At 43.5% G+C, this 144179-nt stretch overlaps 3 long non-coding RNA genes across 4 annotated transcripts in view; 2 read left to right on the top strand and 1 right to left on the bottom strand.

Moving 5' to 3' along the window:
• Positions 1 to 62487: 62487 nt before the first annotated feature.
• On the bottom strand, positions 62488 to 111798 carry LOC139363930 (uncharacterized). Its single transcript, XR_011625173.1, has 5 exons — positions 111592 to 111798; positions 103872 to 104065; positions 75036 to 75191; positions 70432 to 70586; positions 62488 to 62781 (listed from the first exon to the last, which is right to left on the bottom strand). It is a non-coding gene; the product is annotated as an uncharacterized lncRNA (long non-coding RNA).
• Positions 89796 to 96749, top strand: LOC139363929 (uncharacterized). Of its 2 annotated transcripts, XR_011625172.1 has the most exons (4): positions 89801 to 90148; positions 90624 to 90832; positions 91032 to 91221; positions 95902 to 96749. It is a non-coding gene; the product is annotated as an uncharacterized lncRNA (long non-coding RNA). The 2 variants fall into 2 exon arrangements; XR_011625171.1 differs by having other exon boundaries at positions 89796 to 90832.
• Positions 111799 to 137638: 25840 nt separating the features above from the next.
• Positions 137639 to 144179, top strand: part of LOC105489458 (uncharacterized) — a 22375-nt gene continuing 15834 nt past the window's right edge. Inside the window, exon 1 of the long non-coding RNA XR_011624365.1 lies at positions 137639 to 137689. This is a non-coding gene — a long non-coding RNA (uncharacterized lncRNA). The remainder of the gene's footprint in view (positions 137690 to 144179) is intronic.

The following is a 144179-nucleotide window of genomic DNA, read 5'->3' as shown; positions in this document are numbered from 1 at the left end:
TTGGGTGCATTTGCATAATTATGTCACCCCCGAGGCTGAGAGAGCATGGCAGGAACTACCGTGGTCCTTGGAGATTCCTCAACAAAACCATCTAGGAGGAAAAAGGGCAGAATCTGAGAGCAGTGCAAGAACCACCAGCGCTGTCTGTCCCTCCCTCTTCCATCTGCAGTTCCCTGTACTGGGAGCTCTTGTGGTTCCAGGACAGCAGCTGATGGACCCTGACGACTGGCTGCTTTCTGGGGAAAGATCACTGTTCTTGCCCTGTGGAAGTTCTAGAAAGAAGGCAATCTATGCCAGCTGGCGTGATTAATTTTATGTATCCACTTGCCTGGCCTTTGGTGTATGGTAGTTCGGTCCAACACCAGTTTACATGTTGCTCTGAAGGTCTCGTCCAGATGTGATTAACATCTGTAATCAGTTCACTGTAACTGAGATGACCCTCAATGATGTGGGTGAGCCCCATCCAGTCAGTGGAAGGCCAGAAGCTCAAAGATGGAGGTTTCCCAAAGAAGAAGAAATTCTGCCTGAAGACTGCAATATGGAAACTTGATTGAGTTACTAGCCTGCTGCCCTGGGGAATTTGAACTCAAGACGGCAATATCAACTTTTCCCTAAATTTCCAGATTCTGATGCCTGCCCTGTGGATTTCAGACTTGCCAATCTCCACAAATATGTAAGACAGTTCCATAACATTTCTCTCTCTTATCTCTCTCTGTCTCTGTCTGTCTGTCTATCCATCCATCCATCCATACATCCATCATCTGTATTGTATTAATCAGGGTTCTCCAGAGACACAGACCCACCGAACCCACGTGGGGATCCATCCTCCTGGCTCTGTGTCTCTGGAGAACCGTGACTAGCACACGCCAGCTCTGTTTTCCTCTGCACCCACGCAGCATCCCGATTTGGAGGAAGCAGGTGGCCCAGTGTGAAAGGTCATTTATCTGAAAGGAAATATTCCTGAAGTAATTGATGAGTGTGCCTTTCAGCTGGCACATTTGGGGACAGGGGCATTCATATTTCTGAGTCCAGATGCCCTAAAATGGGATGCTGTATTGCTCATCACATAACTCTTCATGATGTACCTGTTCATTATTTTCTCCATGAAAAATAGTGGTTGGCTGCAAAATTGTGAAACCGCAATCTCTCTCCATCTCAGGGTTTGTGGGCTTTTTAATCACGCGGACCCTCTTTCTCTTCAAGGGCAATTATGTTGTTGATTACTCCAGTGTGAGCTCAGCAGTGAGGGAAGGTCAAGTTCCCAAAGTCATATTCGGATTAATTCCTTGGTTGTGACTGGAAGCCCAGAGTGAACTGTGGTAGGAGGGCTTAGTCCACCGCAACACAAACCCAAGCTCATGGCCCCACTCACACTCAGGGCTGCTCCTCCCCTCTCCCCAGGATTTATTAAGCCCTTGCTTCTGTGTCCCCAAAGCAGAAATTCCTCTCAGTAGTCCTACCATGGCCTCTTCTAAGGTCCCTGTCCTCCTTTTTTGAAGGAAAGTGCGGGACTGGTTGCAGAACCCTACGTGGCTCCAGCTGCAGCCGCAGACCGGCGGCCCTCAGTGCGTCAGACCGGCGGCCCTCAGTGCGTCAGACCGGCGGCCCTCAGTGCGTCAGACCGGCGGCCCTCAGTGCGTCAGACCGGCGGCCCTCAGTGGGTCTGACCGGCGGCCCTCAGTGCGTCAGACCGGCGGCCCTCAGTGGGTCTGACCGGCCGCCCTCAGTGGGTCAGACCGGCCGCCCTCAGTGCGTCAGACCGGCGGCCCTCAGTGCGTCAGAGCGGCCGCCCTCAGTGCGTCAGACCGGCGGCCCTCAGTGGGTCTGACCGGCCGCCCTCAGTGCGTCAGACCGGCCGCCCTCAGTGCGTCAGACCGGCGGCCCTCAGTGCGTCAGACCGGCGGCCCTCAGTGCGTCAGACCATGGGGCTGAATGAAGAGAATTGCATCCAAACTGGGACAGGCCACAGCTCCTGGAACAGAAGAGACATCAGAGTGGGGCTTGAGGGGGAAGAGGGCGGGAGAAGCAGCTCTCTCATTCTTCTCAGGGACGTTTCATTGTCCTGCTGTGAACTGTGATGAACTCACCTTCCTGTGTCCTCCATCACTTTGCCCCTGCTTTTTCCACTCCCCTTGTCTCTTTTTCCCTCCTTTTCAAAGTCACAGAGAGATGAGGGGTCTGGGTGGGGCCAGGAAGGCTCATCCATCTCCTGACAGCCTTCACTCTCAGCTCTGGCACCACACAAGCCTGCAGCCTCATGCTAGCCGCGAATCCATGCCCTCTGCTGACCTGATGGGGCGTGCGTTTATGTCACTGTCTCTACAGAGCAAATGACCGCCTGGATTTTACCCATTGCTCTGGGTTGCCTGTTTGGCAGGGCCCTTGAGGAAGACACCCCCCCACTCTCCAACTCTGCTTGTGGACACCCCCACTGGGTGCAGGGCCTCTGGGCACACCCCTGCTGCTCCACCCCCAAGACTTTGCAGACGTTCCAGAGCCAGGGATTCCCTTCTCCTCTTTCTCTTGGATAAGCACTGAGCTTTCCCCACACAGTCTGGGGCCTGCCCCTCTTTTCAGCTTTCCTCTCGCCCGTTCTAGGGAGGCTCGCTGTCTGCCTTCCACCTCTACCCAGGCAGGTGCTGTGCCCCTCAGTTCTGTGTGAAGAGCCTACACACTTCCTTCATTGACTTCTGCTCCTTCCAGCGGGCTATCACCTGGACCCTTCTGGACTGGGCTTTTGCCTAAGAACGTTCCAAAAACCACACAAAATAGTGAATGGCAGTTTCTCCAATAACAATTCCAAATTATCTGAAAATTGCAAACCATGGCTAACTTCTTATGAACAATAATATCCTTCTCTGTGGCTGAAAGGGAAGTGCCAAGCATAGATGTGTGAGAGGCCACAGATGCATGGCCCTGAGCTGAGGGGGAAATGAGGAAAGACTCGGGGCTGATGTGCGGCTCAGTTCAGTCAGCATGGATGGTAATTGCTATCTGTTTTCCTGAGATCAGGAAGTTGCTTGCAATACGGGTAGGTAAAAAAAAAATCAAATATAATAAAACGGAAGAACTTTTCAGTACTAGAATAAAATCAGTATGTTGCAAGTAATTTCAGAAGCAACAGCAGCTTTCAAGAATAACTATTTATCAGGATGGGCACTTACGCATGTTTAGGGATCTTGTGGAATAATTTAGTGGCGTTTGGTCTACAGTTCATTCATTTTGCTGTTCCTGGGCCTCCATTCCACATGTGGCAAAGTACTCACAGGTGCTGGCATGGAAAGATTCCCTCCGCAGCTATAAACATACATTTAGGGATGATCACGTGTTACAAAATTATGTTGACATTTAAAATGCCAATATTGTATCATGATTGTAAACACAGATGGAGAGCAAGGGAAGCCACCGTCTATTAACCACTTGCCTGTGCTAGCTGTGTTCTCGTGACCTGATGGATTGTGCAGGGTCGTAGTTAGGAAAGGAAGGTTGTCCTGGGGCCGGGTCCCTGAGTATGAAACCGCTGCAGCCCCTTAGGGGCTCACCCATAATTTGACGTTGAAGAGAAACCTCTTCAAGTTTCTGCCTCCCTCTCCTCTTCTGTGAAACCAGGAGGACAACAGGACCACCCTCACAGGTGGATGAAGAATTACAGATATTGAATGTAAAAGTGCACAGCACAATATCAAGGATACAGGAAATGGGCAATAAATGCTGGTTTCTCTCTGTTTAATTCTCACAACAAGCCCCTGAGATAGACCTCAGTGCTTGCAACCCATCCTGCACTCCCCAGTGAGCAAAGCCTGGGCAGGCTGCCCAGCTCCAAGTGGGGGCCCTGGAATTAAACCCCGACTTTGCTGCTCTGTCCTCTGCTTGAACTGCCCCCTTCCCGACCTAATCACATGTCCCATTCTTAAGGGCAAACATCTGCCGCGCTGCAGAGTGGGACCTACTACTTAGGTCCCTTGTGGGGTCAGCCCAGGACCCCTGCACCAGGCAGACCCTTTCCAGCCAAATGGTATTAAAAGACACCGTGGTGTTTTCAGTTGTTTTCAAAGGCCCTCAACAGAAACCAGGGCTTTCCAAATGGAGAGTGTTTGTCTCTGTGGAAACAAAACCCGTTGGAAAACACCTGCAATCTTTTCAAAGGGCACCTGGACATGAGAGGTCACTTTCTGTTCCTTTGCAGTCTCTATGTAAACAAGAGAATTCTTCAGAAAATGATGCGGAAGGTTGTCCCCAGATTCCCCGAGATCTTACAAAATGTTATATTTTTCACGTGACTCAGTTACATTTACTGTGAGAACTGAAGGTGGAAGGATTCACAGAGGGACACATGATAGTTGTAAGGAAGCGATGGTCCCGGGCGGCAGGCCCGTAGCTGGCACTCTGGCTGCCCTGAGCTCTGCATGGAATCCTGGAGAGCAGGGACATAGGAGGTGAGGCAGGGCATGGACCCCGTGGGCTGAGGGCCAGCGGCTGTGGGAGAACACTGGTTTGAAACAGCATCTTGTGGCATTTGTGTGACTTCTCTCCACATCAGGCAACCCTCGTGAGTGGCTGGATTTAACCAGGGCCAATGCTTTGAAAGTGGAGAGATGAATCACTTTTTATCATATTGTTGTGCTAATGAAGTAGAATAACACATAGGAAATCACTACGCACATGGTAGATCAGTAGACAGAAGTAAGTCTGGGTAATGGACAAACCACACCCGAGGTATCGATGATGATTATTCTATAAACTTAGAATACTCAATGTGTCCATTTCCTGGCCAAGCAGAACATAAAATTGCGAGATTTAAGTAGCAAGTACTTGAATGTGAGATGGGGGCAGACTGGATTTCTTTCTGCAAGTCCAGTAACTTCAAGAACCCTGAATGACATAGGTTCTCAATGCCAGTGCAGAAGACAGCCTGAATGAAATGAACTATTTTATCATCTGTTATTCTCTGTTCCTCTTGTTTAGAAGACTTAATTGGTGGTTTATCTTGCATTGTTCTTGGAAAAACCAAGTAGCTGATGATATCAGTTTCAACCGTGTGATGCATTTTTAATCAGATATTTACTTACATTAATGTGCTCCTGCCAAAACCAAGGCTTACATAAACCAGATGTTTTTATCACGAGCCTTTGGTATCTGGGAAAAAAAAGGACAGTACAGCTTGCTGGCCATTAAACAGAGGAAATTTCAAGGAAAATGATCTTTAAATGTTGTTTTGAATATTCCCATAAATTTATTAGTTTTAGGAGCTACATTTGCCTAAAAAAGTAGAAATGTTAGTTATTTTGGAAAGTAATGGTAAGGATATTTGAGTCTGTTTGGCCAAATTCATTCTTATTCCAGATTTTTTATAATTTTTTTTCTAATGCTATTGATCTAAAGCTTGTGTTCTAACCTCCAGCCATCCTCTGAAGGAAACATGGGTGAAAAACAAGTTGGAATTCCATCATATTGATGCCACTGGTCAAGACTGTTTTTCTCACTTTCTTTTTAAAAAAATTTTCTTTTCTTAGCGGGTGGGAGCAGAGTCTCAGTCTGTTGCCCAGGCTGGAGTGCAGTGACTCACTGCAACCTCTGCCTCCTGGGTTCAAGCAATTGTCTTGTCTCAGCCTCCTGAGTGGCTGGGACTACAGGCGCACACCACCACACACGGCTAATTTTTGTACTTTTAGTACAGACGGCATTTCACCATGTTGGCCAGGCTGGTCTTGAACTCTTGACCTCAGGTGATCCGCCCACCTTGGCCTCCCAAAGTGCTGTGATTACAGGTGTGAACCGCCATGCCTGGCCTGTTTTTTCTCTTTCTTGATGACTCTTGTCTTGTCTTTCCAATACCCTGGTCTAATTCTGAGATCTGTGCATTTGCTTGGAGTTTCTCCTCTGCTTTTGGCTGTCCTCCCTGCCTTCATGCATGTGAGCCTCGCCACTGGCTCTGCGTCTCCCATTCCCAACATTGCTCCATCTCTCTTTTGTGCCGCCTCACTCTTTCCCTCCCCAAGGCTTGACGACCATTCCTTTGCATTTCTTTCTTCTTCTAAGGAATAATTTATCTGTTTTTGTATCTGGTGCTATGATGAACCTATTATTCCAGCCACCCTTCTTGTCAGTCCACATCTACCTGAGTTTGTGAGATAAATAAAGCTATGAGGTTTATACTTCAAGTCAATATTTTTCTTAATTATCTGATTAAGTTTAGCTGGAGAGAGTACAGTGATACAAGCAGGCGCATATATTATTGGTGGTCACCATGAGTTGTTATAACTTTTTAAAAGAGCTTTGGCAATATGCCTCAAGGGACTTAAGTCATTAATCCTCTTTAATCCTGGAATTGAACTTCTGAAAATCTATCGTATAAAACAAATCTCCAACTCGAGCACAAAATCACACGCAAAGATATTGATAATAGCATTATCCATAATTGTCCCAAATGAAAAATAATCTGAACATCCCATAATAGTAATATGTCCTGTAATAGTGAAATAATCTTTAAAATGGCAGTAAATAAACCAAAATATTCTAATGAGAAAAACATTTGTGTCAAGTTGAGTGACTGGTAAAATGGAAGACTTGTGTAAGGGCTTACTTGGGATTGGGGGGTCTGTCTGGAAATGGACGGAGAGGTGGGGCTCTGGACAAGTTCAAGGGATGTGGCTGGCCGTGGTGTAGAGGGTTGTGGTTACCAAGTGCTGCAGAAGTGGCCCGAGCCTGAGTGGTGCAGGGCAGCAGGGGTCTTATTATGCTCCCAAACCGTGTGGGCCAGGAAATTATACAGAGCACAGCGGGAGCACAGGGGCCTCATTCCGAAAGACGAATGGCTGGAGTGACCTGAGACTGGGCCCTGGAACCATCTGGAAGCTTTTTCACTCAGCTGTGTGGTGCCTGGGCTGGGATGGCTCGGTACCAGCCTCCACTCCCATGGCTGAGCAAGTGTGAGCACATGGCATCTCCAACTGACCTGGGCTGGGTCTCGAGAAGGAGCGATTCAAAAGCCAGCGCTGCTGGAGGCCACATGGAGAGTGCGTGGCTGTGTACGGCCTCACTTCAGGAGCCCTGGGGCATCATCACCTCCACCTACCGCATTGCTTGATTGATTTAAGGGGAGGGGACACTGACCCAGTCCCTTGAAGGGACGAGTGTTAAAGAAGTTGTGACTTTTTTATTTGAAGCCCCACATTAGGAAAGAGGTAACATTCAATTTGGCTTTTATTTATGAAGACCTAAACACCAAGGCCCAGGTGGATGGAGGAGACATCACCCATGAAAGTGCCCGTGGTTTAGGAAACTTTAGAAATTCATCATGGAGCTAAAGTCTCTTTTCCTCTGCCCAGTGCCCATGTGTTCAGTCAGCGGAGAGCTCACAACACAAAGGGCTTTAATGTCAAATGCTTGATGCAATGCACTCTCAGATCTGCATTACATTTCTCCCCAACCTCACCAGCATCTACTATTGTTTGGTGAAAAGGGAACACTTATACACTCTTGGTGGGAGTGTAAATCACTTCAGTCACCATGGAAAGTAATGTGGCGATTTCTCAAAGAACTTAAAACAGAAATACCATTTGACCCAGCAGTCTCATTACTAGCTGTACACCCCAAGGAATATACATTTTTCTACCACAGAGACACATGCACGTATGTGTTCATTGCAGTACTATTTACAATAGCAAATATATGGAATCAACTGGAATGCCTAGCAACAGTAGACTGAATAAAGAAAATATGTTACATATACACCATGGAATACTATGCAGATGTAAAACAGAACGAGATCATGTCCTTTTTGCAGCAACATGGATGGAGCTGGAGACCATAATCCTAGGTAGACGCAGGAAGAGAAAACCAAATACCACATGTTCTCACTTATAAATAGGAGCTAAACACTGAGTCCACATGGACACAAAGAAGTGAACAACAGACACTGGGCCCTCCTGGAGGGTGCAGGGTGAGAGGAGGAAGAGGATTGAAAAACTACCTTTGGGTACTAGGCTGAGTACCTGGGTGATGAAATAATTTCTACACCAAACCCTCGTGATACACAATTTACCTGTATAACAAACCAGTACATGTACCCCTGAACCTAAGTAAAGCTTACAACATAGAAAATAAATAAACAATGAAAAGAAACATTTTAATTTTGGGAAAAACAAGACCTTGATTCCAGGACAGCTATTGAGTAAAACAGTCCATCTTGGATAGTCTGAAAATATTTCCACTTAAAGTTGGATGAATTTGCATCAGATTCTTGGTTTCTATGATTCACTCATAGAAGTCATTTTCTCTTTTCTTAGTCTTTGAAGATTTATAACCAGAAATTAAAATCCATGCCACAATTCTTGAGACGAATTGTTTTTACCATTGACTGCTCATTATATACAATCCCAGAAAGGGTCCAGGAAATGGACCTGCATATATTATAGACATTGTTGGTATCTATCTGAGGATTCCAGGAAAAAAAATAATATAAAGGATCAGTCAATACATGAAATTTTGAAAGAATTATTTCTCCCTTTTTTGCCTTTTTGAATTTGAGAGCAAATTATAAGTATTTTAGAAATGAAATCCATGCTCATTCAGTAATCATCCAGAATGTTTATTTCCAAATCTCTTGATTCCATGTTCTCCCATGATATTGTTAACTGCCCAGTGGGTTCACCTTGCCCGCTGCCTAGACAGAGCTGATTTATCAAGAGAGGGGGCCATAATCCTAAGCAGATGCAAGGACAGAAAACCAATAGAGAAAGAGTAATTCATACAGAGCCAGCTGTTTGGGAGATGGAAGTTTTATTATTACTCAATCAGTCTCTCAAAGCTCCTAGCTTAGGGGATTTTCAAAGGCAGTTTGGGACAATAGGTTGGAGTGGCCAGGTAACAGGTGCTTGCTGCTGATTGGTTGGAGCAGAGATGAAATCATAGAGAATGGAAGCTGTCCTCCTGCAGGCTGAATTGCTTCTGGGTGGGGCCACAGGAGTGGGGTTGGTGGGTCCAGGTGGAGCTATGGGTGTCAGACATGCAAAAAACCTGAAAAGATATCTCAAAAGGCCATCTTAGGTTCTAGGATACTGATACTACTTGCAGGAGCGGTTAGGTCAGTTGTATGTGGCTGACAATCATTTCTATCTGCACCCTAGCAGGGTTCAGTTTCCTCTGCTCCTTCTAGCCTGGCAGCCTCTCATTAGCTCTGCAAAGACGGTTGAGTTTGGTGGGGAGGGCTATTATCATTTAAACTATGAACTAAAAGTCTCCCAAAGCGAACCCAGGAATAATCAAAGGCAGCTGGGTGGGTGAGGAGACTAAAGCTAGGAGCTGGGTCGAGCTAGATCAGATCTCCCCCATTGTCACAACCTTCTTGCCAATTATAATTTTGGAAAGGCAATTTCAATATTGAGTTTTCCCAATAGCATGTATCATATCCTGTCTTGGATTATTGTTTTTGTCCACTTATCTAACTCATTATATGCTAGCTCAAATATGCTTCAATGATATTCTGCACACTTAGGATAGGGCTCGAGTAAATGTTTGTTTAACTGAATTAAGCTCCCTTTTTCCTGCCTTCTTTTTAGACAGGCACAATGATTAGCAGCTAAAGTTTTCAATCATGAAGGCATCTTTTATTTCCTCATATGCTTGCAACATTACTTATGTTAAGTCCACTTCTAATATTAATCTATATTCATAATCATTCATAACTTTATCTTTTACTTATGTTTTATGAAATATTCTGAATGACATGTTTAAGTTTTTATCATGAGTGGACAGGATCATTTCTGTTGGGAGCCTTCATTGTGTTTTTTGAGAGCAATGCTATAAATATTTTTGTTTAGTTCATTTGTTTAACATGATTCTCTGATTACTGGGCACTGACTTGTCCTTCTTCCAACAGTTGGAAAGTTGAGTAAGAATCGCAGCAGCGGTTGTCATTGGTGTTAGAACAAGAGTGACTTCGTTTTGAGTGAGGGCTAGGAAAATGAAACTGAAACTCCATTTTGAGTGAGGAGTAGGAAAATGAAACTGAGACTCCATTTTGAGTGATGAGTAGGAAAATGAAACTGAGACTTCATTTTGAATGAGGGCTGGAAAACGAAACTGAGACTCCATTTAGAGTGAGGGCTGGAAAATGAAACTGGACTCTATTTTGAGTGAGTGCTGGAAAATGAAACTGAGACTTGCTGGGCTGCCTTCTCAGAAAGTTAGGCATTCCGAGGCTCTATATGTTTAAGGTTAAGGGGACAAATTAATAATGTTTACTAAATGTTGTCAGATATCTGGACAACAAAGGCATTCCTAATTTTGCTTTAAAGATAATAGTATTGAATCTTGCAAAATATAGTAGTTAAGAAAATTAATCCTTTATCAAAAACCCTTGTAGCAGAGCACATCTCCCCATAGATACAAGCATTGTACCTAGGGTGGACGCGTCCTCCTCTTACTTTCAGGAACCGCCTACTCTCTCTATGGAGTAGCTGTCCTTTCACCACTTTACTTTCCTAATAAACTTGCTTTGACTTTGCACTGTGGAGTCCCTGAATTCTTTCTTGCGTGAGAGCCAAGAACCCTCTCTTGGGGTCTGGATTGGAAACCCTTTCCTGTAACATGGTCACTGAGGACCTGTGGATGATGTGGACAAATCCTGTTACATTCCCTGCTGCCACTTTCTCACCTGTAAAATGGGATTTATATGTCTTGTCTACATCATGAAGTTGTTTTGGGAAAAAGTGAAAAAGTAACGATGTACTTTGACATGCCCTAGCACATTCTGGAATGATTATGATTACATGCTTCCTCTAAGGAGAGAAGTGGCAAACACACAAGCCCTGTTTTGTGGCTGTGGCTGACCCCACTCCTCACAGTGACCTTCTCCTGGACCTTGATTCAGCCTCAGCTTTCTCAACACAGTGCCAAGAGATTAAATTTTGCACAGGAGGTAAATTTGCTTTAGAGAGCATGTTTTAGGCAACCCAAGAGATGTCCAATGTGATTGAGCTGAAATACTCTATTCAGAGGGCTCCCTGGCTTCTTCCCTGCCCTTGCCCACACACGTCTACGAGCACATCTCTGTTCACTCACACAGAGGCCAGTCCCTCAACCTCACTGTTTGGTTTTTACAAAAGGCTTCCCCTTCTTGCCCTTTCTCCCTGCCCTGAAACCCAACCTTCCCTCTCAGGCTCATTGATGGAGTCCAGAGCACAGACACAGCCTGGGGTCAGAGGGAGCATGCACAGGTGGCTTCTGAACAAGGTTTCATCTCCTACTCATGCTGCTAGCTGAATCTCCAGAGGAAATGGGTTATAAATAAGTCTCTGTAAGATTGACTTGCTTGATTACATTTTTCTAATCTGTCATTTTGTTTTTTAAATTAAAGTTCTTTTTTTTCCCCTCAAAACACATTATTACATTTGTGGTTAGGTTGTACATCTTGAAACCCTTTATTCTGCCCCAACCACTACTTGAAAACTTATAATTAAGTAACCCGGCATGCTTTCATGAGAAATGGAAATTTTGTAAGAACAAAATGTGTTGGTGGATGTATCCTGAGAGAGATTTCCTAGTTAAAAAAAAAATTAACTCTATAGGCCCTCTCTGACAGAAAGAGGTAGAAATTTTTTTTTTTTTTTTTTTTTTTTTTTGAGATGGAGTTTCTCTCTTGTTGCCCAGGCTGGAGTGCAATGGCACAATCCTGGCTCACCACAACCTCCTCCTCCTGGGTTCAAGCGATTCTCCTGCCTCAGCCTCCCGAGTAGCTGGGATTACAGGCATGCGCCACCACATCCGGCTACTTTTGTGTTTTTAATAAAGACGGGGTTTCTCCATGTTGGCCAGACTGGTCTTGAACTCCTGACCTCAGGTGATCCACCCACCTCGGCCTCCCGAAGTGCTGGGATTACAGACATGAGCCACCATGTCTGGCCAGAAAGAGGTAGTAATTTCAAAACCAAAGAAAAGTTTGTTAAGGAGATTAACGCAAGAGTAACATTCTTGAGAGAACGTACTAACACTTTGCACTAAGTCGTTTGCCGTTTGCCCAGTGAAATGAGTCTTTCTCCCATGTCTTTTCAGGTGTCTGCCACAGACTGCTGGGCTTTGGAAGCAAATAAGAGAATCTCTGCAAAATTGTTGTAAGCAATTAAGAAGAGACTTCTAATTCTGTTAACGGAAGACTAGATAATGAAGACCAGTCTTCCTACCAAGAGCAATTAGAAAAACTGAACACAACATTAAAAAAAAAAAAAAAAAAAAAAAAAAAAAAAAAAAAAAAAGCTTATCTATCTGTTTAAAACTTTGGAGAACTTCCAAGACAGCAAGAACTCGAAGGCCGGCTGATATGGTTTGGTGCTGTGTCCCCACCCAAATCTCACCTTGAATTGTAGTTCTCATAATACCCATGTGTCATGGGAAGGACCCAGTGGGAGGTAATTTAATCATGGGGGCAGTTACCCTCATGCGTTCTCATGATGTTGAGTGAATTCTCATGAGATCTGATGGTTTTATAAGGAGCTTCTCCTCCTTTTGCTTGGCATTTCTCGCTGCCACCATGTGAAGAAGGACATGTTTGTTTCCACTTCCATCGAGGTTGTAAGTTTCCTGAGGCTTCCCCAGCTCTGCAAAACTGGAGTCCATTAAACCTCTTTCCTTTATAACTTGCCTAGTCTCAGATATTTCTTCTTAGCTGTGTGAGAACATACTAATACAGTAAATTGGTACTGAGGTGGTGGGGTGCTTCTGTAAAGATAGCCAAAAACGAGGAAGCGACTTTGGAACTGGGTAACAGGCAGAGGTTGGAACAATTTGGAGGGCGCAGAAGAAAAGTTTGAAGCTTCCTAGAAATTTGTTGAATGGCTTTGACCAAAATACTGACAGTGATTTCAGCAGTAAAGCCCATCTGAGGTGGTCTCAGATGGAGATGAGGAACTTGTTGGGAACTGGAATAAAGGTGACTCTTGCTATGTTTTAGCAAAGAGACTGGCAGCATTTGGCCCCTGCCCTAGAGATCTGTGAAACTTTGAACTTGAGAGAGATGATCTAGGGTATCTGGCAGAAGAAATTTCTAAGCAGCAAAGCATGTAAGAGGAAGCAGAGCTTAGAAGTTTTGAAAATTTGCAGCCTGATGATGTGATAGAAAAGAAAAACCAATTTTTCTGGAGAGAAATTCAAGCCAACTGTAGAAATTTGCATAAGTAATAAGGAATCAAATGTTAATCACTGAGACATTGGAGAAAATGTCTTCAGGGCATGTCAGAGATCTTTGCGGCAGATCCTCCCATCAGAAACCTGGAGGCCTATGAGGAAAAAATGGTTTTGTGGGCTGGACCCAGGGCCCCCTCTGCTGCATGCCGCCTAGGGACTTAGTGCCCTGCATCCCAGCAGCTCCAGCCATGGCTAACAGGTGACCAAGGTACAGTTCAGGGCATGGTTTCAGAGGGTGCAAACTCCAAGCCTTGGCAGCTTCCATGTGTTGTTGAGCCTGTAGGTGTGTGGAAGTCAAGAATTGAGGTTTGGGAACCTCTGCCTGGATTTCAGAGGATGTATGGCAATGCCTGGATATCTAGGCAGAAGTCTGCTGCAGGGACAGAGCCCTCATGGAAAACCTCTGTTAGCACAGTGCAGAAGGGAAATGTGGGGTTGGAGGCCCCACTCAGAGTCCTCACTGAGGCACTGCCTAGTGGAGCTGTGAGAAGAGGGCCACTGTCTTTCAGAACTCAAATGGTAGATCCACCAAAAGCACCGTGCACCTGGAAAAACTGTAAGCATTCAACACCAACCTGAGGAGGCAGACAGGAGTGGGGGTGTACCCTGCAAAGCAACAGGGCTGGAGCTACTCAAGGTTATGGGAGCCCACCACTTGCATCAGCATGGTCTGGATGTGACAAGGAATCAAAGGAGTTCATTTTGGAGCTTTAAGATTTGGCTGCCCCACTGTATTTCAGACTTGATGGGGTCTGTAGCCCCTTTGTTTTGGCCAATTTCTCCCATTTGGAATGGGTGTATTTACCCAATGTCTGTACCCGCATTGCATCTAGGAAGTAACGAACTTGCTTTTGATTTTACATGCTCATAGGCAGAAGGGATTTGCCTTGTCTCAGATGAGACTTTGGACTTGGACTTTTGGGTTAATGCTGGAATGAGTTAAGACTTTGGGGGACTTTTGGAAAGGAATGATTGTGCTTTGAAATGTGAGAACATGAGATTTGGGTGGGACCAGCGTGGAATGATATGGTTTAGCTCTGTGTCCCCACCCAAATCTCACCTTGAATTGTAGTTCCCATAATCCCCGTGTGTCATGGGAGGGACCCTGTGGGAGGTAATTTAATCCTGGGGGCAGTTACTCTCATGTCGTTCTCATGATAGCGAGTGAGTTTTCATGAGATCTGATGGTTTTATAAGGGACTTTCTCCCCTTTCACTTGTCTCTTCTTGCTGCCGCCAAGAACGTGTTTGCTTCCCCTTCCACCATGATTGTAAGTTTCCTGAGGCCTCCCCAGCTTTGCAGAACTGGAGCCAATTGAACCTCTTTCCTTTATAAATTGCCCAATCTTGGGTATTTCTTCACAGAAGTGTGAGAATGGACTAATACACCAAGTTTCTGGGAAGGCGATTGCAATGAAGAAACCCTGACATTAGGTGCCACTTTTTCCTTCAGGGCATTTGTTGTAACCAAATTTTGAGCATCTGAACAGAGCTCTCAGCAGGCTCCCAGATCTGGAAAAACAAATATCAGATACCAGAGACCACTGTGAAAAAGAGGTTCTGGGAAATACCCCATGCTTTCAATTGGAAATCTTGCAGAATAACATGTAAGACTAAGGATTAACCATAGATGGATCAGGCCCCAGAGAGACTGAAGCCCAGCTGGGAATCAGCTGAGTCCTCTTTTGGATTAAGGTCATCTTGCCCTACCCTGACTCCCCTTCTAAAGCAAAAATAAGTGTTCTCTAGGGAATGATAGCATAGATCAGTCCCTCACATGGTTTCTAATTTTCCATACATAATGTCCTAAATAAAGTTAAAAATAACAGGTAAAAACAGATAAGAATAGACCAAAATCAAAGAGAAAATACTAGACATCAGGAACAGAAGCACAGGAAATCCAGGTATCAAAATTATCAGAAACAGACTTTAAAGTAACTATAATTAATATGCTCAAGAATTAAAAGTCAAGTTGGAGAATTTCATCAGAGAACCAGAGAATGGGTAAAAGAAAATAAAAAGAATGAATCGTAGAAAAATATAAATGATGGAAAATGTGGCAAAGAATAAAGAGAAATATTGACAAAAATGAAAGATCTAACATTCATAGAATTGAGTCCCCAAAGGTGAGAAAACAGAGTCAATGGCAGTCTTAAAAGAGATCATGGCTAAAGATTTTCTTTTTAAAAAATATTCACCCACATGTTTATTTTATTTTATTTTATATCATTTTAAAAACTTTTATTTTAAGTTCAGGGGTACATGTGCAGTTTTGTTATATAGGTGAACTCATTTCATGGGGGTTTGTTGTACAGATTCTTTCATCATCAAGGCACTAAGCCTAGTACCCAAGAATTATTTTTTCTGAGCCTCTCCCTCTTCCCTCTTAGGTAAGCCCCTCTACTCTTAGGTAAGCCCCAGTGTGTGTTGCTCCCTTATTTGTGTCCATGTGTTCTCATCATTTATCTCCCATTTATAAGTGAGAACATGCAATATTTGGTTTTTCTGTTCCTGAATTAGTTTGCTAAGGATAATGGCCTCCAGCTCCAACCATGGTCCCGCAAAGGACATGATCTTGTTCTTTTTTATGCTGCATAGTATTCCATGGTGTATATATACCACATTTTCTTTATCCAGTCTGCCATTGATGGGCATTTTGGTTGCTTTCATGTCTTTGCTATGTAGAATAGTGCTGTGATGAACATATGCGTGCCTGTGTCTTTATGAGAACTATTTGTATTCCTTTGAGTATATACCCAGTAATAGAATTGCTGGGTCAAATAACAGTTCTGTTTTTCACTCTTTGAGGAATCGCCATACTGCTTTTCACAATAGTTGAAATAATTTGCACTCTTACCAACAGTGTATAAACAGTCCCTTTTCTCCCCACAACCTCACCAGCATTTGTTATTTTTTGATTTTTTAATTATTTTTTATTTTTTTACTTTTTATTTTTTTGAGATGGAGTCTAGCTCTGTCACCCAGGCTGGAGTGCAGTGGCTCAATCTCGGCTTACTGCAAGCTCCGCCTCCCAGGTTCATGACATTCTCCTGCCTCAGTCTCCCAAGCAGTTGGGACTGCAGGCGCCCGCCACCACGCCCAGCTAATTTTTTGTATTTTTCGTAGAGATGGGGTTTCACCGTGTTAGTCAGGATGGTCTCAATCTCCTGACCTCGTGATCTGCCCGCCTGGGCCTCCCAAAGTGCTGGGATTACAGGCGTGAGCCACCATGCCCGGCCTTGACTTTTTAATAATAACCATTCTGACTGGTATGAGATAATTATCTCATTGTGGTTTTGATTTGCATTTCTCTAATGATCAGTGATGTTGGGTTTTTTTTTAAATATGCTTATTAATTGCACATATGTCTTCTTTTGAAAAGTATCCGTTCGTGTTCTTTGCCCACTTTTTAATGCGGTTTTTTTTCATGTAAATTTGTTTTAAGTTCCTTATAGGTGCTAGATATTAGACTTTTGTCAGATGCATAGTTTGCAAATATTTCCTTTCCTTCCATCCTGTAGGTTGTCTGTTTACTTTTTTGATAGTTTCTTTTGCTGTGCAAGAAGCTTTTAAGTTTAATTAGATCCCATTTGTCAATTTTTGCTTTTGTTGCAATTGCTTTTGGTGCCTTCATCATTAAATCTTTGCCAATTCCTGTATCCAGAATGGTACTGCCTAGGTTGTCTTTCAGGGCTTTTATGGTTTTAGATTTTACACTTAAGTCTTTAATCCATCTTGAGTTAATTTTTGTATATCGTGTAAGGAAGGGGTCTAGTTTCAATCTTCTGCATATGGCTAACCAGTTTTTCCAGCACCATTTATTGAATAGGGAGTCCTTTCTCCATTGCTTGTTTTTGCCAACTTTGTTGAAGATCAGATGGTTGCAGGTGTGGGACCTTATTTCTGGGCTCTCTATTCTGTTCCATCGGGCTGTGTTTCTTTTTTTGTACCAGTACCATGCTGTCTTGGTTATTGAAAAATGGCTGAGAATTTTCTAAAACCAATGCAAGACATCAATTCCCAGACACAAGAAGCTCCTTAGCAATGATCACTTTGTGATATTTATCAAGCTGTATACCCCTCAACTCTGATTTTCCTATATGTAGGTCATGCCATAATAAATTATTAAAAATAAACAACTGCAAGGCACTGGAAAAAGAAAGAACCAATGGTGAATAGTAAAAACAAAGTGATTCAAAGTGGTATGCGTGATACAATGGCATAGAAACTCTAGGGCAGTTGTAAGATATAATGGCTATATGTCAAATCCATTTTTTTTTTTTCTTTTTGAGACAGAGTCTTGCTCCATCATCCAGGATGGAGTGCAGTGGTACAATCATGGCTCACTGCAGCCTCAAATTCCTGGACTTAAGCAATCCTCTGCCTCAGCCTCCAGAGCAGCTGGGACTACAGACAGGCATGTGCCACCATGTCTGGCTAATTTTTTTTTTTTTTTTAAATTTTGTAGAGATGAGGTTCTTGCTGTGTTGAGCAGTCTTGTTTTGAACTCCTGGCCTCAGGTAATCTCCCAGCTTTTGCCTCCCAAATTGCTGGGATTACAGGCATGAGCCACAGTGCCTGGCCTAAAATGCAATTCCTGATCAAGTAGTGGAAAGATTAATGGCTTTCAAGTCAGCTAGATTGAGATTTAAATCCCAAGTAGGTATCTCACTAGCTCTGTGACCTTGGGCAAGTAACTTAACTCATTTTCTTGTCTTAAAGAAAGAATACTACTTCTCAATCAATAAACCGGACTCCGTTTTTCCTCTCTGTCTGCATCTCACTTCCTTGGCAAGGCCCCAGTCCTCTGGTCATGCTGCCCCTTCCCCTGTGCAGCGGGAGGCTGGACAGAAGAACACCATTGCGCTGACTCTGCTCTTGTTAAATTTATGGCCACTGATCTCAAATGGGCCCTGAGAGCTGCCTGGTCATCACGTTGCATGTATAGATCACTGTCTCACACCTTCTCCTCTCTCGAAACCCGCATCAACTCTTCCTTCATCCTTATATCAGCTGATTTGTTTGCTTCTTTAGTTTCATGGAGGAAATCAGAGTGATCAGAAAAGAATTGTCGCCAGCTCCCTCCCCGTCATCCACCCACCTCCCCCAGCTGTGTCGACTCCTCCGTTTCCTCTCCTGTTACTAAGGATAAATCCTATCCCCTTTCAGCATCTCAAGGACATCACTCGGGTAATTCTCTCCTCTCTCCTTCGTGATCAATTTCCCCCTCCCTTGGGTCATTTCCATCAGGAAATGAACATGCCATTATTTCCTTCCATGTTACAAAATGACCTTCCTTTCTTTCCGCTTTTCCTTGCAGCAGCTGCCCTCGTTTTGCTCTCAAAGTGACCCAAATTAGGCCTTTGTTCCTACCGCTCCTGGGATCTCTGGCCAAGGTCACAGGTGATGGGCCCAAGGTTATATCCAGGGGTTAATTCTAAGTGTTCCTCCTTCCCCCAGCAGCACTGCCCATAGCTGGTCCTCCTTTCTTGTGAAGCGTCCTCTTTACTTGGCTTCCAGAACACACAACTGGCTTTTCTCCCACCTCCCTGGATTCCCCTTTGGTCTCCTTTGCAGGGTTCCTTCTCGGTTTTCTTTAAACCTTGATACACCTCAGGTTCTATCCTTGAATGTCTTCCTTTCTCTATCCATGCTTAAAGCCTCTTGGTTTTAAATATCCTAGGTTTGCTGTTGCTTCTCAATTTACATATCTAGCCATGATCAGCATCCTGAACTCCAGACACTGTATCTAACTTCCCATGCAGCATCTTCACTTATAAGCCTAACAGGTGTCTGAAATTTGCTATGTTCGATCTAAAATTTGCTATGTCTGGAATATAACTCCTGATCATCCTTTTGCAACCTGTTCACCTTGCTCTTGTTATCACAGTAAATGGCAGCTCCATCCTTCCAAGCGTCCAGGGTCAAGAACATGGAGATTGCTCAGTGCTTTCTCTTGCCCTCTCTATCCTGGTTCTCAGTATATCCTGAGAGCTGTACCTCTCACCCGTATCCCAAATCCAGCCACACCTCCCCAGGCCCACCTCTACAGCCCTGGGCTGAGCAAGCATTTCTGTCACTTAGGCTTGTGCAGCGCCTGCCTGGTTTTCCTACTGCCCCCTACTCCTCACCCATTTCGGTCCAGCAGCCAGGAGAGCGTTAAAACATAAACCAGGTCAAGCCCGCCCTTGGCTGCTGAACCTCTGCATTTCCTGTCTCACTTGGAATGAACACAGTCGTTCTCAAGTTGAACCACGATGCTCTGCAGTACCTATGCCCTCCCTGACTTCATCCTCTGTGACCCTTCCCTGCCTGACTCTGCTCCAGCTTCTCCAGCCCTGAGTCTCCCTGCTGGTCCTCAGCCCTTCCAGCTCTGCTTGTGCCTTCGGACATGGGCTCCACTCTCCCATCTGCCCGGGATGCCTCCCCAGATAGCATCACGGCCGCCTCCACCCGCTTCTCCTTCCGTCTCCACTTGGCCACCCCTCCCAGTGATACTTCCCTGCCTACTCGTTCTCTTTCCCTGCTTTACTTTTCTCCTGCCCATCTTCACCAGGTAACACATGATGGAAGTTTAAATTTACGTTGTTTATCATCTCCCCTGCTAGAACAAGAACTTCACCAGGGTGGGCATTTCCTCTGGTTGGCTGCAGGCTGGAATTCCAGGGAGAGGGCAGCACACAGCAGCTGCTTGTGAAGTGTGTGTTGAGGGATGAAGGGTGGCTGCAAAGTCCTAGCCATAGAAGCACCTAGGGGTTCCCTCCTCTCCGCTCTCCATTCCTCCTCACAGCACATCCATGGGAGCTGAGTATGCTGGGCTACAGTGACTGATGGTCCTGACTCTTAGCACTTCTTCTACCCCTACCCCAGCAGGAAGTGTGGCGAGCACCAGTGTCCACCCTGTGTCATGGCAGCAGTGGCTCTGTGGGGAGGTCGGTGGCACAGTGTCAGCAGACCCTCAGTAGCCCAGCCGGGACTCTAATGGCCAAATTGGCAAACTGAGAAATGAAACGTGTTTCCCTTGGGCTGTTGAGCAGGGGCTCCTCACTGCCAGAACCGTTCTGCTCACCCAAGGCGGTGACCTGGGCTGTGACGTCGAGGGCTTACCTCGAGAAACATCAGAGTGGTTGGGGCCATGGAACCCGCCTGATGTGAGCCTTGGGCATGGGCCGGTCCCCTCTGCAGGAGAAAATCCTTCCTCCACTCTATGCCCAGGATTACAGCTGACCCCTTGACCCCTGCACACTGTGGGCCTTTGTTTGTCCACATTGGAAGCAAAGCCTGCTTTGGTCTACATAGACATCTTCTAGTTAAAAATTTAATAGAGCCTCAAGGTCCCACAATTAAACACAGTGTAGTGTTTTCATTTCACATTGCAGGAAACTGAGGCCTAGAAAGGTGACAAGGTCCCCAGGGCTAGGAGGACCCATAGAGCTTGGTTTCAGTGCCTGAGCAACTGACTGCCTTTGCCATGTCCTTAGGGTGCTGCTGCTGGCTGTCTCCCTGATCTTTCTAGAAAGCAGGTGCATGCAGTGTGGGTGGTGTGAGATGCAGCTCCTCGGGAAGCCAATGGCAACTCCAGCACGACTGCACCTGCCACGGGAGCAGCCTCTCCACCCCACCTGAACTGGCAGGTGTCTGAGGCTCAGCATGCTGAGACCACATGGTCACCGGCACCTGGGGTCAGCAACCAGTGGGCAGCCCAGCGATCCAGGAGCTCCAGCTGTGGTCCTGAGCCCCCACCTGCAGCTCCAGGTCAGGCTGGATCCAACTCCCACCATCAGCGCCGGCTTCTGCAGCAGCCTTTCCTGCCTTAGAGAACGCTTGGCCAGCATGTGTGCTCCATGTGCGGAGAGAGGAGAGGGATTTGCAGCTGAAATGGCAGCTCTGTTAGTAACTGGATATTGTGACTGTTAGAAACAATGCTGATGGGAAGTGCCCAAAGCTGGCCATGTTTAGGGGATTCAGGTGTAGAAGGCATTGCGTGAATATTGCAAGGTCAAACAGTTGGCTGCAGACCTCGGCTCTGCCCTTGACTTCCTCATCGTGCACCTGAGGGTGTCACTCCACCTTGCTCAGTCACAGTTTTCTCATTTGCCACAGGGGATGACAGGCCCACCTCCGGGCTGTCGTGAGGTTTCACTAGTCTGACCAAGGTGTGTGCTCAGGTCTTTGTGACGTTGTGACATTACCCTGCGGTCATGAACACTTAATCACTGGAAGCTGATTTTAGTATCTATTATTGCACATTGGCAAAGACTCTCTGCTTGACCAAACTTTAGACAGGTGCCTCTGAGCATTCTTTTCCACCAACCCTGTCTTCAGGCTGCCTCGCCAGTCTTAACAAAGGACCGTGCTAAGCCAGCCCCCACAGTGATACCTGATCCCTCCCACACCCCCCTGCATTCAGCAAGGATCCAGGTAAGCTGGCTTAGCACGTAATCCCTACCCTGATTCTCCTCTAATTTCCATGGACCAACTGAGCCCCTGGCACTGCCCCTTGGCCGCAGAGCCCCACCTCGTTTTGTATTTGGAGCGGAGCTCAGCTCCATATTGAAGTCTCCTTACCCCAGTTGCAGCAGCACTGAATAGAATCTGTTCTTAGCCTAGAAGCACAAACTGGGGGAAAAGAGGAAAGAGAGGTGGGCGGCCTTCCCGATTCACAAAGGAGCAAACAGGGTTTGTCCTGGATGACTGTCCATGTTGTACGATCATCTGAACACTGTACAAAATTTGGGCTGTGCACAGGGGCAGCCTCGGGGGCAGCCTCGGGGGCAGCCTTGTGTCTGAGCCTGGAGACGCCTTCTTCAGGATGATGGGAGACGGGGATGGTGGGAGTCAGGGAGGCTGGGGGCTGTGGAAGCTGACGGAGGACGTCATCCCTTAAGTAGAGTGCATGAAGGAGTCACCCATGGCTTCACTCAGACTAACGTTGTTCATCCCAGGCCAAGTCTACTTCCTTTGTGAAGATCTCTGAGGGGCCAGGGGCCTCCCTCCCCTGTCCGCACTCACTCGAGGCGGAGGCTGTGGTGGGCACTGGCTGGGGGAGGTGGGGCAGGCATGGCCAGGACACAGCCTGCATTGGCACAGCTCCCACTGGGAGGTCCTGCATCTTAAATGACTATTTTGTTTTGAAATATAGATTTGTTCCTCCCAGAAGTCTAAAGCCAGGGGCTGTTTAGCCTGTGGCAGAATCTCCTTTAGCCGCTCTGTGGCACCTCAGTCTGAGGGCTCCGGGGAACCCTGACCTGAGAACTCAGAAGCTCCAGGTGCAGAGGGGCACCTCCGTCTTCCGAGGGGAAAGGAGCTGAGAGTATGTGGCCAGGACTGGCTGGGGTTTCTTGACTGTTCTGGATAGTCAATCTTCTCACTTGGAAAAACAAAATGTGCCATCAGAAACAGTAGACACTTTTCTCTGAGAATCTCAGCCTCGAAACGTAGAAACATTTCCTCCTTTGTGAAATTGTTTGGTCATTGACCCTTGTGATGACGTGTCAGGGTGGAGGGCCAGGCAGGGGAAGAGATGCTGCCATTCACACACCTTTGTGCTCCGTGCATGGTCAGTGTGAGGGTCTTGTTAGCAGCTAGGAGTGCCAAGATGCGGCAGAAACTCTGCAGGTGCCGATAGCTGAGGGGAGAAGCAGATGGACAGACATTTCCACCTGGCTGTGCCATGGGCCATGATGAAAGGTGCCCCGGTTCTGGGAACTCCGAGGCAGCCACATGGCCCGGCCTGGGTCAGGGCAGGAGCGACCAGAGGCTTCCTGCAATCAGCCCTGCGTGTAGTCTGATGACAGTGAATGAAGAGTGAAAGCAAGAGCATTCTAGCCCTCACTCTCAAAATAAAGACAAAGGATCAAACGCGTACCAAATGAAACACGCTGCCCTGGGCTTGGGTCTCCACATGTCCCGGATCATTAGTGTAATTTTGGATATTGTTCCAGATGAGGTGAGAGGTGGTAGGCAGGGCCTGGCTTGGGAGAACGGTGAGAATCAGGCTCAGAGGCTCCGACTCTCCGGCTGCAGCAGGAGCCTTGGCTCCTGAGCAGGTGAGGGAGGTGAGTGAGTCTCTGCTTTGAGAGGTCCCTCCAGCTGCATTGCAGAGGACAGACAATGGACAGCAAAGAAGGAAGGCTGAGGAGCCCATCAGGACCTCAGCCAAGGCCAGGCTGTATGACAGGGGGAGAAGGTGGAGAAATAGGTGTGATACTCACCAGACCACTGTGGGGGGATGGGCATAGAACTGGGGCGGTGTCCGTGGAGGACAAGGAGGCCAACTCAAGCTGCTTCCACAGGTGGGTGCTGTCAGTAGAATCGGGTCTCCCAGGAAGATCTATTGAAGTCCTAGCTCCCAGTGCCTGGAATGCAACCTTGTTTGGAAATAGATCTTCACAGATGGGATCGAGTTAAAAACGAGGTCATACTGGATTAGGGTGGGCCTTATTCCAAGAACTGGTGTCCTCATAAGGAGAGACGCAAAGGGAGCAGGAGGCACAGGGAGAACGCCAAGGGACAGGGGGCAGCAATCTGCAGAATGCAGCCGCGAGCCAAGGAAGGCCAGGATAGCTAGGAGCACTGGAAGCCCCGAGCCAAGGACTCTTTCCCAGAGTCTTTGGGGACCCTGATAGCACCTGGATTGTAGAGTTCTGGCCTCCAGAGCTGTAAGAAGATAAGTTTCTGCAATTTTAGCCTCTCCGTTTGTGAAACTTAGTTCCAGCAGCAGCAGGGAACTAATACTTTTACCTCGGAATGGCAAAGAAAAGGCATGAAAGGAGGAAGGTGTGGGGGTTCTGGGAAGCCTCACCCACAGGGAAATACAGCAGGGCTGTGTTCAAGGCTGAGTGGAGAGGGCTGCGGGTGAGAGAAGCTGTGGGGAGAGGAGGGAGACATATGGAAGTGATAATGGAGGCAGCGGTGGCCTGAGATATGAGGTGAAAATTCCAGAATCTCCACTAAATGCCATTTACCATCAGTGAAGGACATCCCTGGCCTTTGAAAATCCAGGCTTGGTGATGAAAGACATGAGGCTTTCCGGAAGTCATTTTGAGAATAAAAGGAAAGCATCCATGCCAAGGTTAACAGAATGCATGCGGCTGCACGGCAGAAGGAGTCAGTGTCTGTCAGTTCCGATGCCCCAGTGATCTCCCTCGAGGATGTGGTGTTTAATCCACTGCTACAGCTTCTTCCATTCACAGATTCAGAGGGTACTCAGATGCTCTGTGATTGTGAGTTCCTGGAAGGGAGCTGAGTCTGTGGAATCCATTCTCTAGATGACTAAGGGGCTTTGAATTAGTTTCCTAGGACTGATTAAAAAAGTGCCACAAATTTTGTGGTTTAAAACCATGGAAATGGGATTCTCTCACAGTTCTGGAGGTTGGAAGTCCAAATCAAGGTGCGGGCAGGGCCATACTATCTCTGAGGGCTCCAAGCAGGGGCTTCTTGCCTCCTCCTGTTTTGGGGGGTCGCTGGTGGCTCATGACATTCCTTGGCTTGTAGACACATCACTCCAATCTCTGTCTCTGTCCACACGTGGCATTCTTCTCTGTGTGTCTCTGTGTCTGTTTTGCCTTTTTATTAGGACACCAGTCTTTGGGTTAGGACCCAGCCTAATGCAGCATGACCCCATCTTAACCAATTACATCTGCAAAGACCCTGTTTTAAAACAAGATTATATTCTGAGGTTCATGGTGGACAAGAATTTCAGGGAGACACTCTTCAGCCTGGAAGAGACCTCGTAAGTATTTAACTTCTCAAGTTCACATCTTGAGTCCTGACACCCCTCTGCTCTGCTCACCTTGCTGGTCTCATTTGCCCATTTTGCAATTAAGATTTTCTTCAGTGTCTGCTCTAGTATAGGGCTTGTAAAAGGGGTCCCTTCTGTGCTATCCAGTTCCATGTCCACCTTTCCTACCAAGGACAAAAGCTGAATTAAAAATTGCATTTCACTCATAAAAAAAAAAAAGAATACTTCCTTAGGGCATGAATGGCTTTGGTGGTAAGAGTCATTTGAGAATGGTAAAATATGAGTATATATCTAGAAGAGGAAAAAAAAGAGAGAACGACGAAACAGCTAAAGAGATGGCAAAGTTATGTCTGCACCCACACAAACCAGTTTTGAAAAAATAAAATTATTCATGAGCAATCAGTAACTTGGAAATATGTTTTTTGGGGGGTCTAATTGGGTATAGAAATCACATTAGAAACCCAGTGACAATATACGTTTTCTGTATATTATCTGTCTTTTATAGAGTCACGAAACCTTATCTGTCACAGGAGTAGAGAAAAAAAAAAGTCATGAAACCTGAATATTTTAGGAACTTGAATGATTTTTCTTAGCAGTCTCATTGAACACATAACCTCTCTCCCCTGCTTGGTGTGAAAGATGTGCTGGCTGCGCTCTGCTTCTGCCTGGAATGGAGTTTCTCTGTGGGCATTTGTCTTTCAGGTTTCTCCCTGAGAGCACTCACAGAGGCTGGCATGTTCCTTATTGTTTCTTAAGCACCATTATCCATTTGCCTTTAACATCCATTGCTGTCGCGTTGGATCTACTAGGTGCCGGCCACTTAAGCCTCTATGTGTGGCTAGAATGTCTTCTCTGACAGAAGGAAAACCTACCATATCACCTCCACAGATGTTGGGTTTTGCTATTCTATTCATCCTGCTGTGTTTTCACGTTTTAGTAATTGTTTTGTTTATATTTCTCCTACAGACATGTTCTTGTGTTTATAATGTAGAACCAAATCTTTTCTTGGCAGCCTTAGAGCTTGGTGGTCTTGCATTCAGCATCCCCCAGCATCGCCTTCCAGGGACTGTGTGACAGGGGCAGTTCTTGCATCCCGGCAGGCTTTGTCCTTGCCTTTCTTTTCTGTACTGATTCAAAAAAACAGAACTATTCAAGTATTTTATTGTGAAATTAGGAACATATAGCTTGCTTTTCAAGAATGTTCTCTTTTCAAAGGAATGTAATATTAAGGTACACACATCTGCAGTCTGTAAAAGGCCTTGAGGATACATCTTTTCAATAAAAAGATTGTCTTTTTATTTGCTTTGATTAAAAACAGCAGCATTCCCTGCTGCCAAATAATTCACCTGGGTTTCATCTCACTCATCACTATCAATGAGCGGAACAGGCATGCATCACAATGAGCTTCATTCAAAACATCAAGGCAAAAGAGTCTCAAAAAGGCTCCCTGTGGGGTGCGAGTGGGTTGCACGCTCAAGATCACAGGCAGCCAGTTTCTTAACATCTTTATTCTCAGCCATCTGGTCGGACGGCCTCCTGGGGTGAGGGGGCCCTCCTGCTCTGTATCCCTTGAGCATATAGCCACGCATCCAGGCTTGTCCATGGTGGGTCTGGATCACGCAGTGCTCAGTTGCTGTTGACACGCATGCCTGCCATTTCACGTGGTCAGAGAGAGAGAACATGCCGCTTTACCAGAACCTCTATGATGGGCATGGTCAGGTGCATTCTGTTCCAAAGGTCTCAGGTGGAACACTCAGGGGTGTGGGAGTCAAATTTTTTTTTAAAAGAAGACAGAAGCAAACTACCCATTCCATAATGATGTTGTTAATGGTGGTGGTGATGATAATGTTGGTGTTGCTGGTGATGACAGTATTGGCAGTGGTGGTGGAGAGGAGGATGATGATGATGGTGAAGGTGATGATGATTATGGTAGTGAAGACAGTGATGGTGATGATGATGGTGATGATAATGATGATGATGACGGTGATGATGATGAAGAGAATGATGGTGACGGTAATACAATGATGGTAATGATGATGGTGATGATAGTGACGATGATGACGATGATGATGATAATGGTAATGGTGACAGCTATAACTATCATTTATAGAGTTTACTCTGTTTTGGATGCCTCCCTCTTATTTAATGTAATGTCAGCCTGAAGTCCTGGGATGCACTTACTATTATTAGCATGATTTGAAGACCTGAGAACTCTCCTTGGTGGAGTCTCACTCTTCTTGTTTGGGACAGTTCTTTTGGTAAAGCCATTATATGGCCTCTTGGAAGGGCCTTCCATGTTCCTCTCCTTGCATGTGTAGTGATAAACTCAGGACTCCATCCAAGTCATATGATCCCATGAGGTACAGAAGTAGAGAGCAAAGACAAAAATGTTTAGAAGTGGGTGAGAGTAGATATTTTCAAAAAAAGGGCTTAATGTCCCAGCCTTTGCCAGAAGCATGACAGTGCCTTATGTAACCAAAGTAAATGGGCATTCTCAGAGTTACTGGTGAAGACAGATGCAAGAATATTGCTGATCATAATTGTACTGTTTTCTGAACTGGGCAGACCTTCTACTGACAGGCTAAAAAGAAAGAAAGAAGCACATGCTCAGGTCAGTGATTCTCCAGAAGACCTTAGCAGAGCCAGTGCTACATATTTGCTCTCAGCCTAGAGCCATGAGATGCATTCTGTCTCCTTATGTCACCTCTCTGAAGACATCCTCAGTTACTCAAGATCTCAGAAATGTCGAATGTTGGATATCTTCTAAGAAAGTGTGTGAACCACCTGATTTCTCATCAGATACCTGTTTTTCTGTGGTTCTTCCACTTCCATTCCCAATGGGAGTTCTGCACATACAACCATGTACATTTTATTTAAAATTTATATAAATAAAACTCTATAACTAATATTTTATGCTTTTAAGAATGATAAAATAGTCTATATTTTATCTTCCAGATTAAAATATCTGCTAAAACAACATAGTTTAATGGTTGACCTGGGTCTAAACTATAGATATTTTGACTTTACATTCCATGTTATTTTTTCTACTTCTTGAGAACTGCCTTTATATGTACTTCAACATAGTCCTTCTCTGGCAGAGGTCAAGAGTCTGCCTTTTTAAGTACCTGGGATTCTCTTATCAGGTGCTGGTTTCTGGGCCAAAAGACATACCTGGTCTATGATTAATATGTGGCAGGCCCTTAGTGAATGACTTCAAGAAGGGCCTCTTTCTTCACAGTTGGCCTGCCCTTACTCCCATAGAATAGCAGTATTCTTTTTTATGCTCAAAGTTCCATTTATTTATTTCATACACTTTTATATCTTTTAGAACACCAAGCACAGGTACCATAAACAGAATCTATTTTAACCAAGCATATCAAAATCTGGCCCAGAAGCTAAGTTCGAGGTTCTTAGGAAACTTATTTCCAACTTCAGCTACCAAATTTTACAGTTATTATGCTTTCAAGTTTGACATTTAAAAGTACACTATTTTTCCTTTTCGGGGTGAAATATAATACAGGTACACAAAAGTGCACAAATCACTAGTTATAGCCAATCAACTGCTGGCACTTGAATATCCTTATTAGCACTACTTAGACCAAGGTACAGAACATTGTCAGGACCCCAGAGTGCGGCTCAGGCTGCCCCCAGTCATTGTGACCCCCCATGTGACTTCCAACATCTTAAATCAGCTTTGCTTGTTTTGAGTTTTGCATAGGTGGAATCATGTAGTATAATTCCCTCATTAGTGGTTTCTTTCATTCAACTCCATTTGTGAGATTCAGCCATGTCATAACCCATAGTTATGGTCTATTCATTTTCATTGCTTCATGACAGTTGTGTTAGTTTTCTACCATTTATTTCACATTCTGCTATGGATGAACATTATAATTGTTTTCAGCTGTTGGCTCTTTTGAATAATGCTGCCACAAGTATTCTCATCCATGTCTCTTGGTGAATTTGTGCATGCATTTCCTTTGGGTATAGACCAAAGAGTTTAATTTTTGGGTCACAAGGTAGGCATTCATTCAAAATCAGTAGATAATATCAAACAATTTTCAAAGCAGTTGTGCTATTGCTTGCTACCCTCAATCTTTCAATTTATCCATGTTGAATGGTGTGTCATGGTATTCTATTGTGGTCTTAATAAAATATTTCCCTGGATGCCTAAAAAAAATTAAACACATTTTATGTGTTCATTAACCATTTATTTAAATGTGCTCTTTTGTGAAATACCACTTCAAGCTGTAGGGGAAGAATAAATCCCATAGGTGCTTAGTTGGAATGGACCCTGTAACAAAAGGCAGATTCAAAAGAGAAAAACAAACAAAAGTGCATTTCACATGTACCTGGGAAGTACCCAGGGAATCAGTAGATCTCAAAGATGTGACTTTGAATTCCAGCTTATGTGGCATCTGCAATAAAGGACAGTAAATTTTTAGAGCAGTGACAAGACAAAGAAACAGTCCATCGGTCTCCAGAGACCGCAACTTAGAGGATGACAGATAACTGTCAGATCAAGGCGAGCTGGTGAGGTTTGCTCACGAGATTCCTCTGGGGCCATCTCCAGGCAGATAAGGGCTTACTTGTTGTCAGTGGGTAACTTTGTTTCTTCCTGGTAGAAGGGGTGGGCAGGATCCCCTTTGTCTTTGTGAATCTATGTCTGGCTTTTAGGCAGATAGAGTGCAGAGAACTTCTCTGTTTCTGCTGCTTCTTAATCACCTTCAGGTCCACAACTCTTCGTATATTGGGGTCCACATTCTGTTCTCCCACCAAGTCTCTTGCCTGCTTTTCTCTCAGGGTTGTCTTTTTCTTGTTGATTTCTGGAGTTTCTGGATGCTAGTCCTTTGGAGGTTGTCTGTGATGTGAAGATCTTTTGTTACTCTGAGGCTTGCCTTGTCACTCCCTTATTAGTGTCTTTTTTGATGAACACACTTTCTTAAATTTAACACAGCTCTGTTAGTCTTTTCATTTCTATCTTTTCCAAGGTCATGAAGATATTCTATGTCATTCTCTAGAACTCTTTTTGCTTTGTGTTTCACAGGTAGGTCTTTAATCCACCTGGAATTGATTTTATGTCCTGTGATCCATTTACTTCCCTATGGGTGTCAGCGCCATTTACTGGAGAGACCATTATATCCTCATTGTGTTTCAGGACCACCTTTGTGATGCAGCAAATGACTGTATGTAGTTGCTAATGCCAGTTTTCCAGAGAGGTTATTCCATTTTTATAAGATTGTTTGTCCTTATGTCAGTATCAGGGTGTCTTAATTATGGTCTAGTAAGTCTTGATGTTGAGAAGAGATGTTCTTCTTTCTTGTTTTTCTCCTTAACATTGCCCTTTTTATTGAATTGAGTATTTTTTTATAATAATTATTTCATTATTTCTCCTCCTCCTCCTCCTCCTCCTCCTCCTCCTCCTCCTCCTCCTCCTCCTTCTTCTTCTTCTTCTTCTTCTTCTTCTTCTTCTTCTTCTTCTTCTTCTTCTTCTTCTTCTTCTTCTTCTTCTTCTTCTTCCTCTTCTTCTTCTTCCTCTTCTTCTTCTTTTTTTTTAGACAATCTCACACTGTCACCTGGGCTGGAGTGTAATGGCACCATCTTGACTCACTGCAATTTCCACCTCCTGGGTTCAAACAATTCTCCTGCTTCAGCCTCCCCAGTAGCTGGGATTATAGGTACCCGCCACCACACCTTGCTAATTTTTTGTACTTTTAGTAGAGACGGGGTTTCACTATGTTGGCCAGGGTGGTCTTGAACTCCTGACCCCATGATCTGCCCTCCTCGGCCTCCCAAAGTGCTGGAATTACAGGTGTGAGCCACTGCGCCTGGCCTAATTGTCGAATTTCTTAGTCTTAGTTGGTTCGGGCTGCTGTAGCAAGCCTATCATTGACTGGCTGGCTTAAATAGCAAACATTTAATTCTCACGGTTCTGGGGCCTGGAGGTCTGAGATCAGGCTGTTGGCATGATTGGGTTTGGGGTGAGGGTCTTCTTCCAGGTTCACAGGTGGCTACTTTCTTGCAGTGCCCTCACATGGCACTGCCCTCACAGAGGGAGAGACTGGGGGGCCGGGGGAGAGAGACGTGCTCCTTCTTATAAGAACACTTATCGTGAGGGCTCCACCCTCCTGATCTGATCACCTGTCAGAGGGCCCGCCTCCTAGTACCATCTCATTGGAGATCACTGGGGGTGCAGGTTTCAACATAGACATTTTTCGGACACAGACATTCAGTCCATTACTCAGTCGTTATACACTCTTCTAAAACCAGCGATCCTGCTAAGAGAACATAACAGGTGTCCTTGACCTACCAAGTCAAATATACATAAGTGGGTTCACTCTTTTGCACTCAGTGAAGGAAATTGAGGCTGCCCTAACTCCATTTAGCTTCCTCCCACCTTGTGTATTATTATTGCCATTTATTTTAATTCTGTATTATTGTTTTAATCAACAATTCTGTTTAGATTTATTCACATATTTCAAGCTTCATCTCTCTTCCTTCTTCAGGTTTTAGTGGGAGTCATTTTCCCTGCAGATGAGTACATTTGCTTGAGCATTTTCTTCAGTCTGGTTCCAATGCTGACACATTTTGTCAGCATTGGAATTTTGTTTATCCCAATGTGTCTTAATTTTACTTTCGTCTTTGAGATATATTTTTATTGAGCTTAAATAAATTTAAAATCTTGTTTTTTTTTTCTAAATTTGAAGATACCTTTTTATTCTCTTCTGGTTTTTATATCATTTCTAGTGAGACATTCGTTTTAAGTCTTATGGAGACCATTTTGAAAGTAATTTGCTTTTTTTTCTCTGCTTGCTTTTTCTTTTGTTTTTTTTTTCTTCTTTTTTCTTTTCTTTTGTTTTTAGGGATTTTGTCTAGGTGTGGTGTTTTGCATTTATCTTGTTTGGGGTTTGTAGAACTTCTTGAATATGTGGCTTGAGAGCTTCCATCAATTTTGGAAAATCATCATTATTTTTTGCCTCTGTATTTTTCTCTTGTTTTTCTGGAAATTCAGTTATAAGTAATGTAGACCTTCTTACCACATCTCTGCATCTCTTCTGTTCTTTCTGTAATTCTCATTACATTGTCTGGATAATTCTTTCTGACCTATCTCAGTTTAATAGTTTCATCTTTAATTTTTTATAATTTTCTCTTAAATCCATTCACATGCTGTTATTGCAATTCTAGAACACCCACTTGGATTTAAAAATAAATAGTTTCTGGTTCTCTACAGGAATTCTCAGTGTAGCCTTTATTTCCTTAAATGTATTAAGCCTTGCTATTTTAAAGTCTGTATCTGATAATGCCATTATCTGACTCACTTATGGGTGTACTATTTCTCTTTATTTTAAATAACTTTTTCTTATCTCCTTATGCATAATAATTTTAGGCTGGGCATAGGCATTGTATTTGAAAACTTGTAGAGCTAACTTCAGTCTCTGGATGATGCCATCTTTCTATACAGAGAGTTTCAGTTGACTTCCAGAGGGTAACTAGGCTAGGGGAGTTCGAAGGCCAGGATTATTTTGACTCCTCAGGGATTGGCATGTCTCAAAGCTTGGATACTGATTTTGTCTGAGAGTCAGTGTGTTTCTGGTTACTCTTAATTCTGTAATATAACTCTTTGATGTCCCAGCCTAAATCATAGGTGCTTACCAGAGCCACCGTCTGTACCTGAAAGTGCCTTAAATTCCAGTTTCTGTCTCTGGGAATCTGTCAAGGGCTCTGTTCATCTTCACCTGTTCTGCAGCTTATTTCAGAATAAAGAGAAGCTTTTAGGGGTAAAATTGGCCCACATGCCAGAAACACCTGTCTATGTTTTATTTTTCTCTCAAACCTTGACTGGGTAAATTTTTTTTATTACTGTATTAACTTTCTGACACCTTTAAATACATTTAAACAATTTTTTCTCAGATTTTCTTCTTGTTCACATCAAGGAGGATTCATCTGATATTAGCAGAGGTGGATCTCATCTGTACAGCAATATCTTTTTTTTTCTTTTTTTTTATTATTATACTTTAAGTTCTAGGGTACATGTGCACAATGTGCAGGTTTGTTACATATGTATACATGTGCCATGTTGGTGTGCTGTACCCATTAACTCGTCATTTACATTAGGAATATCTCCTAATGCTATCCCTCCCCCCTCCCTCCTCCCCACAATAGGCCCCAGTGTGTGATGTTCCCCTTCCTGTGTCCAAGTGATTTCATTGTTCAGTTCCCACCTATGAGTGAGAACATGCAGTGTTTGGTTTTCTGTTCTTGCGATAGTTTGCTGAGAATGATGGTTTCCAGCTGCATCCATGTCCCTACAAAGGACACAAACACATCCTTTTTGATGGCTGCATAGTATTCCATGGTGTATATGTACCACATTTTCTTAATCCAGTCTGTCACTGATGAACATTTGGGTTGATTCCAAGTCTTTGCTATTGTGAATAGTGCTGCAATAAACATATGTGTGCATGTGTCTTTATAGCAGCATGATTTATAATCCTTTGGGTATATCCCCAGTAATGGGATGGCTGGGTCAAATGGTATTTCTAGTTCTAGATCCTTGAGGAATCGCCACACTGTCTTCCACATGGTTGAACTAGTTTACAGTCCCACCAACAGTGTATAGCAATATCTTAACTGCATATTAGATAAATCTGCTTCACAAGAATGCTGTACATATGCATGGGAAAGAAATAGGACCTACTTATGTAGCTAAGGTCCCGAGACCCTGCCTCTCTCCCATCAGCCCTCTCCTCCATGGCTGTGATCATGCTAAAAAAGATAGTGCTCACATAACAATGTCATCCTTTTGCTCTGAAATGTTCACAACTTTGGGATATCTGTCCACTTTGTTGTTTTTCTGTTATTAACTGCCTATGAGATCAGCATGAAGACTGTCATGCCTTAGACACTGCGTGGACCACCTGGATGTTCCACCTGTGTTCCCACCTGCCCTAGAACCTGCAGTTCTGGCCACCACCACCCCTTCCTCCTTGAAGATGGCTTTCATGCTCAGGTCTCATCACAGCCCTCATCCAAGTGTGCCTTGGTTGCAGTGCACATGGCAGCTGATGGTTGGAAACCACACTGGTTCACTGGAACAGCTGTCATTTGCTGGGCCATTACCGTGTACCTGACACTACCATTAAGTGCTTTCCTTATAGGTCTCGATTACTTCTCACATCATTCAGCAATTTCGTCTTTCTATGTCCACTTTACAGATTAGGAAATAGCCCCAGGAGATTAATTTGATTGCCCAAGATTATACAGGAAGACTGTGCAGGAGCCCAGGAGTGGACTCAGGTTGGGCTGACTCCAAAACCTGTGCTTCTGAGCCTTGCGCCTTACTGCTTTGTTTAAGGTTTCGTGCAAAGAGAATCACCTCAGTTTCTAGAAAAGACAATTTAGGGACAGAGAGGGACTCATCCCCACATATGAACAATGTCCAACACTCTCTACTTTGATTTTATTTAATAGCACTTTAGTCACGGAAACCCAAACGTATTATCACCTGCAGGTAGACAAGCAGTACATTTTATAGACTTTCTTTACTGCTTTTTGTTTGTTTGTTTACTGGTTTTTGGGGTTCTTTTTTGCTTGAAGATGGATAATTTCAAACTACCTGGATAAATTTTACCTCTGTATATGTGTGTGTAGTCATGTACCATAGAATGACGTTTCAGTCAACAACAAACCACATACAAGAGGATGAGCTCATAAGATTATAACACCATATTTTTACTGTACCTTTTCTATGTTTGGATATGTGTAAATACACAGATGCTTATCATTGTGTTGCAATTGCCTGCAGTATTCAGTATAGTCACCTACTGTACAGGTTTGTAGCCCAGGAGTGATTCACTGTTCCATGTAGCCTAGGTGTGTTGTGGGCTGTACCATCAAGGTTTGTGTAAGTCCACTGTATGATGTTCACACAGCAATGAAATCACCAAATGACACATATATCAGAACACATCCTAGTTGTTAAGTAACACATGGCTGTGTATGTGATGGGTAATCTTATGTGTCAATTTGGCTAGATCATGGTACCCAGTTTTTGGTCAACACCAAAATGTTGCTGTGAGCCTGTTTTTTAGATGTAATTCACATTTAATCAGCATTCCTGAAACTGTAAAACTACTAGAAGAAAATAAGGGAAAACTCCACAATATTGTTCTGTGCAATGATTTTCTGGATATGACTGCAAAAGCCCAGACAACAAAAGCGAAAAATAGATAAATGGGATTAGATCAAAGTAGAAGTCCCTGCACAGCAAAGGAAACAATTAACAAAGAGGCAACCCACAGTATGGTATGGTAGAAAATGTTTGTAAACTGTACATCTGATAAAGGGTTAATATCCAAAATATGCAAAGAATTCACACCTCAACAGCAAGAAAACAAAAAACCTGATTAAAAAGTTGGCAAAGGGCCGGGCACGGTGGCTCACGCCTGTAATCCCAGCACTGTGGGAGGCCGAAGTGGGCAGATCACAAGGTCAGAAGATCGAGATCATCCTGGCTAACACAATGAAACCCCGTCTCTACTAAAAATACAAAAAATTAGCCGGGCGCAGTGGCGGGCGCCTGTGGTCCCAGTTACTCGGGAGGCTGAGGCAGGAGAACGGCGTGAACCCGGGAGGTGGAGCTTGCAGTGAGCCAAGATCGGACCACTGCACTCTAGCCTGGGTGACAGAGCGAGACTCCGTCTCAAAAAAAAAAAAAAAAAAAAAAAAAAAAAGTTGGCAAAGGACCTGAACAGATATTTCTCCAAAGAAGACATACAGATATCCAAAAGATTCATGAAAAATGCTCAACATCACCAGTCATCAGGGGAATGCAAATTAAAGCCACAAGGAACTATCACCTCACACTTGTTAGCATGGCTACAATCAAAAAGATGAAAGATCACAAGTGTTGGTGAGAACTCGGAGAAAAGAGAATCCTTGTCCGCTGTCACTGGGGGAGTAAATGAATGCAGCCATTATGGAAAATAGTACAGAAGTGCCTCAAGAAACTAAAAATAGAACTACCATGTGATTCACAATCCACTTCTGGGTATCTATCGAAAGGACTTGAAATCAGAATCTAAAAGAGGCATCTGCACTACCGTGTTCACTGCAGCCTTATTTACAATAGCCAAGAATGAATGAATGAATGAATTCATTCTTGAATGAATGTAAGTTTCCATTGGCCCATGAAGAAAGACGACGTGGTGCACATACACAATGGAAGCTTATTCAGCCTTAAAAAAGGAAGAAGGTAATTCTGTCATTTGCAACAACATGGATGGACCTGGAGGACATTAGGCTAAGTGAAATAAGCCAGGCAAGAAAGATAAGTACTATGTGATCTCACTTATATGTGGGATCTAAGACAGCTAAACTCGCAGAGAAAGAGTGTAGAACAGTGGTCACCAGAGCCTCAGTGGCAGGAAAGTGAATGGGGAGATATTGGTGAAAGGGTGCAACGTTTCAGTTAGGCAAGAGGAGTAAGTTTTCGAGATCTATTGCCCAGCAAGGTGACTATTGTCAATAAGAATGTATTGTGTATTTCAAAATAGTTAAGAGTACATTTCAAACATCTTACTATAAAAATGATAAGTGAGATGTTGAATATGTTTATTAGCTTGATTGAATCATTCCACATGATATATGTAAATCAAAACATCATATTGCACCCCACAAATGTATCTAATCATGATTTTTCTCATTAAAAAACTAATAAAAAGTATTAAATTAGTAGACTTTGAGAAAAGCAAATTATCCTCTATAATATGGGTGGGCTTCATCCAATCAGTGGAGACCTTAGTTGGGAAAGACTGACCTCTCTCAGAAAAACAGGGAATTCTACCTCTCTATTGCCTTTGGACTTGAGCTGCAACATCACCTCCTCCCTGGATTCCCTGCTTACTGACCTGCCCTGCAAATTTCAGACTTGCCAGCATTTACAAATGAGTGAGGTAATTCCTCCTTAAAATAAATCTCGACCTCTATCTCTGTTTCTGTCTCTATCTCTATATGTGTGTGTGTGTATACACACATTACACATCCTATTGGTCTGTTTCTGTAGAGAACCCTGCCTAATGTATTTGTGTGAATAAGTATTTCATTTGTGAGTAGATTATTGAGTCCCAAGCCTTTGTAGACATACTCACATTTAATGCAGCTCTTGTCCTGGGGAAAATCTCTGTGGGCAGAGCACGATTTTCTGGGCCATGAGAAACAGTGTTCTAGTAGCCCGCTATTGAACACTGAGACAGTTTTCCAAAATCTCAATGCATAGTATTATTTTTAAATGGTCAGAAATACTCTATGGAGTGCATTCAAGAATGCTGTACAAGAGAATGGTTTCCGAAGCAATGTAGAAGAACTACCTGAACTCATGGAATAATGAAAACTTTAGGTGAAGAGAAAAACTTAGGTTCTGGCACCAATCCCTCTCATTTGGAACTGAGAAAATGGGGAACCATTTAGGGCTTGGGACTTATTCAAGACTTCTCTGGAGGGGACTTCATTTCTGAAGTTCCCAAAGTGGTCTGTGGGCCTGAAGGCCTCCTGTGTGATGGAAGCTGCCCAGAGCTGCAAAGCTTCCGGAACAGGGCCTGCAGGGGCTGCAGGGGCTCTGCTGGCTTCAGGAGTATGGAGGACCAGGCCACAGATGGTGACCACCCACTGCTGTAGGCTGTAGTGAAGACCAGGGTTTGGGTGAGTGGACAAAGGTAGTTCTGGATCCTTCAGACACATCACTGTGGTTTGAGGGTACAACATTAAGCAACATTTAAATGTAGCTCCTCACACTAAATACCTAATCATAAGAAAAAAAGAGCATGATTTAGAATTTATGCCATTATGTTTAACTATGATTTGGATACATGAAAACCACTACTGGGAAAATAGCCATCTGTAGATGAATAATTAGTGTGTGCACTTACCATGAACAAAAATTCTATCAGAATTCTGAACCCAAGGAATTCTTGCAGGTGAGGAAAAGCCACTGGATAAGGAGGAAACTCACTGTTATTGGATATTTCGCCTGGGTCATACATTCTGTATTAATGATTGCATGTTATTTTCGCAAAAACTCAAAGAAATACATATTATTATACCTGCTTAGAGATTGTGAAAATTAAACTCACCGGGTTTAAGGAATTCAGCCAGGTTCTTAGAGTTGGTGAAGGCAGCTCATTCCCACTCAACTTTAGGCATGCTAAAAGTAGGCCATCTACCATCTTTTTGCTATCACAGGGGTAGGGACACTTCTCACGTAAAGGACCAGACAACACAGTGTTCAGGCTTTGCAGACCATACAGTCTCTACTCAACTATCCAACACTGCCATTGCAACAAGAAGGCAACCTTGTATTATATAAGCAATATATCAATGAATGAACTTGGCTGTGTTCCAGTCAAACCTTATTTATAAGAACAGGAGGTGGGATGAATTTGGTTTACCAATGGCAGTTTGCTGACCCTGATCTATCACCTTGTCCTTGAGGACGGTTGACTTCGCTGATGGGCTTTTATCTATCACTGTGTGAATATACATTATGTACATGTGAATGTTGGATAAACTCCAGCTCATGAATAATGACATTGCTAGTGTCCAGCCAACACTGTGTTTACAGCTGAGAATATGACACTTTTACTCACTTAAGTCTTACATTGAACAGAATGCTTTTTGTATTAGTCCATTCTCACACTGCTATAAAGCTACTACCTGCAAGCTGTCAGTGGATCTACCTTTCTGGGGTCTGAAGGATGGTGGCCCTCTTCTCACAGCTCCACTAGGCAATGTCCCAGTGGGCACTCTGTGTGGCAGCTCCAACCCCACATTTCCCTTCTACACTGCCCTAACAGAGGTTCTCCATGAGAGTGCTGCCCCTACAACAAACTTCTGCCTGGACATCCATTTCCAAAGTCACTTTCACATCTTTAGGTTATCTTTATAGCAGTGCCCCACTCTGCTGGTACCAATTCTCTGTTATTAGCCTGTTCTCACATGGCTATAAAGACACCACCTGAGACTGGGTAATTTATAAATAAAAGAGGTTTAATTGACTCACAGTTCTTCATGGCTGGGGAGACCTAAGGAAACTTATAGTTATGGCGGAAGGTGAAGGAGAAGCAAGCGAGCACCTTCTTCACACGGTGGCAGGAGAGAGAGAGAGAAGGGGGAGCTGCCAACCACTTATAAACCATGAGGTCTGGTGAGAACTCACTCACTGTCATGAGAACAGCATGAGGGAAACCGTTCCTGTGATCCAATCACCTCCCACCAGGTCCCTGCGGATTATAATTCGAGAGGAGATTTGGATGGGACACAGAGTCAAACCATATCACTTTTCCCTTCAGTTGAGGCATCCTTCAGCCTTACATTAGACTTCTTAGAATATGCAGTCATCCTAGTAGGGTTCCAAGTGTCTTTATTTTCAAAGTAATTTGTCTTTGAGATGCTCAGTGTGAATTCTCTAGGGCTGAATTCTCACTGAATATTGGACAAGGATGGGGAGTAAGTGCTTTGCTGACTGACAGCCACTGCAGCTGTCATAATGGGCTGGGAGATGCCTGGTTTCACAATACAGAATGTGCAGCAAAATTAGGCAGGCGGCCCAGGGGGCATGACAGACAGGGATGGAAACAGTATTGAAACAACCAGATGGACAGGATGAAGCACTTGATCTTCCACAGTATCTCTTTAAAAGGCTGGGTGAAGAGGGAGTGGAGGCCACCATCAGCACCATCAGGCAAGCAGACGATGAAATCAATGCTTCAGGCACTTTCATGTGTTGGCTTTTGGACAACCGTAATAAGGAGTATTTACCTTAGTTTGGCTGCTGTTTGTCTTTGGAGTCAGACAAGAAAGTGATTAATAGAAGAACAATGTTACTTTACTGTTTGGATGTGAGAAAACCTGCAAGCTTCCAACATCATGTTTTATCCAGCTTGGATTTCCCGACCCTCAGTGTCATGATGGCCCTCTGAAGCAAAACAGGATGGGTTGCCCCTCACGTGGAGCTCTTGTGCATGCATTGTTCTCAGTGACAAAAGGAGGCTTAGAGGTTAGCGTAGACGCCGCTGTGCAGAACCAGCCACTGCCCTGGAAGGCAATCAACATTCATCAGGGAGAGGATGCATGCACCCCTGCTTGCGGGGAAAGCCCACCTTTCCAGCTGTCTGCAAGGTCCGGGTTGGTCTGACTTTGCTCTCTACAGCTGGAATTCTCAGATGTGAGGTGTGGACTTGTTGAGGTATGGACTCTATATTTTTATTTTTTATTTTATTTTATTTTATTTTATTTTATTTTATTTTATTTTATTTTTTGAGGTGGAGTTTTACTTTGTTGCCCAGGCTGGAGTGCAGTGGCGCGATCTGAGCTCACTGCAACTTCCACCACCTGGGTTCAAGTGATTCTCACGCCTCAGCCTCCCAAGTAGCTGGGATTACGAGTGCCACCATGCCTGGCTACTTTTGCAGTTTTAGTAGAAACAGGGTTTCACCATGTTGGCCACGCTGGTCTTGAACTCCTGACCTTAAGTGATCTGCCCGCTTCGGCCTCCCAAAGTGCTGGGATTACACTGTACCTGGCTTCTTTTTAATGGCAGTAGTGGCAGTGTGATAAATCTTTCCTATTCACAAGCCACTCATTCGAGAAACTTTGGGAGTACATTGTAAATCATGGGGAAACGTTCACCTTTCAATGACTTCCATTTTGAAGGAGAAATCTGTCTTTGGTTTAGGAGCTCATCAGAAGATTTATATAAATAGTAATAGCGGAACAAGAGAGTAAATAAAGTTATGCACTAACACTGAGTCAGTGATGCACAATGCACAGAGTTAGACTTGAAATTGGTGTTGGTTGGGGTTGGCTTTTAAAAGGAAAGCGGAGGCTGGGCGCGGTGGCTCACACCTGTAATCCCAGCACTTTGGGAGGCTGAGGCGGGTGGATCACGAGGTCAGGAGATGGAGACCATCCTGGCTAACACGATGAAACCTTGTCTCTACTAAAAATACAAAAAAAAAAAAAAATTAGCCAGGCTTGGTGGCGGGTGCCTGTAATCCCAGCTACTTGGGAGGCTGAGGCAGGAGAATGGCGTGAACCCAGGAGGCGGAGCTTGCAGTGAGCCGAGTTTGTGCTCTCCTGCACTCCAGCCTGGGCGACACAGTGAGACTCTGTCTCCAAAAAAAAAAAAAAAAAAAAAGGAAAGCAGAAAGGTTATGGGGCTATATGATGTCTGGTACATGCATGCATTTGCATACATTCTGTAGTTGTGGAGGTGTTACTGATTAAATTGTTTCTCCCCAAATTCATATGTTGGAATTCTAACCCCCAGTACCTCAGACTGTGTCCTTATCTGGAAGCAGGGTCATTGCAGGTCTGTTAGTTAAGATGAAGCCTTACTGGAGTAGGGTGGGCTCTTAACCAATATGACTGGTGCCCTGATAAATGGGGAATCTGGACACGAGTCCGTGGATACAGGGAGAACGCTGCGTGAACATGAAGACGGATACAACAGTGACACTCCCACCCAGGTGCTCTGCTAAGACAGCCCTGGCAAACTTGTCCAGGGTGCTCTGTATATTATATACCATCTTTATATACATGTTATAGGTGTGTGTGTGTGTGCACGCGCAGCATACATGTACACACACATTGAATGTGTCTTCCAAACGTATTCAGGTGGGGCCTGAAGACGGGTGGAACCAATGAAATGAATCATCCCAGGTCTATCACCTCCTGTCTGGAAATATCCTAGCCCATTCCTACCATCCTTTTGCTTAAACCACCTCCTTTTCTGAATGGCTATGCCTTTTCCTTCTTGTCTTCTGATCATGCACAGACTCTGGCTCCCAGCTTGACCTGAGCCTTTGCAGGAAGCCCACTAAGGTTTGGGTAACTCAGTTGCTGTTTCTTGCTCCATGTGCTGTCCACCATGCTGCCTGCTGATCTAGCAGGTGACATTGTGCTCTGTTTCTTCACCAGGGCTCTCTAGAGACATGGTTTTGACTCCAGGACTGGAGGAAACATTAATACCAGAGGTGGATGTATGTGTGGAAGAGGAAGGTCTTGGATTCCCAGGGAGGAGGCGGTCATCTGTGCCACAGGTTGGTGTTGTCCATGATCACACCAAGTCTCACTGAGTCACAATGAGAGGAAGCTACACAGAGAGATAACAAATGAGAATGGCAGGAGAGTGCCTGGCTAATGACAGGGAGTGGCGTTTGTTCAACGGCACACATTCATTTATCCCATTTTAAAACTGTGCCACCGAGCTGCAAGGAAAGGAAGCTACTGAACTTACCATCCACAAACACGTGGTGTACTGATACTTTTCGCTGCTTGCTTAACTTTGTTTTTCCTAAGTCAGTAGATCCAGAATAGAAGGCAGTTCCCCTTCCCTTTTATTCAAAGGGAATTCATTTAATCAGGACTTCTGAAGTGAAGTTTTCCAAAAAACTTAAAAAATATTCATTTTAAATTTTTGTGGGTACATAGTAAGTATATATATATATTTATGGGGTACATGAAATGTTTTGATATAGGTATACAATGCATGATGATCATCAGGTAAACAGGGAATCCATCAGCTCAAGCATTTATCCTTTGTGTTACAAACAATCCAATTACACGCTATCAGTAAGTGTAAAATGTACAATTATTTTTGACTATAGTCACCCTATTGTGCCAGCATATGCTGGGTCTTAATCATTCTTTCTTACTATCTTTTCATACTCATTAACTGTCCCCCTGCCACTTCTCCCACCATCCTTCCTAGCCTCTGGTGACCATCCTTCTACTCCATGAGTTCAATAATTTTAGTTTTTGTCACCCACAAATAAGTGAGAACATGCAAGGTTTGTCTTTCTGCCAAGATATGTTTTTAAATTGAGGTAAAATTCATGTAACATAAAATTTACCATGTTAGCAACCTTACAGTGTACAATCTAGTGGATTTTCATACATGCCCTATGGTGTGCACTATCACCTCTATCTAGATCCCAAACATTTCATCCCCCCTCCCCCAAAATGAAACACTGTGCCCATCAGTAGGCACTCTTCATTCTCCCACCCAGTCCCGGGCAAGCGCCAATCTGTTTCTGTCTCAATTGACTTGTGAATTCTGGACATTTCATGGAAGTGCAATCAAACAGTATGTGGCCCTGGTGTGGGGTTTCTTTCACTCAGCACAGCAATTTCGAGCTTCTTTCATGCTACAGCGTGTGTTAATACTTCATTCCTTTTAATGGCAAAATAAATCCCGTTATCTGGATCTACCGGGTTTTGTTTATCCATCAGTGCTTGATGCACGCTGGGACTGCTTCGACCATTTGGTTAGAGAGATACATTAAATACTTTTCTTTTGTTCTTTTTGCCACACGTCTTCAAAAATAGACAACTCATTCTTCTGAGTGCATCCCAGAAGACACGTTCTCAGTAGATCCTTGTCTAGGATTAAATAATGGCCTTTGTTTTCTTAGTATCCTTTTTGACAATTGGGATAAGGCAGCCAGAAGGTAACTGACATCTATCTAGTTATGGAGCAAATTGTATGTAGACGAATGTGGGCCTTTCCAATTCTCATCTCCAGATGGACTTGTGTGACTCTGCTGAGGTTAACTCTTTGCAGCACACCCGTCCCTCATGCACCCAGTTCTTATCCCCAAATGGACTTGTGTGACTCTGCTGAGGTTAACTCTGCAGCACACCCGTCCCTCATGCACACACGGAGCTCTGGAACTCTCCCCTGCTGCATGTTGCTGTGTAATTGTGGCCTGACTTATCCACTATGAGCAAAAGAATGTGACTCAGCAGAGTTCAGGGCCACAGCGGGCATCCTTACACACCCATGTTGAGATGTGCGGAAGCTGGGAGCCTGTGTTTGTGAGAAGGAAGACAGGCTTAGGGGGTGAGAAATACCTCTCATTGCAGAGGTGGTGTCCAACAGTCTGATTCATGACTGTCCCTCAGTTAATCACGGTTTCCCAAATGCTGCTCTATTGACATTTTGGACCAGATAATTGTCTTGGGGGTTCCCCTGTGCATTCTAGGACGTTGGCAGCATGCTGGCCTGCACTCACTGGATGCCGATAGCACCACTCTGCCTTTCTCTCCCCATCATGATCATCTAAAGTCTCTCTCCAGGCATTGCCAAATGTCCCTTGGCAAGGGGCAAAAATCATTCTTGCTTGAGAACCACTGGGTCAGATAAAATTAAACAGACTTTCTATTCCTCAGACTCTAAGCTTGGTGCTTGGTGGGAATGCGGCGACAGATAACGCCCAAGGACATTATGGGAGTAAGAGGGTTATCTGGAGCAGGAAAATGTGCCAGGTAAGATGCGTGTTTACTTGGGTTCGGGATTTTCTTATCTGGGGACTGAGTGGCTGATTACAGGCTCAGGGCTCATTACTCCCAAATTGCCCGTCTGTCACTGCTCATTAGAGGAGTTTTCATTCGAAATCTGTTTCTGGTTGTTGCCCTCTTTGAAGAGACGAGTGAATGAGGTCACAGGGATTAATGGCTGCTAAAAGCCATTCTGTTTCAATATTTCTCCAAGGAAAACTAATCGTCATGTTTTCTGAATGCAAAACTCCGAAATAAAGATACGGGGAGTAGCAGGCCCTCTCCAATCAGACAGGCTCGGGAAAGTTTCCCCTACTAAAATAGAGCCGCTTAGAACAAAGTAGAGTGGAGAAAGGGTGCAAGAGGGAGCTCCCAGGCACCTGCCTGGAAACTGCCTCATCACAAGAAAAGCCTGCGTTCCCACATGCCACACGTTGAGCACGCCTTGTAGCAAAACCCTTCTCAAGAGCCTCCTGGAGACTTCAGGGCTCTGGACAGGACACCTGCTGAAGGACACTGACCCCAGCAGCGGTGTCTCCACGAAGAAAGGAACAGCGAGCAACGAACAGCGCCAATTCCTGCACTGAGCCTCTGTGACCTGTGGATTTTGTTTCAAAACAGCTTGCGTGGGCTTCCTTTGTCCATAAAATCTTACCCTTTGTCCTGGCCCCCTTGCTATGACTGTGATCATCGTAGCATGCACATCCCAAGTTGTGGCTCCCTTCACTATTTCCAAATACACTTTCTGCTTGGAAAGTTGGTCTGGTACTTATTTTAGGTTGACTGTCTATGTAGAAATCTATCCATGAACCTCTATGCCCTTTTTCCAAAACCTCCCTGGCAGGAAGTTCAAATAGGAAAATAAGAGCTACCAGCAGAATCATTTAACCCAGGATTATACATTTTAATCAAAGTCTTTGATGTGAGCATTGCCTCTGCCAGGTAATGCTAAGGGTGGCATTACACGTTTCCACGTGCAATTAACGTTTTCCTCTGCGGTGGTGTTTTGCATGATAAGTCTGTGGGGGTGGGGGTGGAAGTGGGGGGTTCTGCACTGCTCTCTTCCATAAAGCGATCTTTCCTTCACATGGTCGCTTTGGCATTTTCCCTTATTACCTGCTGTGTGTGCTGTTCTCCTTTTGACTTTTGGTATCTGTGCTTTCAACCAACTCATTCTGAACTATGTTCTCCTTCATCAGCTGTTATCTTTCCTAAGCTCCGTGCAGCCTGGGAACTGCTGTGAAATCCAGCTCTGTTTTCCCACCCCAAACTTTCCTGTTTTGACTCCTTTCCGGGAGAGCCTTTCCCATTCATTTCCTTCTGAGATGTGTAAACACTACCTCTGCTGCAAGTCACTCAACCACCTCCCTCTGCTCTGCTTCACATCCGGGCTCTTAAACGTTTGTGGGCCTTTGTCTTTTTCACATTAGCCAATGAGCCAGCAGGAGTGAAGAGACCTGGGTCAAGTTTACCTTCAACCACTAAAGAGCTCTGTGTCCTTGCTCAGGCCACGGGGTGGCTCTACCACACTGCTTCATTATAAAAGCACATCTGATGCTGTTTTTCCCTCTGGTATACTTAGGAGATTATGAGATGATCATATTTAAAATGCTTGGTGAAGTTAAAGTAAAAATGGAAAGTTGTGTCTCTATTTCTTTCTACTTACCTTATTTGCTGAGTTCATCACAGACTTTTCCTTCTATCGCTCTCTCTAGCATAGTTTTTAATCCTATTTGATCCTGGCATCTTCTACATTTCTCCACGTTTCTAATTTCTCATGTGCTCCGGGTAATGTCTTTTTTTCCCCCAATTAACCATCTCTTGGCAAAGGAGGCACATCACCAGTCCCTCCCACACGCCAGGTCTTGCTGCAAGCACTTTATATGTGTTTTCTTTTTTTGAATTTTTAATTTATTTTTCCATAAGTTATTGGTGTACAGGTGCTATTTGGATACATGAGTAAGTTCTTTAGTGGTGATTTGTGAGATTTTGGTGCACGCATCACCCGAGCAGTATACAATGCACCCTATTTGTAGTCTTTTATCCCTTGTTCCCCATCATGCTTTCCTCAAGTCCCCAAAGTCCACTGTATCATTCTTATGCCTCTGCGTCCTCATAGCTTAGCTCCCACATATCAGTGAGACCATACAGTGTTTGATTTTTCTATTCCTGAAGTTACTTCACTTAGAATCACAGTCTCCAATCTCATCCAGGTCACTACAAATGTGAATAAAGAAACTGGTGTATACATACATACGTGTGTGTGTATATACACACACACACACACACACACACACACACAAAATAGAATACTACTCAGTCATAGAAAGGAATGAATTAAGGTCCTTTAAAGGGTACGAAAGTACCTGTGAATTTCAGGGTCTCTTTCCTCTGAGATGCTTCTGGCTCTGATGGCTCAGCTGGAACCAGGGCTCCTCCAGCAAGTGTCTGCTTAACTCAAATAGGCGGCCTCCTTTCTGGGGTGGGAAACTTTCCTACCTACCTGGCCTCTTCTCACCTTCTCCCCAGTGGGATCATCATGCAAGGAAATAGACCAAGATTTCCCACACTGCTCTCAACTTCTGCTTTCTCATTCTCATGTATCCCCTTTTGAGAAAGGTGTCAGAGGAGAGAAAGAGACAAGAAGCCATAAAGGAGAGACTCGACCCTGCCTGGCCTGGAGAGGGCAGTGTTCAGCCCAGACAGGACAGACGGCTCCTCTCCTGCCATCTGGGAATGGCAGGGGCAGATGCCTGGAGCACCGGGGCAGATGCCGGGAGCACCGGGGCAGATGCCGGGAGCACCGGGGCAGATGCCGGGAGCACCAGTGCAGAGGGTTCCCTAAGAAGGCGAATGGAGTCTGTCTGCACCATGCAGAGTGGGGACCGGGGGCAGTAATGCTGGATTCCAGGCTCCCCTCAGTTCAACTTTGGTTGTTTTTTTTCTTAGGGGTTGTTCATGACTGGCTTCCTGGTACCTTTTACTTTTCTGTCCTTTGACTCTAAAAAAAGAAGTATTTTAATGTGCTTCTATTTTGCTCAAGGACCTTGGTGAGGAAGCTTTTTTGGTAGCCCCTGAGCTGCAACACCCAACTCAGAGTCAGAGACTTTTCAAATGGGGAGGTTTTATTGTCTTCCGGATTCTGCATGGCAATGGCCCTGCCTTCGATTCCCTCCTGTGCTGTTCGCCAGTCCCCACGCTGAGTTCATGGGCAACGGAAGACGTTTCCATCTCAGTGAAACTTCACAGTCCATGTGGCTTCGATGACATGTCAGACACAGTGGAGGAATTTTCAGAACGGTTTTACTTCAAGGGTGCAGGGAGGAAGGGCTGTCTCCCAAGTCAAATGAAGCATTCCTTCTCTCTGTCCTGTCATTCCTACCTAGTGGGCCTGGAGGGCCTTTGCTAACCAGCATGACTTAGTTTGGAGACTAGTAGCTTTATTTATGTTGGATATCTTTTGCCACTCATCACCACTGCACCAACTCTATGCTAAAGGTAATTGCCAAGAGATTATGTTGTTATATTACTCTATCAGGGTGCAGGACCCCAAGGAGTTAATGGCCAAGAGTCACACTCGCCACATGGCAGAGTCCTGACTGCATCCTCACATTAGGAACAGGGTTTTCAGGTCTTTTCAACAGAGATTATCTTTTTTGTTTGTTTGTTTGGGAGGCAGGGGAAGATGTAGTCTTGCTGTCATCCAGGCTGGAGTGCTGTGGCGCGATCCCGGCTCACTGCAGCCTCCACCTTCTGGGTTCAAGTGATTCTCCCGCCTCAGCCTCCTGACTAGCTGGGATTACAGGTGTGCACCACCATGCCCAGCTAATTTTTATATTTTTAGCAGAGACTGGGTTTTGCCATGTTGGCCAGGCTGGTTTCGAACTCCTGACCTCAGGTGCTCCCCCTGCCTTGACCTCCAAAGTTCTGGGATTACAGGCGTGAGCCACCACACCTGGTCTGAGCTAATCTTTTTTAATCTTTGGGATGAAGAAGGAAAAATGATAGCATTACAGGTTCTGATGTTCAATTAACTTTAAAACAGGGAAAAGAAGGAGGGTTGATATTCAACAAAGTTGTAGATAGGAGAGGAGACAATTATTCATGGGGTACAACTCGGATAAAGAGACGGGAGAGTGCAGGAGCCGGGCAGGCTCTTCCAGGCTGGAGAGAAGCTGCCAGAGCTGTTCCAGAAGGGAATTTGGCAGTAGCTACAAAAGTCTGGGAATTTTGGGTATCCTTCGACCCAGTGATTCCACTTCTAGGAAGTTATCTGAAGAATATTTGTAGGTCGGCTAATTCATTAAGCTACAAATGTATTTACAATGGTGCTCTTGATGACAAAGAAATATGGAAAAGCTAAACATAAAAAGTCTCACTTAGGCCGGGCGTGGTGGCTCACGCCTGTAATCCCAGCACTTTGGGAGGCCGAGGGGGGCGGATCACGAGGTCAGGAGATCGAGACCATCTTGGCTAACACTAAAGAGATGGGGCTAAAACCCCATCTCTACTAAAAACACACACAAAAAATTAGCTGGGCTTGGTGGCGGGTGCCACCTCCCAGCTACTCGGGAGGCTGAGGCAGGAGAATGGCATGAACCCTGGAGGCAGAGCTTGCAGTGAGCTGAGATCCGGCCACTGCACTGCAGCCTGGGTGACAGAGCGAGACTCCATCTCAAAAAAAAAAAAAAAAAAAAAAAAAGTCTCACTTATTGGGATGCTAGGTCTTATAGAAGTTATTTCATTTATTAAGTAAAACAAAAAAGTTTCAAAAGCAGTATATGTAGCATTAGTAATTAAAACAGTGTGATATTGGTATAAAAATAGACATATAGACCAATGGAATAGGATTGAGAGTCCAGAAACAAACCCATATGTCTATAGCTGTCTGATTTTCAACAAAGGTGCCAAGAACATTCAATGGAGAAATAGCAGATTGGTGGGGGCCAGAGGCTAGTGTGGGAGAAGAGTGGGGAGAAACTACTTAACGGGTAAGGGATTTTACTTGGAAGTGACGAAAATATTTTGGAAATAGAGGTGTGGGTTGCATAACATAAGAAATGTGCTAAATACCACTGAATTTTTCTCTTTAAAATGGTTATTTTTATGTTATGCAAAGTTCACCTCAAAATTGTTTTCTCAAAAAAAAGCAGCATATGTAATATCTCACTTTTGTAAAAAAAAAATACGTACCCCCCCTACATCCACACAGAGGGGGAAAGGCTGGAAGAGCAGCACTCATTTATAAATGTGCTAATGGTGGTCATGTCCAGGTGGCACAGGGGGACACAAGCCCAGTGCTGGAACCTGGTTCAGAGTGGCTTAGTCACTTCCTAGATGTGTGACCCTGGACAAGCGACTTGACCTCTCTGTCTCATAGACTTGACATGAGGGTTAAATGAGATAGTGCGGCACACAGCATATATCAGTAACAGTTAGCTATAATTATTTTTAAAGGTTTTTAAAAATTTTTCTTAGTTTATTTGCATTTTCTAAATTCTTGAAAATCAGAAAGGTTTTATTTTAATATGTGGCAGAAATGCAGAGAGGACCAGACTCAGACACCCCTATGTGTGGTTGGAGGAGGGTATGTATTTTGAACAAACATAACAAATATGGGATATTGCATCAGCTACTTAAAAAAAAAATTCCTTTGGGTTGGAGCCCTCAGCTCTGAAAAACCAGGGCAGAGATGGAGAGGGGCTGTGGAGTCAGTGTGATGTCATATAAAGAAGAGAATTGCAAAACAGAGCTTCTATCAATCCATGCACACAAGCTTTTAGTATTAATGTGCGATGTTAAATGTTGAGAAATAACAGCTATTAAACAGAGACTCTCTAATGGGGCTTCCTTGTCTGGAAGGCCCCACCCTCCCTACTCTGCGCCTCCTCCTGCCCATCCCGCAGATCCATGCTGGGATTTTGGAGCCTCCTTAATTAGAGTCCCCTGGTACATTATCTCTTAGCAATTCCCACTTTCCCTTCCCAGCTGTTATTACAGATCTTCATGATGTATCAAGAATGAATGCATCAGATATATTCAATGAATGGCTTTCCATGAGGCAAGTGTGATGGATATTTTATTCACTGTATTTTCCCAGTTCCTAGTAGGAAGCCTGGCATACGGGAGGGTTGTGGTAAATATTTTTTGAATAATCAGAATGACCAGGTAGATATAGTTCAATAATCATTACCAGACAATCGGCTTCCATTTTCATTGATTCCATTACACTATTCTTCACAGGACAGTCCCACAGGAGGGTAAGCAGTATGGGTGGGTTAGTACTGGTGCTGTTGGAGGGGATCAGCAGAGAATCTTACAATCACTTGGGGGAAATACAGGCCCCCTTTTCCATACTCCATCTGCTTTTGTTTGGTTCTCTTTTCCATCCTGGTAACTGCTTTATCACCGTACAACCCACCTGTTCTCTGGGATGCTGGTGAAGTGTCACAGGGCCTCACGGTATCTTTTATACATAAAGAGCAACGGGAGGTAGTTTGATTCTTTTTTTTTCCTTAGTGCTTTTTGTACCTACTCGACGTCCATCACAACAATATGTGGAAATAATCTTTAGCAAGTTCTTGGGTATCTGCTTTTCAGCATGGTAACTCTTCCTCCAAATACAAAAGCCATAACTTAAATTTCCAAACTCGTGTGATCCACAGGTTCCAACTGATACTAAAACTCTAAGTCAGAGTCTGTCTCTCCAGGCCTGTGATTCTGTATCTGAAAACATTCTCAGGTGATTTTCATGATCGGATAAGTCTAGGAAATGCTTGCTTAAATACATAGTGCAACTAGCAAGCTATTTTAGAACCTTAGAAGTTGCTGCTTACAAGGGAATCCAATCATGGATATGGAGGCTGGAGCTATGCCTTCCATCTTCCTGCTTGATTTCTCCAAGCTCCTTCCTTCCTGGAGCTTGAACTAAAGGAAACAAAGGTTTAGTCTCTAGTAACGCCTCTTGTGCACTCCGCCACACCCCAAAGAAGTAGAGAAGCTGGCAAAACTCAAAACTCAAGACATCATTTGCTCTTGGATGAAGAAATGGCATCAGAAAGGGGAGTGCTCAAAGGGTATCATTTTATTGAAGACACAGATATTGGCAAACATGCCCACATGAGTCTACTGCCCTATAAGCTTGCCTGATTCCATTCCAGTTTATTATACTTCATTAATATCTACCTGGAAGTCTCCTTTCCTGGTGCAAAGAGAAACAGAGAGTCTGTGAAAAGCAGACTGGGAAGCACTTCTTTAGTGACTTAACATTTAGGATGCTCAGATTATATGGAGCCCTCAGAAAAGAAAGATGCGATTCAGTTATGAAGGAGGTATTTTAAAGCCATTTGCTGAAATGTCACTGGAATTTGTAGTTGAACCCAGTGAACAGCTGGAACTGCTGTAGCAAGTGACAATGTTGCATCTATCTGTGATTGTTTCTAACATTGCTGCAGCGGACAATGACAGGATGAAACCCTATGCTGATCCATCAAGAGGTGGACTTTCTTGGCATACTGGGGATGTCACCAAGATACTTTATTTTGTTTAGTTCCCACTCTGGGGATTGGAATTTCTCCATCACTCTCTGATCCCCTGTGTTTTTCTTGGAATGCATTTGCTTGGTTGGTCTTAGTTCAGTGAAGCTGAGCTCCAGCTATACTGCTCCACATATCTATCGGTTCCTAGAAACACCTGGTCCCGGGACCTGCTCCATTGGCAAGACATTGAAACAGGTTCTCACATGAAATAGCCTCAGCTCACCTATCAAATGTGGGTTGTTGCAGGCTCATATGTGCAAAGACCTCCCCAAAGATAAGGAGACAATAGAGGTAGTGCAATTAAGACCCCTAAACCCTGATTTTTCCTTTCCATACTGTTATTTGGAAGTGAGTCACTAAGTCCAGCTCATAATACAAAAGATTGGTGGGTTGGAGGAGGCCCACCGATCCCAGAGGGGAAGTGTCTACAAGGGTAATATTCAGAATCAACACTTGCTTTGTTGGTTTTCTCCATGATATACAAGTCCAGTTTTAATTAGCTTTTTTGGACAATCCTGGATTCTTTTTACTCAGGTTAAAGAAAAATCACCCAATTAGGGATTTTTTTTTTTTCTTTTTTTTCACTTTCCTGACATCTGAGGTGTTGGATAGATACTATGACCGCTTCCTCCTTCTGGAAAATGTATCTTGTTTCCCAGACCCTGAGACACTTCTCCGGTTCCTTTGGTTTGTGATCTCAATTCTCACTTGCAGCCCTGACACCAAGTGCCACGTTTTCTGACCTATGGAGAGGCGCCTGCAGCATCCCCTGCCCAGCCCGGCTCAGCTGCTCGTCTTCTCATCTTTTCCCCGAGGAACTCTCACCCCTTAACATCCCCGTTTTTATACATTGATTTTTCAAGCTATAGTCATTTTTATTTTCCTTCTTTTTCTTGCCCTCCAGATTAATTTACCATCAAGTCTTATACAGAGGTCCTTGAGGAACAACATTTAGTTTAACGTTTTGTGATAATGTTGATGAGGAAAAACTCAGTTCTGGCCAGGGCCACTACCAGTGGAGTTTGCACACTCTCCCCAGGTCTGTGTGGGGTTTCCCCATGCACTCTGGTGTCCTTCCACATAGAAAGCTGTGCCCGTCAGGCGAAACGACATGACTCTCTAGTCTCTGTCTGGTCTCTACATGGCTGCATCTGAGCTGCCCTGTGATGGGACAACGTCCTGTCCAGACTGGTGCCTGCTTTGCACCCTGAGCTGCTGGAATAGGTTCTGGCCACCCAGCACCCTGAACTGGAGTAAGTGGGTTGGAAAATGAATGAATGAATGAATACAAATTATTGTAAAATAAAAACCCATAAAGTCTGTGATAGTCATTCAAATGTGCAGCAATGCACCATGCAGTACAAGACAGCACTTGGTGAGCCCCCACGTCTGTGACTGCTTGTGTTTGAGCTGCATGATGGCAGGGGTTCCTGGCCCTGCTCTCTCTGCAAATGCTCATTGCTGGACCTACTGCAGCAGCACTATGGCTGCCGCCACTCACTGGTTCCCCAAAAATTGAGTAAATAATTCTCCTACTTGTTTTCATTAATCTTTCTTAAACATAGGCATAGCTCACATTTATGTCAGTGCTTAACGTTAGAAGTGTTTTAGGTCTTTAGTTAGCAGTTTGGTAGTTTTTTTGTGATCAGAAATATGCCATCTCAACTCTTGCGTATCTCAATTACTTATTGTAAAATTGATTTTGTTATATGTCATTTCACGGAAAGTCCCAATTTCCAATAACCTATGGACAAGGTTAAGTGAGGACTTACTGCAGATTTAAGCTTTTTTTTTTTCTTTTCCATTTCTAATACCTCACTATGCAATAATGGATGGGACGTCGTCTTTGGGGTCAGACAGATCCATGCACAAATTCTGGGCTGTGACCTGTGTTTTCTCTGGCCTCTATATGTCTCTGTTTTACTTGACTTTTATATATCTGTGTTCTGGTCTCCAACATAAGGATAAAGCACATGGCTTTTAGAGTTGTGAGGATGCAGGAAGGGGCCCCAGGAAGGGCCTGCTGGAGTGTCTGCCTGTGGGGAATTTGGGCATGCTCATATCCGGCCTGGGGATCTCCTCCACGCCTTTCTCTCCTCACCCTGCCCCTATTGGTCCTGCTGTGCATCAGCCCACACCGTGTAAGAAGCCATCCCTGTGATGACATCTATCGTGTGTGTCACATCTGCTTCACAGCTTTCTGAGTCCAAACATCTTCGGGGGTTCAAAGCCACCCGGGCTGGTCCCCACGATCATGTCCTGTCTGATCTGCCGTCTCCCGAACATCCCAGGCCCTGCTCCTTCCTGTCAGCCTTATTCCCAGTGCTCTCCAGGCTGCCTCCTCACAGCCCAGCTCCACATTCCTAGGAAGCCACCAACACCTCCTCCCTCTGCCAGTGGAGCCTCGGCTGCCCTCCAGGGCCTGCTGTGGCCCTGCTCTCTCCGGTGTCTGTGGCTCCTGGGGACCCCGGCACTCTCTGCACCCCCAGCCTGGAGGGCAGACGGCCAGCATGCGGGAGGAGTGTGCAAACCAACATTATCTGAGGAGGTGTACAGTGAGCCAGGTCCCACTTTCTGCGTGGACCCAGGACTGTGGAACAATCACGCTGTCCTTAAAAAGTCAAACAGTGCCTTTTCTCTTGACTAACCCTCCAAGTGGGGTTTTGAGAGAGAAAACAAAATCACCCCTTTGAACCATATTAAACAAGCCAGGTCTCTCTGAGTTTGAAAGAAAACCAGGACACTGGAAGGAGGTCACCATGGGGCACTGGTTTTCCTGCAAGGACCCCTCGGGGGCTGGGAACGTGTGTTCCCGAGCAGCGAGCTGCCTCTGGTATAGTCAACTACAGAATGTCCATTCTGAGGGAGCCTGGGGTTTTTGCTTCTTTACAAACTTCAGAGAATGCTGCGAGAGTCTGGCTGGGGTTGACAGGGTAGGCCTGTGCTTGTGGGCCCGGGCACCCAGGCACAGCTGAGGTTCCAGGACCACATGCCAGGGTCCTAAGTCAGTGAAGGTGATCACTGGAGTGAGCAACTGCTGAACATGATGCGGTCTGTCCTTCCTGAGAACCAGACGCCAATGTGAAAACGGGATTCTGTGACTTCCCAGAATGGGGGAGTGAGCTGGGGTGGCAGCTGGCAGCAGGGCCAGCTTTCTGGCCCACCCCAGCCTGGAGCCTGCACTCTCGAGTGGGGCCGCCCCACCTGCCGGCCTTCGTGCTGTCCACCCTATTACCTCGGGGGCTAGAGGGCCCACTGCTGGCGGGGAGGTGAGGCTGGGACCACCCAGCTAGGGAAACAGACTGGAAGGACCCAGGGCTATTTGAAAGAGAGATTCTGGGGCTCTGGGCTCTGCAGAAAGTTCCAGAAGCAGTGTGTGCACTTGCTGTGATAGGCACAGGCCCTATTAAGGCTCCACGGCCTTTTCCTCCTGGAAAGACTCACGTGGCTCAAGGAGGGACAGAGGGAGTGTGTGCAGGGCAGGGCCAAGGGCAGGCGGGACTGTTGTGCTACCATGGATGGGAGGAGGACGCCAGGAAAATGGAAAGCTCCTCAGGAACTCCATCATGTTGGGAAGCAGAGAGCCCCTTCTTGTTGAGAAACAGCCCAGTTCTCCCTCCAGAGACACACTGGCCTGCATCTCAGCCAATGACACAGGACTGGGACCCGGTGTCCCCACACAGGTGCCTGCTCTGTGATGCACCTGGCTTCTCCAGTGACTCAGCTGCCTGGCCTGGGCCTGCTAGAGATGCAAACTGAAGTCTCATCAGTTGCCCTAGCCCTGACAGACACCCTGCCCAGTGTCCGACCAGGCCTGCCTCAGCGGGTGCTTGGAGGGGCACGAATGACTCAGCGGCAGTGGGAGTTGCCAGAAGCCTCCAGGAGTCTTGAAGCCCAGTGTCTCTCCAGGGTTGATGCCAGCTTCGCACCAGCTCGGCTGCACCAGGAAGGCCACGAGGGCAGTGCAGAAAGTGGTGAAAGGACCTGCTGTCAGGTCATGCCTGAGCCACAGCTGGGCAGTTTCACTTCAGAGTGAGAATCCTCCACTTCCATGGTGAGGGGAGGCGGAGGGGCTGAGAGTGAGGAGTGGGAGGGCGTCCACCAACTCCCTGATACCCACTTGTTGTGGGGCCTGGGGAAGTTCCCCAAACCCTCGGGGGCCTCAGTCTCCTCATCCGTAAAATGGGGATGCTTAGAACAGCACCTGACTCCGGGTGGATGTGAGGAGCTACGCCCTGATGCCAAGAGGAGTGCCCAGAGATCCCAGGATTGGGAGGTAGGATGTGTGCCGGCTCTTCCCAGTAGGGCATCCGAGGGGCCCAGCCCACTCTGAGCCTCAGGTCCCCATCCAGTAGAGGGGGGATGTCCATGACTCCTGCCTCCAGGCCAACCAGGAGCCCACACATCAAGAAACAGGAGACCCTCACTGGCTTTTCCTCAGCTTCCAGGGAGAAAACATCAACCACAGACCCTGCAGGAGAGATTGAGCCACAACCCCGCACTGGAAGATAGAAGCCCAGGAATATGGAAGGAGTGGAGGCCAGCGCGCTGGAGAGCCCTGGGCCATAGGAGAGATGGCATTTCATGTCTCGAATGGAATCCCTTCTGCCTGTGTCCCTCACACTCCGGGTTTGTGTTGGGTGAATGAAACCGCGTGTGTGGAGTGGTTTTTAATGGCAGGCGTCTCCTGCAGGCCTGCCTTTTCCCCATGCTCCTTCTCCTGGTTCTTTGTCCAGTGCTTTCCCCCGCCTATCTCCATTTTCATCCCCTTCCTGACAATCATGTCCTTCTTTTCCCCTTCAGTTTCCCCTCTGGTATCCCTGCCTTCTGGGAGCCCAAGCCCTGAGAGCGCTCCTAGAGTCAGGAATCAGGATCTCTCGCTATGACCCACGAGCCACAGCACATCCACGCAGACAGTGGCTTGCTTGCTGTGGAGCTAAGGGTGAGGCACGAGTTAAGGTGGCTGATTTGCACAACGGTCACGCAGTCTTAAGAAGACTTACTTGTTGACATTAATTGCTGAACAACATAGGAAAAAGTGTGAAGGGCACTGTGGGCTCTAAACAGAGAGGCAGCCCTATGCAAAGTGAACGGGGGCTTGGACCCCTGAAACTGACAAACATCGTGGGCTTCACCAGCTTGTTTCTGCGAAATTGCAGAAGAATGAGGCTGGTGACTCTGCCCAGAACCCCAGCCCCCGCCCTCCCCGATGAACAGAGGAGAGCTGATGGCAGCGAGCAGTGGCCACTCCCTTGTAGCAGATTCCTTCAGAGCCTCTGCCTTTCTTGCCCAAATGTGGTTCAGCTCAGTCTAGCTACATAGAAAAAACTCGCATTCCTGGCTGAGATTTCGAATGGTGATTTATTTTGGTGGAAGTGCCTATAATTAAAAGCAGCCACAACAAAAACGAGGCGTGAGAACATATGAGTCTCAGACAGTTGCCAAGCCCAGGAGACCCTGCCATCCTGACGACAGAGGTGACAGCAAATTAAATTTACAGCTCCCTTCTGCCCCTTTCTAGGAGTGTGCTCTCAAAAGGGGTCGGTTTTTGCAAGGGATTAGGAAGGGTGAGATGCTTTTTTTTGGAAATGATGATGTATATGCATTTTCAAATGTTGAAAATACCTAGGTGTGAATACCAGGAAGACGTGGAGGGGGACTGTGAGGCAGAGGCGTCCCTCACGCGGAAGGACAAAGACTAAGGGAACTTCTGTGCATATGGCGCCAAGGTTAACTCAAGGTAGGAACGTCAGAGCAGCATCACAGTGACATTGGCTGAGATGAAAGGGAAAACAAAAGCTCATTTCCATGCCTCATAGCACACACTGCGCTTCCAGCTGAGGTCGGGAGGGAAGGGGCAGTGAAGCCCTGGGTGCAGCGGCAGAGACCCGGAGGCCAGTGCCCCGCGGGGGCCTGCAGGGTTCCTATCCCTTTGCCTGAGGTTGATGTGCAGCCCCACAGCAGCTCTGTGGGAGCTCCAGGCCAGCTCTTTGGAGAATCCACAGAAGCCCTCAAAGGCTGCCGAAGTGCACCTGTGAACATTTTCCATGCATTCAAAAATCACATTCTTTTGAATGATTTCCAGCAGCCTGACCACATGGCACAGTCCCTGTGTGGTGGGTCCCCAGGTGACAATATTTCCTGAGGAGGTGCCTGAGTGCTGAGATTCAGGCATCCGGACGGTACAGGTCTAACTCACTCTGGCTCTGAGTAGGAGGCCCGAGCCAGGCACAAAGGGCAGTCCTCTGCCTCCGTGCTGGCGTGACTGCCAGCCCAGGGCGTCTGAGGATGTTTTCCCGAGGAGAGATTCCACTCCGCCTTCTCCTTCTCCTCCCACACTCTGGCTCTCAGAATTTATAGCAAACATGGGCATGAGGGTCTCAGGCTGCCGATGGGTGGGTCCCAGAGGAAGGAGAAGACCTCCGCGGAGGTTAGACAGTGATTGTTGTTGAGGAAGAGAGGAACGGCTTCAGGACTGGCCTGGGTCCAGCTCCCACTTAGGGGTCTGCCAGGTGGGGGAAGCCCCCGCAGCTGCTCTCACGCGAGACGGGCAGCCACGGGACTCTGCTCCTTAGGGCAGAGCCACACAGGGGCCAGGTGGCCAGGCAGGTGTTCTCACTTCCCACCGTTGCAGATGTGGCGTCCCCACCTGGCTGCTTGGGAGACTCTTGGCCGCAGGTGTGCTGGGATCTGAGCTGTGTGTCTGCTTTTGCGGGTACTTGAATTTCCCAAAGTGGGTGGGAGCTGCCAGGACTCCTAAGCAGAGCTGAGATGGGGCGTGAGCACCCGGCTGCCCAGCAGAGTCCTGGTCAGGGTGAGTGAGGCTGTGCAGGGATGGCTGAGCTTGGGTGTTGACCGGCCTGCTGCCCCAGCTGACTCTGCTCTGTGCCCTGTACCTATGCGTGTCCTGGCTTTCCATCCTCAATCCCCGTGCAGGGAGCAGGCAAGGACACAGGCTTTCCATCCCTCCAGGCTTCTAGCCTTCATTGCCCTTTCTGTCTAAACCCCATAGGGAGGCTGCAGAGATTCTTAATCTCAGCCCTGCTCTGAGCCATCTGTGGCAAGGACTGTCTCCTGCCTTCTTTGGGAAGCCTAGCGTGGGCTAAAAGCAGTAAGAGAAACCAGGTTTAGGAATCTCAGGAAGTGCCACGTAAGAGTTTGCTAGGACTGCTGTCACAGAGTACCACAGCCTGGCGGCTTAAACAACAGAAATGTATTGTCTTGCAGCTCGGGAGGCTGGAAGTCCCAGAGCAAGGTGCTGGCAGGGCTGGTTCCTTCTGAGGCTGTGAGGTGCCTCTTCCCTGGCATCTGGTGATGCTGACAATCTTCAGTGCTCCTTGGTGTGTAGAAACCCTGATCTCTGCCTTCATCTTCCCATGTTGTTCTCCTTATGTGTGTCTCCCTATATGTGTCTGTCTACAAATTTTACCCCTTTTATATGGATTCTTCATCTTGACCAGTTATATCTGCAATGACCCTATTTCCAGATAAAGTCACATTTGAAGTACTGGGGTCGGGGCTTCCACATATGAATTTTGAGGGGACACACACACTCAACCTGTGACAAGCCAAGCCTGACTTTCAGGGCATGGCATTTCCTGCCCAAAATGTAACAGGACAGGATGGGGCTACCCTGGCTGGACTGGTCTCAGGAGAGAGAAATGATATCACTTTCAATTTTCATAACAGCAACAATGAAGTACAATGTAAATTAGCTTTCTGAGCGTGAAATAACTTGAAATTTTAAGGAGCTGATTGAGGGATTCTGGAACTTGTGACTGTTCTCCAAATCGAGTGGCAAATTACTCCAAAAATAGTCAAGTGCCTCAGTACCTCATTCGTTCAGACTAATTAAAGGGAAGCCTAGCCTTTAGAAGTTGGAGTTCTTTTTACAGATTTCCTTGAGAAATGTACTATCCTTTTATTTTTTTTTTAGCCTGGAATCAGCTCTGCTCCCTACCCCATGTGACAGGAACCCTGGTTAGAGATAGGAAGGGGGTTTGGTGAAAACAGGAAGGAACAGTTGTGGGGGGCTTGGAATTGGTCTAACGATGGCAAATACTTAGAACTAATTGGAGGAAGAGAGACTTTTAATTACCTTGGGTTGTTTTCAATAACTTCGTAATTATTTCCTCTTAGAAAATGACAAATGTCCAAGTCCCTGATTTGTGGACTCTGCTTGCGATGAGATTTGATTATATTTTTCAGTGAGGCGCACAGAGGACGAAACAGAAAGTTGGAAAGAGGTGGGGCTTTGTGGGGAGTTGGGCAAAGAGTTATCCACTGCAGAATTTACCCTTGTTGAACTAAGAACACTCATGGCTATCCTGAGAAGTGCCCTGTGCCTGTGATATGTGGAATGGCTATTGGTTCCCCATATCCTTGCTCCATGTCCTGTGCTCCATGGACACTTGGGTTTAGATGGCCTTAGTATAGATATAGTTAATATTAACATTTTCATTAATATTACCTTCACATCAAGAAACTGTAGCATAGCCCATTTTCTTTCCTCCAATCTTTCAGAATGCATTATATATTCTGCTTCTAAATTAGATTTTGTAAGCATTTCTTAAGCACCTACAATGTGCTAGGCAACCTCTTTGGGTCCTGAGGGTGTGAGCATGCATGCCATATAAGTGAATGGATTTCCATGTATTGGGAAGAGTGCACCAGTAGACTTCCTGGGAAGGTGGGAGACATGGAGAGGAGTGAACACTCCCTGTGATGGTGAGAGGAGAGCCTGGAGGTGTCAGGAAGTTTCCACCCTGGGAATTTGAAGGGAAATGAGGGAAAGAAGATCATCCCGGGAGCTCACTAGGATAATCCAAAGCAGAGAAGAAGGAGATAAGTGCTCTAATTGATTCTCTGAATGCAATTTAACGCATCCTAGACAATGTTCCAGGTTGGCCAAGGTGTATCCCATTCCAAAGTTCCCATCCAAGGTGAGCAACAGGAAGGAAGATGGCAGAAGTCATCCGTGCAGAGTACTGCTTAGCTTGGATCACATCTCTTTGATAAAGGGATATGTCAACTAAGCATTTTTTTTTATCCTTGGAAATATTGCCCTATCCTATAAGCCCTGAATATTATTATTAATTTTCATTCAAGCTCCTCAAGGAATATTTTTATGCCAACATCATCAGAAACCTATCAGCCACTGAGCAAGCATCCCCATCTACAGATGAGGTGGTTTGAGTTTCCTGTTTGTGGGCAAGGCACCAGACGCCCAGAGCCTTCTGAAAAGAGCAGGTAAGCACCCTCCCTGTGGGTGCCCTTCTTTGCGTTTATGGCAATGCCTTGGCAGAGGCCCCTTCTCAGCTTCTGGAGAGACGGGAGGGGTCAGAACTTTGTGCAGCTGCCTTTATCCTCCACTGACTCCCCCATGATGAGGATGACTTTTCAGGCATCTCACAGAGAAGATTAACTGCCAAGGTAATAAAGCAACTGCATTTAATCATTTTCCTAATTAATGCATTTATTGCAGCTCCTTGCTGCTTTTCAGGCTGAACATAATGAGCATGAAGGAAGTGAGTGTCGCAGGGATCCCACATTTTCACCTGAAGGTTAATTAACCTGCAGATTATCTGGGAGATGACACCCACCCCATGATGGCAGAGGAAACACAAAGTTAGTGCTAAGTGTCTCCAGGCCTGAGTGTAAAGCAAGGTCACAGAAAGGGAGGACTTTGGCTGAGGGCTGTACCCTTTGAAAGGATGTTAATGTGGATATTGATTTAATTCAACATGGAGCACGCTGCGCTTGGAAGTTTCTACTTGGAAGCTTCTAGTAAACGAAAAATGAAAGAAAAGAGGTGTCGAGCAGGAACATAAATTGCAAAGGTGCCTCTATCCTGGAGCGTGAATGGAAATAGACTGCATGTCTGTTCACATATTGATCTGGGTTTGTATCTTCCATCTACAGCCATACTGAGGCAAGGGCTGTCTTCAAACAAAGGCATTGATAGACCTCCGTGGGGAAGTCCTTTGAACAAGCTGACGGATCTTCCCGACGAGTGTGTTTGCACGCGGGATTGATGAAGGTCCAGTTTCAGATTTCAGAGGGCACAGTGCCCTAGCTTTACCAAAACACTCCCCACTGTTTAACAGCAGCAATGTGAAGTCAGCTCGGCCCACCCTGAGAAACTCAAGAAGAGAAAGAATCATGCCTCTCTGGGTGGGAGCTCTCAGTTGTCTGAAAATTAGTTTCCCATGGTGCAGAATCAGATTTGTGAAAGTAAAAATGACAGTATTCCCTGCTACCTCTCACCAGGCCACAACATTAAAAGACAGATGGAGGGCTGGGCACGGTGCCTCATGCCTGTAATCCCAGCACTTTGGGAGGCTGAGGCCGGCAGATCACAAAGTCAGGAGTTTGAAACCCGCCTGGCCAACGTAGTGAAACCTGTTTCTACTAAAAATACAAAAAATTTGCCAGGCGGGGTTGTGGGCCCCTGTTACCCCAGATACTCGGTAGGCTGAGACAGAAGAATCGCTTGAACCTGGGAGCCTGAGGTTGCAGTGATTCGAGATCGTGCCACTGCACTCCAGCCTGGGTGACAGAGCGAGACTCTGTGTAAAAAAAAACCAAAAATCAAAAAACAAACAAACAAACAAAACAGATGGAGCACAATTTGGGAAAACACATTAAATGCTAGAAAAACAATCACAGATACGCACAAATATTTGGCCAGGAAGACAGTCATTGTGTAATCTTTATTTAAAAAAAAATTCAGAGAAAGTCTAACACATATTATCTGTGTAATGTTGGGCATGTGACCACTTGGTGCCTCAGTTTCCCCAGTTGCAACTTCACAGGGTTGCTTTGAAGTTTAAATGAGACGATGCTTGTGAAGTACTGAGAACAACGTCTACCCCGAAGGATGCCTTCAGCACGGTTATCTGATTACTGCTGTTGTGATGACTGGTTACCGACAGAGTGCCATAGGGATGGGGCATTAACTTGTAATTACAGTGATGTTGACTGTTTGCTGAATGGAAAAATGCTCACGGTAAATTAAACAAAGCATGAATGAATGATTCCATTTTTAGACAAAGGTATAGTACATGTGTGCATACATATCTACTGTAAAAATACAACATTTTATACCAAAATATAAATATTAGGAGACTAAGTGATAAAATGTTAGCAGTGATTCTCTTTGGATGTGGAAATAACAGTGATTTTAAATTTAATCTTTGTGTTTTGTCAGGCTTTCTACATTTTCTACTGTGAAAATACCTATTTATTTTTTCAGTTAGAAAACAATCTTTCAAAATAATATCTATTTAATTTAACCAACATCAGATTCTGAAATTGAGGGTTTACAATTGAAACAGAGAGTCATTTGTTGTGAACACTGTTCACATACTTACATGTGGAACTGTAGCCTCTGTTTTAATATTATTTGTGTTTAATGGTGTCATCAGACAGAAGACAGGAGCGTGTTAGACAAAATAGGCACTCAAAGAACTGAGATAGAAGTTGGTCTCTAAATCTCTAACACTACCAACATCTTGAGCATGTTTCATCCCAGGGTGCCAATGGGTCTCAGGATTGAGATGGGACCATATAGGCTGGCTGCCCTGCAACCCCAAAAGGCAGTGCCATGGGTCTGGGGACAGAGGAGTTGATGGAGCTTAATGCTGCCTGGACCACGTAGTTGGTATTTTTTGCCCACAGACAATGACTCCTCAGCTGTTGAGAAGTCAAACAGTACAGAAAGATGTGAATGCAGGAAAGTCAGACATTTAGCAACCCTTTTCAACTTACTCATGAAACACTAACTAGAGACTGGAAGAGTATCCTGGTAACATTTTATTTTCCTTAAAACTTAGTTTGCAGTATTTAAGGTGCTCAAGGCTATTCCTTCATTAACAACAAACCAACCAAACCTGAATGGGTCCCGGAGTTTGGAAATACCACTAGCTTTTCTCTAAGCCGGCCACACAGGCTAGCCTTAATCTACATCAGGTCCATGATGGGGTGATCTAACCCGTGTGTGGGCAGAGGAAGGAATGGAGGGTGGCAATGAGTAGAACGAGGTACAGGAAATAGGAGCGCAAAAGAAATTTTGCAAAATTAGCTTCCCCTTCATTTTAATCCTCACTAAATGTAGCTCTTAAATGAAGACAGTAAAGTAAGAATAGATTTTTCTCTTCTTTTCACTTCTGCTATAAAATCACATCCTTAATTTGTGGTCACATGAATAGATACGAAGTGCTGGCACTGGGAAGGGGATCAATGAGTTTGTAAAATCATTTTATAAAACCTCTGCAAACACCTCATCACCTTGGGAATCTTCCAGCAAATTTCACTCCAAAAGAAGGGATTAGAAAGTGTAGTTTCTCCCCATTCCTTAAAGTGCCCGTATATATACACACATTTATTAAACGGGTATTCTTTGCTTAATAAGGGGCACTGTTTTGGTCAAAGGAATTTATTGGCTCAGGAATATTTAATGCATTAAGCTTTTATTTTTCTAGCCTCCTTCCATTAGGAGAGGTTGTCCATTACTTTAAATATTTACATTTTTTATGTACTCACATATTTATTTTATCTGTACTCTTTATAGAAGCAATAAATGTTGACTCCTTCTCAGCTGTCCTGGGGCTCCACCCCTGTGTGGCAGTAGAGAAATCAATAGCCCCTTCTTGACAACTGTGTAATTCTTAGTTTCTGTTCCCTGAACTCTGGGGATTTTTCTTCCTTACTGATACAGTGTGTCTGTGTCCCCCCAACATCTTGAACTGTAGCTCCCACAATTCCCACGTGTCATGGGAGGGACCCAGTGGGAGGTAATTGAATCATGGGGGCAGGTCTTTCAGTGTTATTCTTGTGATAGTGAATAAGTCTCATGAGATCTGATGGTTTTATAAAGAGGAGTTCCCCTGCACAAGCTCTCCCTCTTTGCATGCTGCCATTCATGTAACACTTGCTCCTCCTTGCCTTCTACCATGATTGTGAGGCCTCCCCAACCATGTGGAACTGTGAGTCCATTAAACCTCTTTCCTTTGTAAATTACCTAGTCTTGGGTATGTCTTTATTATCAGTGTGAGAACAGACTAACACACCCATCTTGACTGATCCTTCTCATATGTATTTTTCTTTCTTTCTTTTTTTTTTGGTGAGGTGTTCTCTGAGGCTTTCTGTCTGTGCTTGCTGCCTTCGGAAAGCTCATTTCATCCAGCGCAGTCAGCTCTCAATTGTTTGGATGCATCTTTCATCTGGATTCTGGCCCTAGTCTTTCTCCTCAACTCCAGGTCTGCATTTATCTTATGTAGTGAACACTTCTATCTGCATCCACCAGCATCTTAAACTTCATCCACCAAGATAGAATGCATTATCTATTATTTTTTCAGTCCCACTCTCCCTAATTTTTCGTCTGTTAATGTCAGTGTAATCATCCCCAGTCTTCCAGATGGTTACTGGTTACATTTACAATTATTATGCCCCTGTTGAATGCCTATTACGATGTAGGTACTGGGCTAAGCGCTTGGGTTTCTGTTTTTCAAGCTCGTGCTTTCAAGCATGACACCTACAGCTTTTTAATTCAGTTCAAGCGCCAGAGAATTCTATTAGATTCCTGATTATGTTACTTCATGATTAAAAGTCTCCACTTCACAGCTGACCACTAAATTCTGGACAGCCTGGCCTCAGGTGTTAACTGCTCCGCCCCCTCCTCTCACCTTTTGTTTCCACTTACCCCATGCTCTGGTCCAATTAAACAACCTGCTGTTCTCTGCATGCCACATGGTCTCCCACCTCTGAAATCTTTCTGCCTAGAGCTTCTTCCATTCCATCTGTATGTCCAAATCCTTCCTGGTAGTCAACGTGCTCAAAAAACATATCTAGAAACTACTCTATGGTCTTCCCAACCTAGTCTCACATCATCATCCCTGCCATGTCCTTGGAAGCATCAGGACATCACGTATTACCTCTCAACATCCACTTGGTATTGCAAAGATTCTCTTATCTACTTAGAAGTAAGTTACTGAAAAGTAGAGGCTGCATCTCACTGTGTTTGCATGATTGAAGGGAGGCATTACTTCACCCAAGGAGTTCCTTAATGAGTAACACTGAGAGAAATAATTAAGTAAATGCACAACTTAGGTCATAGGTCTACTAATTATCTCTCAGTTCCCAAGATCAGACACTGAGTTACACAGAAAAAATAAAAGTACAATGAACAGGTGGAGGATATGTAGTCTATTGCAGAAAGGTCCTTTTGAGGATGCAGTTTATTGCTGGAAGGTCCTTTTGAGGACAAGTGGTCTATTGTGCGAGGGTCCTTTCAAGGACAGGTAATCTATTGTTAGAAGGTACTTTTTGTTATGAGGTGGTTTGTATGTTTGTGCTGAGAACCAACAAGGTCCACTGATTTCTTTCAGCCACTGCCTCTCTGGGGTTTAGAATAAGAGGAAAATGAAAAACAAATGGGTCCTGGTGTTTTCTCTCTGACAGCCAGCATCTCCTCAGTGGCCTTCTAGCATTTGGAGGCTATTCTCCTTCTCTGCCCTTGACAGTCTCTGACAATGCTCATTGTGGGTCCAGACCATGACCTGGGGTTCTCCCGTGGCTGGTACCTGATTTAACAAAGAAATACGAAGCTGCAGTTCTCACTGTTGTCTATTACCCAGGAGTCTCTTTAATGACAGGATATGAGGGACTTGAGGGGACTTAATTAGCATTTAAAAGAATAAAATCTTGACATGGTGATTTAATGAGCTTAGCAAAGCTATTGCTCTGAGCATTGTTGCAAAGGTGGTGTTAACTGGAGTTGAGAGTTTGTAGCTAATCTAAATATATTAGATCCATTGAACCCTTGCTTAGCCACGGAGTTACTGATGACATGTCACCATCTATGGATAAGACCACAGTCATGGAGTCAGATGCATGAGACAGCTGCAGATTTGATTTCTTACTTTTTTTATTTCTCATTTCCCTCATCCACAAAATGGAACATTAGCTTCTGCCCTTGCAGGTTGTCCTGATAATTCACAACACAGTGAAACAGTAAAGGGTCGGCACTTAGCCCAGTCCCTGGCATACAGTAGACACCAAAGAAATGTAAGGGAGTAATGTAAATAACATACCAAATATTAGGAGAGCAGTAGGAGATATCATGTGAATATCAGACTAAGAGATAACACACATCCCAATAGGCAATGAGCAGCCAGTGGTGGTTTAGCAGTGGCAAACTTGTTCAAAGCAGGGTTTTATGATGATTACTTTTGAAATAGTATATAAAAAAAAGTGAACTAGAGTAGAATAAGGGTAGAAACAGTGAGGTTATAATTTCAAAAGTCCAGGCATGAGGAATAAATATGGTGATACAAACAGAAACAAAATGCAGATAGAAATGACTTTAAAAAAAACTAAAAAAATTAACTGGAAAAAGAATGAAATACAGTTATCAAGGAAATTATTTCAATCAGGTGACTGAAAAAGAGTGGAAATAGGAATATTTAGAGGCAGAGTTAATTGGAGAAATGCTAAGTTCTACTTTCAACCTATTGAGTCAGTAAATAATGCAACATCAGTGGAGATAAAATTGGGGTGGTCAGTAATTAGAGAGGCTCCAAGCCAGGACCTTCTGATTGAGAGTTGTCTGTATGAACGGGATTGCTGAAGCCATGTGAATCAATGAGAACTACAAAAGAGAAGAGTGAGAAGTGCAGAGACTGAGAATTCTACATCAACAGCATAGTTGGTAGAGGGAACCCAGTAGGAAAGAACTGTGTGAGAAGGGAGGCAGTGCTGAGTGATGCCAAAGACTACAGAGAGAAGAGGTGAAATGAAGACTAAGCACAAGCCATGGGTTGGTCAGAAGCGACTTGAGGGCTAAGCTGCAGGGTCACCCTCAGTGCAGTGCTTGCGGATGAGAAGAAAGTCAGATGGAGCCTTGTAGGTGTGAAGGAATGAGCAGCTGGAGCTGTCTGAGGTGCTGCCCCGTTCTCTAGCTGCCAATTGTTCATGGATATTACTATGCTTTTTCAACGGTGATGGTGTTTTTCCCCCGCAAAGTTGAGTTTTGTGACCTTGAATAGGATATCCATGCTCTAAACTTTTTAAAGCCCCTATGGAAAGATTTCCAGTACTCTGTTAGTTTTCTGAGCAAGAAGGTAGGTCAAGATCCATCCCCTTTTGGAAAACTGACCTCCCCATAATGTTTTCAGAGCCAGTTTTCCACTTGGGAATGTTCTCAGAGCCTTTCATGGAAACGGAGGAGAAGACCAAGAAGTCAGAAAATGGGAGACCATGTCAATGGACTTGCATGATCTCGGCTCCTCTGGCCTTTTCACCTTATCTCCCATTAGCTGCCCAGAGAGATGCTGGGCTTCAAACATCCCCAAACCCAAGGCACCCTAGCAAGGACAGATTTTGCTCCTACCAGTTAAATGGAAAATTCCCAAGAGTCTGTTTCATTAAATTGCCACAACAAATGATAAATAGGTCACCAAGCTGTGCCTACATTCATTGTATTTTCGTTGTGTACTTCTTGCATCTTTCTAATGTGATTACTGTGCAAAGACCCAGACAATGTCTGTGGGCAGCTTACCTGTGTCCTCTAAAATTCTTTGTATTCTGCTTACCAGCCATATGCTAAGAAGCAACACCTTCTAGAACAAGTGCCATTATCCTGTGGCAGCTATTTCGACCCTGAAGACACAAGACTTGCAGAGCTGTTCCAGTGTGGGTGAGACAGGGAGAAGGCCACCAAGTCCTATTACCACACTCACTGAAGGGTGCTTTTGGATGCATGAAGGGTGTGCAGATGGCTGGAATTTAAGGACCAGCCAAGGGATGTCCAGGTGGTGTGTGGTGGCTGCTGGCTGCCTCTCAGACTTTTGGTGCTAGGAGCAAAGTGAAACTGAAAGCAGAAAGATAAAGCCATCTGTGGGGAACCTGCTGTCAGCAGCCTGCAAGGACAGGGCAGTACAGTGTGACCAGGATGAGCTTTTCTCCAGGGAGATCTCACCAGCTAAGAGCAGGGGGATAGATATTTTGGTTGGTAGAGCTGTAAATAAGCAAATATTTCTAGGTTGTGAGAGGCATGCAGGTCTTGTGAATTCAGCAGCTTTTCTGGCTGCAGATCCTGTCCTCTGGTGCCATGGGCTCCAGCTTTGCATGCATCTCTCTGGACACAGCCCCCGGCTAGCAGGTGGGACTGAGCCATGCTAGCTTTGTGGGCACATGGGCTTCTGTCCAGCCCTCTTCTCACATCTCTCAGCAGGTGGGGAACACAGGTGTTCAAAACTCAGCTTCTGGGAGAGTCAGTCTCAGTTCTATCCCTTCTTGGCCATGTCACCCTGGGCAAATTACTTAACCTCTCAAGGTTTGTTTTCTTGCCTGTCATTTGGGAGTGATTCTAGAACCCCTTGGTGGTGATGTGGGGACAAATGAGATAAGCCACATAGAGAAGTTTATCTGTCACTTAGCCATTGAAGAAATGTTATGTCCTTTAATTCTCTTCATCCCTCACCCACTGGCCTATTGACATTGTCCAATGAATGGCTTTTTTTTTCTTTCTTTTTTTAACCTATATAAATAAGCCTCTATTACCGAATTGTTTAACTTTGTTAAATTCTAGTCATTCTTGGCAGTAGCTCAAGATATAAGAAATTGTTCTCCCTACCAAATAATTAACTCCTAAATATCACCCTTAAGCAATTTAGTGCTACCATTGAAATGCAAATGTTACTTTTATAAGCTTGGCACTTTTATCTCGCTGATAATGTTTTTTTTTTAACCAGAGAATCTCTAAAAGGAATATAATTTCTGTCCATCTCTAGAAAGGCTCCTTTGAACTAAAATGGAAACTCAAGGCCTCTGTAAAACCATGTAGGCTAACCTTTTCCTTTTCTCTTGAAATGCCCAACAGACTAAGGAAACAATCTGACAATTACAGAGTTTCAGAATAGAAAGAGATTCAAGAGGCACATGGGTCACTGTCCAGGAAATGAAGGAATCCTTAAGGCCACGGCTCATGATCTTGCTGACCATTGGAATCAGCCAGGGACCTCTTAAAATCCTGACACCCAGAATGCACCCCAGACCTGTTAAATTAGAGCTTCAAAAATGTTATAAGGTCCAAGTGACCCTGATGCAACATTCTGTTGCAAGATTCTGATGCAAGAATCTTGCGACGGTTCTTGGCTTCAGCCAGGAAAGAATTTAAGGGCAAGCCTGTGGTGTTAGACAGAAATCTTTCATTGAACCAGAGCTACTCCATGCAGAGTGGGGCTAACTCACAGGCAGTGTGCCCAGAGCAATGTTTGGGCTCTTGGCAACTGTACTTATACTCACATAAACCCACTTTCAATTACATGCAAATTAAATGGTGGGTAAAGGCAAATTGAGGTCCAAGTCATTTAGATCATTCTAGAAAAAGGGTGGTAACTTCTGGGTGCCATGGAAAGCAGTGGCAACTTCTGGGTTGTTGCCATGGCATTTGTAGACTGTCATGGCTCTGGTGTGAATGGGAATATCTTGTGCCATGAGCAATGAGAGCAGCTGAGGATCACCTCCCTGGCCATCTGCTGGTTTTCACCAGTTTCTTTATTTTATCCTGTACAGACCAGATCATGTTTTGGTCAGCAGGGCTGTGACCGGAAAACAAGTCCTGCTGGTTTCCTACCTTAATCCTGGTGGGCGTCCGACATGGGCCTGCACTTCAGAGAAGCGTCTCCACTGCTCATCAGTCCCTCTTTGATGAAGGACCCTACCTGCAAGGAGCTCACTCCTTTGCCAGGTGGTTGATGATTTCATTTGTATCTTAGGCCATTTGGGCTGCTGTAACAAAGTACCATGGATTGGTGGCTTATAAACAACAAATTTATTTCTCACTGTTCAAAAACTTGAGGGTCTGAGATCGGGGTGTCACAATAGCTGATTTCTGGTGAGCGCCCTCTTCCAGGCTATAGACAGATGACTTCTCAGTGTGTCCTCACATGGAGGAAGGAAAAAGCAAGCTCTCTGGATTTTTTTTCTTTTTATAAGGACACTAATCTCATTAATGAGATCTCCATTTCCATGACCTAATTAGCTTCCAAAGGTCTACTTCCAAATACCATCACACTGGCAATTAGATTTCACATAGGAGTTTTCTGAGGGGAGCACAATCATTCAGTCCACAACTGTTAGTAAACCCTGCAGGTTGCCGCTGGTAAGAGGAGAAGGTTGCAAACTTTAAACAGGGCCAGACATACCCAGTGGCCACCCCCTGGCTCCAGCAGGTTGGTGTCATGTGGAATGCGGATAGAGGGTTGCCAGATATCCTAATTTATGAAGAAAAGCTGGAAATTCACATATTTATATCCTTGATTTTAAATGTGGGCAAATAATTTACAGAGTTAAAGCCCAGTAGGAAAAAACGCACTGCATTTGCAGGCCTTGGGTTTGTGGCTCTACTCTGCAGGGCTGAGCATCCCTGATATAGGGAGAGAAAGGGAGTCCTGGATGCTGTCTAGAGAGGAAGAAATTGGAGAGAGTGATGTGTACAAACATGATGGAAAAGGAAGGTAGGAAGAAGAATCAGAAGGAAGATACACGAGGCATGCTTTGAGAGCAGCGGCAAGGGCCACTGACACTCCCCAGCGTTTGTGCTTTGGGTTGTATTTATGTTTTCTCTCCTACGAATTATGCCCAATTGGAGAGAGTCAAAAATCTCACTGCTAAAAGTCCCATGACAACCTCCCTTATCTTGCCACGATCCCTCAGAACCACTGCGAGTTAAGGAAACGGGAAGATCCCTACTCTGATCACAGGAAAGGCAGATGCCTTCTGTCTACACTGGCCACCAGAGGAGGACAGAGTGCTGTAGTGTGGGCTGGGGTGGGAGGCAGCTGAGAGGAGGTTGGTCAGAATCTGCCATGGTCAGCTGGTGCTGGGAATGCCAAAGCCGAAAGTCCCTTCCTGCGGCTGACTCACAGACGTCCAGGGCCTGAGCTCCAAGCAGCAATGACTGTAGATGCTCATGGATTCAGGTAAGAAAGGGGACAGACTAAGGCAGGGGCTCACCTGGTGTTGGCCTCCTAATGGGCACCCAGATGACAAGGCAGGGGCCAGTGCAGGACTCAGGAGAGTCACCCTTTCATAGAGTGTGGGGGAGCCCTAAGGCCAGGGCAAGGAGCTCGAGCGGTCATGAGCTCTGGAGGAAGGAGGAGGGAGTCAAAGGCAGGCAGCTGGTAGAGGACAGGAGTGGGTTGGCTGGGGGTATTGATTTGGCCATTCCTGAAGCATCTGAAACTTTCAGTGGCTGGAGTGAGAAGGTTAATCCTCATGATCCTTTCTAAAAATGACATTCTTTTATTGAGAGCAGGTTAAACAGGACATGGGAAGAAGAGGGAAAATAGAAAATAAAAAAGCAGTTGAAAGGCAAGATCACAAAATAGGTGCAGTTTGGGGAGATAACACGGTAGAAGGTTAAAGAGAAACATCACCTTCTCTGCTGTTTTCCAGCCTCAATCCAAGTATCTATGTTCAGGTCAGGTTTGACTCAAAGACTGTGTCAGTGGTCTCCAAAGATATCCAGAAACCATTACAATAGCAACGATGTCTTCAATTTGCTGTAGTTTTGTTTCCAACCCTTGAAGGGTAGTGAGCGTGAGGAATCCAGGTACCCATCCTGAGAACAGATCACACAGCCCAGTGTTTGTGCCCTAGTATCCCTGGATACTTGGAGAAGCACTCGAGGCCATACAGAATGATGTGTTCTGGGCATGACGGGTTTGCAGGATCCAGGCACCCCCAGAAGGGCCATGGGTGTTTGGAACTGAGCCCTGATGTTCAGGTGGGAGGCGAGATTAGGGACAGCTTGGTCTCTTGGCCCATGCAGCTTCCCAAGTGTCAGCTTCCTTTGGGAGGCGATTTATAAGCTGGTACAATCTGGCATGAGAGCTGTTTGCCAGTTCCTGCTCACCAAGGTCAATAGTGACTCTCGCTGACACATTTGAGATGAAAGCAGATTTTGTATTTGGTGTCTAAGATTGGGACTTTCCATGCAAGAGTTAATAAAGATGATGGGTATTTACTGTCACTTTGATAGGCCACATGGGGCTCAGACTGTCCTTGATAGTGCTCACCTGACCCTTTTCTTTTTGGCTTCTTTTCTTTGAGAATAGGGAGGTTGCCACCGCCAGAGCCACCACCAGAGCCTAGTGCATCCAGACAGCATGACAGAAGCTGCACCATGTAGGGTGCATTCACAGCCAACACAGACAGAGAGCGGTGTGTGAGTGGTGATACAGTAGTAAACTGACTGAGAAAGGCAGAGGGCACCTGCTCAGCAGAACACGTCCTTCATTATCTGCCTGATCTCCTTGGAAACTCATGAATAAGGGAAATTAAAAGACACTTGCCCACCACTCTGGCTCTCATCTGGTAAAAAATACTGGCGGATGCTTTGTTTTAGTGCCAGCTTCCCTGCAAACTATGTGCAAACAGTGAATAAGGTATCGATGTAACTGCAGTGGATTGCATCAATCATCTGGAGATTTGTACACAGAAGGTAGAGTCTGACATAGTCACAATAAGGAAAAGGCCTTCAAGAGTTGAAGGACTTTACGAGGAGCACCAGGAAGGATGCTGGGCAGCAGCTCCCTGGTGTGGAGGGCTTTGGGGGATATGCCCTGGTGTGATGTAGGCGGGTCGGACTTACTACCTAGCAAATTGCACAGGTCTGGAGGTCCGGGTGACTTTACAGGGATTGGTGCAGCTGTGGGGGCATCAAGAATCTGTGTCAAGAGGAGGCAGTGTCATTTTCATGCTGGACATGGCTCCTTAGCTCCTGAGTGTGCCCTGCCTCCTCCTATCAGGGATGCTTGGCCCAGCTCCATGTAAGACAAAGTGACAGACGAAGGTGATTGAGTGCAGGGGACAAACGTAACTCACTCACTCTGTCTTCAGTTCCAACTAGAGGAAGGGAAGTGGCACATTCAGGAATTGGGCTAATGTGACTCAAACCCCTGACAGGCCCCGCACCAGGACACTTTGAGAGAGGTGTATAACCTCACTGCCTCTCTTGTTCCCCATTTGCAGAATGAGGAGAGCATTAGCTGCAACAAGCTGTTGAGACAGAGTAGCTGGGATTCCGCACAGTCTGCAGACTTCCAGGTGTGTAGTCATTTACAGCAAATGGAAGAGGCTACCATTGTGGTCTGAAGTCAGAGGCAAGGATGACTTAAAGTAGCAGAAACCAGGCCAGTGAGGGTGACCACCAACAGGCATTTTCTAAGCATCTGGGATGTGCCATGCGCTGCACAGTCACTGATAAGACAACCGCAAGGGGTGCAGGCACTCTGTGATGTGGCGGGGGAGTGTTGTGTGTGACCAGGTGGTAAAAGATGACCAGGGGTGACAGGGTGAGGGGGAGTCTGTCCCAGGCCCCGCCCCTGCCTTCTGGTCCTGCTGGCAATTTTCAGTGTTTGTCACCTGGTGTTCTCCTCTCTGTATCTTCTTTGTTTCTTTGGAGACAGGGTCTGGCCCCAACACCCAGGCTGGAGGTGCAGTGGTACAATCACCTCCACTTGACCTTGACCTCCTGTAGGTCAAGGCTCACTACAACCTTGACCTCTTGGGCTCAGGTGATCCTCCTACCTCAGCCTTCTGAGTAGCTGGGACTACAAGTGTGCATCACTATGTCTGGCTAATTTTGTATTTTTTGTAGTGGCAGGATTTCACTATTGTCTTAGTCTGTTCTCGTGCTGCTAATAAAAACATGTCTGAGACTGGGTAATTTACAAAGGAAAGGAGGTTTAACGGACTCACGATTCCATGTGGCTGGAGAGGCTTCATGATCATGGCAGAAGGTGAATGGCACATCTTACATGGCATCAGACAAGAGAGAATGAAACCAGGCAAACAGGGAAACCCCTTATAAAACCATCAACTCTCATGAGACTTATTCACTACCATGAGAACAGTATGGGGAACACCACCCCCATAATTCAGTTATCTCCCGCCAGGTCCTCCCACAACACGTGAGAATTATGGGAGCTACAATTCAAGATGAGATTTGGGCGGGGACACAGCCAAACCATCTCAGCTGTTTCCCAGGCTGCTCTTGAATTCCTAAGCTCAAGCGATCCTCCCACCTCGGCCTCCCAAAGTGCTGGGACTACAGGCCTGAGCCACCACACCTGGATTCTGTGTCTCCTTTTCTTTCTCTTATAAGAAAACCCGCCATTGACTTTAGGGCCCACCCTGATCCAGGATGATCTCACTTCCAGATCTTTACCTTACCTGTATCTGCAAAGGCACATTCGGAGCTTCCAGCTGGAAACGACCTTGGAGGAGGCATCACTCAACCCCACTGCACATGGGAGGCCCTGGCGTCCCCGAGGAGGTGCTGGTTTCTCAGAGAGGCAGCCTCTCAGCTGAGGGGAAGCGTCCACGAGGCTGGCGGAGATTGGAAATGAAAGTGAGCAGGGTTTTCACAGTGAGCCAAATAGCCTGGAGGCCAGGAGGAGAGAGAGGACCAGGAGTGATGCGACCTGGTAAAGCAGCTCCTCTCTACACACCCCTCTGGGGAATCAGTGCTGAGAGGAAACCTCGAAGGTCTTATTTCTCTACACCCTGGAATTATATGTGGCTGGCATCTTTCTGAATTTTGGGAATAGGTCTAAAATAGTGGCTCTTGGAAGCAGACAGATGAATTCGTATCTAGGTTGTGGCTGGGGCATGTCCCTTGATCATTCTGAATTGCGGTAAAACTATCCTGCAAAAATGGGGCTCCTGGTTCTTACTGACCTATCAGGCTTGGAGGATGGCGTGGGATAATGAAAGAAAGGCAGCTGCCTGCAACAGCAGCTCATTTCAGGTGCATTTCCTCTCGTTTTCTTACTGAGCCTCATTGCTTGTAAGCTCAGGCAGCCTCTCAAATTATAATTTAAGTTTAAAAATTCAAGTATAGATATTTTCAGAACATTTCCTCCTAAATACAACCCAGCCTGAGCCATCAAATTTTACGTTTTTAACCTTATCCCAAGAACCAATTTCCGAACCACCATTTAATGAATGTTAGACGAAAAGGGTTCCAATAGAGAGCAGAGAGCCCCATGCGCCCCGGAGTGAGGCTCTACGAGGGAGGAGTGCTGCTGTGCCCAGGGTCTAACCCAGAGATGCCTGTGCTGAGGGAAAGAAGATCCTCCGCATTTGTTGTAACCCCAGGTCTTATCCCTTCCTTCTTTAGAATGGATGGTTCTGCCTCTTACGCATGTTTCAGTCTCATTTCTTCCCCTTATGATAATATTCACCGTGTCTTTTGTGCTTGTTTTGAAGTAAAGACCAGGAATCCTCCTTATTTTTCTTTTATTTTTTTTTAAAGATTAAATTTAACAGGTTTTTTTTTGTTGTTGTTTGTTTGTTTTGTTTTCTTGTTTTTGAGGCAGGGTCTTGCTCTGTTGCCCATTCTGGAGTAGAGTGGCATGATCTCAGCTCATTACAACCTCTGCCTCCTGGGTTCAAGTGATTCTCATGCCTCAGCCTCCTGAGTAGCTGGGATTACATGCATGTACCACCACGCCCAGCTAATTTTTGTATTTTCAGTAGAGACAGGGACTTTATCATGTTGCCCCGGCTGGTCTTGAACTCCTGGCTTCAAGTGATCCACCTGTCTCAGTCTCCCATAGTACTGGGATTACAGGCATAAGCCAGTACCCCAGCCCAGGAATGTTGTTTAATTACATCTGATTTGTGCCGAGAAGGAGGTTTGGTGAGAAAAAGAAAGGAGATGGACTGGAAATCAGCTGCTGCTACATGCAGCCGCCTTTCCTTCATTACGCCATGTTATCCTCCAACCCAATAGGTCAGTAAGGACCAGGAGCCCCACTTTTGCAGGAGAGTTTTACTGCAATGCCAAAAGGTCAGGGGACATATCCCAGAGGATGATTTCAACATTCCTGGGAGGATAGGCTCTGTTTTCAGGAACAGTCCTTGCTCTGGTTTGGCTATCAAGTAGCAGATAATACAGATTCCTCCTCCCTGAGTCACGGACTGTGGCTTTGTGGCATCTGCTTGACCATCTTAGGAGCAGCTCTTGGGGCCCGTCCATGGCAGAAACACTTGGGCAAGGGTCCCAATATCAAGCCTAACGCAAGCACCCATGAAGCCCGGAGATCACTGCCCAGCTCCTTCCACTGCCTGGTTATGTGGTGGAGACTATGCTTTGCCTATTAATTGATGGGTAGTTTACATTGAACATAACCAAAAACTTTAGAACTTCAAGATAAACACTATCTCGATTGGAACTGCATTGCGATGAAGCATTTTATTTCAGAATTTCTTGGCTGGCCTTGGAACTATTTAAAAGGACAACACTGAAGTCAGGAAGTGAGATGTCTCCAGCTTCGTTCTTTTTTCCTCAAGATTGCTTTGGCTATTCTAGGTCTTTTGTAGTTCTATATGGATTTTAGGATTTTTTTTCTATGTCTGTAAAGAGTACCATTGAAATTTTGATAAGAATTGCATTGAATCTGTAGATCGTTTTGGCTAGTATAGGCATCTTAACAATATTAATTCTTCTAATCTACAAACATGAGGCATTTTTCCATTTATATGTGTCACTCATATTTTTTTGATCAATGTTTTATAGTTTTCAGTGTACAGGTCTTTCATCTCCTTGGTTAAATTTATTCCTAGGTATTCCATTCTTTCTGATTCTACTGTAAATGGGATTGTTTACTTGATTTCTTTTTCAGATAGTTCAACATTCATTTATACAAACGCAACTGATTTTTGTATGTTGATTTTATACCTTGCAACTTTACTGAATGTATTAGTTCTAACAATTTCTTAAGGAGTTTATATGTATAAAAAACTATAATTTAAAAGAGTATGGTACTGGAATAAAACCAGACACATACATCAACGGAACAGAATAGAGAGTCCAGAAATAAACCCAAGCATGTACAGTCAACTAACTTTCGACAAAAGCACCAAGAATACACAATAGGAAAAGACAGACACTTCAATAAGTACTGTTGAAAAACTGAAAGCCCACATGCAAAATAGACCCTTTTCTTACACCATGCACAAAAATAAACTTAAAATGGATTAATGACTTAAACATAAGCCCTGAAACCATAAAAATCCCAGTAGAAAACATAGGGGAAAATCTTTTCGACATTGGTCTTGGCAATAATTTTTTGAATTTGATGCCAAAAGCACAGGCAACAGAAGTAAAAATAAATGAGTGAGACTACAACAAACTGAAAAAGCCTCTGTACAGCAAGGAAAGAAAACAATCAACAAAATGAAAAAGCAACCTGTGGAATCGGAGGAAAGACTTGTAAACCATACAGACAATAGGGGGTTAATATTCAACATGTATTGAAACTTATAAAACTCAGTAGCAAAAAGAAAAATAAGCCAAATACCCTGATTAAAAATAGGCTAAGGATCTACATAGACATTTTTCTAGAGAACACATACAAATGGCTGACCGTTACATAAAACAATGCACGACGCGAATCATCAGGGAAATGCAAAAGAAAACCACAATGAGATGCCATCTCATGCGTTAGGATGGCTATCACAAAAACCACGAAAGAGAAGTGTTGGTGACGACGTGGAGGAAAGGAACCCTCATACACTGTGGTGGGAGCGTGACTTGGTGCAGTTATTACGGAAAACAGTGTGGAGATTCTTCAAAGTAAAATAAAAATAGAACCACCACATAAAATGCAAATCCTACTTCTGGGTACAAACAACCTAAGTGTTCATCAACAGATAAATGGATAAAGACAATACGGTATATTTGTGTTATATGTGTATGTATGTATGTGTGTGTGTGTGCACGTGTGAATGTGAGTACATATATAAGGGAATATTATTCAGCTTTAAAAAAGGATGTCTTGCCATTTACAACTCAGATGAAATGTGAGGACATTATTCTAAGTGAAATACCAGGCAGAGAAAGAAAAATACTGCATGTCTCACTTATATATGGAATAATACAAAAATTGAATTCAGTAACAGAGAGTAGAATGGTGGTTACTAGGATCTAGAATGAGGAGGAGAGAAAAAAAGGTACAAATGTTTAGTGATGAGGTAAGTACTGAAGACCTAATGTACAGCTTGGTGACATAGTTAATAAAATGTACTGTATATTGACATTGCTGAGATAGTAGATTTCAAGTGTTCTCACCACACACAAAAAATGGTAACCGTGTGAGTTGTTGAATATGTTAACTAAAAAAAAAAATTAAAATGTTTTCCTATAAAATGGCATCCTCCTAGTGCTTCCAGTAATGATAGGATTACCTGGTCTTGTCCTGGGACTGGATCTTGTCTACCAGGACACCACCTGACTTGGCTTGTTCTGATAGTTCCATTGACCCTATACCAAATTCTGATGTTGCCCTGCACTCTTCAAGGTCTGTGAAGATATGATGTGATTATTTTTAATCCTGTTCGTTTCTGAATATAGAAGACTTTTAAATATTATAGAAAACATATTCTTTGCCTCTCTAATATAAAAACTCAAAATCAGCAAATAACATGCAGATAAAAACAGTCATGGATTGGAAATAGCTGTTAACACACTTTTATTTACCTCGCAGGTCAAAAAATATATCATAATAAAACTTAAGAACTTTGGAACCAAATTATAATATAAATGTTATGTACTAAAACACTTATGACTCTTTTAAACATATTCTTATAGGAAACTTTATCGTCTCAAATCTATAGTGAAGAAAGATGACAAATTAATGAACCAAGCATTGAGTCTGAATTAGGAAAAAAAATAGTGAAACATACCAAATGGAAGAAATAAAACAATAACAAGATAAGATGTTTTTTTTTGTTTGTTTGTTTTTTTGTTTTTTTTTTTGAGACGGAGTCTCACGCTGTTGCCCAGGCTGGAGTGCAGTGGCGCGATCTCGGCTCACTGCAAGCTCCGCCTCCCGGGTTCACGCCATTCTCCTGCCTTAGCCTCCCGAGTAGCTGGGACTACAGGCGCCCACAACCGCGCCCGGCTAATTTTTTGAAATTTTTTTAGTAGAGACGGGGTTTCACCGTGGTCTCGATCTCCTGACCTTGTGATCCGCCCGCCTCGGCCTCCCAAAGTGCTGGGATTACAGGCGTGAGCCACCGCGCCCGGCCACAAGATAAGATGTTAATGAAATTTACGATAAATACCCTGAAAAAGGGTGAGCAACAAGTGTAGCTGGTGCTTTGTAAAGAATGTTTGAACACTGGCTAACCTCAGGTGAAACCAATCAAAGGCAGTTATAAATTAAAATTGAATAAAAATAGAAACATAGCTAAAGATAGAACAGAACTTAAAAGTTATAAGCCAATATCAAGAAACAATTTTATGTCGATGGCAATTTTTTAAAATAAATCACCAATATTGACACAAGGAAAAACCAAAACCTAATATAAGCCCTAGATTAATTCTCAAAACTACTCACAAAATGTACCGAGGACAAATGACTTTACTGGTGATTTTGCCAAACCTTCACAAATCAGATAACTCCTATCACGTACAAATTATTTCAGAAAATTAAAGGAGCAGGAAAACATCTCAGCATTTAGGAGGCTAGGATGGTCTAGCTCTAAACTAGACAAGGACAGTATGTGCAAGAAAAGTAAAGTCCAGTTTCAGTAAACACCATAGACCTAAACATCTTAAACAAGGTTAGCAAACCAAATTCAATTATAAATAAATATATATGCTAAATAAAATCTATATTTGATAAGCTTTGAATCTCTGTCCCTGCTCCAGTGTCATGTGAAATTGTAATCCCCAATATTGGAGGTGAGGCCCAGCGCGAGGCGACTGGATCATGGGGGCTGATTTCTCCCTTGGAACTGTGTCAAGATGGTGAGTTCTCATGAGATCTGGTTGTTTAAAAGTGTGTGGCACCTCCCCCTCACTCTCTCTTCCTCCTGTTCCAGCCATGTGAGATGGCTTTCTCCCTCTTTGCCTTCCGCCATGATTGTAAGTTTCCTGAGGCCTCCCCAGAAGCACATGCTGCTATGTTTCCTGTATAGCTTGTGGAACGGTAAGCCAATTAAATCCCTTTTCCTTATGAATTACCCAGTTTCACGTATTTCTTTATAGAAATGTGAGAATGAACTAATATGATATATAAAATATAAATACATATATATGTGTATATACATGCACACATATATATTACTTGATAAATATATATAATACATATTACATATTAATATATATTATTGTATGTATATACACAGAGAGATATAGATACATATATCCTCAGTAGAATGTATTCCAGATGGGTGGTAAATATTAGAAAATTGTGAATATACTAGTATAGATAATTCTATGTTTTGAAACCACCTAATTTTTTTCCATTACTAGGAAAATTGCTAAAAAATTGGGATGCACCCATGTGATGGAATTTTTATGGAGTAATTAAGATGACTAAATCATATCCACATATATCTACATGAATTTCTTAAAAATAATTTTAAAAATTGCTTTTCTGTTCTATTGAAATGGAAAAACATGTTGCTAAAGAAAACATTCAGAATAATTTGCCATTCATGTAAACTTAACATCACACAAAACTACTCTATTATTTATGTACATGAACACATACAATAAAAAATTTAAATGCCAGGAATGATAAACATAAATTTCAGAAAAGTAGTGATTTTTTAAAAATGGAATCAGAGATCAGTTGTAAAAGCTGGCATTAAATAATTTTTTTAAAGATTTGAAATAATTATGGTAACTAGCCAACTTTTCAATATTTTGTAACAAGGTGATGTCTAATTAGGTGTTTGCTATCTTTGTTGTTCTTGTGTATTTTAAATATTTCAATATTAAAAAATAGAAATATTAAAAATTCACATAAACTTGGGCTAACTTTTTCCTCGTTTTGTAATGGGAAGAGAGGCTGTTTGATTAACAAGATCCTTGACCATGTTGGTTGTTCTTGGAATCTAAAAAATGATGAAATGTGGCTCAGTAGTGGCTTCAGTCTGATGTGTCAATTCCATATTGTATTCATCTTCCCAGGCCTTGGATACAGGAGATGCCCCATTAAGACCCTTGGGTGATGGCTGTCATGGGCACTGCGTCCTTGCATGCAGCGTGACTTTCTTTGGGATGTGTAACACATATTCTGTGTATCTTGTACTCCTTGTCCTCTTCTCACACCTTTAAATTATAACCTCAGAAAAGTCTAGCATAAGGTCAGAGGTTTCAGATTTTTCTCCTGGCCTTGCCTCTCTTTAATAACTGGAATCCCAGCTCTACCTCCAGGCACTTGTGTTGCTCCTGCTGAAGACCTCCAGGGAATGCACTGCTGTGCAGGGGCTGGGTTGGGGCTTGGAGATGGCAGATTGTAGGACTGATTTTAAGCATTCTTTTTTAAATTAAGCCTCTACGCTGACATTTTGTTTTCTGTGTCAGTGATTGTGACCTGGGTATACCAACCCAGCCTTTGATTTGTATAAAGTGAAAGCAGGTATAAGAATATACAAACACAACAAAGGCTTGGCTTTGGGGGAAAGCTCTGCTAAGATGTCGATGCACCTAAACCATAAGCAAAACTATGTAATTGACAAGTTGTCACAATTATGGTTGGTAAGAGAGAAATTATATATCTAACATGTAATTAAAATTCTCCTTGTAAGCTTTGATGAGACCTGGAGACCAAGAAGGAAATAATCTTCTCAGTCAAACCAGCAGATCTGGTTTATAGGTCTTGTCAATAGAAAATAGGAGACATTTTTCTTTTGAGACGATGGACCCAAGTATATCCCACATCTTCAGTAGGTTACAATTTTTAGCAAGTGACAACACAAATGAATTAAGACAATTTGTATTGACTGTTGGGTAATTAGGAAGCCGTTTATTGATGACTCAGTGTGATGCATAGGCACATACTGATTTTTTAAATAAAGTAATTACATCATTCTGGTGACTCTGCCATCTCAGTTATTCAGAACCTTATAATTATTTCTTTTACTGTTGTGCACTGTATGTGGCTATAGTTCATAATTGTATTAGCCCCAGCAAAACTTGGAGATGAGTTATAAAAGTCAAATGCAAAACCAAAAGTTGTGTGTTTCTTCCTATGAGGATGGTGAGAACAAAATGTGGATTAACCTAACACCCAGTGGCTCAGGTTCGGTTCCGTCAGCATAAAGTGCAAAACAGGGACTCGCGAGCACATGATTTGCTAAGGGAGGGTTCTGCAGGAAAACATGGAAGGACACGAGTGGAGAAGAATAAGGAAAAGGAAAGAGCTCACCCATCATGTGGTACAGTCTAGCTGGAGTCTGAGCCCAGGGACAAAGCTGCAGGGCATAAATCAGCCTCTGACTTGTACCCCATTGAGTCAGAGGGGCTGGATTCTGTTCCTCATATCAATTGCTCATTGACTGTGGGTCACACTCAGGTGGGGGCTGTGTCACTTCCCGATGATGCAGTTTCAATCAATAGAGGACGATTCGTCAAAGAAAGAGGGTAGCTCCACGTCCCTCTTAGCTAACAGCCAACACATAAAACAGCTGGGCACTGGGCTGCCAGCCTGGTGAAGGGAAACTGGATGGGGGACCGCATTGTCTATGACACTCCACCTAATACAGTGTTCAAGTCTACTTATTCCTTTTATTAGCTTCACATTGCCCATGATTCCATGGAATCATGCTTTTAGGGAAACATAAAAGGAGGATTGGTGGGGAATTTTATGCACCACTGTCACAGATGGCCCTGAGGCCATCATTGAAAGTGTTTCCCTCCTCTATGACCCATGCTAAATTCCTTGCCCTCTTAACTAGTACTTTGGCTGGTCTGGGTGGATTGCATGGTGGTTGACCCAACTCTCATCCTTGATGGATCTGAAAACCTGGTGACCAAACCCTCCGCAGGCTCTGATTTCTTTATCTATCTATTATTGTTAAAACAGGGCATTGGACACTAAGAGACGCCCAGGTGGATTACCTGAGGGCGGCATCACTTAGCAGGAGTGCTGCATGGACCTTATGGCAGTCAGGGTGACATGGACTTCATGAATTAGCTACTGCTGTGCCTGATGATTTTCTAGCACAAGTAGCCCCAAGTGATCTGCAACAGCCATCGCTTCACATTGAGAAGGATTCTTTTTATTTTTCTTGTCAACAGCATCCCCCTGCCTCGGTAAAAGAACCCCTAGATTCATAATTAAGATTGGTGACAGAGCTAAAATTCTGGAGATGGGAAATATAAATTCCCCTAGTGGGGAACTGGAGTGGTGGAGAGTGGGGCCACTTCTAATCTTCTCCTTGTTTTTCAGACACAGCAATTGTACCTTTGAGGACATGACACCATGTGAAAATCATTGGTTTAATGGGAACATCCCATCTGAAGAATAGTGTTTCATCCTCACAGGCCATCATCTCCAGGCTGGAACTTCAGCTAACCTTTCAGAGGCCATTTCATCAGGCTTCCATCTCCTGGTGGCGGTATGTGGTAGGGTCAGTGGACCCAAGGTCCTGTTCCTACCGCCACAGTCCCTTTGCTGTCCGGGGGATTCCTTGGACTGGGATGACGTTACCCAGTATCCCATGTCAGTCAATCAGACTCATAGCGAGGTCTTGGGTATTATGCTGGGTGAAGCCCTGCAGGTAGGAAAGGCAAATCCAATCCCAGTAGGTGTCAAAATCAGTCTGCATGAATTGCTGCCCTTCTAGGAAGACTGGGTATGATATACTAAACTTTCCCCCAAAATGGTGGGGTGGTCTTCTTGAAGGAAGTGTGTATCAGGGGATTAGAATCAGCTTTGGTGACTGACTCATTAGACATTCAGCAATGGTGATAGGTAGATCAGCTTTAGTGAGAAGGTCCTTATGTGCCTGGCTCCATGACTAGCCCCCATCTCTACAACGTGGTTATTCCAGTTTTGACATCATTGCACAAGCACCGTGTGCCAAGTGCATGGGCTAGCTACCATCAACTGCCTGAGTCATCCTGACCACTGGCTGTTGAAGGTCTCTTCCTCAGCAGTTGTCTCTGGTGTGGGGTGTGAAGACGATCACGCTTTCCCCACTCTCACGGATTCTCACACATGTCTCTTTCTGACTTTCTAGTTCCCAGTCTTCCAATATTTCTTCTCCCAGGACCCTGGCCAACCAGCTAAGCCATTTGCCACTGTCCATGGATTTATACCCATCTTTACCTTCAGTCATTCTTTCAAACAAGTCCTGTGCCTGAGCTTCAGCTCTGTTTGTCCTCTTGCTATGGAAGATGGAGATCTCTTGCAATGATACCCAGAAGGCCCTCTCACTCTCACACATTGCTTTAAGTGACTGATGGTCCTAGACTGTCATTTCCTCTTTTTAAAATATCATTGGCACTCAGCAATAGTCACTCAATTCCATAGTCTTCTAATTATAATCTCTCCATTGTCTTCCCAATGGCAAAGATATTGCACAAATCAGAACAACCCTCTCTACTTGTGTCTCATGTCAGTTCACTATAGGTGAAAAGCATTAGCAGTTTCACTGCTTCTGTGTGCCACTGTCATTCATCCACTGACCAACAGTGATGGGTTCATTGTTGCCAACTGGATGGAAAGTGATCGCACATCGGAATCCAGTTCTTAATGTTTGCTTCTTGGGTCCAGTTTTGGTACCAACAGTCTTAGGTCAAGTTTCTAAGAAGCAGAGTCTGAGACAGAGGCTCAGGTACATATGACTGTGGAGACAATGCTCCTCAGGAAATACCTGCAAAGCAGAGAGTGACTCAGGACAGAGAAGGAGAAAGCTGGACAAGGATATGTTCTTATGGGAATCTTCTCTTGGTATCTTAGTGCATTTGGGTTGCTGTAACAAAATACCATAGACTGGGTGGCTTCCAAACAACAGATATTTATCTTTCACAGTCTTGGAGGCTGGAAGTCCAAGATGAAGTTGCTGGCAAATACAGTATCTTGCAAGGAACTGCTTCCTGGTTCATAGATGGCCTTCGTCTCACTGTAATCTCCCATGGAAGAAGGGGCAAGAGATCTCTCTAGGGTCTCTTTTATAAGGGAACTAATTTCACTCGTGAGGGCACCACCCCGTTACTTTATTGTTCCTGAAGGGCCCCAGCTCCCAATACCATCACACAGGAGATTAGGTTTCAGTATATGAATTTTGAAGGGGCATGAACATTCAGTCTGTAGTATTTGGTTTATGTGGAGACGGCTCTGGAACTTAGATCATACAGAGTTGATACCTGGTTGAGGCTGGGGTCAGTCTTTCGTACCTCATATCTGTGAACCATTGGTGATGGGCCACATAACTTCCTAGGTGAGGTGCCATTAGCAGCCAACACTCACAGTAATTGGTGGGCAGTACCAGCCTAGTAGAGAGGATATAGGTGAGGCACTACACCCACATTGTAGGTTCAAATTCTAATTCCATCACACACTGGTGGTGTAAGTTGGGCAACTTAATTCATCTCTGTGCTCTAATCTATAAAGTGCTACATAATAAACTTTCAATGTTAGTTTTTATTATTATTGTTATTTTTAATTTTGTTGGCATTGTTGTTATTTACTATTTAATAGTGATTTTCAAGATGCTGAGTATGAACAAATATTTTTAGATAAAAAATACAGTTTTACTAAGTACTGTGGAAAGGCACAATTAACAGTGACAAGGTCAGTTCTCAAATGGCCCATGTTCATTTGTTTTGGTAAGATGATACAATTGTTCAATACTCGTGCTGTGTAAAATAATTAATGGCTTGTTGAATGAAATTTCTCATTAGCTAAACATAGGAGATAAATATGAAATCTACCAACAGGTCTGGCTTATAGGTCAGAAGAGCTTGGTCCCATGCCCAGACCCATTCCTGACACACTGTAAGACCTTGGGAAGATGACATCCATCTCCATTCCCCTGTGGGTTTCATATCAAATGATGACAGGGAGGAAACTGACATCTAGGAGTGTGATCCTTACCTGGGGCTGGTCAACTGTAGGAAACAGAAATCCATTTAAGCCAGAGCAAGAAAATAGTTCTGAGTTCATCAAATCCAAAGAATGGCTTAAAAATTGTCCCAGGGAAGTTGGAAATCAAGGTTGTTTCCAGGATTTTACCATCAGGAATGTCTGTATATATCTTTGAGAATACAATTCAAATTCTAACTCTCTCAGTCTCTGAGTCTCTTAGTTCCAATCCTCAAGAACAGAATCTGATTGGCAGCCAGCCACCCAGACAGTATCTTCGCTCATGATGAGGCATTGGCCTGCCCAGGTCCAATCAGCTGCAGCTGGAGATGGCTTAGGTGGTGAATGGCAAGTTAAGCATAGCAAGGGAAATGCTGGTTACCAGCTCTGCTTTGAGACTGCACCACATGCAGTCATGAAGCTGCCTGCTTTCTTCATGGTAACCTTGTTGATAGGTATGATGACCTCATCTTGTAGATATGGAGGTTGAGGGAGATAAGATTACCTTCCAGCACTGCAGTTGGGAAGGCAAAGCTGGAATAACTCTACCTTATTTCATGCGGGGTCTATGGAAGAAAGAGTTCTTGCCCCAACACAGCTCTTCTAGGACTTGTCAATACTGGGTTTTCTTTAAAGTGGGTAACAATGATTGATCCCCATGCTGTGATGGTGGATGGTCATCACACCAGCTTGTGTGAGCAAGTGTTTCTTCTGTGTGCCTAGGAAGCTTACCTTCTGGCTATGAGGAGTCCTTGTCCACTACCAGAGAATACTGAGACAATGGCCCACGTCTCACCTTAGCCCAAGTTTCATTCTTGGGTCTCCCAAGGCAGATGTCCCCCGCATATGGGAAATCATTCTTCCAGCTTTAGCCTGGGGAAAATCAGAGCCCAGCTGTCGGAGAGCCATTAAGTGGAGCAGCTGTTCAACACATCTTTAATTAATGTCTCCATGGACAGCCCCATAATCATTCATGATGCCTCAAGTCATGTGGTCATTCTGGAATACTGCTGGGAAAACTCAACTTTTTAAATGGTCCTGCTTGATGCTTATATTGTGTAGAAAGCTCTTCAGTTCTGTTGGTTTTCTCCATCAATCTCATTATAATTGGCTCACAGTTTCCACAAATACTTCAATGTTCTGGTCTTCTAATGGGATCATTTTATTTTCCACTACTGATATGCATTTATTCTTACTTTTGATATGTACTCTTTAATTTGGTAGAATTTTGATTGAGACAAAGGCAGATATGTGAGCTCAGCTGTTTTGAAGAGATGCCCTGGACCTCAGTCTGCATTATTGATAAATGCAAGAAACCAGGCTTAGCTCTTCAATACACATGGACTTTTCTGTTTATGTGCTGTATTGTAATGGTACTTGAGGTTTTTGGTTTGTTAGTTTATTCCTTTCATGTGAGGTTCCAACAGTGGATAACAATGTGGGTAACAGTTCCAACATTTCCAACAGTGGAACCTCACAGGCACAGCCTCTGGAAAAAATGCAACATGAATTTTTGACAGTTGATCTTTTCATCTTTTATTAATGAATATATTTCTGGTTAATAAAAGTTTCAAGAAGAAAGGTAGATTCTGTTGCAGACACAATGACCAGAAAACACAGTTTCTCCTTTCTTTTTCAAGAAACCTGTACACATTGAGTGCCACGATCATATAGTAGTATGCTCTGAATGGGGAAATGCTTGGCTCCTTTGCATGTGAGAATGTAGAGATATTTTTTCTAGACAGCAGAAGAAAAGTATTTAGACGAAGCCTGTATCTTTTAGTCAACAGGAAAGTTTATCTTGAGTCAACAGTATGATATGGCTGTGAAAAAAATCAAATGTGATCTTTAACTGCAATAAGTGAAGCGCGATAGAGTTAGAACACTTTGCTCAGTGTTGGGTCCTGCACTTGCAGTTTTTTTTTTTTTTTAATCTTCAATTATTATAAGACCAATAGCCCATCATCTCCAACTAATCAAAAGAACCTTGCCATTCTCCCCCAAAACTTCTCCATTCCAAGCACAATCTCTCCTTCCTTTCTAAAGTAATTACTTCCTTGACTTTTTATAATATTCAGCTCCTTACATTTCTTCCCAGCTTATTACTCGTGCATATCCAAGTACTAAGGATTTTTGAAATGTATTTTAAATTTCTCTTAATCTTAGGGTTCCTCACCATCTCTTTTACTTCCTTACAATTTATCTGGATTTTGAGAATTGCATTCTCCTGCTGCAGTTCAACATATTCCTCTGTCCTCTGTATTTCCTGCAAATTGGCAACTGAATCCTGAGATTCCAAGAGACTCAATTCTTTCTCTGTAGCAGGTAGAATGAAGACCCCCAAAGATATCCACATTGAAAGCTCTGCAACCTGTGAATATGCTACCTTACATGGCAAAGGGGACTTCACAGATTTGATTTATTTAAGGACCTTGAGATTGAGGAGGTTATCCTGGATTATTCAAGTGGACTTCACTGGGGAGCCTCACTGGGGAACTAGACCTTTGAACTGTGAACAATTCATTTAAAATGGCTTGCATATGCTTGGAGGATTATAATTGTTTATATAATTTACATCTTATTTCGGGAATCTAGTAGCCAATTAAACTGTCTTTAGTATCAGATTCTTGCAGGAAGACATTAGCAGTGACATTTTCACTTGCTTTCTAGGAGTTGCTGTGAAAATAATTAGAGGACTGATGTATTTGCTAATCATGTGTTAGGTGGAAAAAAATGACTGCTCTTTCAAAGAATTCCTACACTAAGAAATGTACCTTTTACTTAACATTTAAAGATTCAATTTTCTCCCATCTTTTAAAATTATGAATGCTATGAAAAATAATCTAGATGGGATAAAAGAATCTTGTTGATGAAGGCAAAAGTCCCCACTTCCCTGACTTTCTCTGGTAGGGAATGATCTTTTCTCAAAAGTTTCAGCCAGGATCATCCATGGCCACTGTCCTGCGGGTCACAGAAGGAGCCTCTGAGTCACTGTCACAGGCTACCCCAGCTTCCCTCTGTCATGTACCAGCTGTGAGGCTTCAGGAGGTGACTCAGCCGCCATGTTTTCAGTATTCTTGTGGAGCAACGGTTGTGAGAGTTAACTGGTAGGGTCACGGGGCCTCTCTCCCTCACGCGTCATTGACTCTGACCACGTGATCATATTGTGCCACTTCTGGTTCCTGCTCATGGAACATGTGAGCTCAGCCGTTCTCATTCCCCTGGCACCGCCTCCATCCTGTCCTCTGTCCGTTCACTCAAAACCGTTCTTTAGAACTCCGGAGTCCCAGTGTAGCAGGACGAGCTGCAAACAAAACTCCTCACACACCGGATTATAGAAGGAGGAGGTTTTTTATTTGGCCAGGATCATCGGCAGACTTGCTTGTTAGAGCCGAGCTCTCTGAAAAAGAAATTCCTAGCCTTTCTAAGGGCTTACAGCTCTAAGGGGTCCAGGTGAAAAGGTCATGACAGATCAAGAAAGTGTGAGGAACGTGCCTGGGGGCTACATCCATCAGCTAACAGAACAAAAAGTTTTACAGTGTTTTCCATACAATGTCTGGAACTTACAGATAACACCAGTAGTTTTGGTCAGGGGTTAATATTATTAGTATTATTTTAACCACCAGGGCCAGGTGGTGGCGCCAAGGTCGTCTAGCTATTTATCTTACTTCTGTTTCTTTCCAACGTTTTGCTTTCTCTCTTTTCTCCTGTCTTATAAACTAGGGAAAAGGGGAGGTGGGGGAAAAGCTGGGAAGGACAACAGGAGAAGTGGTGGTCTCATTCCATACCAGCTCTGCAGGAAGCCTGGCTAGGGGACCCCCTACGGCAACACCCACTCTCTGGCTCGGCTGACTTAAAAGAGTACCTGGTCTTAGCCACCCCTCATGCTCTGCCCTGTGATTGTGCATGGTCTTGTCTGTCTCCACAGCTGGTCTGGAAGAATCTTGAAAGCAGGCACCTTGTTCTGCTGGATTCTGGCTGTGGCTGGATGTAATCAATGCTTGCTCAGTGAGTGAATGAGGCAGTCAACCCAATGCCTGGACCAGAGGATACAACCCTTGATCTTAACCCTTAATCTTAGCATGGAGGACTTCTGTGACTAAGGAAAGGACTCCCCCTTCAATAAATGGTGCTGAGGTAATGATAAAGTATTTAGAAGCAAATGTACTGATGTCTAAAATTTACTCTAAAATGTGTCAAAAATAAGATGGCTTGATAGTGAGATGTATGCATGGAAATTTACATATGTGATAAAATCCAAATCAATGTTTATAGTTGAAGCTAATAATATGCATACAAGTGTTTGTTTTAACATTTTTTTTCAACTTTCTTGCAGGTTGGAACACTTTCATAATAAAATATTAGGAAAAAGGAAGGTAAAGTGATGATATTTTAAGACAAACAAAAACTAGACGAATTTATCATCAACAACATGCACTAAAAATATTAAAAGAGTTTTTCAAGCAGAAGGATAATGATTAAAATTATAATGATGCAAATGTAGAAATAAATGAGCACATGAAAAGGTAAATATTTGGACAAGAATAAATCAATTTTGACTGAATAAAATAATAGTAATAGTAATTATATTATAGAATTTAATATATGTTGAATTAAATGCAAGATGGCAATACCAACAGGAAGAGGGTGAAAGAGTTAAGCCTCTAGCACTGTGGGGTGGTGGTAAAAGTATAATAAATCAAGGATGCATGTTACAAACTCTGCAGTGGTCACTAAAAGAGTGTACAACTGGTAATCAAATAGAAAGAAAAAAAGAAAAAATTTAAAGCATTTGATTCATTCAGAAGCAGACAATAAAGGAGAGAACAGGAAACATAAAATACATTGTTCAAATATTAAAACAGTAAGATGATAGAACATAAAATCAAATATATCAGTCATTCCTTTAAATATATATGCACTAAATACTCCAATTAAAATACTTGACTTGTCAGACTAAATGAAAAACTCAATTGGCCAGGCACGGTGGCTCATGCCTGTAATCCCAGCACTTTTGGAGGCCAAGGTGGGTGGATCACTTGAGCCCAGGAGTTTGAGACTAGCCTGGACAAAATGGTGAGAGCCTATCTCTACAAAAAATACAAAAATAACCTGGCATAGTATTTCCAGCTACTGGGGATGCTGAGGTGGGAGCAGTGTTTCAGCTCAAGGCTCAAGTGAGTTGAGGCTGTAGTGAGCTGTGATTGTGCCACTGCACTCCAGCCTGGGTGATAGAGTGACACCCTGTCTCAAAAAAAATAAACAAGTAAAAATTTAAAAATAAGATTGAACTATATTCTGCTGACAAGGAACATAACCATCAGAGTTGAAGAAAGTACAAAGGAAGTGTCAGGTGTGTACACTGATATTTGTAAATCTTTACTTAGTGAAACTAAAGAAGAACTAAATAAACATCATATGCCATCTTCATGGATGGATGAGATATAAAGGTGCCGATAGTCCCTGTATTAGTCTGTTCTCACACCACTATGAAGAAATACCCGAGACTGGGTAATTTGTAAAGGAAAAAAGCTTAACTGACTAACAGTTCCACATGGCTTGGGAGGCCTCAGGAAACTTATAATCATAGCAGAAGGCTAAGGAGAACCAGGCATTGTCTTAACAGGGCTGCAGTACAGAGTGAGTGCAAGCAGGTGAAATGTCAGGTGCATATAAAGCCATCAGATCTTGTGAGAACTCACTCACTGCCATGAGAGCAGCATGGGGGAAACGGCCCCCATGATTAAATTATCTCCAGCTAGTCCTGCCCTTGACACATGGGGATTATGGGGATTACAATTCAAGATGAGATTTGGGCGGGGACACAAAGCCTAACCATATCAGTTCCCAAACTCATCTATGTGTTTAAGACAATGCAATCTGATTAAGTTATTTCTTTTTTAAACGAAAAGGGGAAAATAAATTTTATGATGCTAAAATTTTAAAAGACAAAGCAGTATCAAGTTCGACAGAAATGTGTGAAGACTGGCTTTCTGTCACACTCAGGGTAGGAATGCAAATTTGCACCACTTTGCAAATCTGTTCATCAGGATCTACTCTGACCGCACCCACCCTCAACACTATGTAGGATATGTACACTATTACAATACTCTATACCTGGAAACAGTGCACCTTAAGCAGAATGGATCAACATACCTGGCATACTCACACCACAGAATACTACACAGCAATATGAGTGAATGAATTACAACCACACACAGCAATAGGGATGCTGGACTTGAGAGTGGATGGTATAGACATAGAGTTGATGGTTCGATGGCAATTTAGAAGCCCAAAATATTCAGAGTCCTCAAAAAATACACAGAACTGGATCTGCTTATTAGCTTATTTGCATTTCCTGTCATTGAAACATGTGATCGTTGATTAATTACTGACCAAGTCCACAACTTTACAATCAATGAGTCCATTTACAAGTTTTAACTGAGCACCTACTGTGTTTGAGAATTATTCCTATATAGCAGCAAACAAATTCCCTTCCACACAAAGTTTATGTTCTAGAAGATGTCATTGCTTGGAAATAAAATTGGCATATGTGTATGTGTTACTGCAAAGTAGAAAATATTCTCCAATTTTAGCTTCCTAGTCTGAGTTAATAGAATCGAAGCACCTAGAACTAATTAATAAATTTTATTTTTTTTGAGATGGAGTCTCATTCTGTCACCCAGCATGGAGTGCAGTGGTACAATCTTGGCTCACTGTAATCTCCACCTCCTGGGTTCAAGTGATTCTCCTGCCTCAGCCTCCTGGGTAGCTGGGATTACAAGTGTGTGCCACCACATCCATTTAATTTTTGTATTTTTAGTAGGGACGAGGTTTCACCATGTTGACCAGGCTGATCTCAAACTCCTGACCTCAGGTGATCCAGCTGCCTTTGCCTTTCAAAATTAATTAAATATTTTTTACTTGTCCAAGTTGACTTACCCATAATGATACTCATTGTTCCAGAAACTACTTTTGTAACTCTCATAGGCTGATTTTATATGTATTTTAATCAAATGCCTTCAGTTAAATTTTTTTCACTGGAAGAGTATTTAATTATATGAATATCATGTTTGTTTTATGCTAAGTAATAAGGTCTACCAAATAGCAGATAAAAAGGAATTTAATATTGGTAAAATGAAAAGAAACAAGTGAATGTAACACAGATGAGAAAGGCAATGGTATTAAACAGTAGTCTCCCTGAGTTGTAATATCTTCAACTCATCTTCATTATCTTGTCTGCTTGTGCAAAAATTTATGCAATGCACATATACTATTTTGTAATAAGAACTAAAGCTATTTTTAAAACCAAGAACAAAGAGACAAATATTCATGACTAGTTCTAGTTTTGAAAAGGAGCTTCCAATTATGAACAATGGGTCTACTCTTTCATTTTTAAAATGAAAAACATAATCATTCATACTTGTAGCCATGTATGCACACAATCATGCAGTCATTCACTAATTAAAAGACGTGTTTCATGTTGTTTTCTGAGGCCCATTATGAAATTAACTTCAAAGGATGAGGAGCAAGCATTTTAAACAAGAAGGCAGCTGAGGGCACTAAGAAGTGAGCCAAGAGGGTTTTCCTTCACTTTTGCTTCCAGCGGGCCACTCTCCTGGGTATCCACGATATTAATTTCAAAGGGAAGCTGTTAATTCATGCTACACTCAATGTGTCCATGTATTGTAGTGATTTTCCACATAGATCTATTCACAGTGGTGCCAAAGATTTTCTTTGCCATGTAAGCAGTTGCATCACTGCAATCCTAATACTGGCCATCCTCTTTTCTATCACTGCCCTCAGAGGCTCTGCTTGATCTCTTCCATGCAGGAAGGGTCATGAACCCCCACACCACCTGGGAATCTGCATGACTCACGGCGGTGGCTGGAGTGGCAATGTGATCAGTGGTCCTTGAAATGTGCTCTGTTTCCTGAGACACATTTTTCCCTTAAGAAAGAGGTGCTATTCACATGTTTGAAAACATTCTGCATAGGAGAATAGAGTCTACTGCAGTTAGGACACTTGAGTAGTGATTTCTATGACACCCTCCCATCGCTGGCCAGCGGAGCACTGGATGAGTAACAAGGCACAGTTCATTGTCTCGCTTATGCCCCCCTCACCTCATTATGGTGGTCACTGACTGCTGGACTCACTTGCTAACATCACCATTTAGATTTCCTGACAGAAGCCCACATGCTTCCTTTGTATTGGTTTGAGTAGCCTTTACAGTGAGCTGCGTTTCTGTGTGATATTGGACACACATTGTTTCCACGGGTATGAGGTTACATTGCTGTTTGTGTTTTGGGAAACCACCTAGCTCCAGGAATCACACACAATCTTCTGGAAGCCTCTATCCTGCAGACACACTGCTTTCTTCCCAGAACTCCCACCCATTTCTCTAAAAGTGCTGCCATGGCAAAAAAAAAAAAAAATTGATTTTGCACCCTGTTATGGAGGGAAGGGTATTTTTGAAGTTTACTCTCTCTTTTTGTGAACACAGCACAAAAAGAAAGGACTGGCATTTTGGGAGCACCTGGCCCCCTTTAGTCGGACCATCTCACTTCTACGCTGGGGGTTCCATGAACCTGACTTTGGTGGCCCAGGCCCACCTTTTCAGGGAGTTGCTGCCATAGCAGAAGGGAGGAAGCTGCTGCTGGCAGGTGGAGACCCAGGCTGTGGGTGAGTCTTCCCAACACGCATTCCTACCAGAGGCAGGAGAAGGCTTCCCCTGCACATGGCCTGGGCTGCGGGTGAGCCTTCCCAACACGCATTCCTACCGGAGGCTCAGGCTACAGGTGAGCCTTGCCAACACACTTTCCTACAGGAGGCAGGAGGAGGCTTCGCCTGGCACATGGCCTGGGCTGCGGGTGAGCCTTCCCAACACGCATTCCTACCAGAGGCCCAGGCTGCAGTGAGCCTTCCCAATACGCATTCCTTCAGGAGGCAGGAGGAGGTTTCCCCTGGCACATGGCATGGGCTGCAAGTGAGCCTTCCCATCATGCATTCCTACAGAATGCAGGAGGAAGCTTCACCTGGCACGTGGCATGGGCTACTTTTTCTCTCTGCTGTGTGTATTCGTGGCATCTCAGGGATATGACCGGACTAGTGGTCTAGCTCGGTCTATGTCTTCGAATCCAGTTGTAAGGGATTGGCATGGCAGGGTGTGCTTCACAAATAAGGTAAATATTTATTTTTCTTTTCAGGCTGGAGGAGGAAGACAAAGCATCTCACTTAGGGGTGTCTCTTAAAATAAATCATATCCATTTCTGGATCCAGCCACCTCCTGGAGGACGTGGGTCCCCTCCAGGGCAGCCCTGACTGGGTGGGACATCCAGCCGTGTAACGGTAGCTGGAAGTAGAGTCTCTTTTTCATCCTCCACATACTGAGGTGGACCCAATGACCTGCTCTTGAAAGCAGCTGTGGGCTAAGCCAGGAACAGTGTGCAGATGGGCTGCATGGCATAAAGTTCTGGGTAAGAATGAATTATTTGTAAGCACAGTGTCTCATGTTCAATTCTTGCAACACTGAAGAACTTCGACGTCTTTTCACTCTAAGGCAAAGCAATGGACTGGATGATTGCTCACAGAGTGATAATCCCTGGTTCACTAAATTAATTCAATGAGATTTAGACAATTATTATTTATATATAAATTTGATATATGCATATATATACCAAATCCCTTATTGCATATTCCAAAGGGTATCCTAATTACTTAAGCAGCTTGAAATTTAATTGTGTTGGATTTTATTTAAGCAAGTGAACCTGTTACTAAGTTTTCCAGACCTCCAACTTTTCCTTGAGTTATCTTTCAGTGTGGGCTTTTACTGACGGAGTTTGAGCAGATGGAGAAGCATGGTGCTCTCACTGGACTACGTAAGAAACTTCCTTTTGTTCAGAGAGAGCTTGTGTGAGAAATGTGACCTACAGAAGATGTGACTGGATTGTGAAGGGTTGATGCTTCTCTGGGTGACTTGAGAGCAAGTGTAGAGACAGGAAATAAACAAGGAAGATAGGAAGGTATCCATGATGGAAAAGGTGCTATCTAGATAGATTTTATAACCAAGGAGAGAGAAGAGACAGGAATTAAGAGTTACTGAGAGCTTCTAATTGCCAAGTGTTGGCTGTGTGCCTTCTATCTATTCATTCTTCAGTCCTCAGTGACACTGGAGGCACATGGACACAGCTTCCACCTGAGGTTCAGGAGAGTCTGAGTAGGAGCCTAAGGTCATACACTAAGTCCAAGGCAAGGCTCCTGCAACTCCAGATCTTGTGGCTTCCATTCTGCTCATTTCAGAGTTCATGTCCCCCAGGGCCTGTGGCCACAGCTGGGCTCCCCTTGGTGTTGTCACCACCTGCACCCAAGACTGGCAGAGCAGCAGTTCTTGGCCTTATTTTGGGCACAAAAGCAGTAGGGGATTGCTCTCACTTTAAACCAGGAAACTCAGCCCTGACAGTCCAGTTTACTGGTTCAGGAGACTCCTTAATTTGCTCTCACAGGCAAATGAGAGCGTTTCAATTTACCCCTCTGTTTTGGCTGGGCCAGAGCTTCTTAGGCAGAGATCTTGAGAGCTGAGCCTTTTCCATTCAGTTCCTGCCAATGCACTTAAGTGGACGTAGTTGAACATTTACGGAACACCGTGTATGTGCAATGTCACGCTCTTGGACTTGTTTACATGTTGTTCTCTGCCCTTACACCATGGCAGACAGCTGTCTTACCACCATCATTACTGTTAATTGAGAGAGGAACACTAATGCCCTATATTCCCTAGATTTTAGTTTACCAATTGCTTTCCTGACTGCCTTTCTTGATATAAAACTCTTCCTTAGACTCTGATCCAGAATCACTCTTTATGATGATTGGCAAAATTTTGGTCTAAAAATAAACGATCTGTAAGTAAAAACTAGACACAGTTTTAGAGTTGGGAGTAGAACTCCTTGAAAATGTTTTTGATTGCTTGTGACTGATAAATAGGATTTATAGTACTGAATTTTGGAAAATGGTATTTACCAAATTATTATCTTCGCCTTAGAAAATTGGGCTTTTTTTTTCTTTCACACCAAAACGTACTGAAAGAACAGACCTTGAGAACAAGATGAATCAGCAGAGGAAGCACACAAAGCAGAGAGAAGCTTTTACAGTGAAGGCTATTGTGGGAATTTGGTTGGTTCCTTTTGTGAGGATAATTCATCATTTTTCTTCTTTTCTTTTCTAATGTGCACAGCATTTTGTTAAATAGCATTTTGGTAAATTGCTGGTTTCCAATGTGATTACAAAATGAATTTTCTGAATTGTAACCTACCAAACATTTTTATTATTCAAGAGGCAGGTGCGTTATGAAGAGCTAGAAGTTATTATTGACCACTATCTTGCTAGCATTGGTTGGTAGTCTTAATTAGTTGGCATTACTTTGCTCTTGGCTAACATCCACCCAAGGAGGTGGTTGTGTTGTGCACCTGCGTGGGTCCCCAGTTTTTACTTCCCGTCCAATGTCTGTAAAGTCTCCAGGACCAAGGAAGGCAGAGCTCAGAGAGACACAGGCAGACTGAAGACCTTCCTGTCTTCTTGGGGTGAGCTACATTCCTGACAGTGCTCCTAGCCTAGCCATACCCATGCAAGTCCTAGGTGCTGTTAGCTCCTCCTAGGAGGCTCTTATCTGGGTGCCCTCCCAGATCTAGAAGCTAGGAAGCATGGCTACACTGGGAAGGCAGTGCAGTCATTGTTTCTACTACTTTCTTCTTGAATAGAAATAGGTTTGCCTCTAGTTGATGTGGTGCCTGTATGTAAATGAGAAACAATGTCCCCTGCATTAGAACCTGGTCTTAGGCTTGGCACACACTTGCCCATCTGTAGGCAAGTGTATGCCCAGCACAAGACCCAGCACAGGACAGGTGGATGTTGTGATGCATTGCCCAGAGCCACTTTCAGGAATGAAGCACCTCCTTCCTCAGGTGTTGGGAATGTTGCTGGGATAGAGTGCCCAGCTGCCAGCCTCCCTGGAGACTGCCTCAACCGAGGGAGGTCATGCCCTTCATGCTGTGACCTGTATTCAAGGACTGATAAATGTGCCAACTTGGAAAAATGCTGAAGGCTCACCGCAGCTTCAGGACTCCCCACAGGTGGGCTGGGACTTCTACAGACACTGCAGCATAGCCCAGTTTCTTTCTCAGCCCACTCCCTCCTATGATTTGTGATTGCAGGAGCACTAGCTAAGAAATTGTTTATGTGCTAGTCTTTATCTCAGAACCAGCTCCCTGGGAATCCAGCCTGCAACAATAAATGGGCCTCACAGGACTCACCCTACTTTCAGCGTGGAGTCTACATCTCAAAAAATCTGGTCCTTATCTCTTTCTAAAATGTAGCTTGAGTGATATTTGCCAAATGCTAGTTTGATCATGTAATCCCTTCTTGGAATCCTCCGTTGCTTTAACTTTGTTCTTAGGGACAAAGAGTAGCCTCCTTCATGTGGCTGATACGTGGTCTGACCATCAGATTTGCCAGTCATGTTAGGACGGTTTAGGAAGTACAAGAGAGACCAAAAATTATTTCATCTTATACAGTTTTTGAAATGTTTATTTGCTGAATGACAAGTTAATTTTATTACATTGGTAGACCTCTAAAATAGTTCAATAAAACTGATTAAAGGATGGTCTAAAACATGAAAATAACGTATACATTAAAGAAACATCTAATCTTCACATTAATAATCTGAATATTAAAATAAGCAGAATGGTCATTTTGGCTACATGTTTATAAACTTTATCAGGTATTTAGCGTATTTATATCTATTATTAGATCACTGGTGTTTTTCCATAGAGTTTTTTTTTTTTTTTTTTTGAGATAGAGTTTCGTTTTTATTGCCCAGGCAGGAGTGGAATGGCATGATCTTGGCTCACTGCAACCTCCGCCTCCTGGGTTCAAGCAATACTCCCACCTCAGCTTCCCGAGTAGCTGGGATTACAGGCATGTGCCACCCCGCCTGGCTAATTTTGTATTTTTAGTAGAGACATGGTTTCTCCATGTTGGTCAGGCTGGTCTCAAACTCCTGGGTCATCCGCCCGCCTTGGTCTCCCAAAGTGCTGGGATTACAGGCATGAGCCATCGTGCCTGGCCCATAGAGTATATTTTTAATAAGGTCTTATTTTTTTATAATATTTTCCAAAATTAGCTGTAATATTCTACAAAGTTGAATTTCATGGCTAACAAATTTGAAGTTACTGATGTCTTTAGTTTATTCTTCTGTACAATCATAGCATTTTTAACGGAGAGAATATTCTTAACAGGTGCTGATTCTTAAATTCCTAAAGAAGGAACCCCTCAATTCTAATTTTTATATTGAAATACATACATGTTTTAGGCCAAATCTCTTCACACTTTCTGACTTTTAACCTCCATTCAGAGTATCCATCTATGATAAATATTTTTGTAAGATAAAATTTATTAAATAAATTATCTACTTATGAACTGAATCTCTCACAGTTTGCTGGTGGGAATGCAAAATATAGGACAGTCACTTTGAAAAAGTAATTGATGGTTTCCTAGAAGGTTAAGTATACTCGCACCATCAGCTTAGCAACCTCATTCTGAGGCACATATCTGAAAGAAATAAAAGGATACAACTAGAAATGACTTGTAAAATAATATTTATAGCAGTTTTATTCATTATAGCCAAAACCTGGAACCCCTCCAGTGTCCACCAACAGGAGATTGGATAAAACATTATGCTAAGCAAACAAAGCTAGACATCAAAGAATACGTGCTTGTGATTTATTATTTCATTTGTGCAAAGTTCAGTATCAGGCAAAGCTAATTTATGGTGATAGAAATCAGAACAGTGGCTGTCTCTGGAGGCGGAAGCAGGACAAGCTAGAGAGCAACAAAGGGAACTTTCTGAGGAGACGGAAATTTTGATTTTGAAAATCATGGTCTCCTCAATTTACCCTATTCTCATGCCAAATATATACTTACGTAATTAAAAGGTAAAATTCCACTAAAATTCTTCACAAAAGCTGAGACATAAAACTTCAAAATTATATTCTAAGCTCCATATACGCGCTCATCTTTTAATTTGTTTAGTTCCCTAATAGCTGCTTAGGGACAAATTTCATTATCTATTTGTCTATATTATCTATTTGCTAGCTTTGTTCTGGATAACTGAAATTTGCCAAAAGTTTCCGAAGCTGAGGTTTTCTTGTCCTGCCTTGTCGCATATTTGAATTTAGAGTTTTTCAATATTATTCAGAGGACTTCAAAACATTCAATCTTTTCTCAGGACACTCATTGATTTATAAACATAGTGATCACAGGCACTTACTTTTGTTTTGAAAAATTATTATTGACATATGTTGTACTTAAAGTGCATACATTTAATCTATGCAACTTAATCGTAATTAATTTTTAAAGGTAACATACCCATATAAACACAACTTAAAGATTTAGTGTATTTTTGAGTTCCTTTCCAGCGTATGCCCCTTGTGGTCAAAACTCCCATGATGGCGTTCCCCTATTTGACCTCAATCCCCACATGGTGGGCAGAATAATGTCCCCAAGGATGTCCATGTCCTAATCTCTGGAACCTGTGAATATGTTACGTTATGTGGAAAGAGGAATTAAGGTAGCGATGAAATTGCTAATCAGCTGACTTTAAGAGGGAGATCATCCAGGATTATCTGCGGGGACCAGTGTAATCACAAAGGTCTTTAAAGACGGAAGACGGAGGGAGAGTCAGAGTTGCTGTAATGCCTTATGAAAAAGACTCAACTGGCTGCGACTGGCTTTGAAGATAAGAAGAACGCCGGGAGCCAGGAAGTACAGGCAGTGTCTACAAGCTAGAAAAATAAGAAAATGCGTGCTCTTCTAAAGCCTCCAGAAAGGAAGGCAGCCCTGACATCACCTTGATTTTTAGCCAGGAATGCCCATTTTGGACTTCTGACCTCTGGAACTGTAAGAGAATACATTTGTTTTGTTTCAAGCCATTAAATTTGTGAAAATTTATTACACCAAAAATAGAAAACCAGAAAACTAGTACACCTCATCTATTAAATTGATCTATTTTTGCCTTCTTGTTGAGTTAGGAGTTAAATCAAATTGTACAAGTCATAAGCATGTATTTGATGAGATCTGGCAAATATAGAGACACCTGTGTAACCCACAGCCCAATCAGACAGAGTATTTCCCTCTTCTCACAAAGTTCCCTGTGTTAGTCTCTAGCTAGTCCTGCCTCCACCTCCAGAGACAGCTGCTGTTCTGATTTCTATCACCATAAATTAGTTTTTCCTGTTTTTGAACTTCTTACAAATGAAATAAGAAATCCTAAGTATGTGTTCTTTGATGTCTGGCTTTGTTTGCTTAGCGTAATGTTCTATCCAATCTCCTGTTGGTAGACATTGGAGGGGTTCCAGTATTTTGGCTGTAATGAATGAAACTGCTATCAATATTATTTTACAAGTCATTGCTGGTTGTATCCTTTTATTTCTTTCAGATATGTGCCTCAGAATGAGGTTGCTAAGTTGATGGTGAAAGTATACTTAACCTTCTAAGAAACGGTCAATCACTTTTTCAAAGTGACTGTCCTGTATTTTGCATTCCCACCAGCAAAGTATGAGAGATCCAGTTGCTCCAAATTCTTGACGACACTTGGTGTTGCCAGTCATGTTAATGGCAGCCATTGCAGTGGGTGTAAAGTGGTATTTCATTGTGATTCTAACATGCGTCTTCCTGCTAAGCCATGATTGTTGAGCTCTTTTCTGTGGTTTATCGGCTAGCATATACTTTCTTTTGTGAGTTGTCCTTCAAATCTTTTGCCTCTTTTTAAGATTAGATTGTTTTTGCTATTCGTTTTATTGGATTTTCATCCTTGGATACATATTCTTTGTCAGATATACATATTGTGAATATTTTCCCCTGCCTTCTCTTGCCTTCTTGTTTTCTTAGCTATGTCTTCTGAAGAGCATGAGTTTATAGTTTTGCTGAAGTTCAATTTATCATTTTGCTTTTTTTGAGGGGCGGGGGGTGGGTAGTGCTTTATTTAGTGTTCTAAGATTTATGTTGAAGATGAAAGTGCATATTTTGTTCTAGAAGCTTTATGGTTTCAGTTTCCATTCAAGTCTACAAGCTGTCTTGAGTTAACTTTTTTATACAGTATAATGTAGAGGTTAAAGTTTATTTTTATCTCTATGAATATTTAATTGTCCCAGCACTGTTTGTTGTATCAACACTTTTTTACATTTAACATCATTTTCAGCCAAAAAACTGTGGTTTGATTATTCCATGCCTGGGCACATGTTAAAAATTTGTACATAAAATAATAAAGTTTCTATTTTGACTAGTGGAATACCTCAGCTGGTTTAAATGTAACCAAGAATTGTGGAAGGGCCACAGCCAATTCCAAGTAAGATTCCGATTCATAGATTTTTAATTCAGCAAGAATATTACTTTTGCCATGATATTTTGTTTCACCGAAATTTGTGTTCACATCATTACACAAAACAAATAATTACATGTTCCATGTTGAATTTTTAGCTGAATATACAATTAACAATAGTGAAATTAACAAAACTGGTTTTCCACCTTCATTAAAATAAGCTTCCAAGCAATTTTCTTTGGCTCCATTAATTACATAAATTATTCAACTATTATAATGATCTGGTTTTCTATTGGAAGCAACCAATGATGTAGAGCTGCATCATCTGTTTGCAAAGATTTTCTGTTATGAAGCCATTTATTAATAGCTATTCACTTTTTGTACATGCACAAGAAACCTTGAAATTGAAAATAGGCAACTGTAATTTAGAAAATAGTTATTTCGACCAGGCACGGTGGCTCACACCTGTAATCCCAGCACTTTAGGGGGCCGAGGCAGGCAGATCATCTGAGGTTGGGAGTTCGAGACCAGCCTGACCAACGTGAAGAAACACCGTCTCTACTAAAAATACAAAAAATTAGCCAGGCATGGTGGCACATGCCTGTAATCCCAGCTACTGGGGAGGCTAGGGCAAGAGAATTGCTTGAACCTGGGAGGCGGAGGTTGTGGTAAGCCGAGATTGCGCCATTGCAATCCAGCCTGGGAAACAAGAACAAAACTCTGTCTCAAAAAAAACAAAAAACAAAAAACGAAAATAAAAATAGTCATTTCATTCAAAGTTAAGCTACTCAAAATAGAAAGCAGCTTTACCTTCTGCAGCGACTTGTGTTATATTGTCATCTTCAGCCATCATTGCAGTAAAAATCACTGATATTTCCATACAAGGTGCGTGTCTTTTGACTTGGATGAGCTCTGTGATGTCACAAAGTCCTGTATGTGCTTGGTGGATGGATAGTAAAGATTGATCGATATCTTGTACATGTTACACATTTATCATCGCCATTCTGGAAAAATAGAAATAATTTTTCATTAAACATGCACTTTCATTTATTAGTTCATTGCTGCTGAATGTGTTTAATGAAAAGATGTCAAATAAATAAAAATTCTAATTTTTTAAAAATTATGTATTTGGGAGCTGCAGTAGCAAACGCATTCAGATGCTCTGAGTCATACTATTCTGCCTCTATTTCCTGCATTCCAAGCCTATGCTTTTCCACATTTGCCACTAACTTTGCTGATTATAGCATGATGATACAATGTATCTTGCAGGCTTCAGCAAGTATTGTGACAAAATTTGCTAGTAAATCAATAGATGGCAAGGGCAGGTGATTTTAAAATGTTCCCCTTATTACTTGAGAGAAAAGGACTTAGCTACTTATAGCTGCTTTTGTCTAAGCATTTTTATCAGCACATGCCCTGCAAGCTGTCCTTGTAAGCAAGGTCATGCCAAACTTATGTGCTGTTAGACAGGATCATGCCCTTAGCTGGAACTATGAAAAAGAGCACTACTGAACTCATTTTGCCTTTTTTTGGTGCAACTGGCAAAAAAAGGTACTTTGCTAAAAATGAAGAAAATCTGAGACAAATATTAAGTCAAATGGGAATCCAGAGAAACAGGCATAATCAGGACCTTTCCTTTCCAACTGGGACAAATGGTCACCCCACCCATAAGACTTGGCAGGCTATGCTCCCCCTGCCCTGCTGACCTCCTTAGCCCCCTTGCAGAAACACTTGTCAGCAATGTATTGAGACCTTCAATGAGCATTTGATTTAGGCTTCTCATTGCTCTTAGACTGAGGCTTCACAGGCAATGATTGCATGGGGTTTGACTTCTTCCTGGTTTAGTCTTGGTAGGGTGCATGTGTCCAGGAATTTATCCATTTCTTCTAGATTTTCTAGTTTATTTGAATAAAGGTGTTTACAGTATTCTCTGGTGGTAGTTTGTATTTCTGTGGGGTCAGTGGTGATATCCCCTTTATCATTTTTTATTGCATCTATTTGATTCTTCTCTCTTTTCTTCTTTATTAGTCTTGCTAGTGGTCTATCAATTTTGTTGATCTTTTCAAAAACCCAGCTCCTGGATTCATTGATTTTTTAAAGGGTTTTTTGTGCCTCCATCTCCTTGAATTCTGCTCTGATCAAAGTTATTTCTTGCCTTCTGCTAGCTTTTGAATGTGTTTGCTCTTGCTTCTCTAGTTCTTTTAATTGTGATGTTAGGGTGTCCATTTTAGATCTTTCCTGCTTTCTGTTGTGGGCATTTAGTGCTATAAATTTCCCTCTACACACTGCTTTAAATGTGTCCAAGAGTTTCTGGTATGTTGTGTCTTTGTTCTCATTGGTTTCAAAGAACATCTTTATTTCTGCCTTCATTTTGTAATGTACCCAGTAGTTGTTCAGGAGCAAGTTGTTCAGTTTCCATGTAGTTGAGCGGTTCTGAGTGAGTTTCTTAATCCTGAGTTCTAGATTGATTGCACTGTGGTCTGAGAGACAGTTTGTTGTAATTTCTGTTCTTTTACATTTGCTGAGGAGTGTTTTACTTCCAACTATGTGGTCAATTTTGGAATAAATGTGATATGGTGCTGAGAAGAATGTATATTCTGTTGATTTGGGGTGGAGAGTTCTGTAGATGTCTATTAGGTCTGCTTGGTGCAGAGCTGAGTTCAATTCCTGGATATCCTTGTTAACTTTCTTTCTTGTTGATCTGTCTGATGTTGACAGTGGGGTGTTAAAATCTCCCATTATTATTGTGTGGGAGTCTAAGTCTCTTTGTAGGTCTCTAAGGACTGGCTTTATGAATCTGGGTGCTCCTGTATTGGGTGCATATATATTTAGGATAGTTAGTTTTTCTTGTTGAATTGATCCCTTTACCATTATGTAATGGCCTTCTTTGTCTCTTTTGATCTTTGATGGTTTAAAGTCTGTTTTATCAGAGACTAGGATTGAGACCCCTGCCTTTTTTTGTTTTCCATTTGCTTGGTAGATCTTCCTCCATCCCTTTGTTTTGAGCACGTGAGATGGATCTCCTGAATACAGCACACTGATAGGTCTTGACCCTTTATCCAATTTGCCAGTCTGTGTCTTTTAATTGGAGCATTTACCCCATTTACATTTAAGGTTAATATTGTTATGTTTGAATTTGATCCTGTCATCATGATGTCAACTGGTTATTTTGTTCATTAGTTGAGGCAGTTTCTTCCTAGCATTGATGGTCTTTACAATTTGGCATGTTTTTGCAGTGGCTGATATCGGTTGTTACTTTCCATGTTTAGTGCTTCCTTCAGGAGCTCTTGTAGGGCAGTCCTGGTGGTGACAAAATCTCTCAGCATTTGCTTGTCTGTAAAGGATTTTATTTCTCCTTCACTTATGAAGCTTAGTTTGGCTGGATATGAAATTCTGGGTTGAAAATTCTTTAAGAATATTGAATTTTGGCCCAGTATCTTCTGGCCTATAGAGTTTCTGCTGAGAGATCCACTGTTAGTCTTATGGTCTTCCCTTTGTGGGTATCTCGACCTTTCTCTCTGGCTGCCCTTAACATTTTTTCCTTCATTTCAACTTTGGTGAATCTGACAATTATGTGTCTTTGAGTTACTCTTCTCGAGGAGTATCTTTGTGGCATTCTCTGTATTTCCTGAATTTGAATGTTGGCCTCCCTTTCTAGGTTGGGGAAGTTCTCCTGGATAATGTCCTGCAGAGTGTTTTCCAACTTGGTTCCATTCTCCCCGTCAGTTTCAGATACACCAATCAGATGTAGATTTGGTCTTTCCACGTAGTCCTATATTTCTTGGAGGCTTTGTTTGTTTCTTTTTACTCTTTTTTCTCTAAACTTCGCTTCTTGCTTCATTTCATTCATTTGATCTTCAATCACTGATACCCTTTCTTCCAGTTAATCGAATCGGCTACTGAAGCTTGTGCATTTGTGATGTAGTTCTTGTGCCATGGTTTTCAGCTCCATTAGGTCATTTAAAGACTTCTCTACACTGGTTATTCTAGTTAGCCATTTGTCTAATCTTTTTTCAAGGTTTTTAGCTTCTTTGCGATGGGTTCGAACTTCCTCCTTTAGCTCGGAGAAGTTTCATCATCTGAAGCCTTCTTCTCTCAACTTGTCAAAGTCGTTCTCCATCCAGCTTTGTTCGGTTGCTGGTGAGGAGCTGTGTTCCTTTGGAGGGGGAGAGGCACTCTGATTTTTAGAATTTTCAGCTTCTCTGCTCTGTTTTTTCCCCATCTTTGTGGTTTTATCTACCTTTGTTCTTTGATGATGGTGACATACAGATGGGGTTTTGGTGTGGATGTCCTTTCTGTTTGTTAGTTTTCCTTCTAACAGTCAGGACCCTCAGCTGCAGGTCTGTTGGAGTTTGCTGGAGGTCCACTCCAGACCCCATTTTCCTGGGTATCAGCATCAGAGGCTGCAGAGCAGCGAATATTGCTGAACAGCAAATGTTGCTGTCTGATTGTTCCTCTGGAAGCTTCATATCAGAGGGGTACCTGGCTGTGTGAGGTGTCAGTCTGCCCCTACTGGAGGGTGCCTCCCAGTTTGGCTACTTGGGGATCAGGGACCCACTTGAGGAGGCAGTCTATCTGTTCTCAGATCTCAAACTCTGTGCTGGGAGAACCACTACTCTCGTCAAAACTGTTGGACAGGGACATTTAAGTCTGCAGAGGTTTCTGCTGCCTTTTGTTTGGCTATGCCTGCCCCCAGAGGTGGAGTCTACAGAGGCAGGCAGGCCTCCTTGAGCTGCGGTGGCCTCCACCCAGTTTGAGCTCCCACCCACTTTGTTTACCTACTCAAGCCTCAGAAATGGCAGGCATCCCTCCCCCAGCCTCGCTACCGCCATGCAGTTCAATCTCAGACTGCTGTGCTGGCAGTGAGTGAGGCTCTGTGGGCATGGGACCCTCTGAGCCAGGTGTGGGATATAATCTCCTGGTGTGCTGTTTGCTAAGACCATTGGAAAAGTATAGTATTAGGGTGGGAGTGACCCAATTTTCCAGGTGCCGTCCATCACTGCTTCCCTTGGCTAGGAATGGGAATTCCCTGACCCCTTGTGTTTCCTGGATGAGGCGATGCCTTGCCCTGCTTCAGCTCACCCTTGGTGGGCTGCACCCACTGCCCTCTCCCCACTGTCTGACAAACCCCCTATGAGATGATCCCAGTACCTCAGTTGGAAATGCAGATATAACCCGTCTTCTGTGTCACTCATGCTGGGAGCTGTAGACTCGAAATGTTCCTATTCAGCCATCTTGGAATCCAGTCTCAGTTATTTTTTAATAACAATATAAAAAGGGCCTACTAGAGAATATTAATACTGAGGGGTGGGGCATTGCTATAAAGATACCTGAAGATGTGGAAGCAGATCTAGAACTGGGTAATGGGCAGAGGTTAGAAGACTTTGGAGGGCTCAGAAGAAGACAGAATGAGGGAAAGTTTGAAACTTCTTAGAGACTGGTTAAATGGTCATCATCAAAATGCTGATAGAAACATAGATGGTGAAGCCCAGGCTAACAAGGTCTTAGATAGAAATGAGGAAGTTATTGGGAACTGGAGTAAAGGTTACCCTAGTTATGCCTAGAAAAGAGCTTGGCTGCACTGTTTCCATATCCTAGGGATCTGTGGAAGTTTGAACTTAAAAGTGATGACCTAGGGGATTTGGCCAGAGAACTTTCTAAGCAGAAAAGTGTTAAAGATATAGTCTGCTTGCTTCTAACAGCCTACTATCAGAAGGCTGCTCCTGCAAAGAAATGACTTAAAGTTGGTATTTATATTTAAAAGGGAAGTAAAACATAAAAGTTTGGAAAATTTGCACCCAGGCCCTGTGGTAGAGAAAGAATCCCAGTAGGCTATGGAACAACCACTTGCTAGAGATGAGTCTTTGAGAGAGTCTCTCCCATCATAGTCCTAGAGGCCTAGGAGGAAAGAATGGTTTCAGGATCCAGGCCCAGAGTGCAGACTTGGGACACTGTTTCCTGCATCCAGGCTGCTCAGGCTTTGGCCTTTGCTCAAAGGGACCCAGGTACAGCTCAGGATACAGCTCCTGAGGTGCAAGGCATAAGCCTTCATGGCTTCTACATGGTATTAAGTGTTCAGGTACACATAATGCAAGAGTGAAGGAGGGCCTTGGTGGCTTTCATCTAGATTTCCAAAGATGTATGGAAAAGACTAGATGCCCAGGCAGAAGTCTGCCACAGGGGTGGAGCCTCCACAGAGAAATTTTACTAAGGCAGTGCAGAGGAGAAATGTGAGGTTGGAGGCCTACACAGAGTCCCCACCAGGGCACTGCCTAATGGAGCTGTGGGAAGGGGGCCAACACCCTCCAGACCCCAGGATGGTAGATTCACCATCTGCTTGCGCCCTCTGCCTGTAAAAGTTGCAAGCACTGAACTCAAAACCATGAAAACAGCCACAAGGCTACATCCTGCAAAGCCACAGGGGCAAAGCTGCACAAGGCCTTGGGGGTCCACCCCTTGGACTTGCATGCCCTGGATGCAAGACATGGAATCAAAGGAGTTTGCTTTGGAGCTTTAAGATTTAATGGCTCCCTTGCCGGGTTTAATATTTGTGTGGGGCTTACTGCCCCATTCTTTGGGCTAATTTCTTTCTTTTGGAATGGGAATGTATACCTAATACCTATACCACCATTGTGTCTTGGGAGTAAATAACTTGTTTTTGGTCTCAGTGGCTCATAGGTGGAGAGAACTCATCTCCAGATGAGACTTGGGACTTGGGACTTTTGAGTTAATACTGGAGTGAGTTAAGACTTTGGGAGACTATTGCTAAGAGGTGATTATATTTTGAAATGTGAGAAGAACAACATGAGATTTGTGGAGCCAGGAGTGGAACAATGTGGCTTAGATGTTGTCCTCCTCAAAACTCATTTTGAAATGTGATTCACAGGATTGGAGATGGAGCCTGGTGGGAGGTGATTTGATCATGGGGGTAGATCCCTCATGAATGGTTTAGCATCATTCCTTTGGTGATAAACGAGTTATCTCTCAGTTAGTTCACATGAGATCTGGTTGCTTAAAAGAGCTAGTTCACAATTCATGTGGCAACAAAATTCCTGTGAAAACTTAAGACTATTTGTCTGTTTTCTGTAAATAAAGTTTACACAATTCCTTTCTAGGCTGCCATAGAAAACTGCATCAGACAGAGTGTAACAGAAAAGAATAACTTTATTCAAAACAATTGCAATAGGGTCAAGACTATTGCAGTAGAGGAGAGTGGTTGAACTCAAGTTTGAATACAGCAAGGACAGCTTAGGATTTATAGCCCGGTATCAGAGTGAGGGGGTCAGTGGATAGAAATTACTAAGAGGAACTGATGAGATACCAGTGTGGGGGAAGAGAACATTGATTAGATATTAAGGGTAAGGGCATTTGTGCTAACTTGGCCTAGCTGGATTCTTGCTAAAACTTGACTCAGCAGACTCAGGACAAGGGGTCTCAGAGGAGTCTGACTAAAGTTTGGTCAAGGAGGAGATTTTTGGCAAGACATGGTTCTCAGGTGTGCTCTATTTCTTTATCATTCTCATAAATCTCTCTTTCCTTAGTGCTGGCTGCTTTGAGGTTTTATTGGATTTTCATCATTCCACGTATTTTAACATCCATGTGTTATTTAGGGTCTAGAAATAATCAGGTTGTCTAACACTGCAAGGGCTCCACATTCTGGGCTGTCTCTGTTCTCGCTCATCTGTGCTTGCAGACTGGCCGGTGCTTTCTGCCCATCTGTCTTTATTGCAACACCTTTCTGAATCCCAGAAATAACCTGTACACAGTACTGCTTTGCCATTTTACAATATGGATCTGCATTGTTTTAGCTTCTGAAATCAGTCCTCTTGCCATACTCTATCATTGAATCAACGCCATATGTTTTGGGTTTTTATTTCAGCAGGACTTCATCACCTTTGCACAGTATTTATTACTATTATAATCACATGATCCTCTGCTGTGGTAACAAATAAATCCTCAAATTGCACTGGTTTAATATCACGAGACTTGATGTCCTGCTTCCACAGCATTCACTGGGTAAAACAGTGAGATGATGAGGTGGAAAGAGTGTCTGGGGGTCACCTGTTGAATTGGAATCTGCTAATCTGTAGGTGCACATGTGGAAAAAATAGCTGCAGCAGAAAGAAAGAGACCTGGAGTTATCTGCAACAGCTCTCAAGTGCATCAACTTGAAATTAACATAGTCACTTTTGCTCATGTCCTACTGGCCATAAATGGTTTCATGGCCCAGAGTACCTGGCAGGGGCCTGGGAGATGTGGTGAAGCACATGCACATTTATTTGGTGCACAGTCAATGCATCTGCCACAGTAGGTTTCAAATATATTATAAATAAATAATTATACATAAACGCATGTGTTCATGCACACGCACACACTTGAAATAGCCATTGTGTAAAACTCCTATTTAATCAATTTCATGCTACCATTATTTCACATTTTAACATTTGTGGCAGATTGAATCGCCCAAGAATGGCTGCAAAACTACTTCCCATTCCATGTATGAATGGAATGACTTTGCCCCTCTCCTCACCTTTATCATGAACTGGGCTGACTTCCTTGCCCCAACCTCAAATCTGGGCTGGACTTAGAGACTCACTAGTATCCAACAGAGATGGCCTAAGTGGCGCTGCATCACTTCCAAGGATAGGTCAGAAATCTGCCTGTTTTTGTCCTCCGGAACTCATTTGTTGAAGTCCTCACCCCAAGGTGATAAGAGGAGGGGCCTTTGGGAGGTGACTTGACCATGAGGAAGGGGCCTTCATGATGGGATTAGTGACCTCACAGAGCTCTCTCTCTGCTCTTCACCTTGTGAGGACACAACCAGAAGATGGCCATCTGCAAACCAGGAAGAGGGCCTTCAACAGACACTGATCTGCTGGCTTCTTGGTTTTGAACTTCAATTTCCAGAACTGTGATAAATAAATTACTGTTATTTAAGCCCCCAAGTCTATGGTATTTTCATTATAGTAGCTTGGACAGATTAAGACACCTCCTTTTGGAGTGATACCTCTCACAGCCCAGCTTCCATGGCTTTGAGAAGCCAAAAACCACACAGTAGAGAGCTCCAGGTAAATAAAAAATCTTCCAGGTTAGTCTAGCCCCCAGCTGTTGGAGTCACCTCCAGAATCTCATGTCCTCTGGCCGAGGTCCCAGACATCGTGGAGCAGAAACAAACCTACCCTGTTGTGTCCTGTTCAAATTTCTGACTTACACAATCCAAGAGCAGAATGAATAGTGGTTATTTCACACCTCTGAGTGTTGGGTGGTTTGTTACACAGGCTGGATCAATGGAACAACAGCTCTGGATCAACATGAGTCTTACAATCAATGGTGTCTTTTTAAAAATTTAAATAGTTTAGCAACTCTGAAATTAGAATATATCTTAGGTATGATAAAATACGGTAACAAATAAAAATGAGTATACTTTATATGAAAATCTAATGGAGAGAGTTCTTTTTTCATTATGTCAGAAATATGCAACTGTATACATTTGCAGCTTGTACAGATTTTGCTAATATTTTATATTATAAAATAATGATGTGTGCATTGTACTACATGAGTCTTTCTCATCCTTTTCATCAACAATCCCTATTGAAAATGCAGTCTCCTGGCCATGCCAACTGCCTTTGTCCATGATAGCTTAGACTCACTCCACATTACACAATTATTTATTGGCAGCTTCTGGGTGTGAGGAATCACGTGACCGTCACGGAGTGCAGTATGTATAAGACAGACAAGGTCTCTACCTGCCTGCACAGAGTCATGGCACAGGGAGAGATGCATGAAAACAGCAAGCGGGAATCAAGTATGTGAATACAGTACTTGACTTCGCATATTCAAGTGAATTGTGAAGGGTGTGGTGAAGGGAACAAAGAAGGTACTTGAGAAGCTGAGGAAGACTTCCCTTTGGGTAGTTGGGGAAGGCCTTGCTGAGAAAGCCCACTCGAGCTGAGACTTAAAGGCCTCTGCTGCCTACAAGGTGGGGGTCATTTCTAGGCTGCTGGAAGAAGATGGGGGGATGGAGGTCAGTGTGGCTGCAGCCACGGAGGGGCAGGAACAGGAGGGCGCTGAAGGGCAGAGACCTGCATGCTGTTTAAGGACTTGGAGAGTGAAAGACAAATCTGGGTTTGTTCAAGGTTAGTGAGAATCAGCCTTGGTAGTATGTCCTTCAGTAGATGAGTGGATAACTGCGGTACGTTCAGACAATGGGATGTTATTCAGCTCATACTCAAAAGAAGTGAGCTAGGAAGTCATGAAAAGATAAGAATCTTAAATGCCTGTTACTAAGTGACAGAAGCCAGTCTGAAAAGGCTACATCTATGATTCCAATATATAACCTTCTGGAAAAGGCAAAACTATGGAGACAGGAGAAAGGTCTGTGGTTGCCCGATGTGAGTGGTGAGGGAGGGGTGAGTGGGCAAAGTGCAAGGGATTTGGGAACTACCCTCCATGATACCCTCATGGTGGATCCAGGTCACTATCTATCTGTCCAAACCCACAGAATGTACGGCACCACGAGCGAGCCTAGTGTAAACTATAGCCTCCAGGGGACAGCGACGTGTCTGTGCAGGTCCACTGTTCATGATGAAGGCACCACATTGTAGGGGATGCTGATAGTGGAGGGCTTGGAGGGGCAGGAGGTAAATATGAACTCTCTGGACCTTTCTTTCAATTTTGCTGTGAACCTGAAACTGTTCTACAAATAAAGTCTATGTAAAATTAAAAAGAAAGGAACAAAAAGTCATTCTGGAGGCTCACAGGAGGGAGCAGAAGGGAGTGAGGAGAGTGGAAGGCCATGGGGCGGCACACCCAGGACCTCTGCAGAACTCCATGGGAGGCGTCCCTTCCCCCACGTGCCTGAGGACTCTGCCTCTGTGTGTCACCACTGCAGCCCTCCACTGCAATTGTTTGTTCACATGTCTTAGCGCCCTAAGACTGAGCAGCTGGTGGGGAGGAGGAGGAGGTAGTGATGAGGGCTAATTCATAAGGGAATCCACGTGGTGGGTATGCAGGAGGATGAGGCCAGAGGAGGAAAGAGGGACAGATGGACACATGTGAGGCCTAGACCATTTCTATGCCCTGCCCAGGGACAGGAGGGCCTTTCCTCTGCAGACACAGCCTGTGCCTGTGTCCAGCCTCTATAACATCTGTGTTTCCAGCAATGTTTCATCAATCATCCTTCAGGATTATTTTCAAGCCAGAATGTTGAGCATAAACAGGAGGAGATGCAGTCCAGGTGAACCTGCATCTCCACAGCCTGTGTGAGGGAGCAAGGGAGGGAGGGGTAGTCCAAGGAGGGACTGAAGCCCCAGGTGGGAAATGGCTGTCCCCAACCCAAGTGCACGTCTTCTTTCTGCTTCCCATCCTTACCATCTCCTTGTCTTTCCCTCAGCTTTCCCTTCCTCCCTCTTGCCTTTCCATTCTCCCTTCATGCCTGCTTTTAACCCTTTGAATTCATGTTTCATGCATGGTGAATGAAAGGGCCAGTCAGTGGTTGAGTGGAGAGTTCTTGTGACCCCCAAATATCTCCCAGACTCTTGCCAGAGGCTCCAGCATCTCTGCCTCTTTGCATGGGGTGATGGCCAATCCAGTGTGCAGTACTGGGCTGGGCAAAGGAGCACAGGATTAGAGCAAGCGCAGATGGCTGCTTTTGTAATTTTCCCAGCAGCTGAGCGTGAGTCTGTGAGCTGACTCTCGACACTCACAACTCCAACGGCGCCCAGCTTTCCTCTGATTCTAGGACAGTCGAACACATGCTTCATTGTGGTCACCTTAGAGCGGTGGTTTTCAGGTCAGGTGTGAATTTTCCCAGACACGAATTCTGTGACTTCATTCATTCTTACACTCATGCTCTATGCCCGTCAGAATGTGCGATTACAGAGCTGGAGGAGCTTGCACAGACACTCACAGACACAGGGACCCAATAGGACTCTGCAACCCTGGACTTTGGGGACCTTTTCCTCCAGCAGTGTGGCCAAGTCATCCTTTGTTACAACATAGTGTCTCATCCTAGCATACATAGACATGCAAATGTACACATGAGATCTACTCTGGGACCCCATGGTTTCCTTCTGAATATGTATTGCATTCTGCCAGTCAAATGTCTTCTGATTATGAGGAAATTTAATCTGGGTATCATGAGTATAAGTCTTTGTGATGACAATGAAAATTGAGTATTCTAGTATTGTATATTTCAAATGAAGTTGCAGCTCTCCCAAGCTGAGGGATGCATTCCATGCAAGCTCTCTCCCTTCCTTCTGTTGACCTCTCCTAATCAGCCATGAGAGAGCACCAAGACAAACATGTGACTGACTGAGGAGGATGATGTGTAAGGCAACATTTTCTGTACAGGAAATTCATGAGGTTGAGTCACACATTTCTAGCCAGGCATCTTCAATTGCTGTTGATGCGGCAGGTTGTTGCAATGTGGGCTGGTGCCACAGGAATGGTCACTTAGCACATTGATTAAAATGATCCAGGGTCTCACCAGAGACATTCTTGAGGCCCCAGAAGCACCCAATAAATGCAAACATTGCAGAGAAGGAGAGAGCAAAGGTGAAATCACTTAGCAGCATCCTTGGCTAACCTCAGCTCTAGAGGCTGTTGGAACCTGGGGATTGAATTTGCTTTGCTTCAGGGACAGCGATGATATATTTTATTACAGTGTTGATTCTGAGGTCCCATCAGGCATCTGGTGTCCTCCACATCCAGGGAGACCAGGCAAGCTGAATAAATCTTTACCCAATGGTAGGGAGAAGCCAGAAGAAGGAAACAGGAAGGCCATCCAAAGCAACACAGAGCTCTTCACAGGTCAGAACGTGCATCCGAGAGCAGTGGCTGAACCTTGCATGGGAGTGAGGTTTAGAGGCAAGAGCTCAGGGGGTTCTACCCAACCTAGCAGATGAGGATGTGAACAAAAAGGCAATCACACCGGGAGAAGGGCATTTCCTCAGTTATTGAAAAATAACAATGCTCATATCTCTTTCTCTTAACAAAGATGCTGGATATTTAAGCCAACTCAGCTCTCTTAGCCCCATAAATACGAATTTTAAAACTTGGTCTGTCTTTTCTAGTTGCCACAGCCAAAGCCCTGAGCTGCCTCAACCTCCTACGTTCTGCACAGGAGCAGCTGTTGAGTTACTTTTACTGTGCTTTCTTAAGAAGGAAAGGCGTTCCCAGGGGTCTGGTGATATCCGCCTGCAGGGGATCTCCAACACAGGACAGCTCTACAAGAGCCAGGGCAGCCTTGGCCAGAGCTGGGGGTACAGAGGTAAAGGTAGACCTTGCCCTCCAAGGCCACACAGACTGGTCAGGAGACAGTCCTGTAAGGAGACCCAACAAGTACCCTGTGACAGTGCAGGGCTTGGGGGTGTGCAAGGCTCCTCGGGTGCATGAGAGGGAACTGGAAGTGCACTTGTCTCCTGGTCATTTAAACCAACTGACATCCTGAGCATAGTAGTGCCTGTATGTGTACACATGTATGTGGCTTCATGTGCTCACTTGGGTGAGTGGTGTGTGCATTTCTGTATATATGTGCCTGCATGTGTGGTATATATGTGTGCGTGTGTGTGTGATATGTATGTGTGCACGCATTGTGTGTTGTGAGTACATGGGGATGTGTATGTGTTCATGAATATGTGCGTGTGTGTGTATTCATGTCTTTGTGCTTGCGTGTGTGAGAGTGCATATGTCTACACTGCTGTGTGCACATTTGTGGGCACATTTGTGTGGTGTGAGGGCAGGTTCGTCTAGACCTTGGCCTAACTCCTAGACCTGATCTAACTTAATTGTGGGCACAGATCCATTAATCTTCACGGGACTCTCTTTAATAACAAATAATGAATTTTATGTTCATTTCCTCAGTCTAGTGGCATCATGTGGCGTTCTCAATCACATCTGTAAAAATAGGAGATCACTTTGTTCAAGGACCAAAAATGGCTCACCTGGCAGGGCTCTTTCCCACACCCAGTTCCTGCCTCTCCGAGCCCTGTTGGTGAAGGGTGCAGTGTGAGAAGCCTGGTCTCAGTGTTTAGATTCAGGATGGGGGAAACTCCAACAAATGACTCCACATGATTTGTTCATTTGAAAGCATGACCTCCGTCTGGAGCCTAGGCTCGAATGGACCAAGACAGCTCATTTGGATGCCATGCCCGAGGCCAGACTTTGCTTAAATGGGCACAGGTTGTATTTGTTCTGATGTTGCTTTAATGCCTGTGGAAGAAGGTCTCTCACAATTTCCCCAGGCAGGTATTTTAGTGGCATTGCTGTTGTCGTCACAGTGTCTCCTGATGTTTGTTCTAAATCACTGTTTTGCTCCCATGAACAAATACCCTTCCTAAATGATTCCCAGGACTTTTCTAGTAGGAGGAAGATTGAAGGAGGGTGCTACAGAGCCCTTGAGCAGATAGCTGGACTCATTGTCATGCACATTCCTACAAGGACACAACATTTAGGGAAGTGCTGGAGCCTCATCCACCTTCACGGCACCCTCTCCCCACAAGAATAGGTCTCCAATGGGTTACATTGTTTTTCCTTCAGACCTCCTCTTCTTTCACGCTCTTCACACTCTTGAGATTGCACGATATCTCTTTCAGGTTGATTCCTACACTTGCCACCGCCCTAGAATGTCATCCAGAATATTCCATCTTTGCAGAATGTGAAGTTATCTGTGAGATTTTAGCTAAAAAAGAAATTACAACAGGCCGGATCCTAAGGCTGCATGCTTACAATTTTTTGTTATTATATTTTTATCTGTGAAATTCTACTCATCATTTTTTTCTAGACCTTGAAGATGATCTTTTATCTTTTCCATTTTGAGGGCCTTAGGGTCAAAAAATTCTTGATTCCTCTCTTTTATGTTAGGTAAAGACATGAAGTTGTAAGTGTTGTTTATCCCAGTTCACAAGGACGTTGAAATATATGTAGAGATGCTGAGTAGTGGCTTAAGAATGGTCTGTGATGAAGCTACTCTGCTCAGGTTCTGTACTCTGCAAATGATATTTTTACCTTTGCCATATGCTCCTGTTCAGGCTCCACCCAAAGGACAAGAGACAGGTGAGAAGGCTGGAGGGGGAGAAGGGACTACTCACTCCTTCCTTTTGTTTATGTTTCCCATCAGTGTCAATTACCTAATCTCAGCATGAGTTGATTCCAGTTTCCAGTTTTTCCCATAACCTGAGCCTTATGGGATCCCTTCCAAGATTTTGTGGCACCAGCATCTACAAAACAGTCCCCTTTCCTCAGAGACCTGGGTCTCAGCTCGGCAGGGCCTCTCACCCAAATTTTATGTTCTAACAAATCCAACCTCTTCCCTTTGTCTCCTCAGTCCTTGAAGGCTAACTGATTCTGCAGCTACCATCTCTGTGTCTCTATGTATTTTCAGCCCTCTAATTCCTAGTCAGTCAATTCCCTATACTCAATTCTCACTGTTAAAATAACTGGCATGCTTTCTATTTTCTTGACTGGGTCCTGAGTGACCCAGTGTTCTTGTAAATAAATGTAGGGATGAAGATGAGCATCACCTAGAAATATGGTTGAGGACAGCTTTTTAAATTGTTGAGAACATTATTTCAGATAAAACTCAAGAACTATGGCAAAGATGAGATAAGTTTTCTATTTAGTTCAAGGGATGTGAAGATTGAGCATACTTACCAAATAAAAGAGTGAATTCCATAGAAAGAGAGAGAAATGAAGAATACTGAAAAGTGAGGATGATTGGTCAGATTAAGTCCTATAAAGATGAACTTAACATAAAGAAGAGGAGAACTTTCTTTGGAAAAAGGAGAAAGGATATGAGCAAAGGAAGGATGAGAATAAAAATGAGTTTAACAAGCGGGGAGAAGCAGGGAAATTCTTACGCCTGTTCCTAAGAAGTATAAATTAAGACTATTTGAGAATGAAAGAATTGGGGATGGGATCACAGTAAATAGAAAGAGAGTAGCATGAGCAACAGCTAATGGAACACATGTTCCAGAAACTCAGTATTTGGTAGATTAAAGGTTGCTCAGCAGCACTAGGCTGCTCAGGTAGGAATTTGTGGTAAAACAAGGGATAGCTACAGAAAAGCTTTGTAGCTCCAAACAGGATGTCTCAGGTGTCAAGTGTGGATGACATTGGTGACACAGAGCCTTAATCCACCAGACGGAGGGCAGAGATGTCATGTACACTTTTTTTTTTTTAACATTGTTTCACATCAAAGTTCTACCTCTCCCACAGTGCCAACTATTTATCATCATTTTAAGATTTTTTATTCAGTACGTTCCACTGAGTGGTGAGCAAGCCTTGAGAAGCACTTCTAGGGCAATTAGATAATAGGTCAAGGTGACTTCCCCAGCACTGTACAAATGTTGCATCTAATGATGCTTGGGAGATCCAAAGAGCTTGACTTTGTAGGGAAGAAAGTCTAAAATTAGAAGTACTTGGAAATGTGTGTATAAATTGAACTCTTTTCCTGAATTAAACTTAGATATATTTCCAATTTACATTATAATTTCGTCACATTTTATTTTTAATCTCCCATTCTGTTTCCCACCCACCCACACTTACCACCCTGGCTTTGTCATTTTATGTAAGCAAGCCCCCAAATGTTAGAAGAGATTTCACCTTGATACTTTAGAGAATGGTGAAGAGAAAATATTATTTTAACTCCAATTTTTAAATTTGAACCTTGGACCTAGGGTTATCTTCAGATTTTTGTGAATGATGACAGTCATTTTAGATATTGATGTAGTTGGTCCTGGACTTGATATTTGCCCTTCTCTCTCATTTTCAGTTCATGCTGACACCTAAACAAGAGACTTTTTTTTTTTTTTTTTTTTTGCTCTTGATCAAAAGAATTTTAAGTTGTAACAGGAATATTAAAAGCATCAAATGAAGGTAAATTCCCAGTGAGCAGTTCCTGTCATCTTGTTAACTCTGTCATTCGAGACCCAGAACTTCCTCAGGTCCTGCTCAATGCTGTTCAGACAGAGTATCAAGGTGGCTTTCCTGTGTGAAAGGGTTTATCATCAACTTCCCTCCCAGCTCTCAGGACCATGGGAGCTGTGGCTGTGGGTTCACCTTATAATTTTGGAAGACCTGCATGGCTGCCACTCACGTTGGTTCTTGACTCCTTTTTTTATTAGTCCTGTGTGGCTTGGTACAAAACCTCTGCCTGTTTTGTACTCTTTCCTATTTAGTCAATTTATTCAAAGTTTCACATGGAACGGCAAAGGGCAGAATATGTCATAATATAGCATCTAGGGGTGTGTGTTTGTGTGTGTGTGTGTGTGTGTGAGAGAGAGAGAGAGAGAGACAGAGAGAGAGAGAACACCTTGAAATATACCTTGAGGACCACTGTAATGGTGAGAGGTTGGCACACCCCTCTCTAACACTGCAGGAATTAGCAGGTCCTTCCTACCATCCAAGGGAGGGCATAAGCAAAACAGTGATTGTCCAAGGTCTTTGAGAAAGTCCTCTGGGAACCCACACTGCTTTGTCCTGCTCTCTCTGCCAGTGTACAGACACTGTCAGGACAAAAGCCTGCAGCCATCGCAGGCGTGCACGGCATATGCTTCTACGTGGGTGTTTATTTTTCACAAGATAGAGTGCTTGGAACTGCCTGGCACCATGCCTCTTGAGAGAGAGCTAGGAAACAACAGCAAAGTGGGTTTTCTTTTCTCTTCTTTTTTCTTAGTTGCTGGAAAAATAGGATAAGAGTGAGGCTGCATGGCCACAGATTAAATGCTTATGAGGAAGCCCTCCCTTTCCCTGAACCTTCCCATTGACCCTGAGTCCCAGCTTCAAAGTTTGGACATGTGGAACTGGGCTTGTTTACCCTTTAAGTGGAGAACCAGCTGGGGAATTTATGCCACTGGGTGTTCCAGAGATACCTGCAGAAGACTTTTAAGGAATTCCATATGTCCACTATTTAGCATTTAAAAATCTTTCAAGGAGGACAGATTAATGGAGAAAGAGTATTTCCTAAACCAAATCAACCTTTACAGAGAAAATAGAAGTATAAGCCAAAAGGAGAACATGGAAATTAATGTACAGAAAATAGGATCGATTTAAGCTCTCAACTTGGGTTTAAAGCTGAGGGCCATGCTGAAGTACCCGTGTTTCCTATACACCTCCAGAGACCATGACTGGGGGCTTGGAGAAAGTCATGGAGCTCAATGGCCATTGAGCTCAATGATACGATGCTCAGCAAGAGGCAGGGGCTTTGAGACCTGAGAGTGACTTCAATTCTGGCTTAGACCATTGTGATCTGTGCTGCCTGGAGTCAGTTATTGCCCTTTCTGAGCCTCAGTTACTCTCTTTACCATTTGGGGACAATAAAACATGCATGGCAGAGTTGTGGGGATTAATGACACCATACATAAATAAATGTGAGGCCCCCACCTTGTGCATGAGTCGTTGTAGAGGGCACTTTGTGAATGACATTGCTTATCACATGGATTCAAGTATGGCTACTTCATTGATTTTTAATTTCTTCTCATAAAATACTGACTTTTGGAGTTTTATTTGTGAGACTGGAGAGGGAGAAGAGACAGGTGAGGAGTCAGGTCCTGAATTGTTACGGTAATAATACAGTTGATGAGTTCATGCACCAGAAAGCCCAATAATGGGTAGAGGCCTCTGCCACTAGCTGAGGATACAGGACACAGGCTGTGGCCTTCAGCTTCCCCCAGAGCAGAATGAGAACTTCAATCTGTCCACTAAAAAACCACAGTCTTCATAAATTAGGATAGGTGATTTTATTTCTTATAAAGCATCGCAGGCTGTAAGTTCGCCATTCGGAGAGGCTGGGAATTGCAGCCTCTGGCAGAGCCCAAAAGGAAGGCACTTTGAAGGAGGAGGGGTTGGGGCAGGAGCTTCATGCAGAACAAATTCTTGTTTAGCTGCTAGAGAAAAGAAACCTTGTGCAGTTAGAACAGTTTTTTCTTTAAGTGTAGGGGTGCGTGACTTAACCCTTGCCTGGCATGGCCTTGGCTCTTGTTTACGGTTTAGTATCTTTATGCCACAAAAGAGTTGATTCTGCTAGTCTTACGATCTCTATTTTAACATTAACGCTGGTCAGTTGTGTCTAAACCACAGAAGGAATGGGGTGTAACGAGGCATATCTAACCTCTCCTCCCGTCATGGCCAGGAGCTCAGTTTTTAAGGTTTCTCTGGGGTCCCCTTGGTCCCTAGGGCATTTGTTCAGTCAGTTGAGGAACTTAGTATTATATTTTTAATTCTCAAATCCAAAGGATCTCTTGTTACGGACATTGATTTAGAGCCAGGGCTCTCTACTAAGGTTGGTTTTGGCAACTCTGGGCATTTAGCAATGTTTGAAGACATCTTTGGTTGTCATAACTGGTGGGTGCTACCGGTATCTAGTGGGTAGATATCAGGGATGCTGACAGACATGCTATGATGCCTGGGACAGCCCCCATAACAGAGAATTATCACCAGCCCCAAATGTCAATGCTACCGAGGTGGATTAAATGTAATAAATGTGTGTGTGTGTGTGTGTGTGTGTGTGTGTGTGTGTGTGTGTGTGTGTAAAGGAAACTTTTTACATGGATAGACACGATTTAGAAGTTTAGGGGCTTATACTTGATTTAGAAAAAAAACCAAGAAGATAAAACTTATGTTCATATTTAAAATAAATATCTTCTAGCATGCTTTTCAGTAAAGGGCAGTATGAAATCTGGACACGCATGTAAGATGTGAAAATTTTAACCAAATGCTTCGTGTGCTTCAAAGATAACATCTTATTCTTTGAAAGAGGAAATAATTTCATGTTTAGTTTAAAGAGTCTTTTTCACTTTGGCCACCTGGTTTTAATCTAGTTTTATTTGCTTACCTAAACATATCATTTCTGGAAAAAGATTGAAATTCAAAATGTTTGATATAAAATATTCCTTTTTCCCTCCTTTCCTCCTTGTCTCTATATCATTGTGTAACTAGATTTGGTATCCAGATGGAGGGGTGGATATCTACTAACAGAATTACCCACAGATGCTACATAAAATCCATCTGGCCAAGAGAAACATGAAGCTGAGCTGTTCTGTAGGTGAGCCACACTTTGCCATGGATAGAAAGAAATGTCTACTTCTTAAGAGTGTTTAGAGGTTTTTAAAATCTCAATTTTTATTAAAAATGTTTATTAAAGACATTTTCAGGAAGAAAAGAGGACTTAGGTTTAATAAATGAAAATGCCTTGTTTCCTTATTTTTTCTCCATTTTAGCATATGCCATATTTAGGACATGTAGGTCACTTGAGAATGACAGCCAGGTACACAGCAATACCTCATGTAGCTGGCTAGAGTGAGGCTAAGGGCCAGATGGATAATTCCCTCTCTTTCTTTCTCTCTCTCTCTCCCTCTCTCTCTTTCTTTCTGCTTCATTCCTAAGCTTGGTTTTAGTTTTGTCATATTTAAAGGACTAGAAATGGGTGTTGGTAAGAACCCAAGGGGATACTTACCTCGAAGGTGGTACTGATTTTGTGTTGTGCCTAGATATAGGGCCCCCCCAAAGAGCTTCTGTACTCCACTGGACTCTGGGCTGTCCTTAGAACCTACCTTTACCCCCGACTGATCCATTAAGTGTGGCCTCTTGCTGGATTCCAGAGAACATCCAAGCCTGAGCCAATCTTTCCAGGCCTTTCCCAATTCATTTCCGTCTGATCACTCAATTCAAGCCTCCCAGGTCCTACCATGTGCCAGGGATCCTTTTAGGGTTCTCAATCCCGTCCGGCCACTTCCCTCCATGTGTAGCCTTTAGTAATTCATTCTACCTCTCCATACTCCAATTCCTCCATCTGACACAATATAAATGACACAGTAAATTACTTATTACTTAATTGGCATGCTCCTGCTTACTGCACAGGCCATATCTACTGGTAATCATGGCCTTTCAGGGACCTCCACCATGCTTATCTGTGAAGATCGTGTCCCTGGGAGATAAGTTCAGCCTTTGCTCTGTGTCCTGGATTATTTTCACTGGCTGTGGCCTCTGAGTTCAAGCACTCAGCATACATCCCCGAGAACAGGATCTGGTGGTGGTGACTGCTGCCGTGTATTTTACATAATCATTTTGGAATTTACTTCACAAACTCCTTGGTATTCTAAAAATAATCTATCCCTTTGCTTATTTTTATGCCCTTACCATGACTGCCAAGTTTTTGCTTGGAGTGAAATATGAGTTAAAACTGATATACTGGAATGGTATTAATTATAGCACCTTGAATAGTAACGAAAAGCAGCATTGCTAAAATTACTGGTTAATCACATACAAATAGTTCTTGCTGTCAGCTTTGTATAGCTGAAATGGGACATGGAGCAGTGAAAAATATTCAGAGCTGCTATGTCCTCCAAGAATCAATGATGTGAGTAGGTTTATCCAAAGACTAGGAGAAAAAGGGTTGTAAATGCAACTCTACAATTGAAGTCAAATTTCTTGTTCTCTCTGGGTCACAATGTCTTTATCTCTATTTAGAAGATCAAAAAGAGAAAATACAACCTTGTAATGATACAAACAGGAATTAACTCACTGAAATATTTGAAGCATGCTGAAAGTTTTACACTATGAATAACTAACTCTGCTTTTTAAAATTCTATCATCATGCTATAACAGTAACAGTAGTGCAATTAAATATAATTGATATCTTCCCAATGCTGTAGGCCTTTGGCCCTCATTTTTAGAGAAAGGCTCGTTGATAAAGAAAGTGAATCAAATCCCAGAAATAACCATTTCTTGACAGAGACAAAGAAGAGACCAAAGTTGACGTTGTAATTTAATAAAAGCTAATTGAAGTGATTTCAAAATTCTGCATGGAACTTTGGAAACTTCAGTTCTTTTTTTTGAGACAGAGTCTCGCTCTGTTGCCCAGGCTAGAGTGCAGTGGCGCGATCTCAGCTCACTGCCAGCTCCGCCTCCCAGGTTCACGCCATTCTCTTGCCTCAGCCTCATGAGTAGCTGGGACTACAGGCACCCACCACCACGCCTGGCTAATTTTTGTATTTTTAGTCTAGACGAGGATTCACCATATTAGCCAGGAAGGTCTCGATCTCCTGACCTCTTGGCGGCCTCCTGAAGTGCTGGGATTACAGGCGTGAGCCATCGTGTCCGGCCTGAAAACTTCAGTTCTAAAATAAAAACTGTCCCCATAGTCTAAGAAATATGTAAAATATAATTTCTTAGTAAAATAAATGGATAAACAGAAGTTCACGAGCAGCTGCTCAGGCTTGATCAAGTACTGTGAGCATCATTCTTTGTTCTCTCTTTAAAAGGACCCTTACTGATTCTGCAGGCACACTTCACTTTAACCATCAACAGAAAAAGCTGAAGAGGGTTCCATCAACTGCTAATGAAGATATATTTTGTGATTTTTGTCCTAGATAGTAGCATTGACTTTTCAAAGCAATTGAAAAATTGGTTTTAGGAACCATCATAAAATTGCTAAACCATTCCATCCCAGGTCTAAAAACAAAGGCCTTGGTCTTCCTTATGCAATGCTTGGCAGTATCCAAAGGGTGAGTGAAGTCAGCGTGATGCTATCAGAAGGTAAGCGTGCACAGGGAGCTTCAGGCATGCTGCCTTGATAGCGTTGGCTCATGGTCAAGAGCCAGAAACAGTGTGTGGTTCTGGGAAACTGAAACAGCTGCTTGACTATTTTGTATTTATATACATTATAATTCTGTATTTCCAGAGATTCTGAATCAGGGAAGCTAATGGAGAAGCCAGGCAGTCTGCATTTCTAATGGGCTTTGGAACAGAAGAAAGACATGATCTTACTGCTTTTTGCTTATTTGTTTGTTTTGTTTTTGTTTTTTTTTTTTTGTTTGTTTGTTTTCAAAGAAGGGTAGTTTTATTCAAAGGCCTTTACCTCTCAGGATGACCATTTTCTTTTTTTTTTTTCTGGCACTTCCGAGTACCAGGTGAACATTTGCAATCATTAAGATATTAGAGCTTAATAACAATCTCAGGAGGTCATAAAAGAAGTTATCCCCTTTGCAAACAAAATGGGTTAAAATCCCCACGGAATGGAGAGGAAACTAATATTATGTCCTCCTCAGGTCCTTCCTCTGTCCTGTAGACACAGAGGAAACCTCTTTTGACCTGGGGCTCAGGGACATCTCTGACTTTGAGGTTGGTCCTCTTCATCAGAAGAATTTTATTAGACTTGATGTAACACTGTTAGAATCTTCAGTCTCCATTCTAGTAATCTGTCTCCTGTTATTTCTCCTGTGTCAATGCCTTCCTCTCTTATGGTCGTTATACCTGGCTCTGACGCGAGAAGAAGAGGTGGTATATTACAAAAATGTTTACAAAGGGCCCTCCCAGGATTTTAGTCCTTCAAGAACTTGGGGTCTGTGTTACTTTGATCAGGACTCTTGGAAGTCAGAGCTCTCCTGTTTGACGTACCCAGCCCTCCTATCTGTTGGGTGCCCTGACTCATGACTGCCGTGAGGTCGTTCTGCAGTCCTAACACAAATCCCACACAGCTAGCATCCTCCTTCCCTGAGGATGGGCCCACAAGGAAAGTCTACGTCAGCACTTTTGGAAGGGCAGTCCCAGGGCCACCTGTGTCAGCATCATGTGGGATGCCCATTAGAAATGCAGACAGCCTGGATTTTCCATTAGCCTCCCTGATTCAGAATCTCTGGAAATACATTCCTAGAATTGGCATTTAAACAAGCTGTTCAGCACATTGAGATTAGTGTACATACCATGGTGTGAGCTACTGGGTTATATACGGAAAGTGGCATCTGAGACAAAGACACATAAAACAGAAGTGTTGTCAACCAGTGACTCGTCCTGAGCAGGGAGTTTGGAAGGAGTAACATGTATGTTCTCTTGAGATCATAATTATAATCACAACAATGAAAATGGCAATCCATTATAAGAAGAACACTTACACAAAAATAAGGCAGGAATATTTCCATTCAAAATAATTTCTAATAGCCACCATGAGTACTTGGTTGGAGAAAGCCCATAGAATGTTGGTGGCCATTGAAATTCAGATCTCCTTACACATTTCTTGACAAAATAATATAGTTAAACTAGAAGAGCAAATACCATTACCCATAATACACACCTATGGTGTAATTAGGAGACAGGAATACTCTGCGCTCACGTACACAGCCAGATTCAGGACATGAACTCGAGCTCATCCCCGAGGAAGCAATCCGGTGAGGGTGTGGAGAAAAGTAGGGAGGAGAGAGGAAGTCTAGGAAAGAAAGCCCACTCTGAGTGGGGAAATACCAAAAACGACTTTCAGAGAAGTCAGGGGACAGAATTCAGACCTGGTAGTGAAGAAAAAAAGAAAGAAAGAGGTGACAGCAAAGGTCTTACAGAAACACAAGAGAAGCACAACAACGTTAGCGACACCACGCCTCCCTGCAGCAAGAAATAAAGACACATAGACAGACAGAAAGACAGACAGGTGATAGATAGCATCTGACTATACTAATAGAAGAGTGTGTGCTTGAATTATCTAACCCTGCATGCACGTCTGCATTCAACTGTTACCGCTCATCTGGTAACAACAACAACAACAACAAGCATTTAAAAATGACTGAGGAAAAGAGAGAAAAAAGGTTACAAAATAAAGAAGAGAGCATAGGATAAGTGAACAAGTAAAAATACTTGTCAAATATTTTTGAGATTCCCCCAAAAAAGAGCAGGCTGCGAATAGGGCAGAGAAGCTTTATTTGAAAAGATCCAGGCAAAAATTTTTCTAAAGCTGATGTAACACATTAATCAACAGATTCAAGTATCTGCACAACAACAACAACAACAACAAAAACAAGAAAAAATAGTGTGATAAACCAATGCCTCCTCCCAGCAAAAAAAAAAAAAAAAAAAGAAGCAAAAAGAAAGAGAGCAAGAGAGATTGTCTCTAACTGTATTCATAGAAATAAAAAAAAAACAATCAAAACAAACATCTAGATATAACATCATCAAACACAAAAAAAGAAAATACAGCATAGAGCAAACAACCAAAGGGAGAAAAAAGAAAAAAAAATTACTTTCAAAAGAGCAACAGTAAAGCTGATTTGTAACAGGGATAATTGAAGCAAGAAATAATGGAATAACATCTTTACCTTTAAATAGATGGAAGAAGATTGTTCCTAATCTAGATTTATAGACCAAGTGATCACACCCTTCAATAATGAGGCAAAACAAATATATGTTCAGACAAGCAAAAACGAAGAGAAATAATTACCAGAAGATCCTCACTAAAAGACATTCCGTTGAGTTGAGGTCTCGCTCTGTTGCCCAGGCTGGAGTGCAGTGGTGAGAACATGGCTCACTGCAGCCTCGACCTCGAACTCCTGGGCTCAAGCGATCCTCCCACTTCAGCCTCCTGTGTAGCTGGGACTATGGGCTAAAAAAAAATTCTAAAGGAAAATTCTTCATGGAGAAGAATGCTGATCACAGGTGGAAGCCTGGAAGTACAGAAACAAATGCAAAAGAATGGAAAGGGTGAATTACATGAGTAAATAATGTGAAAGGAAAATAAATCTTGGGACCCCAAAATAACTAAGCTAAAAGGAATAGTCAAGCTGGGAACTGATTTTGATTAAGTGCTAGGAAGTCAGCGTCTAAATTAAATGATTAGAGATCACCATGAAGTTCTTCCTGAGGGAGAAAATCATGTTAACACAGAACACCCCAGCACTCATAAGGAAACATGAGCTTAGCAACTTTGGTGGAAATATGACCTCAGAGAGTGGTAGAGCAGTCTCCAGGCCTGATTATAAAATCAAGGGGTTGATTCAAGAACCAGAAATATAAAGTGCAAACATTCAAAGCCAATGTGGAAACTTGGACAGAGAATAAAACCTTACAATAGAGAAAGGAACTGTAGTTTTTGATCTCACAGGGAACAATTTCATCTGACTGCCACCTTCTCATTGGCCTAAAGGAAACCTAGAAGGATTCATTTGGTTTTTAGAATCCAAAACCCTGGCTCACAAAAACTAGACATCTTTGTGCACATTTCTTCACCTGTCTGGGTCTCTATGAGATGTGCATGAGACAATGTGAATTTTAATTAAATTAAAATTCACATTGTCTCATGCACATCTACACGGCATGTAACCTTAAGAATGCTCTTAGTAATTAGACACCAGCATCATTAGATATGGCATGAGAGCAGAGAGAATGATCACATTATCATCTGGCTTTCTGTGCCCAGAGTTTTGTGTGGTTTCCCCCAGCAGGAGCCACTGACTTGTAAATTGTCATTTCTGGGTGGAGGTGTGACTATGCGCTCCAGTTGGAAAAATCAGGGCACAGAGTTGATATGGCACCTCCCCAGGGTTTCTAATGCTCCTTCTCTCCAAAGGTGACAGACTGTATGGCACTGAGGACAGAGAACAGAATGTGGATGACACTTGGCCCCTTCTGGATATGCACCGCACATGCCACGTGTGATGAGGATACACTGATTCCCGCTCTGTTAGCCCAGCCTCCTGACCCACTCAGAGTCACCCTTTCCATATAAAAGGAGTTTTCTAGTGATTTCATTAGACATATCTTCCTCCCCACAGACTCCCAAACATCTGGATAGTCTAGTAATCAACTCCTTTCCCTGTGGCGCCTCCAGCTTTTCTGTATAATAGAGACTTGTCTTGGAGGAAGGATAGGAAAGAGAATAACAGACTTGTGAAGCTGTGAGCGTACTCTTTTCACCTAGATGATGTGCTTATCATGATCGCCTGTTAATATCGAGGGGACCGTGCAGGCTAAAATCCTCTTCTGCTTCTCTCTGTTCTTATTGCCCTTGGCTTTGGTGTAGAGTATGGGACAAGCACATGACAGGGAAGACCAAGCCCAATCAGCCTTTCTCCAGAACACAACCCCTTTGGAGCGTTATTTGCTGCATCTTCGTACTGTTTATCTTCAGGAAAACCATGCTCAATCTTGTGCAAATGGCTTCCCATTAAGATGGATAAAAATGGGCTCAGGTCCCCCCTAGGTTCCAAGAGATGAGCACCATGGCTCATCTGTTAGAGCTGGAAAACAGAGCAGACAGGGCACGAATGGGTGCCTGCAAACATTTGGCATCAGTGCTCAGCTCTTCTATTTTAAGTAGCACAGTCCTGAGCCATGGAGGAAACCTCTCACATAAACACTGCCTTGTTAATTCCTCCCCAAATCCCCAGGAGAAGTGTAGGTGACAAATATTGTTACCCCACGATTCCCGACGGCAGACGTGATGTCAGTCGCTTGGCATCTTCTGTGTCTCAAAGTCATGATGCTCTTTGGGGATACAGCTGGGGACAGCACATGGGACTCTGTCTCTTTTGTGTAAAGATAGCCTGTGGCACGCAGGGCTGTCTCCTAACTCCTCAGCCATGTGACATTTTGACCTTTTGGAATACAGATGAGAAGGTCCTAGGGTTGAGTCCCAGTCTTTCCTTTTTGAATCAGGTGCAAAGCGAGAGGCAGCCCCTCCCTGCCGACACAAAGCATAGTCTTAGTCACAGCGATTGATTTTTTAAGGATGCCTTGAGGAGACTCTCTGGAGAACGAGAGATGAGAGTAAAAACTGTCAACAAATAGCCACCAAAAATTCTTCCAATATTTGACTTTGGGGAGAATGGCTACCTGCCTTTCAGAACAGCTCCTGCCCCTGGAAAAGTGATAAAAATATTTATGTTTCTTTTCTTGGCAGGCGCTTCTATCACCGGGCATCTGCTAGACAGGTTTTCTTCCGCTGTTAGTTTACCCTTGGGAGCAATAAATGTAATGAGATTGTGTTAATATCTTTATTGGATGAGGAAATCTTTCTTAAAAGACAGAAACTAAAAGTCTAATGAACTCTTAGAAGGAGGAAGAAATCATTTCCTATGTGTTCTCCATATTACAATTTATTTCTCCTATTTTACAAATAATTATAGCAGATTATGAGTAATTTCCTGTAAGATCATTCCTGGCAAAAAGGAAAGCCAGGTGCAGAGATAGTGAGTTTATAATTCATTGACTCTATGATATAAGAAGATAATCAGTCAAATTCCTGCCCACAGCTGTTTATACCCACAGGGTCCTCCAATTTAAGACTGGGCAAGGTTACCAAGCAAATATTGATTATGACTTGCCGGCTTTTGGCTGACAGCTGGGCAGTCAGTGGAGATGTGGGGCCAATGAATCGAGAACATCTTTTCTATCTTGAGAAGAGAATGTGTCAACTGCAGTGATGGGAGTACAGACAGGAGTAGCCCCCCAGCTGACCCTCTGCCCTGCCCAGGCAATTGCTATTGTCAGTGCTGTGCAGAAGTGCAGTCACCCTGAGGGGCAGGCCAGATGGGCACCTGCGGTGAGAAGGAATAAGAGGGTACTCCTCACTGAACATGCCCAAGATGCTATACCTAAATAGAGATGTGGAGAGGACAGAGTTTGACCAGCAGAGGAAGAGAAGGCTTCCTTCCTCCTAATGGAGCTGAGAACGATGTTGAAGATTTTGGGGGAAGAGGAAGGAAAAGGACATCATTGTGCATGACCTCTGTCCTGACCCAATCCAGGTGGCATGATCACGCCAGGGTTGTGAGCAGGAGAGTGCCAAACAGGTGCAAGGGGATTTGCAAATGCTCTCTTTGTGGTGAGGATTCTTTCTGCCAGGGGCAGGCGGTGAACCCGAAGATCATTGTTAACTGAAGGATCAGAATGCCTATGGCAGGGCTGGCCGCCCCGCAGTACCAGAAGACCTTGCTGGGTAGACTTTGTGGGCCAGAAAGTGACTCACAAAGCCATCGATACCTTCCTTCCTGGCAGAACTGGAAGGTTGCGTCTTCTGGTGCCAAAGCTTTTCTCTAAGGAAGGCCTCTGGGCAGCTCTTTTAAACTCACTTCTTTGAGTCATTTTGATTAGCGGCATTTCCCTGTGGAATAAATAGATTTATTCTAGGCTGTAAGTCTTTCTTCTCTTTTTCTATCTTGCATTGACTGTGGACGGGTTTATCTGGTAGCCCAGGAAAAGGGGGTTTTTCCACATGCAGCCAACATAACAGCCTGTATATGGAACAATTAATTTTGTACTTTAACCAAGTATACTGTCCTATATCACTGCAGTCACTTGGCCAATTTCTGGGGCCCTACATGTGAAGGAAGCATGTGAGGACATTCAGCAGTTGCAAGCTTCTTGACAAAGTGGAAATCATCTTTCACTTGGTAGCCATGTGCTCTTCTTCCCGAGCTGCCCATCACAAAGAACCGCCAAGCTGGCTGTCAGCTCAGTTGCCTGAACAGCATGCAAACCGTCAGAACCACCTCCACCCTCCCTTTGTCTCCCCAGCATCTCATGAGAAACCGAATCTCCGTCTGTCAATTGCACTGTTTTCTCAGGGTTTTTACAGGGAATCAGACCAATAGGATCTATTATAAGGAATTGGCTCACGTGATTATGGAGGTTGACAAGCCCAAAATTTGCAGAATTGATGTCTCAGTTTGAATTCTAAATCTGGTAGACAGGAAGGTTTCTCTCCTACTTGGGAAAGGATCAAACTTTTATTCTATTCAGGCCTTAGACTAACTGGATGAGGGCCACCCATATTAAAGAGGACGATCCTCCTGACTCTATTAATTTAAATGCTAAGCTTATCCAAAAACACCCTGACAGAAACACCCAGGACAAAGTCTGACCGAATATCTGGGGATCCATGGCTCAGTCAGGTTCACACGTAAAATTAACCATTGCACGCACCTTCTTCACATGTCTCCAATTCATCCATCTTGCCTGTCAATTTAGTTCTGGCAAAGTCATCCTTTACCTGCCTGCATTGTTACAACAACCTCTTAGCTCACCTGAAGTCTTTATTCTTTTTTTTTTTTAATACTTGAAGTTCTAGGGTACATGTGCACAAGGTGCAGTTTCGTTACATGTGTATACATGTGCCATGTTGGTGTGCTGCACCCATTAACTCGTCATTTACATTAGGGATATCTCCTAATGCTATCCCTCCCCCCTCCCCCCTCCCCACAATAGGCCCCAGTGTGTGATGTTCCCCTTCCTGTGTCCAAGCGATCTCATTGTTCAATTCTCACCTATGAGTGAGAACATGCGGTGTTTGGTTTTCTGTTCTTGCGATAGTTTGCTGAGAATGATGGTTTCCAGCTGCATCCATGTCCCTACAAAGGACACGAACTCATCCTTTTTTATGGCTGCATAGTATTCCATGGTGTATATGCACCACATTTTCTTAATCCAGTCTGTCACTGATGGACATTTAGGTTGATTCCAAGTCTTTGCCATTGTGAATAGTGCTGCAATAAACATATGTGTGCATGTGTCTTTATAGCAGCATGATTTATAATCCTTGGGGTATATACCCAGTAATGAGATGGCTGGGTCAAATGGTATTTCTAGTTCTAGATCCTTGAGGAATCGCCACACTGTCTTCTACAGTTGTTGAACTAGTTTGCAGTCCCACCAACAGTGTAAAAGCGTTCCTATTTCTCCACATCCTATTCAGTGCCTGTTGTTTCCTGATTTTTTAATGATTGCCATTCTAACTGGTGTGAGACGGTATCTCATTGTGGTTTTGGTTTGCATTTCTCTGATGGTCAGTGATGATGAGCATTTTTTCATGTGTCTGTTGGCTGCATGAATGTCTTCTTTTGAGAAGTGTCTGTTCATATCCTTCACCCACTTTTTGATGGGGTTGTTTTTTCCTTGTAAATTTGTTTGAGTTCTTTGTAGGTTCTGGATATTAGCCCTTTGTCAGATGAGTAGATTGCAAAATTTTTCTCCCATTCTGCAGGTTACCTGTTCACTCTGATGGCAGTTTCTTTTGCTGTGCAGAAGCTCTTTAGTTTAATTCAATCCCATTTGTGAATTTTGGCTTTTGTTGCCATTGCTTTTGGTGTTTTAGACATGAAGTCCTTGCCCATGCCTATGTCCTGAATGGTATTGCCTAGGTTTTCTTCTAGGGTTTTTATGGTTTTAGATCTAACATTGAAGTCTTTAATCCATCTTGAATAAATTCTTATATAAGGTATAAGGAAGGGACCCAGTTTCACCTTTCTACATATGGCTTGCTAGTTTTCCCAGCACATTTATTAAATAGGGAATCCTTTCCCCATTTCTTGTTTTTGCCAGGTTTGTCAAGGATCAGATGGTTGTAGACATGTGGTATTATTTCTGAGGGCTCTGTTCTGTTCCATTGATCTATATCTCTGTTTTGGTACCAGTAACCATGCTGTTTTGGTTACTGTAGCCTTGTAGTATAGTTTGAAGTCAGGTAGCATGATGCCTCCAGCTTTGTTCTTTTGGCTTAGGATTTTCTTGGCAATGTGGGCTCTTTTTTGGTTCCATATGAACTTTAAAGTAGTTTTTTCCAATTCTGTGAAGAAAGTCATTGGTAGATTGATGGAGATGGCATTGAATCTATAAATTACCTTGGGCAGTAGGGTCATTTTCACGATATTGATTCTTCCTACCCATAAGCATGGAATGTTCTTCCATTTGTTTGTGTCCTCTTTCATTTCACTGAGCAGTGGTTTGTAGTTCTCCTTGAAGAGGTGTATTGTTCTACTTGAGATACACTTTCCTTTCTTTATTCCCTGGTCAATATCTATTCATCCTCCAGGATTGAGCTGAGGATTATTCTTTTGTGATGAGCTTTTCTTGACACCCCACCACCAGTCAGCTCTCAGTGTCCCATTTATGGACTCAATAGCCTCTCCTGTGCCTCTCTGCAACGGCATACTTAGCTTTTGGCGAAGCTCCGTCTGTCCTACATTAGACTCTGCATGGCTCAAGGCCGGAATTATGTGGCCCAGGACTCCTGTTGGTCTCTGCCACAGCCCTTGGGCATGTGGGAGACACATTGCACCTGACATTAAAAATTAGACAAAATGATGACAGAAAGTACTCAGGATCTGAAACCAGAATGTGTGGGTGTAAGGCTCAGTGCTGCTGGCACAGACTGGTGAGGTGACCTTGCTCCAACAATTTCATGTTCCTGAGCCCCCATTTCTCCTTCGGCCGGTGGAAATGAGCTTCCCTCTCTGAAGACCCTTATGTGTGGATGGAAAGGCTTAGTGGGTCAGAAACCCTATCTGAACAATAAAGGGCCAGGAAATGCCTTGTAACAGCCACATTTCCGCCACACTGGTGAGGCACAGCAGGCATGGTGGTCAAGAGCATGGGTTCTGGAGTCACCCTTCTGGGGCTCAGATGCTGGCTTGACCACTACCTGTGTGTGACCCCGGGCAGGCTAATTTCTCTGTGCCTCAGAGATGGTTGTGACATGGCTGTGAGTGCTGTAACCACAGGCTCACTGCAGACGCTTGTTGTGAAGTGCTATAACATGGGAAGGTACTCAGAACAGTGCCTGGCATGGAGTAAGCTGTAGTGATATTTGCTGCTGTTGTTGCTGTTACTATTATCACCTGGGTATTAACAGCACACACTGTGGTTCCCGGTGCTGCCATTTCCTTCCTTGTGACATGGGTGGAGTTAATCTCCCTGGGCTTCCTCATCTGTAAAGGGTATAATGATGCCGTCGTCTGAGGTCACATGCCTGGAGATGCCCTACTTTCCCACCCGGGCCCTCTGAGCTGAGTGGTGGCCAGGCAGCGTCTCACTAGGGCTATTGCTCTTTCAAAGCCCCTAGAGCATGAGTAGCCACTCCTTCAAGTCCAGGGCTCCTGACCTGAGAGACCCGTGCAGCACGGGGGAGCATGGTAGGTGCTGATGATTTGCAGGGCTCAAAACTCAGGCCAGGCATGGAGCAGCCCGAGGTTGCAGTACCCAGGACTCTCCCAGTACACAGAAGCCTCGTGTTTTCTTGTTCTGCCATCACTCATTATCTTGGGTGCAAAGGTCTCTAGAGTGCTCCTTGACCTTGTCTGGGCAGAGTTAGTTACACCACGCATGGCCTGCCCACCATCACTGCTTCCCTCCATGCTGCGTGTGGTGTGTGATATCTCATTACAGCCGCTCTGCCCCAAGTCCCGCTGATGTGACTTTTGGGAATGGAAAATGCAGAGGTCAGATTTGCCCTCAGACCTTTATTTCCATTTAATTACACTCCTGCTATCTTTGCGTCCACACTCAATCTTGTTCGTAAATGAATGTTTTCTCCCCGATTTTGTCTCTCCTCTCAAGATCTAGCTGACTTAAGCCGTTTAGTCTTAGTTTATTAACTTCTTTCATTTCTACTCATTAACTCAATATTGTTTCTCTCTTTCTTCCTTATAGATTGCTCCGCCTCCTATCATTAATGTTTCCCACCTCACAATGGGTCACACACGTAGGGAGGGATCGATAAGCCATGATTAGTATTATTATTCACACAGAAAGCAATTATGGCAGACCAGAAAGTTTTAGAAAGAGCTAGTATGGTTCCCAGCAAACAACAGTTCGTGAAGAGATATCTTGCATCCTCTCAGGCTTAACACCGAGTAGCAGGAAGATAACACATGGCATTCAGAGATCTGGGGCTCAGGGTATCAGCTCCATGCACTGTTGATGACAGAGATGACTTTGAGAAAGTTACGTGGACTGTGTTAGGCTCCGTCTCTCCATCTGTAAACTGGGAATGATAAACCCCACACTGAATGTGGCACAGGGATGCATTCGGTACCCAGGCCGTTGCCAAGCCAGAGGAGGGCTCCATGAAAACCCCTGGTGCCCCAGCTGTGACTGGCAGCCTCTCCTGCTGAATTTGGCCAGAGGTCCAATAGTCACCTCCCTTGGCATCACCTGCTTTATTTCTGTTGGACAATGAACTCTGGGAAACAGAATCGCTTCACTGAGGCTCCTTTGCCAGCCCCAGAGCATGGCTCACGTTGTGGGCTGCTGAAGAGAAAAAGAGCCAAATGAGAGAAGTCATTCCCATCACATTCCTTCTCTCAGACAGGGCTCCAGAGTCTCCGGCAGCCTCTAATCTCTAGAGGCAGAGCTTTCCTGAGGTGTCACGAAGCAGCCACTGCAGTGAGGATAAGCACTTGGCCCCTGCAGGCAAGAGTTGACAGGCACCGGCTCTGCTGCGGCCAGTGGTAAATGCAGACCTCGACTTTTCAGATGCTTGTTTATGAGCTGTTCATTTGTTTACCAAATCAAGAATAAAAGGCATATACTGAATAATAGGGGGTGCTGACTCAAGCTTCTTTTAAGATTCTCTCCTGCAGGAGTAATCAAGTTCTGCTACAAAGTTCTATGGACAATACTTACAGGTTCTAGTTTTATTTAGAATGACAGCGACGACTCTTAAAAATACTGTAACATATAAATTTACTCCGTTTGGTAGAAATTTAGAAATTGGCACATTGTATTGTAAGCATATTAAACTGGAGAGTCACAGCTGGTAAACTCTAACTCTGTACTGTTGACTTTTAAGAATTGTTACGCACTTACTTATCCATTTGCCTGTTTATTTTGTGTACGCTGTCGGGCATATGATAGATGTCAGGCTCTATACCAAGCTTGAAAATATAACTGTGAATAAGGAATGAATGCTGCCCTCAGGTATCTAAATGCCTAGGGTGAGGGTGATGCAAATAAACACAGATACATTCCTGGCATGCAATAGAAGGTCACATGGTAGTTGTGGTATACAGAGGAGGAACTGTTCTCCATGCTGAGAATGTTCTCTGTTTGCTACTGATAGACATGGGGGAGCAAGAGAATTAGGCTCATTCCACATGGTAAGCAATATTTACTTAAAATTATACACGTTTTTATGTATACTATAGGTGAACTACATTTATAATGTCAAATGCTGCTGTTCAGGTTTTGGATTTTGAGTTTTTAATTTTTAAAATTGATTTTAAAACCACAATAAAATACGATGTAAAAAACATCACAGACATCAACCAGATAAAATGGGGAAGTCTCTTGTATATTTCCCCTGACATTCCTGATGGCCGTTTTCCAAGGTAACCGCTTCTTAAAAGTCTGGTGTGTTTGCTCATATATAGATGTTTTAAGTAAATATGTGTACATGTACACACACACACACACACACACACGCATCCTTTATAAATGAGATCATAGCATGCAGTTGGTTTAAGCTGACCTTGAACGCACACTGTGTATTCACCATATGTATACATCCAGATATTCCATTCTCTTATCTAACTGGCTACTACTTTATGAAATTGGGAGGCTCTTATAATGCAAGCCTTTTTCTAAGACTGAATTCACATAACACAAAATTAGCATTTTAAAGTGGACAATTCAGTGGTGTTTAGTACCTTCACAATATTGCATCACCCACCCCTCTGCCTAGTTTCAACACATTTTCATCCCCTATCAATATAACAAAAAAGACATTAGAAAGAAGTGTCTCCAAATACGTGGAATTTCTCTGGGAATGAGAAGAGAGGTTCATAATCCAAGGTGCACATAGTGGCAAGTGGCAAGTGACAAGTGTGCTAGTGACAGAAAGGGAAAATGGAGCTTTCATTGGCAAAAAGGCAAAGTTGTCCCAAGCTGCTTAGAAACACAGTTCATTCTAGAGGCCCCAAGCCAGAGTCATCTTTGGTTCATCAGTGGAGGTGCCCTTTCTGGGCACGTGTTCTTTTGAGAACATCTTATCTGAATGACTACAGTCCTCAAGAATGTCTAGTGACAATATGTCTATATGTGAAACGTGCAAGCCACACACCACAGGAGACGTGTGAAGGATGTGAGAGGCTTTCTTGCGGTGTATTAGAATGTGCTTGGAAACAGTTCTGATCTCAGACACGCAAGTGTGAGCCCCTCCCTCCTGCCTTCCTTGCCTGATTTTGCCTGGATGTGAGAAAAGTGATTTCATGGTAGTATCTTTCACACTCCCCCGATAGAAAATCTCACACCCATTAAATAGTTACTTCCCATTCCCCGTAGCTATAGCCACCACCAATCTGTTTTTGTTCTCTATGGATTAGCCTCCTCTGGATATTTCTTTCATATAAATGGAATCATACCATACGTGACCCTTTGTGTCTGACTTCTTTCACTAAGCATAATGTTTACAGGGGTCCACAGCCCCTGGGCCACCAAGGGTACTGGTCTGACTGAGGCTGTTTAGAAACTGGGCCGCACAGCAGGAGGTGGGTGGTGGTGAGCTAGCATTACAGACTGAGCGCAGTCCTTCCATCAGATCAGCAGCGGCCTTAGGTTCTCCTGGGAGGGTGACCCCTATTGTGAACTGTGAGGGATCTAGGTTGTGTGTTCCTTATGAAAATCTAATGCCTGATGATCTGAGGTAGAACAGTTTCATCCCTATAGCACACCCTGCACCCCAGCCCATGAAAACATTGTCTTCCATGAAACCAGTCTCGGGTGCCTAAAAATGTGGAGAGCGCTGGTGTTTTTGAGGTCATTACCATTGCAGCGTGTATCACTACTTCATTCGTCTTATGACAGGATACCGGTCTGTTGTATGTGTATTTTGCGTGTTCTCTGGAGTTGCCGGAAACTGGTGTCTTAGACAACAGAAATCACAATTCTGGAGGCCGGAAGCCCCATATCACGGTACCAGCAGAGTGGGTTTCTTCTGAGGATTCCGTCCCAAGCCTCCCTCCAGTTTCGGGGTCTGCCAAAAGCAGCATGTGGCAGCAAAAGGCAGATCTCCACACTACACTCCCCCTGTATGTGCATCTGTCTCCAGGTTTCTCTTCCTGTAAGATCACCAGTCCTATTGCATTAGAAACTCATGCTTCTCTGGTGTGATCTCATTTAACTAATGACATCCACAAATACCCTATTTCCATGTGAGGTCACATGCTAAGGTACTGGGGAGTAGGACTTCAACATAGCAGTGTCTCCAAGGGGAGCAAAATGTATTATGACATAATGGATGTACCACTTTGTGTTGATCCATTCATCAGCTGATGCTCATTTAGGTTATTTTCACCTTTGGGCTATGGTGCATCATGTTGCTATGAACATTTGGGTATCGGTATTTTTTTGAGTACTTGTTTTCAATTCTTTAGGGGTATATACCTAAGGGTGGGATTACTGGATCACTTTCCAACTCTGTGTGCACTGTTTTATCATCTTACCAGAAATGTCTGAGGGTTCCCATTTCTCCCCTTCTTCTTTTTAATTTTTTTATTTTTTTTCTTCTTTTGAGACAGTCTCACTCTGTCACCCAGGCTGGAGTGCAATGGTGCAATCTCAGCTCACTGAAACCTCCGCCTCCCAGGTTCAAGTGATTCTCCTGCCTCAGCCTCCCAAGTAGCTAGGATTACAGGCGCATGCCACTGCATCAGGCTAATTTTTATATTTTTATTAGAAACGGGGTTTGCCATGTTCGCCAGGCTGGTCTCAAATTCCTGACCTCAGGGTATCCATCTGCCTTGGCCTTCCAAAGTGCTGAGATTACAGGCGTGAGCCACCATGCCTGGCCAATTTCTCCCCATCTTTGCCAACACATATTATCTTCCATTGTTTTAAAAAATATTCTGAAGTGGTATCTCATTATGATGTTGGTATCATAGTGGACTTTTTCCAGCAGATTCCTAGAGATCATTCAGGTTGTCTCCAGACTTTGGCTGTTAGCATATTAGTGTACTGAAATCATGGTACATTTGATATTTGGGATGACTTGTGAGCATTGTTTTAGGATAGAATCCTAGATGTAGAATTGCTGAAGGATGTGTTTTTGTATCTAAAAATTTGATAAATATTCCCAAATTGACAAAATATTTTAATAATTTATATTTCGTAAAGTATTTAACAATGCATTTGCAGCCTTTTGACACTTCAGACTTTCAATTCATTAAAATTCTTGCCACTAATAGTATAATATTTGTAAATTCCCTCTCTCCCTGCCCTTGCCTCTACCTCTCTGTTTCTCTCTGCAAATGTGGTACAGTTCAAGCACAAAGTGTCTGGAAGTTCCTCATGTACTCTTAATATATTAATACTTCCAGTTATAAAATATCATCAGTGAAGACAGATAGTTTGACTTCTTTTTCTCCTATTTGGATGACTTTAATTTTTTCTGTTGGTTGATTGCTCTGGCTAGGACTTCCAGGGCTACACTGACAGGAGGTGCCGAGAGTGGGCATCGTTTTATTGTTCCAGTTCTCAGTGGCAATGGTTCTAGCTTTTGCCTGTTCAGTATGATACTGGCTGTGGGTTTTCATAGATAACTCTTAATTGTTTTGAGGTATGTTCCTTTGATGCCTGGTTTGTTGAGAGTTTTTCTCATGAAGGAATATTGGATTTTTCTGGGTTTATTGAGATGATCATGCGTTTTTTGCTTTTAATTCTGTTTATGTGGTGAATCACATTTATTCATTTGCATATGTTGAACCAGCTTTTCCCCCAGAAATAAAGCCTACTTGATCAGAGTGTATTAACTTTTTGACATATTGCTGGATTCAGTTTGTTAGTCTTTTGTTGAGGATTTTTGCATCTATGTTTATCAGGAACGTTGGCCTGAAGTTTTCTTTCTTTTTGTTATGTCTCTGCCAGACTTTGGTATCTGGCTGATGCTGGCTTCATAGAATGATTTAGGCAGGGACATCTCCTCCTTGAGTGTTTGGAACAGTTTCAGTACATTTGGTAGAATTCAGCTGTGAATCCATCTGGTTCGGGGCTTTTCTTATTTGGTAGGACTTTTTATTATTATTATTATTATTGTTACTGATTCCATTTCAGAACTTGTTATTGGTTTGTTTAGGTTTTCATGTTCTCAAAAGGAGACTTACAAGTGGCCAAGAAACATATGAAAAATGCTCGTCATCACTAATGGTCAGGGAAATGCAAATCAAAACTACAATGATACCATCTAGCACCAGTCAGAATGGCTATTATTTAAAAGCCAAATAATAACAGATGCTGGTGAGGCTGCAGGAAAAGGGAATGCTTATACACAGTTAGTGGGAGTGTAAATTAATTCAGCTACTGTGGAAAGCAGTTTGAAGATTTCTCAAAGATTTCTAAAAAGCAGAACTACCATTCAAGGCAGCAATCCCATTACCGCGTATATGCCCTCCCCCTCAGATGAATCTTTCTACCAAAAGACACATCCCATTACTGGGTATATGCCCTCCCTTTCAGATAAATCATTTGCCAAAAAGATGCATGCACTTGTATGTTCATCACAATAGCAAAGACATGGAATCAACCTACGTGTCAATGAATGGTGGATTGGATAAATAAAATTGGTACCTGTACACCATGGAATACTATGCAGCCATAAAAAAATGAAATCATGTCCTTTGGAGCAACATGGGTGTAGCTGGAAGACATAATCCTAAGTGAATTAATGCAGGAACAGAAAACCAAATACCACATGTTCTCACTTACATGTGAGAGCTGAACATTGAGTGCTCATGGACATAAAGGTGGAAAAAAGAAACACTGGAAACTGCCAGAGGCAGGAGAGATGGAAGGGGTTGTGGATTGAACTACCTATTGGGTACTGTGCTCACTACCTGGGTGATAGGATCCATACCCCAAACCTCAGCATCATGCAATGCACCCCTGTAACAAACCTGCGTATGTACCTCCTACATCTAAAAGGTTGAAATTATTTTAAAAGCTTCTGATATCAAAATAACTATTTAATTAAAATAGAACCCAAAATGCTAATTTGTTTGTAAAAATTTGTGCTGATTTGATTGTTTCTGATATTATTTTTACTGAACATCCTTTTATGTTTCATCTTCCTGTTTTATTTTCTCCTCTGTGATGACCTATTTTTATTTATATTTTTGGGGGATTATCCTGCTTTCTTTCTGTAGACCTGGGTGAAGTCTTGATATATTCAAGATCCTGACCTTTCCTTTTTTCATCAGATATAGTCTTTTTCTCTAAGTTTTTCTCAAACATGTCAAACTCATTCTAGTCTTGTGTTTTGCATTGCTATTCCATCTGCCTAGAAGCTATAGACTGATGAATTTCTATTTTATCCAAAGGGTTATAATCTGTAACTAGGAGTATTTATTTTGATGGATTGTCCCAGGCTTGACCAGCAGGACCCCCTTTAAGTTGGCTGCTGTGTCCTTTTGAAGGTTTCTGTCCTTGTAGATAAACCAATAGATCAGCAGAAGATACTGTGAGGTGGAAACACCGATGAGGCATTGATCTAGGAGCCAAAGCCCTTTCCTGTCCACACGCCCTCATTCCCAGTACCCAGAATAGTGCCTGGCTCTTAATATGTGTTTTGAATGGATGATGACTAAATGAGTAAATGCATGTGTGGACACTCTGCCTAGATGATCATTCTTTCTTTTCCCATCTACTTAGCTTTCCTGAGTGCCCCACAGGTCTCCTACGTAGCTGGGCCCTTTGTTGCAGGGTCCCCCGTGTTTCTGGAACATGCCTCTGTTGTAATATAGTATCGCAATCTAGACATCTTATTTTTTCTATATGATGAATATAAGACAAATTCCTGTGTCTTGTTTATGTTTGCATTGCCAGTAAATGTTATAGAACCTGGTGTTTCAGCTTCTAAAAGTACTTACTTTAGTTAGAAGACTCAAGAGACAGCAAGGATAGACTAAAAATAAATCATGCCATCATGCTCTTCTTAGTGGATTCTGATGGCATCTAAGATCATGGCCATCTGACCAGCCTACATGGGTTTCTGATGACACTGGCTCAGAAGAGGGCTGACAAAATTTATGGTGAAGATATTTTACCGTAAATATCTGAGAACTTGTAAGGAGGCCATTCGCAGGAGGACCTGAGGAGCCCCCGAGTGGGAGCTGTTCCCAAGAGAAAGGGAGTTAATCTAACACTTCCAGATTAATCTAATTGGCTCAACCCAATGCCAGGGCACTTGAGTCACAGAGGTGAGATCATTTTGAGAACTCTGGTGTTGAGGTAAGAGACTAGTAAGACCAATTTCCTGGTCCCTAGGGGATAAAGTGAAAAAAACAGCAGAAATCAGCAGGTTGTAGTGAAAGCTATCCCTAGTTACCCTCGTTGCTCATTAGGATAGGACACTCATATCAGCACTGTGACAGTTTACAAGTGACATGGCAAAGATCAGGAAGTTACTGTCCTTTTCCTAGATAATTCTAAATAGCCTGCCCCTCAATTTGCAATAACCCACCTCTTAATTTGCATGTAATTGAAAATGGATATAAGTGGGTATAAATACAATTGCCAACAGCCCATACACTGCTGACTGTGGGAACGGTGACTATGAGTTAGCCCTACTGTGTGAGGAGCAGTGCCATTCAATAAGAT

The sequence above is a fragment of the Macaca nemestrina genome, chromosome 6, assembly GCF_043159975.1.
Source record: "Macaca nemestrina isolate mMacNem1 chromosome 6, mMacNem.hap1, whole genome shotgun sequence".
Taxonomy (NCBI): Eukaryota; Metazoa; Chordata; class Mammalia; order Primates; family Cercopithecidae; genus Macaca; species Macaca nemestrina.
This window is presented reverse-complemented; position numbering and strand designations above follow the sequence as displayed.